This window comes from Camellia sinensis, unplaced genomic scaffold (assembly GCF_055761805.1).
Source record: "Camellia sinensis isolate YWXY unplaced genomic scaffold, ASM5576180v1 Unanchor6, whole genome shotgun sequence".
Taxonomy (NCBI): Eukaryota; Viridiplantae; Streptophyta; class Magnoliopsida; order Ericales; family Theaceae; genus Camellia; species Camellia sinensis.
In genome coordinates this window covers 10,806,443-10,950,621 of record NW_028129474.1, presented here as the reverse complement: position 1 = coordinate 10,950,621, position 144,179 = coordinate 10,806,443, and the positions used below count along the sequence as shown (strand labels likewise).

The window sequence follows — 144,179 nt, the reverse complement described above, 5'->3', positions numbered from 1 at the left end:
TCATTAGGAATAGACTTATACAATCATGGTAGGTAACGTTGCCAAATTGCATATGTACCGATTGGTTGTTTTAGTTGAGGGAGTGTTAGTCCCTATATAAGATTGTGATTGTTGGCATCGGGGAGTGGTGTATTGTGAGAAACTGGGGTTATATCTTGGGCAGTAGGATAATGGGTGCTTCCTAAGTTTTCGGACCATTTTATTATGGTCGAATGTGATAGGTTTGTACCTTAATACCGGTTAGGTTACGAGATGCTATCGGTAAGGTTGGTTGAGTGTATAACCCGTGGTTAGGGTGTGATCCGTGAGTAGAGTCACAGTGGTATGGTGTTTACGGGTGAGGTTTGGGATGATAGCGAGGAGGATTAGGATTCTTACTCTTCTGGAGAGTTAGAATGGTGAGTCTTTGAAAGCCTTGTCGGCAATATGCGATTGTGCCAGGGTTTAGTTCTAGCAGTGGTTCAGTGGTAGTGGTGGCTAACGGTTTGGCACGAAGGCTTAGTGTCTTAAGTGTGCTCTCGAGACGAGTGACAAGTAGAATGTGGAATCAAGAGTGGACCCTATAGGTCATTGAGGGATGGAGGTACTATGTTTGCTTGTGTTCGGCTTGAACGGTTACGTAGTAATGACGAGTGTCGCAGCGTGGTAAACCCTTATTAATTAAATGAGGAGGTGGCGAGTGAAATCTCTGAATGAGGGATTCAGTATGGATGCAAGATAACTTACATTAAGTGAGGAGGTTTTGCCTAGTGTGATAAGTGATAGTGCTTGGTTCGTATGTTGTTATTAGATGGTGTGTAGAAGGGGACCGATTTAGGGAAATCCCAGGAGAACGCCTTGGTAAGGCGATAGTATGGTAGCTGGTAAGATCGAGTGGTGTGATGTTTGGTTTAGCTGGGTCACCTTGGAGTAGGTGTCTGTCATCCAGTTTGGATAGCGAAAACACAAGTGATGTAGTAAAATTGTGTAAAGTGAGTGAGGCATTCCGCTAGAGCCGTTCCGACTTGTTCGGTCATTGTTTGTGTGGTGTAAGGCACGGGGGTGTGCAATGTTATCCTTTGTGTCGTTGCGTTGGAAATTTCAAATGTTTAGGGGTCCCTATCATGAAAGTTCTATTTTTGGGTATTGCGTCATCACCGTGAGTATGGCGAGTTTTATGGGATGGTTATGTGGTGATTCACCGGAGGGACATTGGGTACTCTTCATAAACTAAAACGATTTTGAATCGAAATATGAAATTGCGATCCTTATTTTCGAGAAAATAATTTGAGAAATCTCTAAGTTCGGCTGTGACCAGTTGTGAATGACGTGTTTTAGTGGTAGTGGTTTGAGTCGGGATACATTTTGGGAAAAATTGAGTGCTTTGAAACAAACGGGGTAAATAAAGTAATTTCTTTAACCTAGATGGAGTATCTTCTGAGAAGTTAGATTTAACCTAGCCTGAGTTGCTGGTTACATGTGGTGTGTCTTTGACAAGAACTCGAAATTTTGGGGTATTAACGTGCCATAATGTTATTCTGCACCCGTGCTTAGTCTTGCGTTCTTGTTTTTTGAAAGTTGACCGGAAGCCTTGTGTACGAGTGTTTTCGTGTTTCCTATGTTGGGGTATTAAGTATGAAATACTGGTTTGGGTATTGTCGCTAGTCGAGACGTGGTGGATGTCTCAGAACACTGTAGTGATTGGATGGGTCATACTGTTAGTATTGTTATCGAGTCTTGCGAAGCAGGACTTTTCCATTAATTAAGATGTTGTGGAAACATAACAGGATCGAGGAAACCACTTGCGAAAGTGAATTAGAGGTCCAAGAGAAGTATCCGGATCTATTTAGGGATATTTGAACAAATGTTGAATTTTTTGTTGTATTGATAAACTATAAGAACATTGAATATGTCTTAAGTTGTAAAACATTGTATATGTTTCGGTATATGGAAGTATTCTGGAATATGCCTTGCAAATGAAAGTTAATTTAGCATTGTATATGTTGGATGTACTAAAGCAATGCACATGTTTTTTTTAACACTAAATATATTATGAAATGGTAGAATATGGTATTGGAAATTGTTGGTTTTCAAAGAAATGCGTGTTGATAATGCATGTTGGGACATATGTCGTAATTTACCTCTTGAATAGAGATGGAATGACCGATAATGGGTCAGGATGTGGATTTTGAATTGTAATATTGTTGAGCACTGAGAAAACACACTTTTGAAACTTCTACCAAATTTCGGGGACGGAATTCTTTAAGGGGGGAAGGTTATAGCGATCTCGGTTTTCCCTCAATTGGTTATTGTAATCCGGACTTGGTTCCGTATATGTCAGTTGTTGTATTTGTTTCTTTCCGTCCTTCAATACTTTGTATTTGAGTTACAGGATGTTTTGGGCAGGATTGTTAGAGGTTGGGTGTGTTTGGGAGCAAATGGTTGCTGCCCAAAATTGTGGTCCTTCGCTCGAGCGAGCCTTTTGTCGCTCGAGCGAGCTCTGTGTTATAGATCCTTCGCTCGAGCCAGGGTTCCTTGGCTCGAGCGAGATTTGAGTTTTGTAGCTGGTGGCACGAGCGAGAAGCCCTTCGCTCGAGCTTACGTCTGCGTCTAGTTCTGAACCTGAACATTGCAATTCTTCGCTTGAGCGAGGGTTTTTTGTGTCTGGTCGCTCGAGTGAGCCTGTGTTATATCTGTAGACAGCAGCGGGATTACACTTCACTTTTTCATCTCTTCTTTTACTCAAACCCTAGATCCGACCTCTCTCTCTCTCTATACATCTTCTCTCTAGGGTTTCATATATTTTTAGTGTGTTTCTACCCTAAGTTCTTTGTAAGAAAGGTAGAGGATCGCGAGGGCTTTGTTTTAATCTAAACAATAGTGGATTTGGAGCACTTTGGTTTTTCCTCATCAACTCCTTTGGGCTTCTAATTTCAAGGTAGGGATATCCTACTCCTTCTTATGGGTTTTGACTTTAATATTTGTCATTTTGATTAGTTGGTGTTGTTGGGTAATTTTGGAGAAAGTTAGGGTTTGGTTTGTAATTTATAAAAGAGGAGTTTTGTGTTTAATAACTCCATGTGTAATTAAGGCATTGGAAATATGAGTTTGAGAGTTAAATTGGTGGAATTTGGTCTTAGGATCAATATTTGAGAAAAATGGAGAATGCCGTAATTTTTGTAATAAATTAATTTGTATAATTAATTTGGGAAAATGCGGAAATATGAAATTGAGTTGATATTCATGAAATTGGAAAATTATGAGATTGAAAGGTGTAGTTGGATAATTTAATCACTTACCTATAAAAATGTCGATATTTTATCTGTTGATAAATTTACTATCTGTTTAGAGACAACGGCTTTGGGCTATTGCTGGAGGATAGTCTAGATTGTTGTAGACATTGCATGTTGATTAGGGAAAACTGAAACTAGTCGAACGTGTTATGTCATTGAATATGACGGTTGGATTAATACAACAAATATGTGTATTGATTGATTATTGTATACGATGAAGTGCTGAAATACATTATATATGTATATTTATTAGGGAGGAGATAGGGGATGTACTCCAGTGTGTTGGAGGAGATAGGGGATGCACTCCACACACATATGTGTTCATATACTTTAACACATTATTTATGTATCTTTGTTTGGGAGGAGATAGGGGATGTACTCCATATGTGTTCAAATACTTTAACACATTATTTATGTATCTTTATTTGTGAGGAGATAGGGGATGTACTCCATATGTGTTCATATATTTTAACACATTGTTTGTGTATCTTGGTCTGGGAGGAGATGGGGAATGTACTCCATATGTGGTTATATGCTTAAATACATTGTGTATGTATCCCTGATTTGGGAATGATGAGAAATGGACTCCATAGATAACTAAGCTGGCTAGAATGTCTAGGGTGAAAGTCCCGAGACCTTATAAGTTGAAGTGCATGACTAGAATTGTTAATTGGAGTATTAATTACATGAGATGTAGTCTCATTTTGAATCATGGATAGCGGAAGTATTAATGAGTTGAGCCGTAGTCTCACATAAATTGTTTGGTTAGATAATGAAACATGATTAAGGAATTGAATTGGATAAATAAGGGAAGCGGATGGTGGCATGGATGTATTTGTTGTCGGGAGATGAGAAGGGTATGAATTGGTCTGCACGTGTTAGTCATTTGTTGAATGATAATGTTTTAGTTATTTCTCATATTGGGTTTAGTTTATCTTTATTGGGCTTTGGCTTACCCTTCTTGGGACACCATTTTTAGGTACAGGAGACGTGCCAAGTTCAAGATCTTTGCTTAGGAAGTTTTCGGAGTTGAACTGTAACGACCCGACCCTCATGTGTGCTTGTGATATATGTTAGTCGTTTATTCTGTGCTGTTAAATGCCTAAAATGAAACTGTACAAGAAAGTAGGTTCAAGTAACTATGTTGTAATGCCTTGCGAATGAATTGTATCTGTTAGGAAAGAAATGTATCTGTTACTACTAGAACGATAAAGTAGAAATTGAGGGCCTTAGCGGCTTAATAAGTCAAAATTGATCATATATTTGGAACCAGCATAATTTTTAGGTAATATTAAGCACTTCTGTGAAATGTCGATTTTCGGATGTGTAAACGATTGATTTTCGTCTCATTCTCTCTTTATAGAAATATATATGTGTGTTCTTGGTCATTTGACAAGCCAAGGAATTCCTAACTCTAAACTTAAGAATTGAAGGGGTAGAGAGAGAAGGTCCTCAGGAAGGTTGAGGTTTGGGCTTAAGGAAACGCCTCAAAAGGAAGTGCACCGACACAACACAGTGAGTAATAGTACTTCAATGTACCTCTACTCAGTATTTATTTTTATTGACGTTGTGACCCTTGTTGAAAGTTTTATCATATTATGTATTGACGTTATATCTTGACGTTACGAACTTCACTATCAAACTTGTGTTGGCATGAAATGATATATTTGCTATAAGTGATTCAATACGAAATTGTGGAAACATTGAAAAAGGTTGTGAAGTTGTACACATCTTATGTGAAAGCTTGTGACTAATGGAATGTACCAAGGCAATTGTGAACTCGCGAACCAATGTGGCTTAGAGCCATTTGTGAACCAATGTGGCTTAGAGCCATTTATGAATCAATGTGGCTTAGAGCCATTTGCGAATCAATGTGGCTTAGAGCCATTTGTGAGTCAATGTGGCTACAAGCCCTAATGTGAAACTACATGACCAAGGGTCATTTGTGAATTGTGAATCAATGTGGCCAAGGGCCATTTGTGAATGATGAAATTATGAGGCCAATGGCCGATGTGTGAAATATGAACTTATACTATTGTAAGCTTGTGAATCAAAAAGAACCAAAGGTCTATGTGATGAATTGTGAATTATGAACCCAAGGACTCTTTTCTGAATGTGTGAAGTTCTTAGGCCAGGGGCCACATTATGACAATTATAAACCGATTATGTTGTCCCAACAAGCCGTACAGAGACAGACTACTTACATGATTTCAGCATTAGATATGTTTACATGCATACCAGTACTATTGTTCACTGAGCTTGGCTCACCCTATATTATGCCTGTTTCTGTAGGTAATCAACCAGGAGGTCGATCTTAGCTCGGCGTCGTCACACTTTTGTCAGCCTAGGCACAGCCAAGCTTGGGGTCGGGACCCTACTTTTGTGGAGTTGTTAGACGATGGCTCACACTTTTGCTATTGGCTTAAGTTATTATGTACTTAATGATTTTGTTATATACCCCACCTCGGGGTTGGTTTTGTATATGCCTGTAAATAACTAACTCTTAAATGTATTTTGGCTTTTGATGTACTGGTCCTATGAAATGTTTATGATCCTGGCATGACTTAGTAGCTCAATGGATGTCATATTTTCTGGTTTATATCACTTACGTTTTACAGCTTCCGGTCAGGCCCCTCTATGCAACCAGGTTAAGTGTCCTTTTCTGCTTAGGTCATGCCCAAACTTTTAGGGGCAAGTCTAGGGCGTGACAGTGGTATCAGAGCACGAGTTGCTATCCCACACACAGATCCATTGAGCCTTAAGATGTCTAGAAAAGACTTAAGCATCATGTATGTCATCCTAAAAATGTATGAAAGATCGATGGCAGCGTAGAATGTACTCTGCTAACGCTAACAATTTGAACTCTGTTTGCCGGATATAATTGAATGTTATGTAGGTTATGGTGAGAACAAGGGTGGAAGATTCGGACGAGGCTACCTCGGCACGGTTGGACCGAATGGAAAGAATGATTATGGACATGGCGGAGACCCTAAGGCAACAACAGAAACAACCGCCACCACCACCAGTACCTCCACCTACAGTACAAGATGTTCATGTTGAGGACCGAACCATCACACTCACGAAGGAGTTTAAAAAGATGAAACCACCGTCATTTAAGGGGGGAATAGAACCTATGAAAGTTGAAGCATGGGTGCTGGGAATAGAGAAATTGTTCGAAGTATTTCCATGTACTGAAGCCTAGAAAGTGCAACTTGCCGCCTTTACTCTTGAAGATGAGGCGCGAAGATGGTGGATGCTTACAAGAACAGTGCATCGGGACTTAACATGGGGTAGATTTCTGGAGCTGTTCTATGATAAGTATTTTCCTCAAAGCATGCGAGATAAGAAGGTGACGGAATTTGAGACTCTTAGACAAGGAAATAAGACTGTTTCAGAATATGAGGCTCAATTTGCTGAATTAGCTCGGTTTGCACCTCATATGGTAGATACAGACTATAAGAAGGCACGAAAATTTGAAGGGGGATTGTGGGGTGCTATTTTGGACCGGGTCAATATGCTAAAATTACCCACATATGTTGAGGTGCTAGAAAGGGCTGTTATCGCAGAAGGAAACCTTGCGGCCCAGAATCGAATTTCCGAGTGGAAAGGGAAGAGACAAAACAACCAATGGTCAAAGAGATCCGTTACTCCACCCGCTAAGAAGCACAATTCAGGGAACTTCAGCACCACTACTACGACTCCAAATTCCACTCCGGTGTGTCCAGACTGTGGAAGGCGACATCGAGGAACTTGTCACTGGAAGACTGGAGCATGTTTTAAATGTGGAAAAACGGGACATTTGGTAAAGGATTGTCCACAATGGGCTCAACAAAAAGGCAATAGATCCGCTACAAGTTCCGCGGGGTCTACACTAACCCCCAATGCGAAGGCGGCTGCCAAACCGAGTAATAACAAAGACACTGCAAGACAAGGTAGGGTGTTCGCTTTGATTCCAGGTGATGTACAAAACACAGCAACAGTGGTGTCAAGTACATTTACTATTTGTGGTCAATCTGCGCATGTATTGTTTGATTCTGGCTCCACTCACTCTTTTGTGTCGAAACTCTTCGCTCCTAATTTAGATAAAATTGAAGAAAACTTATCTTACATGTTGTGTGTGTCCTCCCCCTTGGGAGAGTCTATGATTTGTGCTATTATATACCTAGCTTGTGAACTTCAACTTGGGGATATTCGGGTGTATGCTAATTTAGTGCCTCTCGATATGACTTATTTTGATGTTATTCTGGGGATGGATTGGCTAAGTGATTATGGTGCAACTATAAACTGTGTGACTAAGCAAATTAATTTCTATCCTCCGGGGCAATCAGAGTCTATGGTTCAAGGGCAGGAAGTGATTTCGCCACCCTATCTGATATCTGCCATGAAGGCTTGCAACTTAATACGAAAAGGCTGTCAGGGGTATCTATGTAGTGTTTTGGAAGGGCAAGGGATGAATGGAAATATTGATGTGATCCCAGTGGTCCGTGAATTTCCGAATGTTTTTCCTGAAGAATTGTCGGGCCAACTAATAGACCGAGAAATCGAGGTTATAATTGAAGTGGCGCCTGGAACCCAACCCATTTCGAAGACACCCTATAGGATGTCACCAGCTGAAATGAAAGAGTTAAATATTCAATTACAGGATCTGCTTAACAAGGGATTTATTCGCCCGAGTGTATCTCCTTGGGGTGTGCCAGTATTGTTTGTGAAAAAGAAGGACGGAACACTTCGGTTATGTATCGACTATAGGGAACTGAATAAGGTGACAATTAAAAATAAGTACCCCTTACCACGGATAGATGACCTATTTGATCAGTTACAAGGGGCACAAGTTTTCTCAAAAATTGATTTACGGTCTGGCTACCATCAATTGAAAGTTAAAGCCGATGATGTGGAGAAGACAGCTTTTCGAACCCGGTACGGCCATTATGAATTTTTGGTTATGCCCTTCGGAGTTACAAACGCACCAGTAGCATTTATGGATCTAATGAATCGCGTCTTTAAGCCCTATCTAGACGAATTTGTGGGGGTTTTTATTGATGACATTCTTATATACTAGAAGCTCATGAGGATCATCTTCGCCTAATTCTTCAAACACTCCGGGAGAAGAAACTGTATGCAAAGTTGAAGAAATGTGAATTCTGGCTACAAGAAGTGGCATTTTTGGGGCATGTGGTGACAAAGGAAGGAGTCTCTGTTGATCCACACAAAGTTGAAGCAATTGTGAATTGGCCAACTCCCACTAATGTAACTGAGATACGAAGTTTCATGGGGTTAGCTGGATATTACAGGAGGTTTGTTCACAATTTCTCCAAAATCGCTATTCCACTTACCCAACTGACACGAAAAGGAGTTGCATTTGAATGGTCAGAGGAACGGGAATCCGCTTTCCAAGAATTAAAAACAAGATTGACGACAGCACCAGTTCTGGCTTTGCCATCTGGTACCGAAGGATTCGTAATTTACAGTGATGCTTCACACAAGGGGCTTGGTTGTGTGCTGATGCAGAATGGAACGGTTATTGCCTATGCTTCTCGACAACTGAAACCCCACGAGAAGAATTATCCCACACACGATCTCGAATTAGCGGCAGTAGTTTTTGCTTTGAAAATATGGCGGCATTATCTTTATGGTACAACCTGCGAAGTCTACACTGATCATAAAAGCCTCAAGTATCTATTTACCCAAAAAGAGTTAAACATGTGACAACGGCGATGGCTTGAATTGATTAAGGATTATGACTTGCAGATCCAATATCATCCTGGTAAAGCTAACATGGTGGCAGATGCACTTAGTCAGAAGAATATGGGGGACTTGGCAAATCTGTTGGTAGAAAGAAAGGAGTTGAGGATCGAACTGGATAAAATGAATATGGACCTAGTGGTACGTGAACAAGAGGCCATACTAGCAGCAGTAAGAGCTCAACCCACCTTGCTGGAAGAGATTAAGTTACATCAACTGGAAGATGAGACTTTAGGGAAAATCTATGAAGAGTTAGGGGCAAAACCAAAATCAGGATTCAGTCACGTAGATTCGGTATTAAAGTTTCAAGGTCGAATATGTGTCCCCAATGTGTTGGAGCTTAAACGGAAATTGCTAGGAGAAGCACATGCCTCGAGATTATCAATACACCCGGGAAGTACTAAAATGTATCGAGACTTAAAACAAAATTTTTGGTGGCCAAATATGAAAAAGGAGATCGCGGAATTTGTTTCTAGGTGTCTACAATGTCAACAAGTCAAATCGGAACATCAAAGACCAGCAGGATTATTACAACCCCTTCCAATCCCGGAATGGAAATGGGAGCATTTGACCATGGATTTCGTTGTGGGGTTAAGGGTCATTGTGGACCGATTAACCAAGTCTGCTCACTTCTTGCCTGTGAAGACTCAATATAATGCGGATAAGCTGACAGTACTGTATATAAATGAAATAGTAAGGCTTCATGGTGTTCCAGTGTCAATTGTGTCAGATAGGGACCCCAAATTTGTTTCAAGATTTTGGCAAAGTTTACAGGAGGCTATGGGTACCGAACTTACGTTCAGCACCGCTTTTCACCCTCAAACTGATGGTCAATCCGAGAGAACCATACAAACTTTAGAAGATATGCTCCGATTGTGTGTATTGGATTTTCAAGGAAGTTGGGAAACCCATCTACCGTTGATAGAGTTCACCTACAATAACAGTTACCATTCGAGCATTGAGATGGCACCTTATGAAGCTCTATACGGAAGACCGTGTCGTTCCCCTGTATGTTGGGCTGAAGTTGGAGATAGGACATTGTTGGGTCCTGAAATTGTGCAATCAACAACTGAAAAGGTTAAGATTATCCGGGAGAGGTTGAAAACGGCACAAAGCAGGCAGAAGAGCTATGCAGATAACAGACGAAGGGATTTGGAATTTGAAGTGGGTAGTTATGTGTTCGTGAAAGTCACCCCGTTAAAGGGACATCCGAGATTTGGGAAAAAGGGTAAATTAACATCCCGATATGTTGGCCCTTTCCAAATTCTAGAAAGAGTGGGTTTGGTAGCTTATCGAGTGGCTCTTCCGCCGAGTATGAGTCAATTACATAATGTGTTCCATGTTTCTATGCTTCGAGGATACCTATCAGATCCATCTCATGTCATAGACTATCATCAACTTGTGCTAGATGATAAGTTAAGCTATGAAGAAAGACCACTTCGAATTTTGGAGCGACAAGTAAAGCAATTGCGCAATCGGGAAATTCCAATGGTAAAGGTAGAGTGGCAAGAACATTATGGCACTGAAGCTACTTGGGAAAAAGAAGAGGATATGCAGCAACAGTATCCATATCTGTTTCCGTTTTGAGGTAAAAGCAAGTTTGAGGGACCAAACTTTTTTTAAGGGGGGGAGAGTGTAACGACCCGACCCTCATGTGTGCTTGTGATATATGTTAGTCCTTTATTCTGTGCTGTTAAATGCCTAAAATGAAACTGTACAAGAAAATAGGTTCAAGTAACTATGTTGTAATGCCTTGCGAATGAATTGTATCTGTTAGGAAAGAAATGTATCTGTTACTACTAGAACGATAAAGTAGAAATTGAGGGCCTTAGCGGCTTAATAAGTCAAAATTGATCATATATTTGGAACCAGCATAATTTTTAGGTAATATTAAGCACTTCTGTGAAATGTCGATTTTTGGATGTGTAAACGATTGATTTTCGTCTCATTCTCTCTTTATAGAAATATATATGTGTGTTCTTGGTCATTTGACAAGCCAAGGAATTCCTAACTCTAAACTTAAGAATTGAAGGGGTAGAGAGAGAAGGTCCTCAGGAAGGTTGAGGTTTGGGCTTAAGGAAACGCCTCAAAAGGAAGTGCACCGACACAACACAGTGAGTAATAGTACTTCAATGTACCTCTACTCAGTATTTATTTTTATTGACGTTGTGACCCTTGTTGAAAGTTTTATCATATTATGTATTGACGTTATATCTTGACGTTACGAACTTCACTATCAAACTTGTGTTGGCATGAAATGATATATTTGCTATAAGTGATTCAATACGAAATTGTGGAAACATTGAAAAAGGTTGTGAAGTTGTACACATCTTATGCGAAAGCTTGTGACTAATGGAATGTACCAAGGCAATTGTGAACTCGCGAACCAATGTGGCTTAGAGCCATTTGTGAACCAATGTGGCTTAGAGCCATTTATGAATCAATGTGGCTTAGAGCCATTTGCGAATCAATGTGGCTTAGAGCCATTTGTGAGTCAATGTGGCTACAAGCCTTAATGTGAAACTACATGACCATGGGTCATTTGTGAATTGTGAATCAATGTGGCCAAGGGCCATTTGTGAATGATGAAATTATGAGGCCAAGGGCCGATGTGTGAAATATGAACTTATACTATTGTAAGCTTGTGAATCAAAAAGAACCAAAGGTCTATGTGATGAATTGTGAATTATGAACCCAAGGACTCTTTTCTGAATGTGTGAAGTTCTTAGGCCAGGGGCCACATTATGACAATTATAAACCGATTATGTTGTCCCAACAAGCCGTACAGAGACAGACTACTTACATGATTTCAGCATTAGATATGTTTACATGCATACCAGTACTATTGTTCACTGAGCTTGGCTCACCCTATATTATGTCTGTTTCTGTAGGTAATCAACCAGGAGGTCGATCTTAGCTCGGCGTCGTCACACTTTTGTCAGCCTAGGCACAGCCAAGCTTGGGGTCGGGACCCTACTTTTGTGGAGTTGTTAGACGATGGCTCACACTTTTGCTATTGGCTTAAGTTATTATGTACTTAATGATTTTGTTATATACCCCACCTCGGGGTTGGTTTTGTATATGCCTGTAAATAACTAACTCTTAAATGTATTTTGGCTTTTGATGTACTGGTCCTATGAAATGTTTATGATCCTGGCATGACTTAGTAGCTCAATGGATGTCATATTTTCTGGTTTATATCACTTACGTTTTACAGCTTCCGGTCAGGCCCCTCTATGCAACCAGGTTAAGTGTCCTTTTCTGCTTAGGTCATGCCCAAACTTTTAGGGGCAAGTCTAGGGCGTGACATGAACTACTTTGCTATTTGTTTTATTGATTACATGTAAATGCAAGCCGAGGGCTTTACTGGTGAAAGAGTTAAAACTCTTCTTATGTGTAACCAAGTAGCAACTTGGAAAGATGTAAGCCCGCAGGGCATTTTATTATTGTTGTAAACATTTGTTACTTATGTGAAATACTCTTTTGTAATATTAACTCTGATGTATGTATGGAAAAGTGACCTATCTTTCATTTATATAGAACTATTAGATGTTGGATTTATGTATTATTTTGAGGGCGTTTGTAACGCCCTCAAAAATAATACGTAAAACCCATCATTTTAGACATGCAATGATATAAGAAAATAACCATCTTTCCATTACTCAGAGTAGTTCTTACAGAAGTATTACATGTTAACAACAAAAGCAAATGCCCTACGGGCTTACAACTTTACAAGTTAACACTAGGTTACAAAAAAAAAAAAGAGTGCTAACTCAATACATATTAAGCCCTTGGCTTGAATTTACATGTAATACATCAAAAGAAAGCAAACAACAAAAGCAGTCTGTCTGCCTCTAGCCTCTCAAGCTATGTCTTTGGAGGTGGCATGCTACCTGTACCTGAAAATGATGTCTCATATAGGGTGAGCCACAGCCCAGTAGAAATATACTAAACTAACTATGAACAATGACAAAAATAACAGCATTCGATAGATGGCCCACACTGATATTCCCACTTATAACACATCACAATTTCATGACATTCAAGTCCATGTTACATTTCACTTCTCACTTCCTTTCAACTTTGAGTTTGAAAACAAGGCTCAGAACCTAGCCAAATAACTTAATTAAATTATAATCAATCTTTAAAACACTTTTGGAATTCATGGCGGATACACATTTCGATGCTGTATTAATGACACATAAACCACTTCTGTCCTTCACGAAGGATACACATTTTGGTGTTGTATCAATATAACATAGAAATACTTCTATACTTCACAATTGATAACGATATACATTTTAGTGTTATATCAAATCAATTCAAACACTTCCATAATCCACACTTGATACACATTGTAGTGCTGTATCAATGTCACACGAAATCCGGTTTAGAGGTCCATCCCCCATCTTCCAATAAACCATGGAGTACATCCCCCATCTCCTCCCACATAATACAATGTATAGAAACAATTATCATATACAAATTCAATCAATCAATACACATTTTAGTGCTGTATTGTACCAACCACCATATTCAATGGCCTACTCAATTGATTAGTTTTAGGTTGCCTAATCATCATGCATTGTCTACAACAATCAAGACTATCCTCCACCGATAGCCCAAAACAGTTATTTCTAAACAGAAAACAAATGCACCAAATGGATACAATATCAACATTTCAACTCGGTGAGTGATAAATGATCCAACTACATCCTTTAATCCCACACATTCCCAGTCTCAACGTTTTCGATTCAATTTCTCATTTCTCAAAATTAATTTCACAAATTAATTTATCCACAATTAGGGCTTTTTCCCATAATTACAACACCAACCCTAAGGTTCCATTTTCATCAATAATCCCGACATCAAGTCCATTTTCCAATGTATTACATACTTAAAGGTTTTAAACTTTGAAAACCCCTCTTTTGAAAATTACCCAATGACCCCAAACTTTCTCGAAATCACCCAACAACCCCAACATATCGAAATACCAAAACTCAAAGACAAAGCTCATAAGATGGAATAGGATATCCCTACCTCGAAGTTAGTGCTCAAACGGGGAAGTTGAAGAAAACCAAAATGCTCCAAATACCAAGATCCACAAATCAAAATGAAGCCCTCGACGATCAACACCCTTTTTACAAAGGCCGAAGGATAGGGGGACACTCTAACTAGATCAAACCCTAGAGAGAAGGGAGATCCTAGAGAGAGAATCTCTCAAAAAGTGTTTTTAGAAAGTAAGAGAGAGAGAGAGAGAGAATATAAAAAAGTGATTTTAAAACGCCCAGCTGTCAACTGATATAAGACATTCCCGCTCGAGCGGAGAATAGAACACTCGAGCGTTAAGAACAAAAACCTTGACACGCTCGAGCGCAAGGAGGCCCGCTCGAGCGCCAAGAAACGAAAGCAAAACACATCCGCTCGAGTGCGAAGAACTAGTCTACTCAAGCGTAGATTTTCACCTCTCAGAACTTTTTTTTTCAGAAAAGAACTACCCGCTCGAGCGCCAACAAGCCCGCTCGAGCGCTACCCGCTCGAGCACAGAAAACACACCTGCAGAAGTTTTGCAGGGACACGAAATGCTGGAAGGGTGTAAACCCCGCTCGAGCGCAAAATGACCCGCTCGAGCGGACCATTCAAAAACTACGCAACAACAATGGGAGCCAAAGCTCTACCAACCTGTAACCACCAAGCCCAACACATCCTAAAACTCAAACAAATGGATTTAAAGGACGACAACAAGATAGATACAACTACCAACTCCACAGAATCGAGTCCGGAATACAACTGAACAGTAAAGGGACAACCGGGATCGCTATAACCTCCCCCCCTTAAAGAATTTCGTCCCCGGAATTAAATATAAGTTTTCAAAAACAAGTTTTCCTCAATTCTCAACAATATTATAACACAACATTAAACAACCTGACCCATTACCGGTCAATCTCATTTCTTTTCAAGAGGCAAAACACATTATATATATCAACCTACATTATCAACATGCATTCCCTTGAAATTTACCAATTCCAACACATTTGCTACAATTCTACCACATTTGCAACATTAATGTCATGTTTACATTTCCACAATATACTTAACATACACGATGTTAAAACAAACTTCCATTTTAAGGCAAGTTCCACAACATTTCCATAAACCAAAACATCACTATGTTTTACAACTTAAGACACATACAATGCTCTTAAAGTTCAATATTATTACAAAATCTCAACACATAATTATACATTAACAAACAAGTCCGGATAATTCTCACGGACATCCGCCTCACATTCCCAAGTGGCTTCCTCCACTTTGTGATGTTTCCACAAAACTTTCACCAAGGGAATGGTCTTGCCTCGCAAGACTTGATCCCTCTTATCCAAGACCCGAACCGGCCTCTCCTCATATGAGGCATCCTCATCAACCTCTAAGTCGGTCCAATCCAACACATGCGATGGATCCGGCTCATACTTCCGAAGCATACTCACATGAAACACGTCATGAACTCCGGACAACTGCGGCGGCAAAGCCAAACGATAGGCAACCTCGCCAATCCTCTCAAGGATCTCAAAAGGGCCAATAAACCGAGGGGACAACTTCCCACTCTTCCCAAACCTCATCAATCCCTGCCTTGGTGATATATTTAGAAAGACATGATCACCCACCTCAAATACCAAAGGTCGCCTCCTACGGTCGGCATAAGATCTCTAGCGACTCTGGGCTGTAACCAGCCTCCTACAGATAAGCTCAACTTTCTCCGTCGTTTCCCTCACCAACTCCGGACCCAACAAAGGTGTATCACCCACATCAGCCCAACAAACTGGAGACCTACACGGTCGGCCATACAAGGCCTTAAACAGTGCCATACCAATACTCGATTGAAAGTTGTTGTTGTAGGCAAACTCCACCAAGGGCAAGTGCCTCTCCCACGTCCCACTAAAGTCAAGGACACAACCTCGAAGCATATCCTCAAGGATCTGAATAGTATGCTCGGACTGCCCATCAGTCTGAGGATGATAAGTCGTACTAAAGGTCAACTTAGTGCCCATGGCACTCTGCAAACTCTGCCACAACCTAGCAGTAAAATGAGGATCTCTATCTGAGAGGATCATCACTGGGACCCCGTGCAACCTCACTATGTCCCGAACATACAAGTCGGCAAGATGATCTACTGAATCTCTCACGCGCATAGGAATGAAGTACGCCGACTTAGTCAACTGATCTACAACCACCCAAATAGCATCACTACCCCGCTGAGTCATCAGGAGACCTACAACGAAGTCCATAGTGACATGCTCCCACTTCCACTCGGCAATAGGCAAGGGTTGTAACAAACCCGCTGGCCTCTGATGTTCGGCCTTCACTTGCTGACAAGTAAGGCACTTAGATATGAAAACTGCCACATCTCTCTTCACACCCCGCCACCAAAACTGGTGACCCAAATCCCGATATATCTTAGTGCCTCCTGGATGCACCGCAAGGCGTGAATGATGAAACTCTCGGAGTACCTCCTCTTGGCAAGACTCCGGCACAAACGAACAGTCCCGGTATCTCACACTCTGGTCGGGATACATCGTCAAACCTTTCTCAACCTTCCCACTGGAGATCTTCTCTCGGAGGGATTCTACCTCAAGGTCACCTCTCTGTGTCTCTAACACTCGAGTCACAAGTGTAGGCTGAGCAACAACAGAAAATAAGGCCGCATCCTCAACGGATTTGCCCAGAAGCAAATCAAACTCGCCAAGCGCACCTAACATCTCCCACTCCCGGATGGCTATACAAGCTACATCACTAATGGATTTCCTGCTAAGGGCATCGGCCACAACATTGGCCTTCCCCGGATGATAGTGCAACTCAAAGTCGTAATCCTCAATAAACTCCATCCACTTCCTCTGCCTTAAGTTCAAGTCTTTATGTGTAAACAGATATTTCAAACTCTTATGATCCGAGAACACCTCGAATCTCTCACCATAAAGGTAGTGCCTCCATATTTTCAAGGCAAAGATCACTACTGCTAGCTTTAGGTCATGTGCAGGGTAATTCTTCTCGTGTATTTTCAACTAACGTGAGCCATAGGCAACTACTTTCCCCTCTTGCATCAACACACAACCCAAACCCTCTCGTGAGGCATCACAATAAACTGCATAACCCAACCCTCTCTCCGGAATAATCAAGATCGGAGCGGTGGTCAATCTAACTTTCAACTCTTGGAACGACTTTTCACAAGTCTCACTCCATACAAATTTGACTCCCTTCTGAGTCAATCTAGTCAACGGCGAAGCTAACTTGGAGAAATCCTTCATAAACTGGCGGTAATACCCAACTAATCCCAGAAAACTGTGGATCTCAAAAACGCTCTTAGGCTGTGCCCAATCCTGCACTGCCTCAATCTTGGATGTATCAACAGACACCCCTTCCCCGGATACCACATGGCCTAAGAACTTGACTTCCCCTAGCCAGAACTCACATTTCCCAAACTTGGCATACAGCCTATGGGCTCTAAGCAATTCAAGCACCACTCTCAAGTGTTCCTCGTGCTCCTCCTCTGAAGGCGAATAAATCAGAATGTCGTCCATGAAAATGACTACAAAACGGTCTAAGAATTCCCGGAAGATCCGGTTCATCAAATCCATAAAGACTGCCGGTGCATTGGTGAGCCGAAACGGCATCACCAGAAACTCATAGTGGCCATACCGCGTACGGAATGTCGTCTTCGGAATATCCTCCTCCCTGACCCTCAACTGGTGGTAACCCGATCTCAAGTCTATCTTAGAGAAACAACGGGAACCCTTCAATTGGTCAAACAGATCATCTATACGGGGCACAGGGTACTTATTCTTGACCGTAGCCCAATTCAACTTCCGGTAGTCGATACACAGTTTCAAGGCATCATCTTTCTTTTTAGCAAAGAGGGCCGGTGCTCCCTATGGTGAAACACTTAGGCGAATAAAGCCCTTATCCAACAACTCTTGGAGCTGAACCTTCAACTCAACTAACTCGGCTGGGGCAAAACGATAAGGTGCCATAGAAATCAGTGCCGTGTCGGCACTAGATCAATAGAGAACTCAATCTCTCGATGAGGTGGCAAACTAACGAGGTCCTCGCGAAAGACGTCCGAGTACTCACAAACCACTCTCGGCAACACAGTTTGGGTCTCACCGCACTCACTACTCGCAAAGCTAGCAAGTAGACCACTAAGCTCACTCCACCCTCGCGGATCATACACCGGTGGCAAAACACTACCAACCCGGTCCCCCAAGAAATGGAAACACTCCTCGCTCAAGGTGCATACGGTGACCCTCTGGCGGTAGCAATTAATAACAGCCCGGTATGACGATAGCCAGTCCATACCCAAAATGACATCAAATCCCGACATGGGCATAATTACAAAAAGGAACGGAAGCCTACGATTGGCGACCTCTATGTCACAACCCCTACATCCTTGTTTCAAAATCAACTCACCCCCAATAGGTGACACTGCACAAATAGGAGATGCTAACTGTGCCAACTCCAATCCCAAAATAGATGCAAATGCAGCAAATACAAAAGAATGAGATGCACCTGTATCAATCAATACACTAGCAACAGAGTTGCAAAACAAGAAGGTACCTCTCACAACTGATGGAGCAAGTACAAGATCCTGCGCAGTAACAGCGTACACGCGCCCTGTAGGCTCCTGATCCAGCTGCTCACCCCTCGGAGCAAACGACTGCTGCACTGACTGGAACAACGAAGCTCCTGGATTGGCCCTCGAGGCCTGCACAGACTGAGCTGGCAGAAAACCCTGCGTCTACCTAGAACCAGACGCGCCCGAAGTGGCACTCAACTGTGGGCAAAACCTCTTCAGGTGCCCAGGCTGACCACACTGATAACAAGACAAGGGCTGCCCCTGCCCTGACTCTGGCTCTGCGGTCTAGCTGAAGATGAAACAGCTCTCTAACCTCCTCCCATCTGTGGGCAAACCGAAGCCTTGTGGCCCAGCTGACCACACTTGTAACAGGTGAAATCTCCCTGATTGCCTCTCCCCGAGCATGCACTCGGCACTGGAAAGGTCGGTCTAGCAACACCCCCCTGAGACTGCTGAGGGTTAGCACCCCTCTGTCTCCTGCCATCACCCTGACCATCCTGGCTCCTCTTGGAGCCTCTCTATCCCTCCTCTTCTTGCATCATGATCTCCATATGGGCTGCAGCATCAACCAAGCGCCCACAGTCTTGGATCATCGAACCTCCAACTCTCATCTTGAGGCCACGCCTCAACCTCTTCTCAAAATCGATACAGCGGCGTTCCTAGGACGCCACAAGTTCAGGTGCGAATCTGGACAAGCTGGTAAAAGCAGCCTCATACTCGGCTACTGAAGAACTCAACTGCAAAAGCTGACAGAACTGGTCTCTCAGCTTCTGCCTGACTGCTGGAGATAAATACTTCTCCTGAAAAGCCTCCACAAAAGCCTCCCACGTGCCAGCAATACGGCCCCTCATGTATTTCCACCACTGACCCGCACCCCCTTTTAGCTGGAAGGATGCCAAAGTCACTTTCAACGCTCCGTTCTCGATACCAAGCATCTCGAACGTCTTACTCATTTGCACTAACCACTCGTCAACCTTCAGTGGCTCCTTCGGATCCCCAATAAACTCGTCCGGGTTAGACCGAAAGAACTCCCTTTTCAAGAAGGAAGGCCTTGCCTCAACAACCTGGGCCTGCACTGGAGCCTGAACTGGATTCTCAGCTCTGAAAATACCCATAGACTCCCTCAAAGCATCGGCTATCCCTCGGGCTAAAGCGCCCATAGCCTCCTGACCTGCTGGCTCGGCCACATTGGCCTGGCCAACCCCCTCCTGTTGTGCCGGAACATCATCTGGTAAGGGCATCTCCTGCCTACCACGTCTGCCACGTCTACCACCTCTTCCATGTCCTGACATCCTAATAAAGATAACGAAGAGCGCTAACACATTCAGAAATGTGCTAAAACTAAACACTTGCGTCCTAATACATGGACAACTGTAATTCACTCCACGTAAGCACATAAACACATAAGCACTTACGAATTTTATTTCCGGATAATGATAGTCCCGAGGCGTTACTAGAGTTCCGGTTAGAAACAGAATTGATTAAGTGCTTTTCCAACAAGACTCACAGAAACCCAAGGATCCAATCAACATCCTAGAAACTAAATCCCATACCCAAGTAGTCACATAAACATGTTATCCAACAAATGCATAATGTCACACATAAGTCTCTAACAAGCGAGACAAACCCATTGTGATACTAATCACTTCCCACGTACCCAAAGTATTCGAACCCGATACGCTCTGATACCAAGTAGTAACGCCCTCAAAAATAATACGTAAAACCCTTCATTTTAGACATGCAATGATATAAGAAAATAACCATCTTTCCATTAATCAGAGTAGTTCTTACAAAAGTATTACATGTTAACAACAAAAGCAAATGCCCTACGGGCTTACAGCTTTCCAAGTTAACACTTGGTTACAAAAAAAAAAAAAAAAAAAAAAGAGTGCTAACTCAATACATATTAAGCCCTTGGCTTGAATTTACATGTAATACATCAAAAGAAAGCAAACAACAAAAGCAGTTTGTCTGCCTCTAGCCTCCCAAGCTATGTCCTTGGAGGTGGCATGCTACCTGTACCTGAAAATGATGTCCCATATAGGGTGAGCCACAACCCAGTAGAAATATACTAAACCAACTATGAACAATGACAAAAATAACAGCATTCGATAGATGGCCCACACTGATATTCCCACTTATAACACATCACAGTTTCGTGACATTCAAGTCCATGTTACATTTCACTTCTCACTTCCTTTCAACTTTGAGTTTGAAAACAAGGCTCAGAACCTAGTCAAATAACTTAATGAAATTTTGATCCATCTTTAAAACACTTTTGGAATTCATGGCGGATACACATTTTGATGCTGTATTAATAACATATAAACCACTTATGTCCTTCACGAAGGATACACATTTTGGTGCTGTATCAATATAACATAGAAATACTTCTATACTTCACAATTGATAACGATATACATTTTAGTGCTATATCAAATCAATTCAAACACTTCCATAATCCACACTTGATAAACATTGTAGTGTTGTATCAATGTCACACGAAATCTAGTTTAGAGGTCCATCCCCCATCTTCCAATAAACCGTGGAGTACATCCCCCATCTCCTCCCACACAATACAATGTATAGAAACAATTATCATATACAAATTCAATCAATCAATACACATTTTAGTGCTGTATTGTACCAACCACCATATTCAATTGCTTACTCAATTGATTAGTTTTAGTTTGCCTAATCATCATGCATTGTCTACAACAATCAAGACTATCCTTCACCGATAGCCCAAAACAGTTATTTCTAAATAGAAAATAAATGCACCAAATGGGTACAATATCAACATTTCAACTCGATGAGTGATAAATGATCCAACTACACCATTTAATCCCACACATTCCCAGTCTCAACGTTTTCAATTCAATTTCTCATTTCTCAAAATTAATTTCACAAATTAATTTATGCACAATTAGGGCTTTTTCCCATAATTACAACACCAACCCTAAGGTTCCATTTTCATCAATAATCTTGATATCAAGTCCATTTTCCAATGTATTACATACTTAAAGGTTTTAAACTTTGAAAACCCCTCTTTTGAAAATTACCCAATGACCCCAAACTTTCTCGAAATCACCCAACAACCCCCAACAGATCGAAATACCAAAATTCAAAGACAAAGCTCATAAGATGGAATAGGATATCCCTACCTCGAAGTTAGAGCTCAAACGGGAAAGTTGAAGAAAACCAAAATGCTCCAAATACCAAGATCCACGGATCAAAATGAAGCCCTCGACGATCAACACCTTTTTTACAAAGGCCGAAGGATAGGGGGACACTCTAACTAGATCAAACCCTAGAGAGAAGGGAGATCCTAGAGAGAGAAGCTCTCAAAAAGTGTTTTTAGAAAGTAAGAGAGAGAGAGAATGTAAAAAAGTGATTTTAAAATGCCCAGCTGCCAATTGATATACGACATTCCCGCTCGAGCGGAGAATAGAACGCTCGAGCGTTAAGAACAAAAACCTGGACACGCTCGAGCGCAACGAGGCCCGCTCGAGCGCCAAGAAACAAAAGCAAAACACATCCACTTGAGCGCGAAGAACCAGTCCGCTCGAGCGTAGATTTTCACCTCTCAGAACTTTTTTTCAGAAAAGAACTACCCGCTCAAGCGCTACCCACTCGAGCGCAAGAAACCCGCTCGAGTGTAGAAAACACACCTGTAGAAGTTTTACAGGGACACGAAATGCTAGAAGGGTGTAAACCCTGCTCGAGCGTAAAATGACCCACTCGAGCGGACCATTCAAAAAATGGGCAACAACAATGGGAGCCAAAGCTCTACCAACCTGTAGCCACCAAGCCCAACACATCCTAAAACTCAAACAAATGGATTTAAAGGACGACAACAAGATAGATACAACTACCAACTCAACGGAACCGAGTCCGAAATACAACTGAACAGTAAAGGGACAACCGGGATCGCTATAGCGTTACATGATCATGGATGGATCTTGAAAATGTGAAAATCTAAATATACTTTCGCACCCTATGGATCAAACCTTGGTGATGATTACAAAACAGAAAAATGATGATTTTTGCTATTTCAATCAATAACATTTTGTGGGGTTGTCAACTAACCAAAAAAAACTCTTTTTTTTTTTCTTTTGAATATTTTTTTTTTTAAAATTTGCGTCAAAGATTTTACATTTTTTGTGTATCTAGTGTAGAATGATCCAAAAACATCACCAACTTATTTTCACTTTTATTTTCAATGAATTGTTTTTCATTTTTTTATAACTTATTTGGTCCATATAGTCGTGTAGATTCAAAAACGTAAACTTTTTTCAAAAAACGTTCATCAAAAATGAACAAAAAAAAAAAAACCACAAGTTCACGGCCCAACCCGGATCTGTTCCCTAGTGGCTAGAGTCATCACACACAGTGGAATAATTTCCTTGGACTAAAATACCCAGATGGTCCCAAAAATCAATACACATCAGTATCGCAAAATGTGGTAGTTCACCATTATAAACATGAAACCAAAACAAATAGTATACAGTATGCTAAGTTCACACATGTTTCAGAAATAATTTGATTTCATTGATAATATAATAATTTTATCAAAACGGTTTAGTCCTGAAACAACAATTTAATTTTCCAACAGTTCAAGGTAGGGGAACATTTATAAAAATATGTAGCATGAAACTACTCATCTAAAAACGAAATAATATAATCCTCGATTAGAGTATGAAAGTCCAATTAGTGCCATGAACCAAGTATGAAGACTACACGTCACTACTAATTTAAAAATACTAAAGAGAATAATAAATTAAGTATCCCACACTAAAACGCACTAACACAGCTCAACCCCACTCACCGTTACTCTTAAATAATACCTAAGTTCATGTTCTTCAAGGTCTAAAATTACCCAAGACATGGGTTCAAATTGAAACTTAATTAAAAGTAACATTAAGATAAAAAGTGTTTTAAACAAACTTTCCAATCAATTCACTAACTTTGAAAATTACAAAACCCACTCCACGCTATTCGAAAAATTCCAAAACCCTTTAGATAACAACTAATATATCCTGAGTTCGAAACCTAATTGGTCTCACTTGATTTGCTTATCAAAATAATTATTTACAATTAATTATATCTAAACAGGTTGTTTTCTGCAGCACTTTAAACAAATTAATGGTTCTCTTAGTATACATGAGCAATCAATGCAAGGCAAAAAATGTAAGAAAATAGACTCATAACTAGTTCTAATGACACTAATTTGATAGTTTTTGGATTTATACCCAAAGAGAACGACACTTTCGAATTTACTGTTTTAAACCAGTTTTCTGGACAGATTTGAACGCATTAGTTTATATGGATTTTGACTTCCAAAAATTATGAAAAACTTTAGATATGAAATTCAATATGTAATTAATCTACTGTAAAAATTTCAGTTCAAAATTCATTCGTTTGATATGGTTTCTTGATTTTTAAAGTTTGTGATTCTGTGCAGAATTTTTGGACTAAGAATTATACCCATTCTTTATACATGAATTTTGCTCCTCAGATTTCCTAACCATATATATATATATATACAAAATACATAAACCTACAACCTCTCCATCAATGAACTAAATAATAATAGATAAAGGATAAAGAACAAAAACAATGAGAAGAAGAAAGATAGAGGCCTACCACACACCCAAAAGTTCTTCCTTGTTTGCAACCCTTTTTTTTCGTTTTCTTTTCTCTCAATCTCTCTCTCCACGTGGCGGTTGGTCCTTGTAGGTGGGGAAGACAAAAGACATTTTGGTGATGGAGGCGGACGATGGCGGCTACTACGGAAGAGAAAGAAACATAATCTCATTAGAAAAAGGATAGTGTAAAGTTTAAATATTGGTAGCAGTAGAATCGTAAATCTATCCCACATCGTTCATAATCTAATTAGAAAAAAGATAGTGTAAAGTTTAAATATTGGTAGTAGTATAAACTTATCCCACATCGTTTAAAAACAACGCATAATGTTTGAATATAAGGGGTGATTGAGACATCTAATAATTGCCGAGCTAAGTAGCGTTAGCTTATGACTCAAGTGAGGGCACCAAAGTGGTTGGATGATGGTAAAGTTGATAGATGGCTTCAACGCTTGAACTCAGGCTAGACCAGCGAACCTGTAGGTTCTAACTTGCTTGGTTGAACTCAGGCTAAACCGAGTAAACCACTAGGTTCTACCTAGCTTGGTTGAACTCAGGCTAGACCGAGTACACCTCTTGGTTCTACCTAGCTTAGTTAAACCCTGTAGGTTGTGGTCAGCTTAGTTGAACTAAGGCTAGACCAGTGAACCTGTGAGTTGTGGCGAGCCTAGTTCAACTCAGGCTAGACAGTGAACCTGTAGGTTCTCCGGCTATAGCATTAGTTTAAGTCATTGGACAACCACCACCTTTTTTTTTCTTTTTTTACGTGTAGTAGAAAATAAAAAGTTAATATTGTGATGACCATGGATGGACTTCTATTTTTCATGTATAAAATAAATAAATTTGTACTGTTATGATCATGGATGGATCTTGAAAATTTGAAAATCTAAATATGCTTTTGCACCCTGTGGATCAATCCTTGGTGATGATTACAAAACATAAAAATGATGATTTTTTCTATTTCAATCAATAACATTTGGTGGGTTTGGCAACTAACCAAAAAAACTCATTTTTTTTTTCTTTTGAATATTATATTTTTTAAATTTGCCTCAATGATTTTACATTTTTTTTTCTATCTAGTGTAGAATGATATAAAAACATCACCAACTTATTTTCACTTTTATTTTTAATGAATTGTTTTTCATTTTTTTTTATAACTTATTTGGTCCATGTAGTCGAGTAGATTCTAAAACGCAAAGTTTTTTGGAAAAAGTTCATCAAAAATGAATAAAAAAAAAAAACCCAATACGTATCGTAGTTCCACTAAGTTTTCTTTCCGAAAAATTAAAATTCGATATTATTTTGAAAAAATAATTAGAAATTTTTTTGAAAAATAATTTTAATTTTAATATCAAAAAAATTTAACGCTCTGATGGTGGCGGACAATGGTGGCTACTGCAGAAAAGAAGTAAACATAATCTCATTTGAAAAGAGATAGGGTAAAGTTTAAATATTGGTAGTAGTAGAATCGTAAATGTATCCCACATTGTTCATAATCTAATTAGAAAAGAGATAGTGTAATGTTTAAATATTGGTAGTAGTATAATCGTAAACTTATCCCACATTGTTTAAAATCAACGCATAATGTTTAAATATAAGATGTGATTGAGACATCTAATAATCGCCGAGCTAAGTAGCGTTGGCTTATGACTCAAGCGAGGGCACCAAAGTGGTTGGATAATGGTAAAGTTGAAAGATGGCTTCCGAACTTGAACTCAAGCTAGACCAGTGAACCTATAGGTTCTGGCTAGCTTTAGGTTACTGAGTTAAGTTATTGGACAACCACCTTCTTTTTTTTTTGACACGTAGAAAATAAAAAATAAATTTTGTGATGATCAAGGGTGGAATTTTTTTATATGTAAAATAAATAAATTAAAATTGTTATGATCAAGGATGGATCCATAAAATTTGAAAATCTGAATATATACTTTTGCATCTTGTGGATCAGTCCTTGGTGATGATTACACAACATAAAAATGATGGTTTTTTCTATTTCAATCAATAACATTTGGTGGGTTTGGCAACAAACAACACCCCCCCCCCCCCTTTTTGTTTTGAATATTATATTTTTAAAATTTGTGTCAAAGATTTTACATTTTTTGTATATCCAGTGTAGAATGATCTAAAAGCATGACCAACTTATTATCACTTTTTTTTTTAATGAATTGTTTTTCATTGTTTTTTATAACTTGTTTGGTCCACGTAGTCAAGTATATTCCAAAATGCAATTTTTTTCGAAAATTTTAGAAAAAAGTTCATAAAACTAAAAAAAAAAAAAAAAAACCAAATACTTACCCTAGTTCCACTAGGTTTTCTTTACGAAAAATTACAATTCAATAGTATTTTTAAAAAATAATAAGAAATCTATATTAAAAAAATAATTTTAATTTTAATGTTTACAAAATTTATCACTCTAGTCTGATTTTTTATCAAAAAAATAATTCAAAATAGACTCAAAGAACAATAAATATTTAAAAGTTTCGACAAGAGAGGGTTCGGTAATGGTGGGGGACGATGGTGGCTACTACGGAAAACAAGGAAAAATAATCTCATTAGAAAAGAGATAGCGTAAAGTTTAAAGATTGGTAGTAGTAGAATCGTAAATCCATCCCACATCGTTCATAATCTAATTAGAAAAGAGATAGTATAAAGTTGAAATATTGGTAGTAGTATAATCGTAAACTTATACCACATCGTTTAAAAACAATGCATAATGTTTATATATAAGATGTGATTGAGACATCTAATAATTACCTAGCTAAGTAGCGTTAGCTTATGACTCAAGCGAGGATACCAAAGTGGATGGATGATGATAAAGTTGAAAGATGGCTTTAACGCTTGAACTCAGGCTAGACTAGTGAACCTGCTCAGTTAAGATATTGGACAATCACTTTTTTGTCTTTTTTTTTTAAATGTAGAAAATAAAAAACTAATATTGGGATGATCACGGATGGACTTTTTTTTTAACTCACCCAAAGCTAAAACCTTAATTATTCTTGTTTGACTCTTTTTTTGGGTAAGTAATATTTACAGTCACCATTTTTGGGGCTTTATCTTGAGCTGAAGAATTCACGGGAATTGCCCCGTTACTATTGATGGAGAAAAACCAAAATTAGAAGGAAAAAAAAAAAGTTTTTTTTTTGTTTTTTTGTTTTTGCCTAATGCAATACATTGTGAACAAAACAATATATTATAAGGCAATGTGAGAACTGTCATACCGGCTATACTATTGACAAAACCTTTGCTCAATGCTATTAACAATACCTCTAGCAATCTTTGAGTGAACATCACAAACTTTATGCCTTTTGTGGTAACTCTTTGAGGAGCTTAAGTCCTTGTTGAACCCGTGAACTTGGCAAACATGTGGCATGACAAGTTTAGAACTTGTCCCTTTCAATAGTAATAAAAAAAACTTCCTAGGAGAACAAGGGGTGTAGAGATTGTGATTGATCAAGCGAGCTGGACACACACGACTTTACATCAGGGAATTTAGGAAACAATAAAAGATATGACAATTGGTGATTAGTTTGCAATACATGGCAACGAACTCTAAATAAATTTTGTTTTATTAATCTCGAAAAGAGATTAAGTTTAAAACGGATGTCCCGTAAACTATAGACTTCACGGTAGACTAGTAGAAATTTGCCACATCATACAAACTAGAAGAAGCATCCAAGATTTTTTCACCTACTATTATACACCCATCCTTATCTGATACCTCCTTACCCTACTCCTTCTCCCTAGTCACCAACACGGAATCCCAAAACAAACTAGGGAAAATCCAGAGATTGTTTGTTGTCTTCTTCCCTACCTGCTCTCTTACTCTCTCCCCTCTTCTACTCTGTTTTTTCCCCTCTCCTGCCATCACCCATCCACCCTAGGAAACCCGCGGGTTTAATGTGGTTGATTTCAATCCAGAAAGAGTTTTGTTTGGATTTATGCCCAACCCAGATATCTCATTTCTCGTTAATCAAAATTGACATAAACTTCTTAACAAAAATTCATCCTATATTTTCGTCAGATATGAAACTTGTCAACAATCAAGTTAAACAATTTGAATTCCAAAATGATTTGCTAAGATAAGAGCATTCTTTTAATTTTTCTACGTGGTTGGCTGGGACAGAGAAGGGAAGGGGAGCAAGGGGGTGGCAGTTGCTCCATGTAGGTAGGGAAGACAAGAGACGGTTCGGTGATAGTGACAGACAATGGGGGCTACTATGGAAGAGAAGGAAACATAATGCCACTAGAAAATAGATAGTGTAAAGTTTTAATATTGGTAGTATAGCGATCCCGGTTATCCCTTTACTATTCTGTTGTATTCTGGACTCGGTTCCGTGAAGTTGGTAGTGGTATCTATCTTGTTGTCGTCCTTTAATTCCACTTGATTGAGTTTTAGGATGTTTTGAATAGGGTTGTTACAGGTTGGTTAGGCCTTGGTTTCAATTCTTTGTTGTTCAGTTTTTAGGCGATCCGCTCGAGCGGGTCTTCTTGCGCTCGAGCAGAGATTGCATACCTCCAGTATTTCGTGTTCCTGCAAAACTTCTGCGGATGTGATTTCTACACTCGAGCGGGCTTCTTTACGCTCGAGCGGTGGCGCTCGAGCGGGTTTGTTGGCGCTCGAGCGGGTAGTACTTTCTGGGTATAACTTATGGGAAGGGGAAATCTATGCTCGAGCGGACTGGTTTTCGCCCTCGAGCAGGAGTGCTTTATTATTGTGTCTTGGCACTCGAGCGGGCCTTATTGCGCTCGAGCGTGTCCAGATTTTTGTTCTTGACGCTCGAGCGTTGTGTTTTCCGCTCGAGCGGGAATGTCGTATAACAGAGGGCAGCGGGGCATTTTTGAATCACTTTCTACACTTTCTCTCTCTCTCTCTTACTTTCTAAAAAGATATTTTGAGAGCCTCTCTCTCTAGAAACTGCCTTCTCTCTAGGGTTTGATCTAGTTAGAGTACTTTCCTTCCATTTGCCCTTTGTAAAAGTTGTGTTGATCGTCGAGGGCTTCGTTTTGATCCGTGAATCTTGGAGTTTGGAGCATTTTAGTTTTCTACATCTTCTCCTCTTGGGCTCCGAAATTGAGGTAGGGATTCCTACTCACTTTTATGGTCTTTAACATAGATTTTTGGTGATTTTGATTAAGTGTCGAAGTTGGGAAATTTTGAGACTTAGGGTTTCAAAATGTCAAAGAGGGTTTTATTATTTTGATTCTAAAATGAGTATTTTGAGTTTCAAAATAGCGGTATTGATGTTGATTGTTGATATATGGGCCATTGGGTCGATATTGGAAAATGGGGGAGAAAGCCCTAATTCGTTGTGTAAATTAATTGGTATAATTAATTTGGGAAAAATGTTGATATTTGGAATTGAGTTGGAAATAATGAAGTTGACTCATTATATGGTAGAATAGTGGAGTTGGATTTGTTAATTGCCCACTTTTGAAAACATTGATATTTTATCTATTGGAGCTTTTATTATCTGTTTAGAAGTAACTGCTTGGGCTACCGGTGGAGGGTAGTTTTGATTGTTATAGACAATGCATGATGACTAGGCAAACTAAAACTAATCAATTGGATATGTCATAGAGTATGACGGTTGATAGAATACATTAATGTTATGTATTGATTGATTGTGTATATGACCTTTGTGTATATATGCATTGTGTGTTTGGGAGGAGATAGGGGATGTACTCCACGGTTTAGGGGAAGATAGGGGATGGACCTCTAAATCGGATGTTGTGTGGGAGGAGATAGGGAATGGACTCCACTAATACAACTCATATGCTTGTCAGATAATGTGTTGATACAGCTCATATGCTTGTCATGGGAAGTGTTGATATAGCTAATATGCATATCTGTTGAAATATTGATATAGCTTGTATGCTTATCTGTTGAGATATTGATATGACATGTGTGTTTATCTATTGTAAAAATGGAAAACGTTTAATATGAGTCTTGGTCTCATATAAGTGGTTGGCCAGGTTCTGAGCCATTAATGGAAATTGTGAAATTGATAAGAAATGGAAATGGATTATGAATTGGTTTATGGAAATTGAACACTTATCAATTGCTAATGTCTTAGTCATTGTTCATACTGTGTTTAGCATATCTCTACTGGGCTGTGGCTCACCCTATATGGGAATATCATTTTCAGGTACAGGTAGCATGCCACCTCCAAGGACATAGCTTGGGAGGCTAGAGGCGGACACACTTTTGTTGTCTTATTTCTTTTGATGTATAACATGTAAATTCAAGCCAAGGGCTTAATGTGTAAATGAGTTAGTACTCTTTTATTGTAACCAAGTGTTAACTTGGAAAGCTGTAAGCCCTTAGGGCATTTGCTTTTGTCGTTAACATGTAATACTTTTTGTAATGGAATTCTGATGAATAGAAGAATGTGGAGTTTTTATATATCAATGCATGTCTATATTGATGGGTTTAATGTTATTATCTTGAGGGCGTTACAACTTGGTATCAGAGCGTACCGGGTTCGAATACTTTGGGTACGTGGGAAGTGATTAGGATCACAATGGGCTTGTCTCGCTTGATAGAGACTTAGATCTAGTGTCATATGCTATGTGCTTAATTGATAACATGCTTATGTGACTATGTGGGTATGGAATGTAGTTTCTAGGATGTTGAGTGGATCCTTGGGTTGCTGGGAGTGTTGTTGGAAAGGCACTTGATCAATACTGTTTCTAACCGGAACTCTAGTAACGCCTCGGGACTATCATTATCCGGAAATGAAATTCGTAAATGCTTATGTGTTTATGTGCTTACGTGGAGTGAATTATAGTTGTCCATGCATTAGGACGCGAGTGTTATAGCTTCGGCACATTTGTGAATGTGCTAATAGTCTTGGTTACCTTTATTAGGATGTCAGGATGAGGGCGTGGTAGGCGTGGCAGGCGTGGTAGGCAGGAGGTACCTGTACCGGATGATGTTCCATCAGTGTAGGAGGGAGTTGGTCAGGCCAATGTGGCTGAGCCAGCGGGTCAGCAGGCTATGGGCGCCTTGGCCCGAGAGATAGCGGGAGCTTTGGGTATTCTCAGAGCTGAGAATCAGGTTGCTGAGGCAGGGCCTTCTTTCCTGAAGAGGGAATTCTTCCGATCTAACCCGGACGAGTTTGTTGGGGATCCAAAAGAGCCACTTAAGGCTGACGAGTGGTTAGAACAAATGGAGAAGACGTTCGAGATGCTTGGCATCGAGGACGGGGCTTTGAAAGTGACCTTGGCATCCTTCCAGCTGAAGGGAGATGCATGTCAATGGTGGAAGTATGAGAAGGGCAGTGTTGGTGGTGCATGGGAGGCGTTTGTGAATGCTTTCCAGGAGAAGTTCTTGTCTTCAGCTGCTAGAGAGAAGCTGAGAGAGCAGTTTTGCCAGCTTAGGCAGCAGGGCTTGTCGGTGGCCGAGTTTGAGGCTACCTTTACCAGTCTGTCCAGGTTTGCACCTGAACTGGTGGCGTCCGAGGAACGCCGTTGCTTTGAGTTTGAGAGGAAGTTGAGGCGGGGCCTCAAGTTGAGGGTTGGTGGATCTTTCATCCGGGAGTATAGACGTTTGGTGGATGCGGCAGCTCATATGGAGCTCATGATGCTGGAGGAGGATGAGGGGCAGAGAGGCTCCAAGAGGAGCCAAGATGGTCAGGGTGATGGCAGGAGACAGAGGGGTTCCAACCCTCTGCAGTCTCTAGGTGGTGTGGCTAGATCGACCTTTCCAGTACCGAGTGCGGGCTCAGGGAGAGGTAGTCAGGGAGGCTTGACTTGTTTTGCGTGTGGCCAGTTGGGTCACAAGTCTTCAGTTTGCCCACAGAAAGGAGGGGGTCAGCGAGCTGCTTCTTCTTCAGCTAGACCTTAGGGCCAGAGTCAGGGCAGGGGCCAGCCTTTGTCTTGCTACCAGTGTGGTCAGCTTGGGCACCTGAAGAGGTATTGCCCACAGTTGAGTGCTACTTCGGGAGCGTCTGGTTCTAGGCAGACGCAGAGTTATCAGCCAGCTCAGTCTGTGCAGGCCTCGAGGGGCAATCCGAGAGCTTCTTCATCCCAGTCTGTGCAGCAGTCGTTTGCTCCTAGAGGTGAGCAGGTAGATCAGGGGCCTATAGGGCGCGTGTATGCTGTTACCGCGCAGGACGTCGTACCAGCTCCATCAATAGTGAGAGGTACTTTTCTGTTTTGCAACTCGGTTGCTAGTGTGTTGATTGACATGGGAGCATCTCATTCTTTTGTATCTGCTGCATTTGCATCTGTTTTGGAGTTGGAGTTGGCACAGTTAGCATCTCCTATTTGTGTAGTATCGCCTATTGGTGGTGAGTTGATCTTGAAACAGGGTGTTAGAGGTTGTGATATAGAGGTCGCCGACCATAGGCTTCCTTTTCCATTTGTGGTCATGCCGATGAAGGGCTTTGATGTTATTTTGGGTATGGACTGGCTATCGTCATACCGGGCTGTTATCGATTGCTACCGCCAGAGGGTCACGTTATGTACCTTGAGCGGGGAGTGGTTCCATTTCTTGGGAGACCGGGTTGGTAGTGTTTTGCCACCGGGGTATGATTCGCAAGGGCGGAGTGAGCTTAGTGGCCTACTTGCTAGCTTTTTGAGTGGTGAGTGTGATGAGACCCGTGTTGTGTTGCTGAGGGTGGTTTGTGAGTATTCGGATGTCTTTCCCGAGGACCTTGTTAGTTTGCCACCTCATCGAGAGATAGAGTTCTCTATTGATTTAGTGCCCGGCACAGCGCTGATTTCTATGGCACCTTATCGTTTTGCCCCAGCCGAGTTGAGTGAGTTGAAGGTTCAACTCCAGGAATTGCTAGATAAGGGTTTTGTTCGCCCTAGTGTTTCACCGTGGGGAGCACCGACCCTCTTTGCTAAGAACAAAGATGGTGCCTTGAGATTGTGTATAGACTACCGGAAGTTGAATCGGGCTACGGTCAAGAATAAGTACCCTATGCCCCGTATAGATGATCTGTTTGACCAGTTGAAGGGTTCCCGTTGTTTCTCTAAGATAGACTTGAGATCGGGTTACCACCAGTTGAGGGTCAGGGAGGAGGATATTCCTAAAACGGCATTCCATACGCGGTATGGTCCTTATGAGTTTCTAGTGATGCCATTTGGGCTTACCAATGCACCGGCAGTCTTTATGGATTTGATGAACCGGATCTTCCGGGAATTCTTGGATCGTTTTGTAATCGTTTTCGTGGACGACATCCTGATTTATTCACCTTCAGAAGAGGAGCACGAGGCACACTTGAGAGTGGTGCTTGAGTTACTTAGAGCCCATAGGCTGTATGCCAAGTTTGGGAAATGTGAGTTCTGGCTAGGAGAGGTGAAATTCTTAGGCCATGTGGTATCCAGGGAAGGGGTGTCTGTTGATACATCCAAGGTGGAGGCAATGCAAGATTGGGCACAGCCTAAGAGTGTGTTTGAGATCCGCAGTTTTCTGGGATTAGCTGGGTATTACCGTCGGTTTGTGAAAGATTTCTCCAGGCTAGCTTCGTCGTTGACTAGATTGACGCGGAAAGGGGTTAAGTTTGTGTCGAGTGAGACTTGCGAAAAGTCGTTTCAAGAGTTGAAGGTCAGATTGACCACCGCTCCGGTTTTGATTATTCTGGAGAGAGGGTTGGGTTATGCGGTTTATTGTGATGCCTCACGAGAGGGTTTGGGTTGTGTGTTAATGCAAGAGGGGAAAGTGGTAGCTTATGGCTCGCGTCAGTTGAAAATTCACGAGAAGAATTACCCTACTCACGACCTAGAGTTAGCAGCCGTGATCTTTGCCTTGAAAATTTGGAGGCACTACCTTTATGGTGAGAGGTTCGAGGTGTTCTCGGACCACAAGAGTTTGAAGTACCTGTTTACACAGAGGGACTTGAATTTGAGGCAAAGGAGATGGATGGAGTTCATGGAGGACTATGATTTTGAGTTGCACTATCACCCGGGAAAGGCCAATATTGTGGCCGATGCCCTTAGTACGAAATCCATTAGTGATGTAGTTTGTGTAGCCATCCGGGAATGGGAGATGTTGGGTACACTTGGTGATTTTGATTTGCATCTGGGCGAATCTGTTGAGGCTGCGGCCTTGTTTTCTGTTGTTGCGCAGCCTACACTTGTGACTAGAGTGTTAGAGGCACAGAGAGGTGACCTTGAGGTAGAATCCCTCCGAGAGAAGATCTCAAGTGGGAAGGTGGAGAAGGGTTTGACGGTGTATCCCGACCAGAGCGTGAGATACCGAGACCGTTTGTTTGTGACGGAGTCTTGCCGAGAGGAAGTACTCCGAGAGTTCCATCATTCGCGCCTTGCGGTGCATCTGGGAGGCACTAAGATATATCGTGATTTGGGTCGCCAGTTTTGGTGGCGAGGTATGAAGAGAGATGTGGCGGTTTTCGTATCGAAGTGCCTTACTTGCCAGCAAGTGAAGGCCGAGCATCAGAGGCCGGCGGGTTTGTTGCAACCCTTGCCTATTGCCGAGTGAAAGTGGGAGCATGTCACTATGGACTTCGTTGTAGGTCTTCCGAGGACTCAGCGGGGTAGTGATGCCATTTGGGTGGTTGTAGACCGGTTGACTAAGTCGGTGCACTTCATTCCTATGCGCGTGAGAGATTTAGTAGATCATCTTGCCGACTTGTATATTCGGGACATAGTGAGATTGCACGGGGTCCCAGTGACGATCGTCTTAGATAAAGATCCTCGTTTTAATGCTAGGTTGTGGCAGAGTTTGCAGAGTGCCTTGGGCACTAAGTTGACCTTTAGTACGGCTTATCATCCTCAGACTGACGGGCAGTCCGAGCGTACTATTCAGATCCTTGAGGATATGCTTCGGGGTTGTGTCCTTGACTTTAGTGGGACGTGGAAGAGGCACTTGCCATTGGTGGAGTTTGCCTACAACAACAGTTTTCTGTCTAGCATCGGTATGGCACCGTTTGAGGCCTTGTATGGCCGACCGTGTAGGTCTCCAGTTTGTTGGGCCGACGTGGGTGATGCACCTGTGTTGGGTCTGGAGTTGGTTAGGGAGACGACGGAGAAAGTTGAGCTTATTCGTAGGAGGCTTGTTACAGCCCAGAGTCGCCAAAAGAGTTATGCCGACCGTAGGAGGAGGCCTTTGGCGTTTGAGGTAAGTGATCATGTTTTCTTGAAAATATCACCTAGGCGAGGTTTGATGAGGTTTGGGAAGAGTGGGAAGTTATCCCCTCGGTTTATTGGTCCTTTTGAGATCCTTGAGAGGATTGGCGAGGTTGCCTATCGTTTAGCCTTGCTGCCGCAGTTGTCCGGAGTGCATGACGTGTTTTATGTGAGTATGCTTTGGAAGTATGAGCCGGATCCATCGCATGTGTTAGATTGGACCGACTTAGAGGTAGATGAGGATGCCTCGTATGAGGAGAGACCGGTTTAGGTCTTGGATAGGCGGGATCAAGTCCTGCGTGGCAAGACCATTCCTTTGGTGAAGGTTTTGTGGAAACATCACGGAGTGGAGGAAGCCACTTGGGAACGTGAGTTGGAGGTCCGCGAGAAATACCCGAACTTGTTTATTGATGAGTAATCTGATATTTAGGTTATGTAATGTTGTTGGACTTAAGAGCTTTATATATGTCTTAAGTTATAAAACATTGGTAATGTTTTGGTTTAATGAAAGTATGTTGTAGAACTTACCTTGATATGGAAGTTGATTATGATATTGCATATGTTGACTATATTGTCGGATTGGAGTTGTATCATGTATATTGATTATGATATGAACTGTGAACCATGTATGTTGGAAATGGTTGGAAATGGAAGAAAATTGCATGTTGATAATGCACTTGTAATATATGTTGTGAAATGCCTCTTGAAAAGAGATGGAGCTGACCGGTAATGGGTTGGGTTGTTTAATATTATGTTGTAATATTATTGAGAATGGAGAAAACCTGTTTTTTGAAAAACTTGTGTTTAATTTCGGGGACGAAATTCTTTAAGGGGGGGAGGTTATAGCGATCCCGGTTATCCCTTTACTGTTCTGTTGTATTCCGGACTCGGTTCCGTGAAGTTGGTAGTGGTATCTATCTTGTTGTCGTCCTTTAATTCCACTAGATTGAGTTTTAGGATGTTTTGAACAGGGTTGTTACAGGTTGGTTAGGCCTTGGTTTCAATTCCTTGTTGTTCAGTTTTTAGGCGATCCGCTTGAGCGGTCTTCTTGCGCTCGAGCGGGGATTGCATACCTCCAGTATTTCGTGTTCCTGCAAAACTTCTGCAGATGTGATTTCTACGCTCGAGCGGGCTTCTTTACGCTCGAGCGGTGGCGCTCGAGCGGGTTTGTTGGCACTCGAGCGGGTAGTACTTTCTGGGTATAACTTCTGGGAAGGGGAAATCTACGCTCGAGCGGACTGGTTTTCGCGCTTGAGCGGGAGTGCTTTATTATTGTGTCTTGGCGCTCGAGCGGGCCTTATTGCGCTCGAGCGTGTCCAGATTTTTCTTCTTGACGCTCGAGCGTTGTGTTTTCCGCTCGAGCAGGAATGTCGTATAACAGAGGGCAGCGGGGCATTTTTGAATCACTTTCTACACTTTCTCTCTCTCTCTCTCTTACTTTCTAAAGAGATATTTTGAGAGCCTCTCTCTCTAGAAACTCCCTTCTCTCTAGGGTTTGATCTAGTTAGAGTACTTTCCTTCCATTTGCCCTTTGTAAAAGTTGTGTTGATCGTCGAGGGCTTCGTTTTGATCCGTGAATCTTGGAGTTTGGAGCATTTTAGTTTTCTACATCTTCTCCTCATGGGCTCCGAAATTGAGGTAGGGATTCCTACTCACTTTTATGGTCTTTAATATAGATTTTTGGTGATTTTGATTAAGTGTCGAAGTTGGGAGATTTTGGGACTTAGGGTTTCAAAATGTCAAAGAGGGTTTTATTATTTTGATTCTAAAATGAGTATTTTGAGTTTCAAAATAGCGGTATTGATGTTGATTGTTGATATATGGGCCATTGGGTCGATATTGGAAAATGAGGGGAAAGCCCTAATTCGTTGTGTAAATTAATTGGTATAATTAATTTGGGAAAAATGTTGATATTTGGAATTGAGTTGGAAATAATGAAGTTGACTCATTATATAGAAGAATAGTGGAGTTGGATTTGTTAATCGCCCACTTTTGAAAACATTGATATTTTAACTGTTGGAGCTTTTATTATCTGTTTAGAAGTAACTGCTTGGGCTACCGGTGGAGGATAGTTTTGATTGTTGTAGACAATGCATGATGATTAGGCAAACTAAAACTAATCAATTGGATATGTCATAGAGTATGACGGTTGATAGAATACATTAATGTTATGTATTGATTGATTGTGTATATGACCTTTGTGTATATATGCATTGTGTGTGTGGGAGGAGATAGGGGATGTACTCCACGGTTTAGGGGAAGATAGGGGATGGACCTCTAAACCGGATGTTGTGTGGGAGGAGATAGGGAATGGACTCCACTGATACAGCTCATATGCTTGTCAGATAATATGTTGATACAGCTCATATGCTTGTCATTGGAAATGTTGATACAGTTCATATGCTTGTCATGGGAAGTGTTGATATAGCTAATATGCATATCTGTTGAAATGTTGATATAGCTTGTATGCTTATCTGTTGAGATATTGATATAACCTGTGTGTTTATCTATTGTAAAAATGGAAAATGTTTAATATGAGTCTTGGTCTTATATAAGTGGTTGGCCAGGTTCTGAGCCATTAATGGAAATTGTGAAATTGATAAGAAATGGAAATGGATTATGAATTGGTTTATGGAAATTGAACACTTATCAATTGCTAATGTCTTGGTCATTGCTCATACTGTGTTTAGCATATCTCTACTGGGCTGTGGCTCACCCTATATGGGAATATCATTTTCAAGTACAGGTAGCATGCCACCTCCAAGGACATAGCTTGGGAGGCTAGAGGCGGACACACTTTTGTTGTCTTATTTCTTTTGATGTATTACATGTAAATTCAAGCCAAGGGCTTAATGTGTAAATGAGTTAGTACTCTTTTATTGTAACCAAGTGTTAACTTGGAAAGCTGTAAGCCCTTAGGGCATTTGCTTTTGTCGTTAACATGTAATACTTTTTGTAATGGAATTCTGATGAATAGAAGAATGTGGAGTTTTTATATATCAATGCATGTCTATATTGATGGGTTTAATGTTATTATCTTGAGGGCGTTATAGGTAGTAGTAGAATCGTAAATTCATCCCACATCGTTCATAATCTAATTAGAAAAGAGATAGTGTAAAGTTTAAATATTGTTAATAGCATAATCGTAAACTTATCCCACATCGTTTAAAAACAACGCATAATGTTTGAATATAAGGGGTGATTGAGGCATCTAATAATTGCCGAGCTAAGTAGCGTTAGCTTATGACTAAAGCGAGGGCACCAAAGTGGTTGTGTAACGCCCTCAAAAATAAACCCATCATAACATACATTCACGATAAATAGAAGAGATTTCATATTACAATCATCAGAGTGTTCTTACAAAAGGTATTACATGTTGACAACAAAAGTAAATGCCCAATAGGCTTACAACTTTCCAAGTCAACACTTGGTTACAAAAAGAGAGTACTAACTCTACACAAAATAAGCCCTTGGCTTGATATACATGTAACACAACAAAACAACAAAAAGGAGTCTGATAGCCCCAAGCCTCCCAAGCTACGTCCTTGGAGGTGGCATAACACCTGTACCTGAAAATGATGTCCCATATAGGGTAAGCCAATGCCCAGTAGAGATATGCTAAACATAATATGAGCAATAACTAAAACATTAGCACTTGATAAATGTTTAACTCATATAGACCAACATACAGTACAATCCAGTTCCATAATCCTTCACTTAACAAAACTTAACTTATAAACACGACTCAGAACCTGGCCAAACAACTTAAGCGAGACTACATCTCAAGCCAACAATACTTCAAACTGCCATTTCACAGAAATTGCGTCCGCGAGATTCGGCACCCATGTGTAATTATTTTCTCATGGCCATTTTACGAAAAATTCATCCGCGGGACTCGGCACCCATGTATAGATGTTTTCGGATTGCCATTTTAAGGAAATTGCATCCGCGGGATTCGGTACCCATGTGTAATTATTTTCGAATGGCCATTTTACGGAAATTTCATCCGCGGGATTCGGCACCCATGTATTCAAATACACAACTTGATTAGTTTTAATTCACCTAATCATCATGCAGTGTCTACAACAATCAAGACTATCCTTCACCAATAGCCCAGAGCAGTTATTTCTAAACAGATAATAAATGCCTCGACAGATATATAATTGACATTTTCAAAAGTGAGCGATTTATAAATCCAACTCCACCATTCTATCTCATAATGAGCAAATTTTATTATCCCCAACTCAATTTCATAACAAATGTCATTAATTACACTAATGACCCAAATATGGCATTTTTCCCTTTAAGCTCAATATTGACCCAAAGGTCCAAATATTATCAACAACACCAATATTCTCATTTTTAGGCTCAAATACACATGTATAGGCTCAAAATAAAAAACCCCTCTTTTATACATTTTGAAACCCTAACCCCCAAAATCACCCAACTCAACATTATATCAAAAAAGCCAATAGTTTATGTCAAAAGCCATAGGAATGAGTAGTTATCCCTACTTCGAGATGAAGAGCTCAAATGGAGGAGATGACCGAAATCCAAAGTGCTCCAAATCCAAGATTTTTCATATTAAAAGGAAGCCCTCAACACCCTCTATCTTTCTTACAAAGAGCCTAGGTTAGAAACTCCCTAGAAGTAGATCAATCCCTAGAGAGAAGTTGTTTAGAGAGAGAGAGCTCAGATCTAGGGTTTTTGAAAAAGAAAGAGATGAAAAAGTGAAGTGTAATCCCGCTGCTGTCTACTGATATACGTATGACCGGCTCGAGCGGAGAATAGGACGCTCGAGCGTCAGACACAAAAACTGGACCCGCTCGAGCGTAAAGATTCCCCCTTGAGCGCCAAGACACAACTGCAAAACACACCCGCTCAAGCGCAAAGGGAAAGCCGCTCGAGTGTAGATTTCCCCCTTCCAGAACTTTTACAGACAATGAACTACCCGCTCGAGCGCCAAGACACCCGCTCAAGCGCTACCCGCTTGAGCGTAAGGAAATCCACTCGAGCGTGAAAAACACACCTACAGAAGCTTTACGGAGGCACGAAATGCTGAGAGTGTGTAATCCCCGCTCGAGCGCAAGAATGCCCGCTCGAGCGGACAACCAAAAAATCAAACTCCGCTCGAGCGCAAAGGGACCCGCTCGAGTGTACCACCAAAAATCTGGGCAACAAGGAATGGGACTAAAGCTCAACCAATCTGCTCGAAACACGCCCAATACATCCTAAAACTCAAGCACACGGAATTAAAGGATAACACAAGATATACAACCATCAACTCCATGGAACCTAAGTCCGGAATACAACAATCAAACAAAGAGAAACCGGGATCGCTTTAACCCCCCTTTTTGAATATAATATTTTTTAAATTTGTGTAAAAGATTTTACATTTTTTGTGTATCTAGTGTAGAATGATCTAAAAACATCACCAACTTATTATCATTTTGTTTTAATGAATTGTTTTTCATTGTTTACTGTAACTTGTTTGGTCCATGTAGTCTAGTATATTCCAAAACGCAAAGTTTTTCAAAAATTTTAGAAAAAAATTCATTAAAAATGAACCAAAAAAAAAACCCAAATACTCACCCTAGGTCCACTATGTTTTCTCTATGAAAAATTACAATTCAATAGTATTTTTAAAAAATAATAAGAAATTTATATTAAAAAATAATTTTAATTTTAATGTGTACAAAATTTACAACTCTGATCTGATTTTGTTTCCAAAAAATAATTCAAAATAGACTCAAAGAACAATAAATATTTAAAAGCTTCGACAAGAGAGGGTTCGGAAATGGTGGAGGACGATGGTGGCTACCACAGAAAAGAAGGAAACATAATCTCATTAGAAAAGAGATAGCGTAAAGTTTAAATATTGGTAGTAGTAGAATCGTAAATCCATCCCACATCGTTCATAATCTAATTAGAAAAGAGATAATATAAAGTTGAAATATTGGTAGTAGTATAATCGTGAACTTATCCCACATCGTTTAAAAACAACGCATATTGTTTACATATAAGATGTGATTGAGACATCAAATAATTGCTGAGCTAAGTAGCGTTAGCTTATGACTCAAGCGAGGGCACCAAAGTGGTTAGATGATGGTAAAGTTGATAGATGGCTTCAACGCTTGAACTCAGGTTGTGGCCAGCATAATTGAACTCAGGCTAGACTAGTGAACTTGTAGGTTCCCTGGCTATAGCTTTAGTTTAAGTCATTGGACAACCACCTTTTTTTTTTTTTTTTTTTTTACGTGTAGTAGAAAATAAAAAATTAATATTGTGATGATCAAGGATGGACTTTTATTTTTCATGTATAAAATAAATAAATTAGTATTGTTATGATCATCGATGGATCTTGAAAATTTGAAAATCTAAATATACTTTCGCACCCTATGGATCAGTCCTTGGTGATGATTACAAAACATAAAAATGATGATTTTTTCTATTTCAATCAATAACATTTGTTCGGGTTGGCAACTAACAAAAAAACTCATTTTTTTTTTCTTTCGAATATTATATTTTTTAAATTTGCGTCAAAGATTTTATACCTTTTGTGTATCTAGTGTAGAATATTCAAAAAACATCACCAACTTATTTTCACTTTGATTTTTAATGAATTGTTTTTCATTTTTTTTATAACTTATTTGGTCCATATAGTTGCGTAGATTCTAAAACGCAAAGTTTTTTCAAAAAAAGTTCATCAAAAATAAAAATAAAAATAAAAATAAAAAACCCACAAATACTTACCGGAGTTTCACTAAATTTTCTTTACAAAAAATTACATTTCAATAGTATTTTCAAAAAATAATTGCAAACGTTTTTATAAAATAATATTAATTTTCATATTTAGAAAATTTAACACTCTGATTAGATTTTTTTTTTTCAAAAAAATAAATCAAATATATTCAAAGCACAATAAATATTTAAAAGCTTTGACAAGAGTGGGTTCGGTAATGGTGGCAGACGATGGCGGCTACTATGGAAAAGAAGGAAACATAATCTCATTAGAAAAGAGATAGGGTAAAGTTTAAATATTGGTAGTAATAGAATCATAAATCCATACCACATTGTTCATAATCTAATTAGAAAAAAGATAGTGTAAAGTTTAAATGTTGGTAGTAGTATAATCATAAACTTATCCCACATCGTTTAAAAGCAACGTATAATATTTAAATATAAGATGTGATTATAATATCTAATAATCGCTGAGCTAAGTAGCCTTAGCTAATCACTCAAGTGACGGCACCAAAGTGGTTGGATAATGGTAAAGTTGAAAGATGGCTTGAAAACTTGAACTCAGGCTAAACTAGTGAACCTGTAGGTTGTGGCTACCTTTAGGTTGTTGAGTTAAGTCATTGAACAACCGCTTCTTTTTCTTTTGTTTTGTTTTTTACATATAGAAAATAAAAAATTAACATTGTGATGATCAAGGATGTAATTTTTTTTCATATATAAAATAAATAAATTAAAATTGTTATGATCAAGGATGGATCTTGAAAATTTGAAAATCAAAATATATACTTTTGCACCTTGTGGATCAGTCCTTGGTGATGATTACACAACCTAAAAATGATGGTTTTTTCTATAAAAAAGAACAACATTTGGTGGGTATGGCAACTATATAACCCCTCCCCCCTTTTTTGAGTATTATATTTTTTAAATTGGTGTCAAAGATTTTATATTTTTTGTGTATCTAGTGTAGAATGATCTAAAAACATCACCAACTTATTATCACTTTTTTTTTTAATGAATTGTTTTTTATAACTTGATTGGTCCACGTAGTCTAGTATATTCCAAAACGTAAAATTTTTCAAAAAGTTTAGAAAAAAATTCATTAAAAATGAACCCCAAAAAAACCCCAAAAACTCACCCCAGTTCCACTATGTTTTCTTTACGAAAAATTACAATTCAATAGTATTTTTAAAAAATAATAAGAAATTTATATTAAAAAAATAATTTTAATTTTAATGTTTACAAAATTTACCACTCTGATCTGATTTTTTTTCAAAAAAATAATTCAAAATAGACTTAAAGAACAATACATATTTAAAAGCTTCGACAAGAGAGGGTTCGGTAATGGTGGAGGACGATGGTGGCTACCACGGAAAAGAAGAAAACATAATCTCATTAGAAAAGAGATAGCATAAAATTTAAATATTGGTAGTAGTAGTATCGTAAATCCATCTCACATCGTTCATAATCTAATTAGAAAAATGATAGTACAAAGTTGAAATATTGGTAGTAGTATAATCGAGAACTTATCCCAGATCGGTTAAAAACAACGCATAATGTTTACATACAAGATGTGATTGAGACATCTAATAATTTCTCAGCTAAGTAGCGTTAGCTTATGACTCAAGCGAGGGCAACAAAGTGGTTGGATGATGGTAAAGTTGATAGACGGCTTCAATGCTTGAACTCAAGTTGTGGCCAGCATAGTTGAACTCAGGCTAGACTAATGAACCTGTAGGTTGCCTGGCTATAGCTTTAGTTTAAGTCATTGGACAGCTACCTTTTTTTTTTAACGTGTAGTACACAATTAAAATTAATATTGTGATGATCAAGGATGGACTTTTATTTTTCATGTATAAAATAAATAAATTAGTATTGTTATGATCATGGATGGATCTTGAAAATTTGGAAGTCTAAATATAGTTTCGCACCCTATGGATTAGTCATTGGTGATCATTACAAAACATAAAAATGATGATTTTTTCTATTTCAATCAATAACATTTGGTGGGGTTGGCAACTAACCAAAAAAACTTTTTTTTTTCTTGTGAATGTTATATTTTTTAAATTTGCGTCAAAGACTTTACATTTTTTGTGTATCTAGTGTAGAATGATCTAAAAACATCACCAACTTATTTTCACTTTTATTTTTAATGAATTGTTTTTCATTTTTTTTTTATAACTTATTTGTTCCATATAGTTGCGTAGATTCTAAAATGCAAAGTTTTTTGAAAAAAAAGTTAATCAAAAATGAACAAAAAAAAAAAAAAAACCACAAATACTTGCCACAGTTATACTAAGTTTTCTTTACGAAAAATTACATTTCAATAGTATTTTCAAAAAATAATTAAAAATTTATTTAAAAAATAATTTTAATTTTAATATTTAGAAAATTTAACACTATAGCGACCCCGGTCTTTTCCCATTTGATTATTGTATCCGGACTTAGGTTCCGTAGATTCTGTCATTGTATAATTGTTGTTGTCGTTCTTTATTTTCTCATTTGGAGTTATAGGATGTGTTGGGCAAGTTTGTTTCAGGTTGGTTGGGTTCGGAAACCAAGTGTCGGTGTCCAATTTTTGGGTTGGTCGCTCGAGCGAGTACTTGGTCGCTCGAGCGAGGGTTGTATTTTGTGTTTGGTGGCTCGAGCCAGATTTTCTTAGCTCGAGCGAGCGATTGCGTCTAGTATAGACCTATAGCATTGCATTCTTGGCTCGAGCGAGCTTTTCTCCGCTTGAGCGAGGATTTCTTGTGTCTGGTCGCTCGAGCGACCAAGTCTTCGCTCGAGCGAGCTTGACCAGTTTAATTAGACAGCAGCAGGTTTTTAATCAGTTTTTCATCCTCTTTTTAGATTCCAAACCCTAAGGTCCGACTTCTCTCTCACCCTGCTCACATTCTCTCTTAGATTTGATCCACTTAGGGTGTGTTTCTACCCTAGATCCTTCATTAAAAAGAGTGTGTGAGTCGAGGGCTTCCATTTAATCTGAACATTTGGTGATTTGGAGCACATTGGAATTTGGGTATTCATCTCTGTCTTCTCCATTCGGGTTATTTTCTTCGAGGTAGGGATTTCCTACTCCATTTTATAAGTTTTGTTCTAAGTTTTGGTATATTGATATGTTGGGGTTACTTTGATAATTTTGGGAAAAACCCTAGTTGTATTAATTAATTATTTTGTATAATTAATTTAAGGGAATTGGGGAATTTGGTTAAATTCATGAAATTGGGGAATTTATTGATTAAATGGTGTAGTTGGATAATTTAAATCACTCGCCTATTGAATTGTTGATATATTTATTTCCAAGTCTAGAAATAACCGTTTTGGGCTATCTGTGGAGGATAGTCGTGATTGTTGTAGACACTGCATGTGGATTAGGGATAACTTAAACTAATCATTGATTAAGTCATCAATTTTGACTGTTGAATTAATACAGACATTATGTGTATTGATTGTGTGTTGTATATGTTATGTGTTTACATACGTTGTTTTGTGTGGGAGGAGATAGGGGATGTACTCCACGATTTAGGGGAAGATAGGGGATGGACCTCTAAACCGGATTTTGTTTGGGAGGAGATAGGGGATGGACTCCATTAGCATCACTTTTATGTGTGCTTATTTATATTGAAGTGTTTTTATTGATACAGCACTAAAATGTGTATCAAACTGGAAGTATGAAATGTTTTGATTTGAGCCTGAGTCTCATTTGTTTGTTGACATTGGAAGAATGTGAATATGATATATATATAGTTCACTGTTGTAAGTTTGGCCAGGTTCTGAGCCATATTGATAATGTCAGAAAGTAAAACGTGTCTTAGACATTAGTGTCATGAGACTGTATAATGATGTAATTGATTATCTTGGTTAACCATCTATTGAATGCTATAGCTTTATTCAATGCTTATGTTTGGTTTAGTATTTTTCTACTGGGCTGTGGCTCACCCTTTATGGGAACATCATTTTCAGGTTCAGGTGATGAGCTACCTCCAAGGACTTAGCTTGGAAGGATTTGACTTTTGGATTTGAAGAAGACTATCTTTAGTTATTTGTTTTTATTTGATAAACATTCAAGCCTAGGGCTTTATTTGTATTTGAGTTAGAACTCATATTTTTGTGTCCAAGTGTTGGCTTGGAAAGATGTCAACCTATAGGGCATTTAATTTGATGTTACATGTAATGTTTTCATATAGTAGTACTCTGATGAATGAGATAATGAATTGCTTTCTTTTAATATTGCATGTTAATGATATATATATTATAGGTTTATTTTGAGGGCGTTACAACTTGGTATCAGAGCATACCGGGTTTGAATACTTTGGGTACGTGGGAAGTGATTAGTATCACAATGGGTTCATCTCGTTTGATATAGACTTAGTGTAGTGTTATATGCTTATGTGATAACATGTTTATGTGATGATGTGGGTATGGAATGTAGTTTCTAGGATGTTGATTGGACCCTTGAGTTTCTAGTAGTCTTGTTGGAAAGGCACTTGATCACTGCTGCTTCCAACCGGAACTATAGTAACGCATTGGGACTATCATTATCCGGGAATGAAATTCGTAGGTGCTTATGTGATTATATGCTTACGTGGATTGAATTATTGTTGTCCAATGCATTAGGACGTGAGTGTTTAGCTTCAGTACATTTATTAATGTGCTAATGTCTTTGTTTCCTTTATTAGGATGTCAGGACGAGGACGAGGACGCGGTAGGCGTGGTAGGCCGGGTAGGCAGGAGGTGCCTGTGCCAAAGGAGATTCCGGCAGTTCATGAGGGAATTGGCCAGGCCAATGTGGCCGAGCCAGTAGGCCAGCAGGCTATGGGCGCTCTAGCCCGAGAGATAGCAGGGGCATTCAGGGAGTCAGTAGGCATTCTCAGAGTTGAGAATCAAGCTCGGGATGTTGTTGCAGATGCAGGACCTTCCTTTCTAAAGAGGGAGTTCTTCCGGTCTAATTCGGATGAATTTGTGGGTGATCCTAAAGAGCCGCTTAAGGCAGATGAATGGCTCGAACAGACAACGAAGACGTTTGAGATGCTTGGCATCGAAGACGAGGGGTTGAAAGTGACCTTGGCATCTTTCCAGTTGAAGAGGGATGCGGGTCAGTGGTGGAAGTTCACTAAGGGTCGTATAAGAGGTACATGGGAGGCTTTTGTAAATGCTTTCCAGGAGAAGTTCTTATCTCCAGCAGTTAGGGAGAAGCTGAGAGACCAGTTCTGCCAGCTTAAGCAGTCGAGTTCTTCAGTGGCCGAGTTTGAGGCTGCATTTACTAACTTGTCCAGGTTTGCACCTGAGTTGGTGGCGTCTGAGGAACGCCGTTGTATCGAGTTTGAGAAGAAGTTGAGGCGTGGCCTCAAGCTGAGAGTTGGGGGAACTATGATTCGGGATTATGGGCGTATGGTTGATGCTGCAGCCCACATGGAAATCATGATGCAGGAGGAGAAGGAAGGACAGAAGGGCTCCAAGAGGAGTCAGGATGGTCAGAGTGATGGTAGGAGACAGAAGGGTTTTAATCCTCAGCAGTCTCAGGGTAGCTTTTCTAGATCGACTTTTCCTGTGCCGAGTGCTAGTTCGGGGAAAGGCAGTCAGGGAGACATTACCTGTTTCAAGTGTGGCCAGCTGGGTCACAAGTCTCCAGTTTGTCCTCAGAAGGGAGGAGTGCAGAGAGCAGCATCATCTTCGGCTCGATCTCAGAGCCAGAGTCAGGGTAGAGGCCAGCCACTCTCGTGTTATCAGTGTGGTCAGCCAGGGCATATGAAGAGGTATTGCCCGCAGTTGGGTGGCACACCTGGTGCATCTGGTTTGAGGTAGATTCAGGGTCAGCAGCCAGCTCAGTCGGGTCAGGCCTCGAGGGCCAATCAGGGGGCTTCATCGTCCCAGTCGGTGCAGCAATCTTATGCTCCTAAGGGTGAGCAGGTTGATCAGAGGTCGTCTGGGCGCGTGTACGCTGTTACCGAGCAGGATCTTGTGCCGGCACCATCAATTGTGAGAGGTACCTTTTTGTTTTGCAACTCGGTTGCTAGTGTTTTGATTGATACGGGTGCATCTCATTCCTTTGTGTCTGCTGCATTTGCATCTATTTTGGAGTTGGAGTTAGCACAGTTAGCATCTCCTATTTGTGTAGTGTCACCTCTTGGGGGTGAATTGATCTTGAAACAAGGTGTTAGGGGTTGTGATATAGAGGTTGATGATCATAAAATCCCATTTTCCTTTGTAGTTATGCCTATGAGGGGCTTCGATGTTATTTTGGGTATGGACTGGTTATCGTCATACCGGGCAGTTATTGATTGCTACCGCCAGAGGGTCACTTGTTGTACCGTGAGCGGAGAGTATTTTCATTTTCTGGGGGACCGGGTTGGTAGTCTGTTGCCACCGGGATATGTTCCGCGAGGACGGAGTGAGCTTAGTGGTCTACTTGCTAACCTTTCGATTAGTGAGGATGATGAGACTCAGATTGTGTTGCCAAGGGTGGTTTGTGAGTACTCGGACGTCTTTCCCGAGGATCTTGTTGGTTTGCCACCGCATCGGGAGATTGAATTCTCTATTGACCTAGTGCCCGGCACGGCGCCGATTTCTATGGCACCTTATCGTTTTGCCCCAGCCGAGTTAGTTGAGTTGATGATTCAACTCCAGGAGTTGCTAGATAAGGGCTTTATACGTCCTAGTGTTTCGCTATGGGGAGCATCGGCCCTATTTGTTAAAAAGAAAGGTGGTGCTTTGAGACTTTGTATAGATTACCGGAAATTGAATCGGGCTACGGTTAAGAATAAGTACCCTATGCCTCGTATAGATGATCTGTTTGATCAGTTGAAGGGTTCCCATTGTTTCTCGAAGATAGATTTGAGATCGGGTTATCATCAGTTAAGAGTCAGGGAGGAGGATATTCCAAAGACGGCATTCCGTACGCGGTATGGCCACTATGAGTTTTTGGTGATGCCATTTGGGCTCACCAATGCACCGGCAGTTTTTATGGATTTGATGAACCGGATATTCCGAGAATTTTTAGATCGTTTTGTAGTCGTCTTCGTGGACGACATCCTTATCTATTCACCTTCTGAGGAGAAGCACAAGGAACACTTGAGAGTGGTGCTTGAGTTACTTAGAGCCCATAAGCTTTATGCTAAGTTTGGGAAGTGTGAGTTCTGGCTAGAAGAGGTCAAGTTCTTAGGCCATGTAGTTTCTGGGGAAGGAGTGTCTGTTGATACATCCAAGATTGAGGCAGTGCAAGATTGGGCACAGCCTAATAGTGTGTTTGAGATCCGCAGTTTTCTGGGGTTAGCTGGGTATTATCGCCGGTTTGTAAAGGATTTCTCCAAGTTAGCTTCACCTTTGACTAGATTGACTCGGAAGGGAGTCAAATTTGTATGGAGTGAGACTTGTGAAAAGTCGTTCCAGGAGTTGAAAGTTAGACTGACCACCGCTCCAGTCTTGATTATTCCAGAGAGAGGGTTGGGTTATGCAGTCTATTGTGACGCCTCACGAGAGGGTCTGGGTTGTGTGTTGATGCAGGAGGGGAAAGTGATTGCCTATGGCTCACGTCAGTTGAAAACTCATGAGCAGAATTACCCTACGCATGATTTAGAGTTAGCAGCTGTGATATTTGCCTTGAAGATTTGGAGGCATTATCTTTATGGTGAGAGGTTTGAGGTATTCTCGGATCATAAGAGTCTGAAATATCTGTTTACACAGAAAGACTTGAACTTGAGGCAGAGGAGGTGGATGGAGTTCATAGAGGAATATGACTTTGAGTTGCATTATCATCCGGGAAAGGCCAATGTAGTGGCCGATGCCCTTAGCAGGAAACCTGTTGGTGACATAGCTAGTATAGCCATCCGAGAATGGGAGATGTTGGGTGCACTTGGGGAGTTTGATTTACTTCTGGACGAATCCGTTGAGGCTGCGACCTTGTTTTCTGTTGTTACACAGCCTACACTTGTGACTCGAGTGTTAGAGGCTCAGAGGGGTGACTTTGAGGTAGAATCTCTCCGTGAGAAGATTTCCGGTGGGAAGGTTGAGAAGGGTTTGACGGTGTATTCCAACCTGAGTGTGAGATACCGAGATCGTTTGTTTGTGCCGGAGTCTTGCCGAGAGGAGGTACTCCGAGAGTTTCATCATTCACGCCTTGCGGTGCATCCGGGAGGCACTAAGATTTATCGAGATTTGGGTCGCCAGTTCTGGTGGCGGGGTATGAAGAGAGATGTGGCAGCTTTCGTATCTAAGTGCCTTACTTGTCAGCAAGTGAAGGCCGAACATCTGAGGCCAGCGGGTTTGTTGCAACCCTTGCCTATTGCCGAGTGGAAGTGGGAACACGTTACTATGGACTTCGTTGTGGGTCTTCCGAGGACTCAGCGGGGTAGTGATGCTATTTGGGTAGTTGTAGACCGGTTGGCTAAGTCGGCGCACTTTATTCCTATGCGTGTTAGAGATTCAGTCGATCATCTGGCCGATTTATATATTCGGGACATAGTGAGGTTACACGGGGTTCTAGTGACGATCGTCTCAGATAGAGATCCTCGTTTTACTGCCAGGTTATGGCAGAGTTTGCAAAGTGCCTTAGGCACTAAGTTGACCTTTAGCACGGCTTATCATCCTCAGACTGACGGGCAGTCCGAGCGTACGATTCAGATCCTTGAGGATATGCTTCGGGGTTGTGTTCTAGACTTTAGTGGGTCGTGGGAGAGGCACTTGCCGTTGGTGGAGTTTGCCTACAACAACAGTTTCCAGTCTAGTATCGGTATGGCACCATTTGAGGCCTTGTATGGCCGACCGTGTAGATCTCCTGTTTGTTGGGCCGAGGTGGGTGATGCACCTCTGTTGGGTCCGGAGTTGGTGAGGGAAACGACGGAGAAAGTTGAGCTTATCCGTAAGAAGCTTGTTACAGCACAGAGTCGTCAGAAATCTTATGCCGACCGTAGGAGGAGACCTTTGGTGTTTGACATGGGTGATCATGTCTTTCTGAAGATATCACCTAGACGGGGATTAATGAGGTTTGGGAAGAGCGGGAAGTTGTCCCCTCGGTTCATTGGTCCGTTTGAGATCCTTGAGAGGATTGGCGAGGCTGCTTATCGTTTAGCTTTGCCGCCGCAGCTGTCCGGAGTACATGACGTGTTTCATGTGAGTATGCTTCGGAAGTATGAGCCGGATCCATCACATGTGTTGGATTGGACCGATTTAGTGGTTGATGAGGATGTCTCGTATGAGGAGAGACCGGTTCGGGTCTTGGATAGGCGGGACCAAGTTTTGTGAGGCAAAACCATCCCTTTGGTGAAAGTTTTGTGGAAACATCACGGAGTAGAGGAAGCCAATTGGGAACGTGAGTTGGAAGTCCGCGAAAAATACCCGGACATGTTTATCGATTTGTAATCTTGTATTTAGATTTTGTAATATTGTTGAACTTAAGAGCTTTACATATGTCTTAAGTTGTAAAACATTGAGTTTGTATTGGTAAATGGGTGTATCTTGAAACTTGCTTCATTATAGAAGTTTAGTGTAACATTGCATCTGTTGCTTACATTGTTGAATGTGTTGTATATATCATGCGATTGAATATGATATGGGAATTGTTAACATTGAAAGGAATAATGCATAATAATGATGCAGGTTGAAATATATGTTGTTTTATATATATTGTGAGATACCCCTTGATAAAGAGATGAAGTGACCAGTATTGGGTCAAGATGTTTATTGTTGTTATATAATATCTTTGGGAATTGAGAAAAACTTGTTTTTGTTTACAAACTTATGCTTAATTTCGGGGACGAAATTCTTTTAAGGGGGGGAGGTTATAGCGACCCCGGTCTTTTCCCATTTGATTATTGTATCCGGACTTAGGTTCCGTAGATTCTGTCATTGTATAATTGTTGTTGTCGTTCTTTATTTTCTCATTTGGAGTTATAGGATGTATTGGGAAGGTTTGTTTCAGGTTGGTTGGGTTCGGAAACCAAGTGTTGCTGTCCAGTTTTTGGGTTGGTCGCTCGAGCGAGTACTTGGTTGCTCGAGCGAGGGTTGTATTTTGTGTTTGGTGGCTCGAGCCAGATTTTCTTAGCTCGAGCGAGCGATTGCGTCTAGTATAGACCTATAGCATTGCATTCTTGGCTCGAGCGAGCTTTTCTTCGCTTGAGCGAGGATTTCTTGTGTCTGGTCGCTCGAGCGACCAAGTCTTCGCTCGAGCGAGCTTGACCAGTTTAATTAGACAGCAGCAGGTTTTTAATCAGTTTTTCATCCTCTTTTTAGATTCCAAACCCTAAGGTCCGACTTCTCTCTCACCCTGCTCACATTCTCTCTTAGATTTGATCCACTTAGGGTGTGTTTCTACCCTAGATCCTTCATTAAAAAGAGTGTGTGAGTCGAGGGCTTCCATTTAATCTGAACATTTGGTGATTTGGAGCACATTGGAATTTGGGTATTCATCTCTGTCTTCTCCATTCGGGTTATTTTCTTCGAGGTAGGGATTTCCTACTCCATTTTATAAGTTTTGTTCTAAGTTTTGGTATATTGATATGTTGGGGTTACTTTGATAATTTTGGGAAAAACCCTAGTTGTATTAATTAATTATTTTGTATAATTAATTTAAGGGAATTGGGGAATTTGGTTAAATTCATGAAATTGGGGAATTTATTGATTAAATGGTGTAGTTGGATAATTTAAATCACTCGCCTATTGAATTGTTGATATATTTATTTCCAAGTCTAGGAATAACCGTTTTGGGCTATCTGTGGAGGATAGTCGTGATTGTTCTAGACACTGCATGTGGATTAGGGATAACTTAAACTAATCATTGATTAAGTCATCAATTTTGACTGTTGAATTAATACATACATTATGTGTATTGATTGTGTGTTGTATATGTTATGTGTTTACATACATTGTTTTGTGTGGGAGGAGATAGGGGATGTACTCCACGGTTTAGGGGAAGATAGGGGATGGACCTCTAAACCGGATTTTGTTTGGGAGGAGATAGGGGATGAACTCCATTAGCATTACTTTTATGTGTGCTTATTTATATTGAAGTGTTTTTATTGATACAGCACTAAAATGTGTATCAAACTGGAAGTATGAAGTGTTTTGATTTGAGCCTGAGTCTCATTTGTTTGTTGACATTGGAAGAATGTGAATATGATATATATATATAGTTCACTGTTGTAAGTTTGGCCAGGTTCTGAGCCATATTGATAATGTCGGAAAGTAAAACGTGTCTTAGACATTAGTGTCATGAGACTATATAATGATGTAATTGATTATCTTGGTTAACCATCTATTGAATGCTATAGCTTTATTCAATGCTTATGTTTGGTTTAGTATTTTTCTACTGGGCTGTGGCTCACCCTTTATGGGAACATCATTTTCAGGTTCAGGTGATAAGCTACCTCCAAGGACTTAGCTTGGAAGGATTTGGCTTTTGGATTTGAAGAAGACTATCTTTAGTTATTTGTTTTTATTTGATAAACATTCAAGCCTAGGGCTTTATTTGTATTTGAGTTAGAACTCATATTTTTGTGTCCAAGTGTTGGCTTGGAAAGATGTAAGCCTATAGGGCATTTAATTTGATGTTACATGTAATGTTTTCATATAGTAGTACTCTGATGAATGAGATAATGAATTGCTTTCTTTTAATATTTCATGTCAATGATATATATATATTATAGGTTTATTTTGAGGGCGTTACAAACACTCTGATCAGATTTTTTCTTTCAAAAAAAATAAATCAAAATATATTCAAAGCACAATAAATATTTAAAAGCTTTGACAAGAGAGGGTTCGGTAATGGTGGCGGATGATGGCGGCTACTACGGAAAAGAAGGAAACATAATCTAATTAGAAAAAAGATAGTGTAAAGTTTAAATATTGGTAGTAGTATAATCAAAAACTTATCCCACATCCTTTAAAAGCAACACATAATGTTTAAATATAAGATGTGATTGAGAGAACAAATAATCGCTGAGCTAAGTAGCCTTAGCTAATCACACAACTGAGGGCACCAAAGTGGTTGGATAATGGTAAAGTTGAAAGATGGCTTCAAAACTTGAACTTAGGCTAGACCGGTGAACCTGTAGGTTGTGGCTACCTTTAGGTTGTTGAGTTAAGGCATTGGACAACCACTTCTTTTTTCTTTTTTCTTTTTTTAACATATAGAAAATAAAAAATTAACATTGTGATGATCAAGGATGGAATTTTTTTTCATATATAAAATAAATAAGTTAAAATTGTTATGATCAAGGATGGATCCTGAAAAATTGAAAATCTAAATATATACTTTTGCATCTTGTGGATCAGTCCTTGGTGATGATTACACAACATAAAAATGATGGTTTTTTGTATTTCAATCAACGACATTTGGTGGGTTTGGCAACTATATAACCCCCCCCCCCTTTGAATATAATATTTTTAAAATTTGTGTCAAAGATTTTACATTTTTTGTGTATCTAGTGTAGAATGATGTAAAAACATCACCAACTTATTATCACTTTTTTTTAATGAATTATTTTTCATTGTTTTTTATAACGTGTCTGGTCCACGTAGTCTAGTATATTCCAAAACGCAAAGTTTTTCAAAAATTTTAGAAAAAAATTCATTAAAAATGAACAAAAAAAAAACCCAAATACTCACCCTGTAACGCCCTAAAAAAAAAAAACATATATAAACCAATCATTCATGACATCCATAGACATAGGAGAAATAAACACATATTCATTTATTAAAGTATTCATTACCAAAAGTATTAATGTAATAACCCTCACACTATCCTAACCATGCTCATATGCATTCATATGATTCTGTCTTGTTAAGCTTGCATTTCAAGTCATGTCCTTATTCGCATAAGTGTTTCAGCATGCTTTGTACCTTACTCGGTGTGGGTTTAGCCGAGGTGACACAGAGCCTACGTTAGTTTTGAACCTCTTACATCCAAGACCATTTTGGAATTTACTTTGGTTGACTCCACCTTCGCTCTGACATGTTGGCCGAGATGTCACTATCTAGGTCGAGGTGTTCATCGCTGAGGTCGAGATGTGTATTATCTAGGCCGAGATGTTACCCCTGAACCCAAGTAACCTTACTCCTGGATTGGTACGACCTAGACTGAGGTGTGGCACATCTAGGCCAAGGTGTGGCACAGCTAGGCCAAGTGTTGTCCTTTCTAGCCGATGTCCTTGTCCCTTGATTGCCGTAATCTTGTTGTTAGCCGATGTCGTTACTTGCCGGAGTGTTCTTGCCGTCTAGCTTGTTGAGTACACTTTGTCATAGTCTTGTCTTTTCACTCAGTCACCTTTTTGAGTAGAACCAACCAGCCGCTGCCACGTGCCCCTGCAGAGGGTTAAGTCAGCCGGCAGAGCTAGAAACATGTCATTTTTGTATCACATTCTTGTCTTTTAGAGAGAGAGAGAGAGACTCTAGGAAGAGGAAGGAGTTCTTGAGGGAGGAAGTAGACTACCAAGTTTGATCTTTGGAGTTTGAACCGTTAGATTCGTGTATCAAGGTTAGATTCTTGATTCACTCTTGTTGTTCTTATTGATCATCTAGCTGCATTGCACGATCGAACCTGCACTGCACGTCATGCATTGATTTAAAGTTGGTTTTAGAAAGAGAAAATAGTGTTCATGTGTTCTTGAAGAAAAAGTCTTGTTTGATCCGAAAGTTTGCATTAAGATTCATGTTTTTGTGTTTGTTCACACAAGATCCTTGAATATGGGTACCCAGGTCCATGTTTTTGAATTCACAGCATGAAATCTCAGATTTTGTAATAACAAATTATGATCTTTGCATTCATCTTCCTCATGTTCATGTTCTTCATGTTCGTCATGTTCTTCAAGAGAGGGAAACCCAGATTTTCCCAACTTCATTTCCTTGAATGTGGCCATCCAGGCCACACCTCGGCAAGGAGGTGTGGAACCTTGGCTGGACCTGGTAATTGCCCAGCATGTTTTCCCGAGATAAGAAATTGTGTTTTGTTTTGATTTGACTTAGCTTTCGAAGAATGCCAAGGTCATTTGCATGCATGTGAAACTTGTTTGAAAGTGCATTCAACTGACCTTGCCATGTGTTTGTAGGACTTGGACTTGCTTTGACCCCGACGTTTGAAGAACTAAGTGAGTGGTATTTTTAATAAAGCTATGTTATAATGCTTTGATAAAAGTCTTGTTTTGCTTTGTTTTGAAAAGTATTTGTAAGCATGAATGGTTATTCCTAGTTGGAAAATATGTACTATCTTGTTTTTGATGACATTCTTGGAAAGTCCGTACGTGCTAGGGGACTATAAGTATTTGTAGCACAACCTTTGAAAGTCCTTACGCGCTGGAGGACTCTAAGCATATGCAACATAATCTTGGAAGTCCTTACGTGCTGGAGGACTCTAAGCATTTGCAGCACAAAGTTTGGAAGTCCGTACGTGCTAGGGGACTCTAAGCATTGGTAGCACAAGTCCTTAGTGCCAGGGGACTATAATGCAACTGCACCATTGAATTGAGATATCTCCTTTGTTTTGCCTTGTCTTGCCTTGTTTGCCACTGACGGTTTACTGCGTGGTTTGTTTTCCAAGATGTCATCACTTGTATTATAATAATGCTAATAAGCATCCTTTGAAACTTGACAGATCTGCTAGATGGACTTGGTTCATCCTTTGACCTGCACTAATTATGTTATGTATCGTTTGATAAAGATCTTGAATACCAGTCATGCAAACCCCTTTATTATTTATACCATTCTCTGAGTATCCAAGCTCACCATCTCTATATATATATGTAGGTGATGAGCAAGAAGGCGGTGACGCCTAGGTGTGATTCGCGAGCTTATTTTGGGTTTTGTTTCTGTCGGCTTAACTTGCATTCATGTCGGCAGTCTTGAAAATTATGCTTCTCGGCTTGTGATACTTGTAATTTGCACATGTCGGCTTGAGAAGCCTTTTGATCAAGATATAATATGTAATTTTGTACTTCGTTTTAATTGTATTCAAGTTGTAATGTTATGTAAAGTTGTACGCCATTCCATTTGACTTATGCACAGCTCTTATGGACCACTCGTATTGTAAATTATTGCTTCCGTACTTGTTAGCCCCATATGTAATACTCTGATTGTGTGTGAATTCTGAAAGTTGGCCTTCGGTACTCTCGGATTACTGGCCATCATGGCACCATTCTACTTGGGGCGGAATGGTGTCGTGACAGATTTGTATTAGAGCACAAGTTTCTTATAGTACGTTATTCACACACTTGAGTCCCAAAGAGCATAGGATTTCCCTTAGAAAAATGTTAGGATCGCATCATATTGCTTGCTATTTGACAAGGTGTGCATCATCTCGGCAAGACCATTTGTTATTTGCATACATGATTCTTGGTCCAATTGTTTTAAGGTTGCATTTTGCATAATCATAGCATCATGAGGAGAGGTAGGCCACCAGTTGGCCGAGATCAACCTGAGGATAGACTGGACAGACTAGAATGACCGGTTGAAGGTTTAGCCCGTGAGTTGAGGCAAATGAGGCAACAGAATGCTAGTGCTACATCTACCCAGGCCGAACAGACGGATGACCGACATGCAGCTCCACATCCTCCAGTGCACCAAGTGCCTCCACAGCCAGCCTTGTATGGGGAAGGGACGATGACTTTGATTAAAGAGTTCAATAAGATGAACCCACTGAGATTGTCAGGGGGCATAGAGCCGATGAAGGCCGAGGCGTGGGTTTTGGAAATGGTGAAGCTGTTCGAGATCTTTCCCAGCACCGACACTCAGAAGGTGACGCTGGCAACATTCACATTAGATGACGATGCTCGAAGGTGGTGGATGATGATTCGGGAGGCTAATCCTAGTTTAACATGGGCCAGATTTTTGGAACTGTTTTACAACAAGCATTTTCCCTTTAGCATTCGAGATCGCAAGACCACAGAGTTCCAGGCTCTGACACAAGGCAACAGGATAGTGGCAGAGTACGACCGTGCTTTCACCGAATTAGCGAGATACGCGCCTCATATGGTCAGTGATGAATATAGGAAAGCCAGGAAGTTTGAAAGTGGACTGCGTGGACCGATATAGGATCGAGTCAACATGCTCAATATGCCGACTTACACCGAGGTGTTAGACAAGGCCATTCTGGCGGAAGCTAACTTAAACCGATATCAAAATTCAGGAGAGAGTCACAAAAAGAGACAGAACTATGAAAGTCGTCGAATGCCGTTTAATGCCAAGAAGAAGGCGCACGTGGGCAGTTCCAGCAACTCAAATCGGGATGGTAATACTAAGCCAGTGTGTGCGAGTTGTGGAAAGTCGCATCTCGGGGTTTGTCGCTGGGCGACAGGAGCCTGCTTCGAATGTGGTGAGATAGGCCACCGCGTGAAAGACTGTCCGAGGGCAAGGGCTGATGATGGTAAGAAAAATGGGAGCACCTCGGGCTCTGCACACGGAAGCAACGTCGGAAGGACACAGATGAGACAGGGTAGAGTTTTTGCTTTAGTGCCAGGAGACACCCAGAATGCTGAAATGGTAGTGTCAGGTACACTCTCAATTTGCTCTCAAGTTGCATACATCTTGATTGATTCGGGCTCTACACATTCATTTGTATCTGTTAAATTTGCCGAGAAGTTGAACAGATCGTTAGAACCCCTTGATTATGTGCTATCTGTATCTACTCCATCAGGAGGAACTATAATTGTTGCATCCATATATAGGGCGTGTGTTGTGGTGATCGAGGATGTAGAATTATTAGTTGATTTGATGCCATTAAGCACGACTCACTTCGATGTCATATTGGGAATGGATTGGTTAGTAGCGAATCATGCATCCATTAATTGTGTTACTAAGAGCGTCACATTGAAGACCCCAAACCAAGCCGAGGTCTTTTTCCAGGGTAAGGGAGTAGTACCCCCACCTTACTTAATCTCATCCATGAAGGCCTATAAGTTGATCCAAAAAGGGTGTCAGAGTTATTTGTGCAGTATACTAAGTGATTCGAATGGAGGTGTTAAGTTAGCCGACATACCAGTTGTTAAGGAATACCCCGACGTCTTTCCAAATGAGTTGCCTGGCCACTTAGTCGATAGAGAAATAGAGTTTACTGTGGACCTCATGTCGGGAACGCAACCTATCTCCAAAACACCCTATAGGATGGCCCCAGCTGAACTTAGAGAACTGAAACTGCAATTACAAGAATTGTTGGATAAGGGATTCATTAGGCTGAGCACTTCACCATGGGGAGCACCCATTCTGTTTGTTAAGAAAAAGGATGGTACACTTCACCTTTGCATTGATTACAGAGAACTTAATAAGGTAACCATTAAGAACAAGTACCCGTTGCCTAGGATTGATGATTTTCTCGATCAACTACAAGGAGCACGAGTCTTTTCCAAGATTGACCTTAGGTCAGGCTACCATCAGCTAAAAGTTAAAGCCGAGGACATTGAGAAGACTGCCTTTCGGACAAGGTATGGCCATTATGAATTTTTGGTAATGCCTTTCGGAGTGACCAATGCTCCTGCAACATTCATTATAGCGATCCCGGTTTTCCCTGTTGTTGTTTAACTATAATCCGGACTTGGTTCCGTAGATTTATTGTTGTCCTATTCTCATTGCAGGCCTTTACTCTTTGTATTTGAGCCTTGGGTTGTGTTGGGCAGGTTTGAAACAGGTTGGTTGAACTTAGAAACCTAGAGTTAATGCCCAGAATTTGGCCTTCACGCTCGAGCGGGGATTTTGACGCTCGAGCGGACCCTTCGTTGTTGCTTCTCCGCTCGAGCTGGCGTTTTGACGCTCGAGCGTGGATTCCCATCTCCCAGTATCTTCCTCTGCAGGTCTTCGTGCGCTCGAGCGGGAGTTTTGACGCTCGAGCGTAAACCTTTGATTTTTGTTCGTCCGCTCGAGCGGGAAGTTTGATGCTCGAGCGGGGACCTAGTCTGCAAAACTTCTGGAAGTGTGCAATCTACGCCCGAGCGGCTCTTTCCGCCCTACGGGCTTACAACTTTCCCAGTCAACACTTGGTTTCAACAAAAGAGTGTTCTAACTCTTAACATATTAACTCCCTGGCTTGAATTACAAAAATAAGCCTTCAGCTTCTAAACCTCCCAAGCTACATCCTTTGAGATGCATGTCACCTGTACCTGAAAATGATGTCCCATATAGGGTGAGCCAAAGCCCAGTAGAGATACGCTAAACCAAACATGAGAAATAACTAAAACATTAGCATTCGATAAATGTTTAACTCATATTATTAACCAACGTGCACCTCTTCCATAAGCAATCCATATTCACAATCATATTTCAATCCTTTTCCGTTTCATCATCCAAATCAATTCATCGATACGATTCATTGTTTATCAGAACAGTTTCAAATGAGATTACAACTCATACTATCAACTCTCCAATCATGATCAATTTCAAATGAGACTACAACTCATATTATTAATTCTTCAATACTTCAATTCAAAATGAGACTACAACTCATATTATTAATACTTCAATACTTCAATTCATCTACGTTATGCAAATGTAATCAAGATTTCGGGACTTTTACCTTGGACACTCCGGCCAACTTAGTTATCAATGGAGTTCATCCCTTATCTCCTCCCAACAGGTTTGAGAGTACATCCCCTATCTCCTCCCAAACAAGATACATATGCAATGTATTTAAACACTTTATCATATACAATGATCATTTATTACACATATTCAACGTGCTCTTCCAACCGTCATATTCAAAGACATATTCCAGGTGATTAGTTTTAGTTTCCCTAATCAACATGCAGTGTCTACAACAATCAAGACTATCCTCCACCGATAGCCCAAAGAGTCTATCAAATAGAGAAATTATTTCATCTTCCCATTTGTGAGTGATTTATTAATCCAACTACACCATTCAACCACAGTTCCATCCAATTTAAAGATTTCCAAATCAATTTCATGTTCCCACAATCTATCAAATTAATCATACAGATTGATTATTTAAACTTAACTAGGGCATTTTCCCCTTTTTGTCAAATATTGCTCCCAAGGCCAAATTTCATCAATCATACACAATAACCTAATTTTAGGGACCACACATACACTTGGAACCCCAAAAATAGAAAAACTCCTCTTTTATAATTTCAATTTCAAACCCGAACTTCACCCAAAAACCCCAAATACCACCATTTATACAAGATGACCAACACTTAGGTCAAAACTCATAGAGGGGAGTAGAACATCCCTACCTCAAATTTCGGAGCTCAATGGAGAAGATGAACCAAGCAAGTGGTGAACTCCAAAGGTGGCAAAATCAACTTCTATTCGGATGGAAATGGAGGTCTTGAGAAGCTCCAACACTTTAATGAAGACACAAGGGTTGGGTCTCACTAAATCAAGATCAAAATGTAGAGAGAGAGAGAGCATTCTAGAGTGAGAAGCTCTCAACCTAGGGTTTTGGAATGCTTTAGAGAGAGAGAGGGCCGAAAAAGTGATTCAAAATGGCTTCTTCTCGGACTGAAATACACACAGTCCGCTCGAGCGTGGAATGCCCTGCTCGAGCGTCAGACACAGACTCCTGCTCGAGCATGAAAACGGGCACTCGAGCGTCGAAAGCACATTTCCAGTTTCTACAGACCTGCGAAAAAATACTGAAGGCTAAAGAATCCCACTCGAGCGTCAAAGTGGCCGCTCGAGCGGAGGAGCAAATGCAAAGGGCCCGCTCGAGCGGGGAGACCAAAATCTGGGCAGTTGTTATTTGTTTCTAAACACAACCAATCTGTTTCAAACCTGCCCAACACATCCCAAAACTCAAATACAAAGAATTAACGGACGGAAATGCGATACAGACAACAACAATAATCCACGGAACCGAGTCTAGAATACAATAAACAATGGAAGAAAAATTGGGATCGTTATGCACCCCAATTCCACTATGTTTTCTTTACGAAAAATTACAATTCAATAGTATTTTCAAAAAATAATAAGAAAATTATATTAAAAAAATGATTTTAATTTTAATGTTCACAAAATTTACCACTCTGATCTGATTTTTTTTTTCAAAAAAATAATTCAAAATCGACTCAAAGAACCATAAATATTTAAAAGCTTTGACAAGAGAGGGTTCAGTAATGGTGGAGGACGATGGTGGCTACCACGGAAAAGAAGGAAACATAATCTCATTAGAAAAGAGATACCGTAAAGTTTAAATATTGGTAGCAGTAGAATCGTAAATCCACCCCACATCGTTCATAATCTAATTAGAAAAGAGATAGTATAAAGTTGAAATATTGGTAGTAGTATAATCAAAAACTTATCCCACATCGTTTAAAAACAGCGCATAATGTTTACATATAAGATGTGATTGAGACATCTAATAATTGCTGGGCAAAGTAGCGTTAGCTTATGACTCAAGCGAGGGCATCAAAGTGGTTGGATGATGGTAAAGTTGATAGATGGCTTCAACGCTTGAACTCTGGTTGTGGCCAGCGTAGTTGAACTCAGGCTAGACTAGTGAACCTGTAGGTTCCCTGGCTATAGCTCTAGTTTCAGCCATTGGACAACCACCTTTTTCTATTTTTTTTTTATTTTTTTTATGTGTAGTAGCAAATAAAAAATTAATATTGTGACAATCAAGGATAGACTTTTATTTTTCATGTATAAAATAAATAAATTAGTATTGTTATGATCATGGATGTATCTTGAAAATTTGAAAATCTAAATATACTTTCGCACCCTGTGGATCAGTCCTTGGTGATGATTACAAAACATAAAAATGATGATTTTTTCTAATTCAATCAATAACATTTGGTGGGGTTGGCAACTAACCAAAAAAACTCATTTTTTTTTTCTTTTGAATATTATATTTTTTAAATTTGCATCAAAGATTTTATATTTTTTGTGTATCTAGTGTAGAATGATCTAAAATCATCGCCAACTTATTTTTACTTTTATTTTTAATGAATTGTTTTTTATTTTTTTGATAACTTATTTGTTCCATATAGTCGCATAGATTCTAAAACACAAAGTTTTTTCAAAAAAAAGTTCATCAAAAATGAACAAAAAAAAAAAAAAAAAGGCAAATACTTACCGCAGTTCCACTAAGTTTTCTTTACGAAAAATTACAATTCAATAGTATTTTCAAAAAATAATTACAAATTTATTTAAAAAATAATTTTAATTTTAATATTTAGAAAATTTAACACACCGATTAGATTTTTTTTTTTCAAAAAAATAAATCAAAATATATTCAAAGCACAATAAATAGTTAAAAGCTTTGACAAGAGCGGGCTCGGTAAGGGTGGCGGACGATGGCGGCTACTACAGAAAAGAAAGAAACATAATCTCATTAGAAAAGAGATATGGTAAAGTTTAAATATTGGTTGTAGTAGAATCATAAACCTATACCACATTGTTCATAATCTAATTAGAAAAAAAGATAGTGTAAAGTTTAAATATTGGTAGTAGTATAGTCATAAACTTATCCCACATCGTTTAAAAGCAACGCATAATGTTTAAAAATAAGATGTGATTGAGAGATCTAATAATCGCTGAGCTATGTAGTCGTAGCTAATCACTCAAGTGAGGGCACCAAAGTGGTTGGATAATGGTAAAGTTGAAAGATGGCTTTAAAGCTTGAGCTCCAACTAGACCAGTGAACTTGTAGGTTCTGGCTACCTTTAGGTTGTTGAGTTAATTCATTGGACAACCACTTCTTCTTTTTTTATTTTTTTTTATTTTTTTTTATTTTTTTTTTACATATAGAAAATAAAAAATTAACATTGTGATGATCAAGGTTGGAATTTCTTTTCATATATAAAATAAATAAATTAAAATTGTTATGATCAAGGATGGATCATGAAAAATTTGAAAATCTAAATATATATTTTTGCATCTTGTGGATCAGTCCTTGGTTGATGATTACACAACATAAAAAAGATGGTTTTTTCTATTTCAATCAACAACATTTGATGGTTTGGCAACTATATAACCCCCCCCCCTTTTGAATATTATATTTTTTAAATTTGTGTCAAATATTTTACATTTTTTGTGTATCTAGTGTAGAATGATCTAAAAACATCACCAACTTATTATCACTTTTTTTTTAATGAATTGTTTTTCAATGTTTTTTATAACTTGTTTGGAACACGTAGTCTAGTATATTCCCAAACGCAAAGTTTTTCAAAAATTTTAGAAGAAAATTCATTAAAAATGAAACAAAAAAAAAAACCCAAATACTCACCCCAGTTCCACTACGTTTTCTTTACGAAAAATTAAAATTCAATAGTATTTTCAAAAAGTAATAAGAAATTTATATTAAAAAAATAATTTTAATTTTAATGTTTACAAAATTTACCACTCCGATCTATTTTTTTTCAAAAAACTAATTCAAAATAGACTCAAAGAACAATAAATACTTAAAAGCTTCGACAAGAGAGGGTTCGGTAATGGTGGAGGACGATGGTGGCTACCACGGAAAAAAGGAAACATAATCTCAATAGAAAAGTGATAGCGTGAAGTTTAAATATTGGTAGTAGTAGATTTGTAAATCCATCCTACATCGTTCATAATCTAATTAGAAAAGAGATAGTATAAAGTTGAAATATTGGTAGTAGTATAATCTAAAACTTATCCCACATCGTTTAAAAACAACGCATAACGTTTACATATAAGATGTGATTGAGACATCTAATAATTGCCGAGCTAAGTAGTGTTAGCTTATGACTCAAGCGAGGGCACCAAAGTGGTTGGATGATGGTAAAGTTGATAGATGGCTTCGACGCATGAACTAAAACTTTGCATCAAAGATTTTATATTTTTTGTGTATTTAGTGTAGAATGATAAAAAAACATCACCAACCTATTTTCACTTTTATTTTTAATTAATTTTTTTCATTTTTTTTTATAACTTATTTGGTCCATATAGTCGTGTAGATTCTAAAATGAGAACTTTTTTTAAAAAAAGTTCTTCAAAAATGAAAAAAAAAAAAAAAACACAAGTTCACGGCCCAACCCGGATCTGTTCCCTAGTGACCAGACTCACCACACTCAGTGGAATAATTTCTCTGGACTAAAATACACAGATGGTCCCAATAATTAATACACATCAGTATCGCAAAACGTGGTAGTTCACCATTATAAACATGAGACCAAAACAAATAGTTTACAGTATGCCAAGTTCACACATGTTTCAGAAATAAGTTGATTCCATTGGTAATATAATAATTTTATCAAAACAGTTTAGTCCTGAAACAACAATTTAATTTTCCAACAGTTCAAGATAGGAGATATAGCGATCCCGGGTTTACCCTTGTTATACCGTGATCCGGACATGTGTCCGTGGATGTTGGTAGTTGTTTATTATCTTGTTTGCATCCTTTTTACTTCGTATTTGAGTTATAGGATGTGTTGGGCGGATTTGTTACAGGTTGGTTGAGTTTAGAAACCAAAACTAGTTGCCCAGATTTTTGGCCTGTACGCTCGAGCGGGGATTTTGGCGCTCGAGCGGAGATTACACCCTTTCAGTATTTTCCTGTGCAGCGTTGTACGCTCGAGCGTAGGGTTGGGAGCTCGAGCGGGGGTCTGGCTCTGCAAAAGTGCTGAGCGAGTGCATTCTGCGCTCGAGCGGGATGTTGGCCGCTCGAGCGGAAGTCTGTGAGTGGCCGCTCGAGCGGGGTGTTTTACGCTCGAGCGGAGACCTGGGTTAAAGTCCCGAAATTGTGACTTTTCAAATCACTTTTTCACTTTCTCTTCTCTCTCTTACTTTTCCTAAATCACCATTGTTGAGCCTCTCACTCTAGACTCTACCTTCTCTCTAGGTTTTGATCTAGTAGGAGTGATTTACTCACCTTTGGCCTTTACAAAAAGGTTGTTGATCGTCAAGGGCTTCATTTTAATCTGAAAATCTCGGGTTTTGGAGCACGTTGGGTTTTGTCTTCTTCTCCTTTGGGACTCCGAATTTGAGGTAGGGATAACCTACTCCTCTCTATGGGTTTTGTCTTTAAATTTTGGTATTTTGAGATGTTGGGCTTGGTTTGGTAATTTTGTGAAAGTTTGGGGCTTTTGTGCAATTATACAAAAGTTGGGGTTTCATTCATAATAAACCTAGATGCATGTTTGGCATGAAAAAAAATGGAATGATTGTTCAATCATTGATGAAAATGGGACCTAAGGGTTGAAATGGTAATTATGGAAAATGGCCTAATTACATTGTTTAATTAATTGGGATAATTAATTGGTGAGAAATGAGGAAATGAAATGTTGATTGAATATCCATTTGTGCATTTATTTTCTGTTTTAGAAATAACTGCTTTGGGCTATCGGTGGAGGATAGTCGAGATTGTTGTAGACAATGCATGATGATTAGGTAAACGGAAACTACTCAATGGAATGAGTCATGGAACTTGACGGTTGATAGAATACATTAATTGTATGTATTGTGTGATTGTATGTAGAACCAATGTGTTTATATACGTTATGTGTAGAGGAGGAGATAGGGGATGTACTCCGCGGTTTAGGGGAAGATAGGGGATGTACCTCTAAACCGGATAGGTATTGGGAGGAGATAGGGGATGAACTCCGTAGACAGAGCTCATATGCTTGTCTAGAGAAGTGAAGATAGAGCTCATATGCTTATCTTTGTGAAGTGTGGATATAGCTTATATGCTTATCTGTGGATATTGTGGTTATACATATCTGTTGTAGAGTGTGGATATAGCTTATATGCTTATCTGTGGATATTGTGGTTATACATATCTGTTGTAGAGTGTGGATACAGCTTATATGCTTATCTGTGGATATTGTGGTTATACATATCTGTTGTAGAGTGTGGATACAGCTTGTATGCTTATCTGTGGATATTGTTGATATACATATCTGAGAGAATGTGGATATAGCTTTTATGCTTATCTGAATGTGAGATATAGTTTTTATACATATCTGTGGAAATGATGATAGAGCTAGCATGCTTATCTGTTGAAAAAGGGAAAATGAAAAGTAATTGGGACTTGTAAGTCGTTGACATAAATATGTAATTTATGTGGTGGTATCAGTGTTGACCAACTATCAATTGCTAATGTTTTAGTCATTGTCCATGGTTGGTTTAGTGTATTTCTACTGGGCTGTGGCTCACCCTATATGGGAATATCATTTTCAGGTACAGGAAGCATGCCACCTCCAAGGACATAGCTGGGAGGCTAGTGGCGGGCATAGTTTTGTCGTTTTACTTTTGATGTATTACATGTAATTTCAAGCCAAGGGCTTAATGTGTAAACGAGTTAGAACTCTTTGTTGTAACCAAGTGTTAACTTGGAAAGCTGTAAGCCCGTAGGGCATTTTGTTATGAGGTTATCATGTAATACTTATGTCTTGGAATTCTAATGAATGAAAGGAATGCGGTTAGTTTAAATGTAAATGCATGTCTTATCTGATGGGTTTATTGTTATTATTTTGAGGGTGTTACAACTTGGTATCAGAGCGTACCGGGTTCGAATACTTTGGGTACGTGGGAAGTGATTAGGATCACAATGGGTTTGTCTCGCTTGATAGAGGCGTAGATGTAGTACCATATGCTATGTGTTTATTTGATAACATGCTTATGTGACTATGTGGGTATGGGATTTAATTTCTAGGATATTGATTGGATCCTTGAATTTCTGGGAGTCTTGTTGGAAAAGCACTTGATCAATGCTGTTTCTAACCGGAACTCTAGTAACGTCTCGGGACCATCATTATCCGGAAATGAAGTTCGTAAGTGCTTATGTGTTTATGTGCTTATGTGGAGTGAATTACAGTTGTCCATGCATTAGGACGTGAGTGTTTAGTTTCGGCACATTTATGAATGTGCTAACGTTCTGTGTTACCTTTATTAGGATGTCAGGACGAGGAAGAGGTGCTAGGCGTGGTAGACCTGCGAGGCAGGAAGTACCGTTACAGGGTGAGATTCCGGCAGTGCAGGAGGGAGTTGGGCAGGCCAATGTGGCCGAGCCAGTAGGTCAACAGGCTATGGGTGCCTTGGCCAGAGAGATAGCAGGAGCTTTGGGTATTCTTAGAGCTGGGAATCAGGCAGCTGAGACAGGGCCTTCCTTCTTGAAGAGGGAGTTCTTCCGGTGTAATCCGGACGAGTTTATCGGGGATCCTAAAGAGCCGCTTAAGGCGGATGAATGGCTCGAACAGACAACGAAGACGTTTGAGATGCTTGGCATCGAGGACGGAGCACTGAAAGTGACCTTGGCATCCTTCCAACTGAAGGGAGATGCGGGTCAATGGTGGAAGTACGAGAAAGCTCGTGTTGGTGGTACTTGGGAGGCGTTTGTGAATGCTTTTCAGGAGAGGTTTTTATCAGCAGCGCTCGAGCGGATCACCAAAAACCTGGGCAACAACACTTGAGACCAAAACTCAACCCACCTGTTAGAAACATGCCCAAAACAATTCTAAACTCCAATCCAAAGCATTAAAGGATGGAATTGAAATACAAACAACCACAACTATCAACAGAACCGAGTCTGGAATACAGTAAATAAGGAAGGAAAAACTGGGATCGCTATCTAGGCCTTCATGTTGATCCGGTCTAATTTTTGCTCCCAAACTTGTAATACTCTACTCTGACATATGAACAACACCAATTTTATCAAATCTGCAGGTAGATCATCTATAGGTGTGACTATGCTTGATTGTAAAAATATCAAATTTCAATTGTTCTATCAACAACTAAACAAACAAACAAAAGAAGGACATTTTATGTATTTTACTAATCTCTTGTTCCAAAAACAAGTTGTTACCTTTTCTTTTCCATTTTTTGATATATAAATTTCAAAGAGGGCAAACATTTCAATCCACAATCTCACTTATCTGGTTTGCCCAAAAACTTATATGGGACAACTTATTTGCAATAATTTGCATAGGTTTAAACAATTAGACCTATGTTTTTTCTTTTCTTTCCCTTCACTTTCCAAAATAAAATAAATAAATATTTATTTTTGCCCTTTTAATATGGATATGTACTGATCATAAGTTTATACATACCATGAGTCTTTGAAAACTTTAATATCATAACAAAGAAAATGCACTATATTTAGTATTTGTTATCATGCATTTATTAATTTGTTGGGAAGGATGGAGGACTAGAGGTCAGACTCCCGAAACTCGATTCATGAATATCTTAAATTATATGTATCAAATTAATCCAACAAATAATTAAGTGAGTCATTGGTGTTACTTTTCTTGATCACATTATTGTATCTATCCTTGAATTCAAAATCTAAACACAGAAATATAGTAAAAAGAACCACCTGCCAATAACTCTATGTTTTTTTTTTTTTTTTTTTTGTTGGCTGGAGGGCTAGCAAGCCATTTTGCAGAGAACCCCAAAATCTCCACAAGCCAGTAGTAGAAGAAGTGAAAATAGACAAACATAGATTCATTTCAGAAATTGAGAGAGAGAAGTAGGGACATTGAGATACAAAGCAAAAGGGAACAAACATGTAAGGGCAGACTGAAGCACCGATCTCGCATGGCAGCAGCAAACGGCACAAACCCTACGATCAAGAGTGAAATCGTGAGGGAGAGAGAACTAGAAATTCTGAGATAAGGATGTGCAAGAGTAAAATCGTGGAGATTGATTTGGGGAGATTTGATGAGGGAAAAAAAAGAGGGAATTTTAAGAGGGAAATGTCCACCACCGATCAGCAGATCACCCCAAATAAATAAATAAAATAAAATAAAATAAAATATTCAAAACAATTTTTAGATTTGTTTTTTTAAAAAAAATTAAAAATAATTTCAGAGCAATAAAAATCAAAATTATATTTTTAAAATTTTAAAAAGTATTTATGACCTAAAAGATTAAAAAAAAATTTCAAAAAAAAATTTAGATTTGTTTTTTTTTTGAAAAAATTAAAAATAATTTGAAAGCAAAAAAAAAAATCAAAATTATATTTTAAAAATTTTAGAAAGTATTTATGACCTAAAAGATAAAAATATACAAAAATAATAAGTTTTTTTTTTTCACCCAATTTTTTTTTTTTTTTTAGTTTTTTAGGAAAAAAAATTTTTGAAACTAGTTTCTGAAAATAAAAACAAACATATTGAAATTGATAATCTAACCATATTCTTTGAAAAAGTTTAAATTATCTCAAATTAGTCATCTCAACTTAAGAGTGTGTTTGGGCTCAATGGGTTCATTTTGTGATCTAATTCAACGATCATTTTAATTTTACAATTCAGTAACTAAAATATTTAAAACTCTTTGAAAAATTATAATAAAAGAAACAAATCACTAAATCACACCATTCCACTAGCAAAACTTTTACCGACGAATAGTGTCATCGTCGCTAAATGGTTCACTCTTTGCCCACGACAACTTGTCGTCGCCAAAAGTAAGCACACTAATAGCAACGCTCATTGTGTTGCTAAAACATAAGCCTCGTAGGTAAAAGTTTTGAAATTTTGGCGCCAACCAAAAAATTTGGCGCTAAAATAATGTTATGCCTTTTTAGCGACGGCAACAAATTGCGTTGTTAAAGGTATACTTTTACCAACAAATTGCGTCGTTAAAGTATCCCACACTAAAGCGTACTAACACAGCTAAAACCCACGGACCGTTACTCTTAAATAGTACCTAAGTTCATGTTCTTCAAGGTCTAAAATTACCGAAGACATGGCTTCAAATTGAAACTTAATTAAAATTAACTTTAAGATAAAATAGAGTTTTAAACAAACTTTCCCAATCTATTCGCTAATTTTGAAAATTACAAAACGCACTCCACACTATTTGAAATATTCCAAAACCCTCCAGATAACAACTAATATATCCTAAGTTTGAAATCCAATTGGTCTCACTTGATTTGCTTATCAAAATAATTATTTACAATTAATTATATCTAAACATGTTGTTTTCTATAGTACTTTAAAAAAATTAATGGTTCTCTTAGTATACACGAACAATCAATGGAAGGCCAAAAATGTAAGAAACTAGACTCGTAACTGGTTCTAATGACACTAATTTGATAATTTTTGGATTTATACCCAAAGGGAACGACACTCCCGAATTTACTATTTTAAACTAGTTTTCTGGACAGATTTGAAAGCATCAGTTTATATGGATTTTGACTCCCAAAAATTATGAAGAACTTCCGATATGCAATTCAATATGTAATTAATCTATTGTAAAAATTTCAGTTCAAAATTCAATTGTTTGATATGGTTTTTTGATTTTTAAAGTTTGTGATTCTGTGTAGAATTTTTGGACTAAGAATTATACCCATTCTTTATACATAAATTTAACTCCTCAGATTTCTTAACCGTACATATATATACAAAATATATAAACCTACAACCTCTCCATCAATGAACGAAATAATAATAGAGTAAGGATAAAAAAACAAAAACAAAAAGAGGAAGAAAGATAGAGACCTACCACACACCCAAAAGTTCTTCCTTGTTTGCAACCCATTTTTTTTTCTTTTTCTTTTCTCTCAACCTCTCTCTCCCCATGGTGGTTGGTCCTTGTAGGTGGGGTTGACAAAAGGTAGTTCGGTGATGGTGGCGGACGATGATGGCTACTACGGAAGAGAAAGAAACATAATCTCATTAGAAAAAAGATAGTGTAAAGTTTAAATATTGGTAGTAGTAGAATCGTAAATCTATCCCAGATCGTTCATAATCTAATTAGAAAAAAGATAGTGTAAAGTTTAAATATATGTAGTAGTGTAATCGAAAACTTATCCCACATCGTTTAAAAACAACGCATAATGTTTGAATATAAGGGGTGATTGAGACATCTAATAATTGCCGAGCTAAGTAGTGTTAGCTTATGACTCAAGTGAGGGCACGAAAGTGGTTGGATGATGGTAAAGTTGATAGATGGCTTCAACGCTTGAACTCAGGCTAGACCAGCGAACCTGTAGGTTCAAGCTAGCTTGGTTGAACTCAGGCTAAACCGAGTAAACCACTAGGTTCTAGCTAGCTTGGTTGAACTCAGGCTAAGCCGAGTAAACCTCTAGGTTCTACCTAGCTTAGGTAAACCCTGTAGGTTGTGTTCAGCTTAGTTAAACTCAGGCTAGACCAGTGAACCTGTGAGTTGTGGCGAGCTTAGTTGAACTCAGGCTAGACAATGTACCTGTAGGTTCTCTGGCTATAGCTTTAGTTTAAGTCATTGGACAACCACCACTTTTTTTTCTTTTTCTTTTTTGACGTGTAGTAGAAAATAAAAACTTAATATTGTGATGATCATGGATAGACTTTTATTTTTCATGTATAAAATAAATAAATTTGTACTGTTATGATCATGGATGGATCTTGAAAATTTGAAAATCTAAATATACTTTCGCACCCTGTGGATCAGTCCTTGGTGATGATTACAAAACATAAAGATGATGATTTTTTCTATTTCAATCAATAACATTTGGTGAGTTTGGCAACTAACCAAAAAATCATTTTTTTTTTCTTTTGAATATTATATTTTTTAAATTTGCCTCAAAGAAATTACATTTTTTTGTCTATCTAGTGTAGAATGATCTAAAAACATCAACTTATTTTCACTTTTATTCTTAATGAATTGTTTTTCATTTTTTTTATGACTTATTTGGTCCATGTAGTCGAGTAGATTCTAAAACGCAAAGTTTCTTGGAAAAAGTTCATCAAAAATGAACACAAAAAAAAAAAAGCCAAATACATACTGCAGTTCCACTAAGTTTTCTTTCCGAAAAATTAAAATTCAATATTAATTTCGAAAAATAAGTAGAGTATTATCTGAAAAATAATTTTAATTTTAATATTTAAAAAATTTAACACTTTGATGGTGGCAGACAATGGTGGCTACTGTGGAAAAGAAGGAAACATAATCTCATTAGAAAAGAGATAGGGTAAAGTTTAAATATTGGTAGTAGTATAATTGTAAATCAAGCTGTTGGCTACATATTTTGTATAAGCCAATTACAATTCAACGCGTGGCAAAATAAGAGCAATACGGGAAGACTATTTAAGTTTTCGATCGTGATCGTACACGTGACAGTTAGTATTGGTTCTTACAAGATCTGCGTAGCACTGGATCAGCAAAGAGATGCAAAGTGATGTGGCTTCAACGGTTACTCACATTCAAATTCAAAATCAGGAGGGAAGCCTAGCTGCAAGTGATGGCACAGTGGAGCTAACTATAAGGCAACATGATCAGCGATCATGGAGGAACGATTCGACGGTTAGAAGCGCAGTTCGACGATCATCCTTGAGAAGTATAAATAGCATAGAAGGCCCCACAAAACCCCCCAAACTCAGATTCAAAAAACCAATTTTATTCTGCTTTATTTTCTTTCCAGTTTTACATTTCCTGTTCTTTACATTTCTGTACTTTAAAATTCCTGCACTGCACTTCGTTCATAAGAGTAGTTTCAAGTAGATTGTTGTGGTAAACCTCTATGAGGCTGAATTGGAACATTGTAAGTTTTTCATTTTAATGAAATGCTTCAATTGTTCTTCATTTGATTGTTGTTTGCTTAATTCTCTTAAATCAAGCCACCAGTAAAAGTCCTCTTCATTGAGGCTGAAAGAACTAAAACACAATCATCTGATAATTGGTTGGCAATTAAGTTTCTGTAAGGACTGATTGATCCTTGTTGGCACGCTCATAATTACAATAATAACCTTCGAAAGCCAAAAAGCCAACATATATTTTTGGCATGCCCGGTGGGACTAATTGAAATGGCTAGACGTAGGAGACAAGGAGAAAATGAACGCTTGGAAGAAGGCGTGGAAGGGGAGGTAAAAATACCTAATCCAAAGGATAATGTGATAACACATCCTATGGAAACACCCATTTTATTAGAACCTATGGTCGAACAGAGCATCACTTTGGAACAAGTACCACATGCTCCTAATATTGGATGAGGCCAAGGAATTGGACCATCCACTGTTCCATCTACTCAGCCAATGAATCCATGGGGTGGCCTAGTAGATGTCATGGGACAACAGTTAATGAACACAATGGAAAGATGGGCAACATCCTTTTTTGATCGAATGAAAACCTATTAACCAACAAACATAAGACACATGGAGGAAATTTCAAATGTCCCTCAACAAAGATTGGCTAGAGATAAATAGCCTATGCAAATTAATGGACATTCTAATGGTCAAACTAGTAATCAGAACTATGAAAGACCATCACCTCAGTCTTGGTATGAACCTATTTCGAGGCCTATAGGAGGTCAAAATGCCTCAGTAGTTGGACGTCACCGTTTGAACACTCGGTGATCATCCATGTTTGTGTTCGTTTGGAGTTCCCGGAGGTCTCGGCTACGCGCCTTGTCTCAAAATCTCCGAACTCGACCGTTTAGTGTCTGGTTTTGCACCAAACACTTGTGTTTTGCCTTTGAGAGGCAGGGTAGGGCTTGTAGACCATCCCCACCCACCACCGGCAGTGGCTAGAGGCCACCGGCTGGTTTTGCCTGCCACCGGCAATGTATATTTGTTGCCGATCAGCACTTTTTAGTGCCGGCCGGCACTCTTTTTGGCCAAGATGGCATTTTTGGCCGGCCGACTACTGTGCATCTGCCTTTGCAGATATTTTAAGGCAGCTGTCTTGCTTTTGGCTCCCCTCCATACACGTGTATGGAGGGATCTCTCTCTTGGAAGCTTGTCTTGTAAGCTTTACAAGACAAAAAGCTTCTATATAGAGAGAGGCTTGTCTCTTGGCTTGAGAGGTTAGAGACATTTAAGATATTTTGAGAGCTTAGACAGCCATTGTTAGGGTTTGAGTTCTAGGGTTAGGGTTAGATACACATTCTATCTCTCTTTCCCTCTCTTTTGTGCTCTTGTGTGTGTTTTAGTCCATACTATTGCACACAAGCACCTAGTGTTCCACCTTCCTCTTGGAACTGAGGTTCTAAGGGACTGATTTTGAGGTTTTGGTGTTGGATTCAAGCTAAGGAAGACCATTGGAGCATCATTGTTGAAGAAGGCTTCAAGGGTAAGAATCTCACCCCTTTTTACCCCATTTTTGCATTGTATTTCTACCTATCTTAAATTCATTTTTGAGCTTAGTGTATAATACAAAAAAGTTCTGTTTTTAGACCCTCTTGGTTTTTTGTTAAGTGTGCTTTGTGGTTTGGGTAAGTTTGAATACCCTTAGGCCTTGAAAGGCCTCATTTTGTGCCCTTTTGTGTGAACTCCGGGATTTTGGTGTTGGGGTCTCTTCACCACTGAAATCTTGAGGGATTTCAGTGGTGAAGGTGATGCCTTGAAGTCCCAAGAAGGAGAGGGCCACCCCCTCTCCTTGTCCTTGAAAAGGGCATGTTTTGGCCTCTTGAGAGAGCATTATGTTTGAGGGTGTATTGACCATGACTTGGCTGCTTTTTATGCTTAATATGTCATGTTATGCCTCTGTTTTTACTTGGTTTTGGTACCCCATGCATGCTTAGCATAGTTGCCATGTAATGCCTTGTTATGCCTCAACATGCCTTAGGTTGTGTGCCTTTGTTTCTAGCATGTTTTAGGCTTACATTGGTGAAGATTTTATGCTTATCTTGACATGTTTTAGGTCTGTCCATAAGTGTTTGGGTTGATTTTGGCATGCTTGGTATATCTCCTTTGTATTTGGGCTTGTTGGCCTTGAGCATATGAATGTATAGCATGACATCTTTGCATTGATTTGGTGATTTGGGATCATCCACCATGTCATTTCAGTCCTATTTGCATGCCTATATGTTTACCTTGGATGCATCTTTAATGCCTCATAAGCTTGTGTAGCAATGCTCCATGTTTTGGTGTTTATGCATGCTTTTGTTTTTGAGTCATTTGGATGCCATCTAAGTGGTCCTTAGGCCTTGTATTAATGTCCCAAAACTCTGTTTTTGGTCAATAAGTTCATGCCATGTTTGGTTTTGCTAAGTGTAGTTCAATACTCTATTGGTTTGCTTTGAGCATTTGGGCCATTTGTTGCATGCTTGGCTTGATTTATTGCCTGGTTCGGCACCATGTTTTAGCATGATTTCAATGCTTATGTTGCATGCTAATTAGTCCATGATTCCCCCTTTCAAATGTGTTTGAGGTTTGTTCAATTTGTGCCTAAGTGTTGGCCTTTCAACATATGTATGTGTGCATGTGTATTTGGTCTCTCTTTGTGGTACTTTGGCCCTTGTTTTAGGCCTTATTGGGGCTGCCTAAACCATGCCTAAGCCCACCATTTCATTGGCTGGCATTGCCTCATGTTTGATTGCATGCTTGCATAAGTGTATCGCCATGCCATGTTGCATCCTTAGCTTGCATGCTTAGGTTGCATTGCATCTTGCATGCATGCCTTGTTCCTTGACTTAGTGATAGGAATTGGGCCTTGTTTGATTTGATTTGGTTTGCATGCATTTGAAATCAAAGTTGCATACTTGGTTCCTTGGGCCATCATGCATGGAAATGCGTGATTGGTGGTCTGAGAATTGAGGCACATGCCCCTTTGAGTCATTATCATGATAAGGGACATGGTTGGTGCATATATGCCTTGAATTGTGCTGCCATGCTTTGCCTTGCCCTCTGTTGCTGTCATTTGCAAATTCTGCAGGAACACTCTGCCGACCGGCAGTGTAAGGTGCCGACCGGCAACAATTCCTCTGCCGACAACTTCATTTTGTGCCGATGGCCACACACCATTGCCGGTGGTAATTCCACTCAGCCAGTGGCACTCCCTAGTGTCCAGGGATGCAGTCCTGAGGTTTTGACAGCAGCCAGAGGAGTGAAGGAAGGAAAACAGAGGCAGCCTATGCATGGCGGCGCGTTTCCCGAGGCGATTTTCCTATTTTTCTTAGTTTTAGTTATTTTGCTTAGCTGATTAGGCAATTTGTAATTATTAATTAGCTTGCGTAGTTAATTAATTTGTAATATTTATTTGGTCCCTCCGAGTGAGGGCAAATCTGTAATAAGTGTGCGTGGGTGGTGTGTATGTCTTCCAATCCCCATTTCTTTCTTCCCTTTTATTTACCTGCTTATGATGGTAGATTAGGGCACGTTTAATTTAGCATACCTTATGCTATGCCTGCGTGCATCCATGCATTTGTACGGCATGCATTAGGCTCGGTACATCACGCTAACTACATTTGTACTTCAATTCAAGAAAATTGAATATGTGATAGTTGATCGCATTTCATATGCCATGCTTAGATTAGCCGAGCCTATCTAATTGCATCCTGTATGTGTTGCATTAGGCAATTTAATATGAATTAGGACACGCATGTTTTGCTAACTAGTTTACTGTTTTGGCACGGAGTACGTTGTAAGTATTTATGCTTTAGCATCTCACATGTGTGTGAATGTTAACATGACAGTATGCTTGCCATGCGGCTAAATGCTTATGTGTTAAACTGTTTGAATGCCTGTGGGTGAAGGCTGGATTGTTTGAGTTGGAAAAACTCATTGAAATCCGTGTTTTAGCCTACTTGCGAGTAGCAAATTTCAAAGCATTTTCAAAACAAACGGATATGCAATGTTTCTTTCCAAATTAGGCAATCTAGTCTATATTTGTTTGCTGCGCGCATAGCATAGTAATTCTAGGCTAATAAATGGAATAAGAACACATAACGTTTTCAAAATCGGATATCATGGTTAGTAGAGGCCGGTCTTCGGACCGGGCGAAAGGGGGTGCTCATAGCTGACCTTCCCTGATCGTACCCAAGCTCCCGAGCCGAGACAACTCCGGTGATGACGGACATGTGGCCTTCGGCACCGAGTCAGGGTTTCCTAAATTTCCCCATTTTAAAAATATTTAGGTGGCGACTCTGTATCTGGCAAAGCAGTCCATGTTTGGCACTACTTTTTCAAAAATCTATTTCTCAAAACGATTTGCCAGATTTGGACTCTTTGGTTCAGATTAAGAACCGCAACAACAAAAATCGCGAGTCCGAACTGTAGCAGCGAAGGTCCCCCCACGGGCTTGCTACAGTTTCTGGCGACTCTGCTGGGGACTTTTAGAGAGCTTGACTCAAACTCGTGATATCCTGTTTTGATTTCACTTATGTGTTTCTTTGCATTGCATGTGCATTGGTGCGCCTAGGAACACAGTGTTTGCCGTCTGCCATTCCTGAACGGTTTGCCGGAGGCTTGTCTTGTCAAGGCATGACCATAAGGCTGACCGGCTATGGGCTCTGACAGTATGGGAACACAAACCCTGGTTTTACCAGGGCACCCTCTTTGACCATTCGACCTAGTACATGTTCGGATCCATAGTGACCATTCCAAGAATAGGACAGGTTGCTTACCCGATGTTAGGTTGTTTGAAAACTGCTGTGGGCGTAGTGAAACCCTAGCTCCTGACGAAATAGGACAGGGAAACCCTACCCCAACATAGGGGTGTTTTGGCTCTCACTTACTTGCTATGTGCTTTTAGAGTGTATCTCTACAGGAACGCATATACCAGTTTGCGAGTTTGAGTATCGGGCCCGAGGGCACCAGAATCAGTATTGTTGAGGACCAGTTATCAAGAATCAGTTATCCGCGGGTATCAGATTCAGTATTTTGGGAACAGAAATCTGGGGAACAGTAATCAGTAGTAGAGTACAGTCGTTTGGCTACGCCCGTGTTTGATCAGTTTGGACTGAAATGCTGCCTGTTTTTTCCTTTCAAGGCTCAGAGAGTCAGAGAATTGATACAGAATAGCCAGTGTTTCCCCTTGCTGAGGCAGGATTTATGACGGCACAAAATTCAGAAGAAATTATGGTTATGACGGCTGCATTGGAGCAGGGGACCGCTCCGCAGAGTGAGGCCAGCATCAATATGTCACACCCACCCAGGTCGCCCGTTGTGCACCCGGTCTGGGCTCCCTAGTTATACCAGGCTCGTGAGCCCACCACCTTTGAATTGATGGGAATGATAGGTGACCTCCAGAGGTCTGTGGCCGATCTGGCCTATGAAATGTCGGCTTCACCGCCAGCGGCGCCGTATGCCGAGAATTTCGTACCACAGGAGCCCCCGCTACTGGGGCGGATTGTGATAGAGCTCAGCCAGCCAGAGGTGGCTTCCAGCTACAGCCGCGACATGCCAGCACCGACCCAGACCCTTGATCAGGCTGAGGCCAGAGGAAAAGACAAGGCAAAGGTAGATGCCGATCCTATTGAACAACTGCTGTGGGCAGTCAAGGCTCTGAAAGCCAGAGGGATGAACAAGCAACAAACATCTGCGATCGTGATCAAAGCTATGGATGATGCTTTCCCCGCTCCGATCAAAGGCAATTCAAGCCAGGTAGAAAATCGGGATGGGCCCCGTCATGCCCAGACAATTCCTGTCGTTCCCAATCCTGCACCGGGAAAGGGTCAAAAAGCCAAGGCAGTGCCAGCCGACCCTTTCGCTAGCGCCTCTGGCAAGAATCCTCAAACTTCAAAGTACCTGCCTCGAGGGCGCAGGGTCTTTCACGACCTCTACATGCCTTTGTCTAGGGCATTGCTAATATTGGCGAAGAATGGGCATCTTAAACCTTTGGAGCCTCGGCCACTCCCGAAGAATCTCCCCACCACGCATGATGCTACCTTGTACTGCGCGTACCACCAACAGTCCGGTCACAGTACCGATGGATGTTCCCGTCTTCGTCATGAAGTGCAGGATTTGATCGATAACAAGGTTATCCTCCCACCCACCTCACCCAAGTCCGTTACCACCCAGTTGTTGGATTTCGAGGGCTCAGATACTGCGAGTATGTAAAGTGAACCGCCTGCAGGCGACATTTGGTGTATTTTGGATGTAGCGTCCGGCACGCATTTTTGAGCATCGGTGAAACCGAGTTTTGTAAATCCTGGCTTGGATATCGAGTCAGTCTTTTGTTTTGAGTCTGTCTCTTTGTCTTGAGTCAGTCTTTTGCTTAAGGGTCTGTCTTGTTGTATCGAGTCAGTCCCCTTTGTATATAATACTAGGTGATTCTGGGGTTGTTGTCCCGAACGCCGTTTTGTTATTATCTGTTTTTGTTTTGAGTCTGTTTCTGCCGAGGGGCCAGTTGCATCAACAAATCCGAATGAAACAGCTGTTGCTATCTCAACTTCATGCTTGCTTTCAGCATAAGGGCCAGAGAATTTGATTGGGTTGACAGTACATCTCGCCTGCTCTCCTGCATGCCAAACTCATTGCATTAACCTAAGTTTTTCAAAAAACAAACCTTTTGAACACTGCGGCGATGAAAACGAAGAGGAAAGAATTCCTCGGGTTTTGCAAAATTTTGATCATTTTGAGAGAAAGAGAGGCGTGCTAAGCCTTTTAATGAGTGAAACCATGCTTGTCGGCATAAGTACTGAAAAGGATCCTGGCCTGATCCAGATTGGTTCCACACTATCTTCGGCGCGAGCGATTTGTCGCTTTCTTAAAAACTTTCAAAAACAAATGTTTTGCGCGGCCCTGTGAAGACTTGTGTGGAATCCCTCTTAAGGTCGCGCAGCCTAGGATCGCTCTCAGCCTCAAGATTCAGCCCATTTGTTTTCCGACTTTGAACCGGTTCAGAACGTTCAGAAAGTTCAACGGACAAACGCCATGAAAGGCCCGTGTGGCCAGTTTTGAAGTAGCCTTCGATCAAGAAGCATCAAAGCCGAATCAGAAGGAGTAGATCTCGCCGGAAGAAGCTCGTGGAGTAACCAGGATGGATTCTCCTATAAATCATTGCAACAGCCGTTCTCCTAGACACGGAGGGGCTTCCAGTTCATGAACCATTTGGCATGGACTTGCTACACTTTTACCCTTTTGAGAGCCTCGCTGGGCCGAAAACCCGGAAGGGCGACCCAAGCAAAAGTTAGAGCAAGAGAAAAATACAGAAAAGCAAAAAATAAAAAAAAAAGAAAAGAAAAGAAAAAGACAAAAAATACAAAAAGAAAAGAAAAGAAAAAATAAAAAAAAGAAGAGAAAAAAAGAAATGCACAAAAGAAAATGAAAAGAAGCTCGCAAGGTCGAAAACCCGCATCGGGCACCTTGGCAAAAGTGAGAGCCTAAAAAGTGAAGGTTAAAATACCCGAGTGTACCTTAACCGGAACTACGTGAGGCTTGATTCCCATGTTTGGGATACGTAGGCAACTTCATCATGAAGTCTAGCCCCCAACGCTTTCATAGCGTCTCAGTCCATGCAATGGTTTCGACTTCATCCCAAAGTCTAGTCGCCAACGCCTCCAAAGGCGATTGTGTCCATATATTTGTTGTGACCGTCTTCGTCATCGCTGTGTCCAAGAGCTCGATCACCGCCAATGAAGACTGTCTGCGGATTGTTGCGGCACCACCCAAACAAGGGGCAACTTTCCGTTGCCACGAGCCGCCGTGAGCCGCCATTCAAACTAGGGGCAACTTTCCGTTGCCTCCCACCCCCCTTCAAACTAGGGGCAATTTTCTATTGCCTCCGATCCGAGGTTGCGCATCTCGAAGAGTAAGTTCCATGCTCGTCGAGCATCAGCTGTTTGAAAAATAGTTTTTGAAAATTTTTACTGAGGTTGACTATTTTCTCGAAAACTATTTCATTTTCCAAAACTGGACCATTGTCTTGGACCCAAAAAGGAAAATTTTCAGTGCTTGCAGCCTGACTCGCATACTTTTCAAATCAAAAATTGAACAAGTACGTTAATCCGACTCTCATTTTGATCAAAATTGTTTTAGTAGAAAGCAAAAACAAAAAATGGTTAAAATGATGGACTAGGGGCACAGTTGAGCCAGGCGTTCTGTCTTTCTCCCGTCATCGACGTACTTGCCAGAAGAGCGCTCTACCCGTCAGAAGAAATGGCCGTGAGCTAACGGTGTTGAGCATGAACCCACACCGTTCTATTTATCCATTAATCACCCCGGGGGGGGATGAAAAATGAGAGAATGAAGAATAGAGAGGTGCAAGTTGAGAGAAAAGTGAGGAAAAGGGTTTTGAGAAAAAAATCGAGCTCGAGAGCCGAGTGATGTGAGAATTACAAATTGGAAAGGGTGGGAAACAATACGCAGAGAAACTAGCTCCTCATGATCTGAGGTCCCCCGTCGCTGTTAATGCGTTTGTGTGTCGTGTCGTTTATTATGTTTGCCTCAACCTTTGTTTCAGGGCTCTTCCGAGCGCGTCTCGTTGTGTTTAGGTCGTGTACCCTTTTGTTCGAGTCCTCCCGCTACGTTCAGTTGTAGGCTCGATATCCCGGTTTGAAAAACCCTCATTCGATTACAAAAATCGTTTATGCTCAGAATGTTGTGTCATTCTCTATATTCGATTGTGTTTCAACCCTAGCCGGTTTCACCCTTGAAGGCCGTCTTGTCAGATTGGGCTGTTTTGTTTGAAGTTTGCCGTGTGCAGAATGAAACGAATGCTGTGTTACGGGCTGTATACAGATCAATCCCCCAACAGAGTAAGGGCTATGTGTCCAGAACCAGGCGGTGGGTTGCTCGGGTTATTTTGTGGTTGGCTGTTTAGTTATCTGATTATTACAGTGCGAGTGTTCAATTTTCAGACAACCAATCAATTTCATTTATATTGAGGTGTAACATGATGAGATGCGATGCAATGCATGAGATGTGTAAATGTAAACACTTTTTCAGATAAAAAGTTCGTTTCATTTCATTATCTTTTCAAATGTACAAGTTTTGGAAACAAAAATCTGCCTGCGGCAGTACAAGGTAATCTAACTACCAACAAAAGGAAAAGTACAAAGAAGAAAAGATAGCAAAAATCTGCATCCATGTCGAGCACTCCGGGGGGCCATCAGTCTATCCTGGTCCTCTTCCTGGACGAGGGTCCAGGAGCGCCATCAGCATCGTCGTCAGAGCCCGAGCTAGAACCGCCTCCGGTCTCCTCCTCCGATGACTCGGACTCCGCCTCTGACTCCTCGTCATCATCATCATCCGGGACTGGAGCTTGCGAGCTGCTCCCGACATGAGCGCGCCCTGCCTTGGAGCGGGGAAATACTCGGCCCTCCTCATCTCTCCCCCGGGCCGGGACGGAAGGTCCAGCTGAAGCACCTCCTGCCATGGGAATCTGGAAAGGAGGCTGAAAAAGTACATAAAAGGGAAATGCATCAGTATACTGTAGACAGTTTATCAGTGCAGAATGCAATGCAGAGTATAGTGTATGAATGCCGTGAGCAGTCTATCAGTGCAGAATGCAGTATATGAGTACAGTATATGAATGCTGTGAGCAATTTAACAGTGCAGAATGCAGTATATGAGTACGGTGTGTGAATGTCGCGAGCAGTTTATCAATGTAGAGCATAGTGCAGAATGCAGTGTATGCAGTGTATCAAATACCGTGAAATCAGTGGATCAGGTGTCATGCCGTGCATCAGACTATGTGAATCAGTGTATGAATGGTTTGAGGCCAGTGTCAGAAGAACATACCGGTATGCTGTAGAGGGCCAGGAGATCAAATGTCCGCTAGAGCATCCCCATCATCGAGGCATTCATCGCCAACGACTGACGGGTGTACTCAGAAGAAGCCTGCAAAGGTATTAGATGCATCAATATTCTGTGGAATATCAAATAGACTGAAAATAAAATGGTTGTACAGAAGTGCAGTAATACATACCGGAGGTAAATCGGGGACGCCGATGAGCTCGTGACCAGCCGGTGGAGGGGCGAAGGGGATCTGATAAGTCGACCCGCCCTGCCCCTGGAAAGTCAGTACAGCGGGCAGGGCAGGCCAGCCAGCTCCCCGTCCTCCCTGCACTCCGCCCCTACCACGGACTCAGGCCCTCCTCGCAGCCCCTACTCCAACCCCCGCTCCGGCCCCAGCCGCCGATGCCACAGGCCTGGCACCCTCTGCTCGACGGCCGCTCAGAGGTCGCATCAGGTACGTCCGCACGTACTCCTGATAGTCTCCGGTGCCTCTGAAGCCGGCCTCCTCCCAGCCAATGGTGTAGTCATCCATCTGCTCGCTGGTAAGGCTCTCGGTCTCCCTCATATCCGCAGGAGGGTGAACCGGGACTATCTGCTCAGGTAACCCCAGGGTCTGGCGTAGGAAACGCTCCCTCAGGTACCAAGCCCGACAGACCGGGCCCTCAAGCAAGATCCGGAAACGCGAGGTCTCCCCCGCACCAGCGAACCGATCCCGCATCGCCGCCGGCAAGGGAGCCCACGGCCGCCATGTGATCTGAAAGTGACAGACAGTTTGTTATCTACTGTTACTGAAATATACAGTGGAACATACCTCGGCAGGGGTAATGGTATTGAAGTATCGGCGGAAGAAGCCGAATGTCTCCCGTGGTCGCCGGGTGCATCTCCCGTCGAAGCGACTCGAAAACAGGACGGCCAGAGGAGTCTCCGCAACTGGCACAAGAGCGAGCCTAGGAAAGTAGGCGTAAACCCACAGCTGCAAGGTAAATACCAGTGCATTTATCAGAAAAAAAGCAGAATATATAGAATAAAGCAGAAATGGCAGAGCCGTGTGTTGTGCAGTGTATCGTGTGCAGTGTACAGTGTGAGCAGTGTACAGTCAGTGTGAAGCAGAATGTATGTGTGTGCCGTGTGTACAGTATACAGCAAGTATAAAGCAGACTGCAGTGTGTGCAGTGTACAGAGTACAGAAAACATCGGGCAGAAATGAAAAGCGGAAAAGAAATGTACCTCCCAAGCCCGCCAATAGCCTCCGAGTAGCTGGCCGCTGCCGTGGGAAGCCGAGCTCATGTATCCATAAAGGGTGGCCAGAGCAGCGGTACCCCAATCATAGTGCAGGACGTCCCGGACGTCCACCAGTGCGCTGAGAAGACAGAGAGGCACGGTGTTCGCCCGGTCGGCGAAGATGTTCGTCCCGAACAGGAACATGAGGAAGCCGCGAGCATACCTCTCCACGTCCTCCTGGGTCATCTGCGCCTCCTCCTCCAACACAGGCTGCACCCTAAACTGGACCTCGAACCAAGAGTATTGGACGAAGCCCGGACGAGCAAGAGGTGGGGCCTCCCCCAGTAGATGGACCTGAGCGGCGGTCCACTCATCCATGTCGATGTCAAAAGGGATCGGATCCCCCCTACCCCGATGCCAGTGAGCATCGAGAAGTCGTAAAGGGTCATCGTCATGTCCCCTGCAGTGGAAAAGTGAAACGAATCGGTGGTGTCCCACCATCTCTCCGCCAGAGCGGCAAGGAGAGGTCTGCATGTGGAGAGCCTGGAAAGTCCTCGGCAGAAGGCGCCGAAACCCGCTCGATCCACGATGCGTCGGACTGCGTCAAGGAGCTCATTGTACCACTCCCGAGCGCCAGTATTCCCATACCCGCGAATGGTATGGGAACCCTCTTGTAAATAGAAAATAACAATTGCAAGACAACATTCAAAATGTAGTTTTGAAAAAGCAGATGTAGCACACGTGTGCAAGTTTGTCAGATTCAGACAAATACCGGGTGCCGGTGTGTTTACAGTGAACTACAACGTGTGATGTGTCAGCGTGTTTGGGTGTTTCAAAACAGATATAGCATTGTGTGCAAATTTAACAGATTCAGACGAATACTGGGTGCCAGTGTGTATGCAGTGAAATACAGTAAGTGCAGTGTGTTTGAGTGATTCAGGGCTAGTGCAGTGTGTGTGCATGTGCCAGTCTCAAACAGATATCAGTTGTATGTATGTTTACAGTCAACTACAGTCTACGGTATATCAGATTCAAGCAGTTAAAGAGTACAACTACCTATGACAGTTTTGTATCCTACATTGCGGGAAGTAAAGCAGAAGAAAGAGAATTACCTCAGAAGTGCCGAATGAAAGGTGGGAGGTAGGCTCACGCAGTAGTAGCTCAGGTGCCACGTGCCTCTCGAAGCTCCGGAACTGACGCAGGCCGTCGGGGGGGCAGAACATGGATCGTCGGTCGGTAGGTCGCCGGGTCGAACGGGCGCTCGCTCAGTGGTAGGAGCTCGACCCCGGGATCCATCTCGTGGTCCGGGGGAGTCCCGCCACGTGGAATATCATCCGCCATATCAAAAATGATGAGAAAATGGCCGGAGGAAGGAAAACCGGGCCGGAATACGAAGAGTCAACCGAAAAGTCAACCCCTGAGAGGGTCGGAAATGGCCGGAAAGGCCGAAATGTGAAAAGGCACGGAAATGAAGAGGAAAACAAGGGGAACAAACCCCGAAAAGGCGAGAACGCCAAACGAGGCACCGAAACAAAAATGTGATCGGTTGAAAATGTTCGAAACGCGAAGAAAATCGCGAATCCGACGACGAAACGGGCGTAGAACGCGAAGAAACGGAGAAATGAGGAGAGGGAAACACTCTAGAGAGAGAGTGTGAAGGATTTCGGCGGAAGAGGAATGAGAAAATAGGGTTTTGAAACCCTATTTTAAAACACCCAAAGTGAAAAGTCGAATCTGCCCCGACTCAGCAACTGTTTGCCGGTCGGCAATGTTTTGTGCCGGCCGGCACTTTTTTGTGCCGATGGAGTTATTTTTCAGCCGGTGGATAGCCGGTGGCCTCCCCTCCCGGCCGGTGATGTTCCCACAGCCTTGTTTAGGCCATATGAGGAGTTTTTGGTCTTCATAGCTCAAGAAAGTGCAAGAAAGTGTACCTCCGATGGTCAACCGGCCTCCGTTCTGACTTCGGACTGCATCTGCCGTGCGTAGCACTCCAACCCATGCAAGGTGTATCCTTTTCGTATCCTTTTGACTTTTACAAGGTCCAAAAGTTGCCCCATGCATATCGCATATCCATCGCACTGTTTTGTGCATTTCAAACCGGCACATTGTTTTGTGCATGTCAAACTATCGCACTGTTTTGTGCATTTCAAATCATCGCACTGTTTTGTGCATTTCAAACCGGCGCATTGTTTTGTGCATGTCAAACTATCGCACTGTTTTGTGCATTTCAAATCATCGCACTGTTTTGTGCACCTTACTTGCATTTTACATACATCCTATCGCGCTATCTTGCGCACCTCGCTTGTACTTATTAGTACATTGCATTGTTTTGAACACAAACCGGCTTCGCGTAGCGTATAAGTCCAATTGTCAAAATCTTCTTTCATATCATTTTTGCATCTTATGAGGCATGCGTGGCTCATTTGTATCGTCTTACATTCCGTATAGCATGCGCGTCGCACTTGCATCATGTGCATCTTAAAAAACAAAAAAAAAAAACAATCATAGTGCATTGTCATGCATTTGCATTGTAGTTTGCATGCATTCATTGCATCGCCTTCCGCCTATGGCTTGCGCCTTTCCAGGTTGAGCTTGGTCTGGTATGTGCCCTTACTTTTCATGTTAAAACACAGTTCTGCATGTGTATCGCGCCGATTCCACGCTGATATGTTGGTTGAGGGTTGCGGCACCTTTTCTGTGTTACACATGGCTCGTATGTGTACATGCCTTTCCTAGGCAAAATTTGGTTTGGCTTGCGTGCCATATCCGTTGTATCCATATCCATTTCATTGCATATTTGTAGATATTGCATTGTAGCCTGCATGCATTCATTGCATCGCCTTCCGCCTATGGCTTGCGCCTTTCCAGGTTGAGCTTGGTTCGGTATGTGCCCTTACTTTTCATGTTAAGACACAGTTCTGCATGTGTATCGCGCCGATTCCACGCTGACATGTTGGTTGAGGGTTGCGGCACCTTTTCTGTGTTACACATGGCCTGTATGCGTACATACCTTTCCTAGGCAAGATTTGGTTTGGCCTGCGTGCCATATCCATTGCCATCTTCCTAGCGTATCTATATATATTACATTGTAGTGTAATTTTTGCATCCGGCATTAGGATCATAGTCCTTTCTCCAGCGGGTCGTTTCCCCACTTATGTCAATTCCACCCAATACTTGTTCTTGCGTCTGTCTACAATGCTCATAGTTCAGTTGACCGTTCTATGGTAGACAGACCTGTTATCTCCATCAATCTATTTCACATAGGTATGGTTTCGAACCGCTCGTGATTGGATCATGATTCAATTGCTTTGCATGTAGCTTGCATTGTTTCAATTACATTGCATCTTCATTTGCATTGTTTATACATTGTTTTGTATATATTGCATATCGTTTTGCATCCGTTTTGTATCCATTTTGCATTGTCATGCATGTTGCTAACAATATTGTACCTGTTAAGTTTGTTTTCTTTGCAGGCACGACATTGTATGTACGGTTCATTTGAGGCTGGTGCAACCAGACGAACCGCACAGGTATTGTATCCTCCGAGTGAGAAGTATTGAGAATTGCTTAATTCTCTTACATCCTTCCTACATTGTAGTGTATTTTGGTGTATGCTAGCTTAAAATTGTCGCATGTATGCTTCATTACAGCTTTCTTTGCATGATCATAAGTTATGCTCGGCTTCGTGCATTGTCTTGCATTTTGCCCCTGCCTTTGGGCGCATATCTTGATTGTCTTGCATGTTTGTCTAAGTCTTCGGCCTTGTCAAAAAGGGGTCGTCTCTGGGCTTTGACATTCACTCCCGTCATTGTTATGACTTTCGAGTTCAGTCAAAGAGGGGCAACTGTAGACACCCCATTTTTGACCGTCCTCAAGACTTGGACGTCACCGTTTGAACACTCGGTGATCATCCATGTTTGTGTTCGTTTGGAGTTCCCGGAGGTCTCGGCTACGCGCCTTGTCTCAGAATCTCCGAACTCGACCGTTTAGTGTCTGGTTTTGCACCAAACACTTGTGTTTTGCCTTTGAGAGGCAGGGTAGGGCTTGTAGACCATCCCCACCCACCACCGGCAGTGGCTAGAGGCCACCGGCTGGTTTTTGCTGCCACCGGCAATGTATATTTGTTGCCGGTCAGCACTTTTTAGTGCCGGCCGGCACTCTTTTTGGCCAAGATGGCATTTTTGGCCGGCCAACTCCTGTGCATCTGCTTTTGCAGATATTTTAAGACAGCTGTCTTGCTTTTGGCTCCCCTCCATAAACGTGTATGGAGGGATCTCTCTCTTGGAAGCTTGTCTCTTGGCTTGAGAGGTTAGAGACATTTAAGATATTTTGAGAGCTTAGACAGCCATTGTTAGGGTTTGAGTTCTAGGGTTAGGGTTAGATACACATTCTATCTCTCTTTCCCTCTCTTTTGTGCTCTTGTGTGTGTTTTAGTCCATACTATTGCACACAAGCACCTAGTGTTCCACCTTCCTCTTGGAACTGAGGTTCTAAGGGACTGATTTTGAGGTTTTGGTGTTGGATTCAAGCTAAGGAAGACCATTGGAGCATCATTGTTGAAGAAGGCTTCAAGGGTAAGAATCTCACCCCTTTTTACCCCATTTTTGCATTGTATTTCTACCTATCTTAAATTCATTTTTGAGCTTAGTGTATAATACAAAAAAGTTCTGTTTTTAGACCCTCTTGGTTTTTTGTTAAGTGTGCTTTGTGGTTTGGGTAAGTTTGAATACCCTTAGGCCTTGAAAGGCCTCATTTTGTGCCCTTTTGTGTGAACTCCGGGATTTTGGTGTTGGGGTCTCTTCACCACTGAAATCTTGAGGGATTTCAGTGGTGAAGGTGATGCCTTGAAGTCCCAAGAAGGAGAGGGCCACCCCCTCTCCTTGTCCTTGAAAAGGGCATGTTTTGGCCTCTTGAGAGAGCATTATGTTTGAGGGTGTATTGACCATGACTTGGCTGCTTTTTATGCTTAATATGTCATGTTATGCCTCTGTTTTTACTTGGTTTTGGTACCCCATGCATGCTTAGCATAGTTGCCATGTAATGCCTTGTTATGCCTCAACATGCCTTAGGTTGTGTGCCTTTGTTTCTAGCATGTTTTAGGCTTACATTGGTGAAGATTTTATGCTTATCTTGACATGTTTTAGGTCTGTCCATAAGTGTTTGGGTTGATTTTGGCATGCTTGGTATATCTCCTTTGTATTTGGGCTTGTTGGCCTTAAGCATATGAATGTATAGCATGACATCTTTGCATTGATTTGGTGATTTGGGATCATCCACCATGTCATTTCAGTCCTATTTGCATGCCTATATGTTTACCTTGGATGCATCTTTAATGCCTCATAAGCTTGTGTAGCAATGCTCCATGTTTTGGTGTTTATGCATGCTTTTGTTTTTGAGTCATTTGGATGCCATCTAAGTGGTCCTTAGGCCTTGTATTAATGTCCCAAAACTCTGTTTTTGGTCAATAAGTTCATGCCATGTTTGGTTTTGCTAAGTGTAGTTCAATACTCTATTGGTTTGCTTTGAGCATTTGGGCCATTTGTTGCATGCTTGGCTTGATTTATTGCTTGGTTCAGCACTATGTTTTAGCATGATTTCAATGCTTATGTTGCATGCTAATTAGTCCTTGATTCCCCTTTTCAAATGTGTTTGAGGTTTGTTCAATTTGTGCCTAAGTGTTGGCCTTTCAACATATGTATGTGTGCATGTGTATTTGGTCTCTCTTTGTGGTACTTTGGCCCTTGTTTTAGGCCTTATTGGGGCTGCCTAAACCATGCCTAAGCCCACCATTTCATTGGCTAGCATTGCCTCATGTTTGCTTGCATGCTTGCATAAGTGTATCGCCATGCCATGTTGCATCCTTAGCTTGCATGCTTAGGTTGCATTGCATCTTGCATGCATGCCTTGTTCCTTGACTTAGTGATAGGAATTGGGCCTTGTTTGATTTGATTTGGTTTGCATGCATTTGAAATCAAAGTTGCATACTTGGTTCCTTGGGCCATCATGCATGGAAATGCGTGATTGGTGGTCCGAGAATCGAGGCACATGCCCCTTTGAGTCATTATCATGATAAGGGACATGGTTGGTGCATATATGCCTTGAATTGTGCTGCCATGCTTTGCCTTGCCCTCTGTTGCTGTCATTTGCAGATTCTGCAGGAACACTCTGCCGACCGGCAGTGTAAGGTGCCGACCGGCAACAATTCCTCTGCCGACAGCTTCATTTTGTGCCGATGGCCACACACCACTGCCGGTGGTAATTCCACTCAGCCGGTGGCACTCCCCAGTGTCTAGGGATGCAGTCTTGAGGTTTTGACAGCCTCCAGAGGAGTGAAGGAAGGAAAACAGAGGCAGCCTATGCATGGCGGCGCGTTTCCTGAGGCGATTTTCCTGTTTTTCTTAGTTTTAGTTATTTTGCTTAGCTGATTAGGCAATTTGTAATTATTAATTAGCTTGCGTAGTTAATTAATTTGTAATATTTATTTGGTCCCTCCGAGTGAGGGCAAATCTGTAATAAGTGTGCGTGGGTGGTGTGTATGTCTTCCAATCCCCATTTCTTTCTTCCCTTTTATTTACCTGCTTATGATGGTAGATTAGGGCACGTTTAGTTTAGCATACCTTATGCTATGCATGCGTGCATCCATGCATTTGTACTGCATGCATTAGGCTCGGTACATCACGCTAACTGCATTTGTACTTCAATTCAAGAAAATTGAATATGTGATAGTTGATCGCATTTCATATGCCATGCTTAGATTAGCCGAGCCTATCTAATTGCATCCTATATGTGTTGCATTAGGCAATTTAATATGAATTAGGACACGCATGTTTTGCTAACTAGTTTACTGTTTTGGCACGGAGTACGATGTAAGTATTTATGCTTTAGCATCTCGCATGTGTGTGAATGTTAACATGACAGTATGCTTGCCATGCGGCTAAATGCTTATGTGTTAAACTGTTTGAATGCCTGTGGGTGAAGGCTGGATTGTTTGAGTTGGAAAAACTCATTGAAATCCGTGTTTTAGCCTACTTGCGAGTAGCAAATTTCAAAGCATTTTCAAAACAAACGGATATGCAATGTTTCTTTCCAAATTAGGCAATCTAGTCTATATTTGTTTGCTGCGCGCATAACATAGTAATTCTAGGCTAATAAATGGAATAAGAACACATAACATTTTCAAAATCGGATATCATGGTTAGTAGAGGCCGGTCTTCAGACCGGGCGAAAGGGGGTGCTCATAGCTGACCTTCCCCGATCGTACCCAAGCTGCCGAGCCGAGACAACTCCGGTGACGACGGACATGTGGCCTTCGGCATCGAGTCAGGGTTTCCTAAATTTCCCCATTTTAAAAATATTTAGGTTGCGACTCTGTATCTGGCAAAGCAGTCCATGTTTGGCACTACTTTTTCAAAAATCTGTTTCTCAAAACGATTTGCCAGATTTGGACTCTTTGGTTCAGATTAAGAACCGCGACAACAAAAATCGCGAGTCCGAACTATAGCAGCGAAGGTCCCCCCGCGGGCTTGCTACAAAGACATATTATAGAGATCCTAATTATGAGATTGATGCAGCAGAAATTGTGGGGAAGGAACTTATGATCTGTGAGGCATTAATTCATAAGGACACAACAATTGACTAGTAGTTTAAAAAGAAAGACCTTCATAGGAAATACTCTTTCGATTTAACAAAGGCAGATGACATTTTCGATCATTTGTTTGTGGCGAACTTCCTTAAGTTACCAAAAGGAGTCAAAATTCCATCTCCAGATGAGCTTAAAGGAAAAGTGTATTGTAAATGGCATAATTCTTGGTCTCACTCGACTAAAAACTATATTATTTTTCGAGACAGGATCGAAGAACAAATTCAGAAAGGAAGTTTAAAATTCCCAACTAAAGCAGAAAAGGCCATGGGGATTGACAGTAATCCATTCCCAGAAGTTGGAGAAAGCGCAGCTAATGTTGTTGTACCAGACTTCCAGAATTTATCTTTGAAGGAATTGGAGGAGGTCAATGTGAAAATGCATGTTTCCAGCCAGACTACTGTCAAGAAAGACACTACGAGTTCACCAGTTGTTAGACAAAGCTCTGCAAGTCAGAAAGAAGACTCTGATGAGGCAGCACTGGATGATGATTCTTTAGAGGCAGCAGTTATCCAAAGAATGTGTCCCAGGTGTAGGTTGAGCTAGAAGTGGCTCAAAGGGCTTCCAATTGATGGGAAGCAATATTACAGGGATATGCAGAGATGTCCTAAACCAACCAGTGCTCATAACAAAAGGCCACATCCAACTGGTCCTAAGCAGCAATCAATCATGGCTGGATCAGTAGCTACTAAAATGCAATCCAAGGGTAAGAGGTCTTTACATGAGTCCAGACCTCCCAACTATTACAGAATGGAAGGCAATTGTCCTGAAAGAAGGACTGAAGTAGGTTCAAGTTATGGGAGCAAAGCCAAAAATTGGCCCCCTAGACCAGCCTCACAGAAGATGGAAAGTGGCCACCTTCATGGAAGGCCTAAATTAGGCCCAAAACAAGGAGTCAAGGCTAAGCAATGGCATTCATAGACAGCTTCAAAACTGGCTTCGAAGGAAGAAAGAGACAGCTCAACGACTGAGTTGGTGGATTCATGGGTACCTGGAGTTCCATATTGGTTTGTCATGAAAAATAAACCTAGGGGGATACCTGCCCAAAGAAATGCTATTAGAAATCAGGTTAGGATGGTTAAACCTCCCTTGGTGGCCCCAAATAATTGGGTGTTGCTAAAGCATCCAAAAACAAAGGAACCAAACATGGTCCCAGTGATTTCTAGATCACAAAGGTGGAAGATCCAGCGTAGGTACACTCAGTACCAGAAAGGCCTAAAAAAAAGTGGAGAAAGCTCTTCATTGGTGCAGACAGAAGGAAAGAAAAATCCAAAGTCAGACCATAATCCAAAATCAACACTACAAGACAAAAATGAGTTGCAGCAAGGAACAGTTGGCCAAAGTTCACTCTGAACTAAAAGCCAAAGAGAGGTCTAGTTTGGCAGGATTGGAGAAGGCTTTGATGGAGAGTGATAGCGAGACAGAGGGAGAAGTTGGCCTAGGCCAAAAGAAAGAAATGGCTGATGAAGAAATGTTTGAAGCCTTCATGGCTGAACAGACATTTTTGGCTGAAAAGCCAGCAGAAGCAGACCATTCGAAGGAGTTTGCTAGTAATGAAGTGCCAGAATGCAGCATGGAAGATGCTTCTGAAGTAGTTGAACAAGGTGGCCAAGAGGAGAAACAGGTACAACTAGCCATCCAATTTGGCTCGTTTCCTCCAGTATCAGTGAATATGGTACATATACTACCACATGAATTCCAAGCTGGAGATGAGAACCAAGAGGGTCAAGAAATTGATCCAATTCCAGTCTCCAGTGAAGACTCACAAGTGAGTATGGTGCAAGATGAATCCGAAATTGCTACCCCAATGGACACTGCATAGGAGAGTGAAGAAAAGGTGAGTATTAACCTCTCATATCCTTTTGAATATCCCACGACATCTATGACACAGCATGTCAAGCCTTTGTATATCAAGGCATTCTTCAATGGGACACAATTGAACTGAGTCTTGGTGGATAATGGGGCAGTAGTGAACCTGCTTCCAAAATCTTCCTTGAAGAAACTAGGAAAAAGGAACCCCAGGTTAATCCCAACCAGCACAACCATTGTTGGCTTTGCTGGAGACAAACAGATGGCTCCGGGAATTTTGCCAATCAACCTGAGTATGGGAACCAGGGACTGCATGACTACATTCTTCGTTATCGACAGCAATTCTAAGTACAATGCTTTACTTGGTAGAGACTGGATTCACACTAACAAGTGTGTGCCTTCTTCTCTGCATCAGAAGATAATGATGGCCTTGGGCAATGGAGAGACAGAGGAAATCGATGCAGATCCTCAACCTTTCATAGCTTGTGCAGACTTCGCAAAGGCCAAATTGTATATTAAAGGAGTGACACCACTCAGTATACTAAGAAAACCTGATGGATCAATCGAAGTGACGGCTGACGAGGAATTGGCGCACCTGAGGCACTTAGTCCAGGAGAGTGCTGATGAAGAGTTTGTCGTTAAGGATGACAATGATGCCTGGTTGTAGGCAAAGAAATGAAGCCCAAGAAGCCAAGTCTTTGGCTCTAATTAGGTTCTCAGTATTGGATGTAAAATCAATAGTCCAGAAAGTGCAAGAGCAAGAGAAAGAAGCCATGATGATTGGTTGTAAGGAGGAATGGCAACAGGTCAGATTTTTGGCCTTAGATAAATACTGTGCTTTGGACATTGAAAAAAAAGTCCAGGAGATACAGGAAGAAGAAGTCTTGTGGACAGACTTTGTCTATAAGGAGGAGCGTAAAGATGTTGAATCAAAGGAGTTGGGAGCAGAACAAAGCAAGGAGATTGCTTCAAAGCTAGAAGGAATCAAAGAAGGAGCTTCAGTAAGTTCTCAGATACAAGACCCCTTGGAAGAAGTAAATTTAGGAGAAGGTTCTATACAACAGCCCACCTATATAAGTGCTTGGTTGAATGCTCTTGGCAGGGACCAATTGTTAGTTGTTCTGGAGAAATATAAAGATTGTTTTGCATGGTCTTATAATGAACTACCAGGATTGGATAGGTCATTAGTAGAACATAGGCTCCCTATGAGGCCTAATTTCATACCATACAAGCAAAAACCAAGAAGAATGAGTCCAGAAGTGATTCAAAAAGTTAATGAAGAAATTCTTAGACTACTCAAGGCAGGCTTTATTAGGGCAGCCAGGTATGTTGAATGGCTATCCAATATTGTGCCTGTAGTTAAGAAGAATGATAAAATGAGGGTATGCATCGATTTCAGGAACTTAAATCTAGCAACTCCAAAAGATGAGTATCCTATACCCATAGTAGATTTGTTGGTAGACAGTTCAGCAGGGCATCATATTTTATCAATGATGGATAGGCATTTTGGTTATAACCAAATCTGCATTGCAGATAAGGATGTCCACAAGACAGCATTCAGATGTCCTGGGAATATTGGCACCTTCGAATGGGTTAAAATGCCATTTGGCCTGAAGAATGCTAGGGCTACATATCAGAGGGCTATGAACACTATCTTTCATGACCTCATTGGAGGATATTTAGAGTGTTATATTGATGACATTGTAGTGAAATCCCTATCCATGGAGGAACATTTGTTTCACTTAGAAGTAGCTTTTGAAAGAATGAGAAAGTTTAAGTTGAAACTCAATCCTCTTAAGTGTGCTTTTGGCGTATCATCTAGAAACTTCTTAGGCTATGTAGTACACAAGAAAGGAATACAGATTGACCAGAATAAAGCCAAAACCATCATTGAAGCCAGACCTCCATCAAGTAAGAAAGAATTACAAAACTTCCTGGGACAGGTTAATTTTCTTAGAAGATTCATTTGTAATACTGCAGGGAAAACTAAAGTATTTTCTTCCTTGTTAAGGCTAAAAGATGAAGAGGAATTTGTGTGGGCAGCAGAGCATCAAATTGCTTTCAAAGGAATCAAAGCCTACTTGGCCAACCCTCCGGTGCTGATGCCACCAAAGGGTGATAAGCCCTTGAAGTTGTACATAGCTACAGCAGAGGATTCATTGGGAGTTTTCTTAGCCCAAGACAATGAAAATGGCAAGGAGCAAGCTGTTTATTACCTTAGTAGGTTTCTAAATTCTTGTGAATGTAAATACTCAGCTGTAGAAAAGTTGTGCCTTGCATTGTATTTAGCTGCAATGAAATTAAGATACTATCTTTTGCCTACAACTGTCTTGGTAATTACAACCATGGATTTGGTTAAATATATGTTATCTAGACCCATGTTGAGGGGAAGAATTGGCAAATGGATACTAGCCTTATCAGAATTTCATCTAGAATATGTCCCTCAAAAAGCAGTAAAATGACAAGTTTTAGCTAATTTATTGGCAAACCATCCATGTCAAACAGAAAGCCAAGAGATAATAGAACTTGGTATGGCTAGTGTTAAACCATGGCAAATGTGGTTCGATGGGTCAAAAGCCAATGGTTTAACTGGAATTGCTGTAGTAATTAAGTCACCACAAAGAGCAGAAACCACGCATGGTTTCATAGTGGATGAAATTGCTTGTTCCAATAATCAAGCTGAATATGAGGCCTTAATAATGGGACTAGAAATACTTATTGGATTCCAAGCTCATGCAGTTGACATATTTGGAGATTCTCAGTTTGTAGTTAACCAAGTGAAGGGGATTTTCAAATGTCAAAGTATAAGCATGTTGCCATACTATGTTGTTGCATTACATCTGCTTTCTCAATTTTAGATAGCAAATGTAACTCATGTCCCAAGGTTCTTGAATAAAAAAGCTAATGATGTGGCTCAGAAAGCTTCGAATTTCAAGAGAAGGGATAATACTCAAAGGGACATAAGCCAAATAACATATCAGAAATTAATACCACCCTTAAATAAAAGGAATGTGGTCCTGGAAGTCAATCATAATGACTTACAAGAACAAGATTGGAGGCATCCAATAATGCAGTATCTGCCTGGCCCATCTTTGAAAGCCATCAAAAAAATTAAATTGCAGTCTATGCAATACATGATGTATGGTAATGCTCTCTACAAAAGAGGGGGAGATGGTTTATAGTTAGAATGTTTAGGCCCAAAAGAAGCATTGACAGCTATGGCTGAGGTTCATGAAGGCATCTGTGGTGCTTATCAGCCTGGTGTGAAGATGAGATAGTTACTTCGAAGGCATTCCTACTATTGGCCAACTATCCTTAAAGACTGCATAGCATATGCAAGAGGTTGCCAGGCATGCCAAAAGCATGGCACAATAAGGCATGTGCCCATCACTGACCTGCAAGCAGTTGTGAAGCCTTGGCCATTTAGAGGATGGGCCATGGATATGATGGGGAAGTACACCACCCTCTTCGAAGCATCATTGTTTCATTTTGGTGGCCACTGATTACTTCATTAGGTAGGTCAAAGCTAAGCCATACAAGGCTGTAGACCAGACTGAGGTCATTGGATTCATTAAGGATTTAATCCATAGATTTGGTATCCCATAAACTATAACTGTTGATAATGGGACTGTATTTGATGGGAAAATGGTAAAGTCTTCTGCCGCAGAATTTGGAATTAGCCTTGTTAATTCCACCCCGTATTATGGACAAGCCAATGGTCAAGCTGAATCATCTAATAAGTCTTTGAAAAAAGGAATACAGAAAGTTGTGGAAGACAATCCTAGGGATTGGCATAACTTATTGTTGGATGTATTGTGGGCTTATAGAACTTCTCCAAGGTCAAGCACAAGAGTCACTCCTTATGCCTTAGTATATGGGCATGATGCAGTGTTACCTGTGGAAATTAATGTTAAGTCCTTGAGGGTAAGATGCCAAGACCAGTTAGATCTTGAGCAATACCATCAGAGTATGTGCTTGGAGTTAGAAAGTATAGATGAAGCTAGAATTCTGGCATTAAGTAACATTTTTTTCCAAAAGAAAAAAGCAGCCAAAAACTATAATAAGAAAGTCAAACACATTGGCATGGAAGACAATACTCCCAATAGAGATTAAAAGCCATAAGTTTGGTAAATGGTCACCTAACTGGGAAGGACCATATCAAGTTCATAGAGTCCTGCCTTTTGGAGCATACCATTTGAGAAATTTGAATGGATATGTACATCCCAAAAAGATTAATGGCAGATATTTGAAGCCTTATTATCCAACCGTGTGGGAGACATAAGGAATAGAATAAGTTCTAAATAAAAGAACATGAGAACACTTCAATGATAAATAAGAATTTATTTCATAAAGAGTCAAATACATGTAGCCACAAATTGGCCCAAAAGTCAGTACAATGTTTTATTTGTTCTTTTAAAATAGATGCTCTATTCTGAAGTGATGGGAACAACTGGCTGGCAGTGGTTGTAGACACCCCATTTTTGACCGACCTTAAGACTCAGACGTCACCGATTGAGCGCTTGGTGATGTTGCATAATGTGCTCGTTCAGAAGTTTCAGAGTCACGGTCGCGAGCCCTGCCTCCGGACTTCCGAACCCTCTTTTGTGCCTTGCCTCGGTTTGCGAACCAGACTCGATTTTCTCTGTTTCTTTTCCTGAGGGGAGGGAGAGGTCCCGTAGACCATGTCTCAGTGGCCGTGGGCTACATTTTCTGGCCGTAGGCCATTTTGCCCATTTCGGAGCCCGGTTCCCGGTTTTCGGGGCCGTCAGGCCGTGTGCCTCGGTTCGGGACCGCTTAACCATCTCCATTTGCTCTAATTTTTGGCATACATCTTATTTTCTCCCTTGTGAGGGACATTGGGGTCTGAGAAACCCACTTCGTGGCCGAACGCCACTTTCGGTGCTTAACAGCCCATTTTCGGGACCCCAAACTGCGTGTTTTGGCCCCCGAGCATTCGTTTTGCATCGGTTTTCGTTCATTTTTGGCAGGTACCTCTGTTTTATCACCAGGAAGGTCACTGGAGGGTGGAGGCTAGCAATTACCTTAGCAACTAGTTATATTCCATTTTCGCCCCCCAGCGACCGTTTTTCTCACTTCCGAGCCAATGTTGAACACCCTTGGGCCATTTTCTTGAACTTTTAACTACATATTTGTGATGTACACACATGGGACGACCCTAAAAGTTGGTGGCCGGCCACTAATGTTTCTTGACCCTTTTGAACCCCTCTTAAAAATGGCCTATTCTCTCTCCTGTTTTGCAGTTTCCAATTTTGAACCATAGGGTTGTGTTGAGGGCACCTGGGAGGACACCTTTTTGTGGTGGCCGGCCAGAAAATCAACTTGACCTTTTTGACCCCTAGCCGGCCGGCTAGGGGGGGTGGCCGGCCGGCCACCTGCAACTCCAAAAGCTGGCCGGTCATGATCCTCACAAAGTGCACTTTACAGCTGTATAGCTGTTTCCCCTAGAAAATATCTCAATCCGGGGGACAGCTGTTGGGGGAGAACTTGGTCTTTTTTCCCCCACTCTTTCCCTTCCTTTTCTCCCTTTCCTTGGTCCATATAACCAGCTGCCAAGATTAGTTTTAGGGGTTAGAAAAAATTTCCTTCAACTCTTGCATCCAAATCTCCCTCTATCTCTCTCATTTTCTCAAAACATCCAAGTCCTACACCTCATTTCTTCATCACCACCGAGCACCACAACCACCACTCCATTTCCAGAAACTTGGGAAGCTTTCCAGCAGCTAAGAGGCACCACTTCTCAAGCCAAGAAGCAACAAAAGACTTGTCTTCAAGGGTGAGTAGCATTTCCTCCTTTTTGGTCCATTTCTTGCACCATTTATAAGCCATACATGCTTGCTGTTTTGAGCTCCAGCCCTAACTTAAAGTGGCCTTCTTTTGATCTCTTTTTCACTTTTTATCAAGGGCTTAACACTGTTTGAGCCCCCCATATTGCACTTGCTTCAATATCCTTCTTAAATACCGTTATCTTGCGTAGTATTTTTAGCTTGTGTGTGATCTGTTTTGGAGCATGATGTAAACTGTAAATAGGCTTATTTTGAGCCCCTATTCAACATTGAAGAAGGGATCATCACTGTTTGGGACCTCCATCTGCCACTTCATGTTATATCCCTCTTTGGTCCCCATTTTTGCATGCCTTGGCAGCCCCTTGTGCTTCCGTTTTTGGTCATTTTACAGAACAAAAAATAGTCTTATTTTGGCCCATTCTTCATGTTTCATTAAGGTATTTTCATGGTTTGAGGTATATTTTATACACTTCATGTTATATCTCTCTTTTGGATCCCATTTTTGCATGCTTTGGCAGACCATTGTGCTTCGGTTTTTGGTCATTTTACAGCACTGAAAATAGTCTCATTTTGGTCCATTATTCATGTTTCATTAAGGGCCTTTCGTGATTTGGGACCTCCATATGCCACTTCATGTTATATCCCTCTTTGGTCCCCTTTTCTTGCATGTTTTGGCAGCCTATTGTACTTCTGTTTTTGGCCATTTTACAGAACTGAAAATAGTCTTATTTTGACCCCCTTGTCATGTTTCATTAAGGGTCTTTGGCTGTTTGTTGAATATTTTGTATACCTCATGTTATAACCACTTTTGAGCCTTATTTTGCATTGCATTTCTAGCATGTTTGTATACTGATTTTGGGGCTGCCATAAACTGTAAATGTGCATATTTTTGGTCCCTCTTCAGTGTTGTAAAAGGGAATTTTTCAGTTTGGGTTTTGCAACTACCACTGGTTTCATTGCCCTCTCTTGGCTCCTATTTTTGCATGCCATTGTTGCCCTATCTTTGCTTGCTGTTTGGCCATGATTTGTACTGGTAAAATGCTAATTTTGGGGCTGGCTTGCTACTGTCTATTCATTGCATGTCCATATTGTGCATATTTGGTATAGCTATAGGCCATTTCGGGTGCCAAAATTTATGTTTCGGGACTATTCCATGCATCGGGTGCACTTTCGCCTCATTTCGGGGCTGTTTTCCCCCATATTTCAGTGCTGAAATTCCATTAGCATGTTTGCGTATCATTTTCCATGCTATTGCATTGCATATGCCATTGCCTCGATTTGCGTGCCCGTGTGCACGCGTTTCGAGGCACTTCATTTTCATCCATCGGCCTCTTATACGAGCGTGGCTGAGGCTCTCTCATGTTAGTGTAAGCCCATATCATATTTCCATGTCATTTGCATTGCGTATGTCATTTTCTTGGTTTGCATGCCTGTGTGCACGCATTTCGAGGCATCTCTTTTTTACAGCATAGTGCATACTAGGTTGTATCTTAGATCGCATTCTGTCATTTTCTTGGTTTGCATGCCCGTGTGCACGCATTTTGAGACATCTCATTTTCATAGCATTGCGCATACTAGGCTGTATCTTAGTTGCATTCATGCACATCATGCATATTGCATCGTGTTCGGGATAGAAGTTAGCTCGGGCACGGGAAACGAGGTGCGTTTCGTACTTCGAGTGACGGAACGCGTCTCAATTCCCAGTCACCGACACTCCGGATTACCCATGATGGAGTTAGGTTTTTGTTGTGTTTACACGTGCATTCATTCTCTATTAAGTTGCACATTTCGACTTCTCTGCCATCATGCATCGATATGTGTGATTGGTGGCACGAGGATCGAGGCATGCATATATCTGTGAAAATACATTGCCATGCCCCTTTCCTGCTCTCTGTTGCAGCAAAATGAAGAATCAGCAACTTTTTGGAGTTTGGCGCGCATTTCAAGAAAAGGTGTAAACAGAGGCTAATTGGGGCATCCCAATGGATTTCCGCGCAAGGCAGCCCAAACATACATCATTCATCAGAAGCAAGGCAGTCCCTGGCTTGCACGCCAGTTTTACAGCTTTCTTAGTTAATTTGATTAATTAATTAGGAATTTGTATATTATTTGGACTGTAATATTCTTTTATTCGGGACTGTACTATTTATTCGGACACTCTGTGCGAGGGCATAATTGTAATAAGTGTGCGTGAGTGTGATGTATGTCTTCCAACCCCACGTCTTTCTTCCCTTTTATTTACCTGCTTATGATGGTTAGATTAAGGCATATTTCAATTAGCATACAGTATGACAGCATGTTTGCATCATTCATCTGTTTTGCATGCACCGGGCTCGGCGCATCACACTAATTGCATTCGTATTTCAATTTCCAAGTTGAATACATGTTAGCTGTAGCATTCCATATGCCATGTTTAGAATAGCCGAGCCTGCTATAGTTGCATCTTGCATGTGTTACATTAGGCATTTCTGTATACTTAGGATTCATACATAATTTCTAACAAGTTTTTATTTTGGCTTGGAGTACTCGGTGAGTTTTATGCTTTAGCACCCTTGCATGCGTGTGAGTAAATGCCATGATAGCATGCTTACCATGAGGCTAAATGCTTATGTGATATAATTGCCTGAATGCCTGTGGGTGAAGGTTGGGTTATTTAAATTGGAATAATTCATCAAATGTTTGTTTTAAGCCCACTAGATAGTGGCAAAACCATCTTTTCTAAGCCCACCCGAGGGTGGCAAAATCTGCATTTTAAGCCTACTTGCGAGTAGCAAACCATCTTTCAAAAACAAACATGAAATGTTTTGTTCCAATTTAGGCGACTCAGTCTATACTTGTATGCTGTGTGCATCACATAGTAACCTAGGCTAATAACCGGAATAAGAACATACAATGTTTTCAAAAATAGGTATCATGGTTAGTAGAGGCCAGTCTTTGACCGGGCGAGCGGGGGTGCTCACGAAGTGACCTTCCCCAATCGTACCCAAGTTCCCGAGCCGAGGCAACTTTGGTGATGACGGACACGTGGCCTTTGGCACCGAGTCAGGGTTTCCTAAATTTCCCCAAAAATAAAATATTTAGGTGGCGACTCTATATCTGGCAAAGCAGTCCATGTTTGGCACTTCCTTCAAAAATCAATTTTCTCAAAACGATTTGCCGGATTTGGACTCTTTGGTTCAGACTTAGAACCGTGACAATTTGAGAGTCCTGAGCTGTAGTGACCCCAAATGAACAGAACGGGAGCTCGTTCCTCCCGGGGCGTTCGGGGACGTCTACAGTTTCTGGCGACTCCGCTGGGGATTTAGAGAACTTGACTCGAACTCTTGATATCTGTTTTTGACTACAATTGTGTGTTTCTTTGCATTGCATTTGCATTGGTGCGCCTAGGACACCGTGTTTGCCATCTGCTATTCCTGAACGGTTTGCCGGAGGCTTGTCTTGTCAAGGCATGACCATAAGGCTGACCGGTTGTGGGCTCTGCCAGTATGGGAACACAAACCCCGGTTTTACCGGGGCACCCTCTTTGACCATTCGACCTAGTGCATATTCGGATCCATAGTGACCATTCCAAACTAGGACAGGTTGCTTACCCGTTTATAGGTTGTTTGAAACTGCTGCGTGCGTAGTGAAACCCTAGCTCATGACAAAATAGGACAGGGAAACCCTACCCCAACATAGGGGTGTTTTGGCTCTCACTTATCTGTTATGTGCTTTAGAGTGCGTCTCTACAGGAATGCATGTATCAGTATATGAGTTTGGGCATCAGGCCTGCGGGCATCAGTTCAGTATTGTCGGTATCAGGCCTGCGGGCATCAGTTCAGTATATGAGTTTGGGCATCAGGCCTGCGGGCATCAGTTCAGTATTATGGGTATCAGGCCTGCGGGCATCAGCCAGTATTTGAGAATTAGTTATCTGCGGGTATCAGATTCTGTTTTAGGGGACAGTGATACAGGGATAATAATCAGTGTTTGAGGACAGTGTGTATTCAGCTTATTGACTGTGTGTTGTTATGCCCGGTTGTGTGTCATGCATTTATTTTAAGCTGTTATGCTGTCCGTTTATCTGTTTATTTATTTCCTTATTGCTTTATTTATCTTTTGTCTAGGGGCAGTTCTAGCACAATTGCTTCAAACCCAGCAGATACCCCCCAAGCACTTTGGACACGAGGTTGCCGACTCAATCGATCTGAGGATCTAATTGACGGACAGCCAGTGTTCCATTCTCTACCCCCTGTTATCAGAAGAAGGCAGGGAAAGCACAGTGTATCTCAACAGAGATCACCAGAACAGTGGCTTCCCCCACTAGTGGACAGTCGGATTGAGATCCCCATCGTTGCTACAGAGCTAAATCTGCCAGTAGTTCAGATAGATCAAAACAGTATGGCGGCACCAACAGGAGTTGAGGAGATGATGCGCCAAATGCAAGAAACCATGCGGGCCATGCAGCAGGATGCCGTTCGCCGAGATGAACTTGCTAAGCAACAGACCGAGATTATGACCCAGCAGGCTGAGCTGATTACCAGACTGCAACAACAGAATACAGCGTCTGCTTCACATCAAGTCCCTCCTCCACTAGGGGCTCCATTACCTGAGCAGACACCTGCTGTTCAGAACGCTCCTCCAAACACCCAGAATACCGTGCCGACTATCCAGAACCTGCAAGAGGACACGAACCTCCCAACGGGGCCAGCTCCGCCCCCGCTTCCACCACAACTGTCCAAGGCCCATACACCCAATCACCCGGACTCTCCCTTTGAGTTTGAGACTGACCACACAGCTCTGAAATTGAGCAAGTTGGAGAAGCTCTTCAAGAAATCGCAAGGGGTAAAGGCTATCCCGGATATCGAAGATGGATATACCGACGTGGCCGTGACATTGCCCGATAGGTTCAAAATGCCTCAAATTCACCGCTTTGACGGGTGCGGGGACCCCATGGTCCATCTCCGGCTGTTCTCAGACATCTTGCGGCCAATGGGCCTAACGCGACCACAAAAGCTTTCATTACCCTGTCGGGTGTGGCTGCCCACTGGTATGCAAAGTTAGAGGATGAAGTGAAGAAGAATTGGGATGAAATGGCTGAGGCCTTTGTCGTGCAATATTCGTACAACACTCAGATCGAGATTACAACTCGTGATCTCGAAACGACAAGGCAAGAGCCCAAGGAAACTTTCTCGGACTTTGTAATCCGATAGAGGGCAAAGGCGTCAATGATGACTTTGAGGCCCACGGATAAGGACCAAATCCGGATGATTGTGCGCAATCTCCACCCAAAGTTGATGCAGAGAATGATTGTAATCCCCTTTCCTACTTTCTCAGATTTACACGAAATGGGGGTGCAAATCGAAGATGCAATGAAACAAGGTCTGTTTGACCATGATAGGGAGCAACCGAGGAGGACTTTCAACCGTAACAACAATGCGGGCCCGAGTGGCGCTGCAAATACAAGAGCCTCGGAAGTCAGTATGGTTACCACCATTCCCCCTCCCCTTCCAAGGCCCATGGCGGCCACACCTTTCTCCGGCGCGTCCGGAAGCAACACACAAACCAGCAGATTCCAACCTCGAGGCCAAAGAACCTTCACACCCTTATACATGCCCCTGACCAAAGCTCTAGGGGTATTGATCAGAAAAAAGCATTTGAAACCTCTGGAGCCAAAGCCACTACCGAATCCACTCCCTCCCTCTCATGACCCGTCAAAATACTGCGCATATCACCAACAACAAGGTCACGACACCGACCAGTGTTACAGATTGCGTCATGAGATCCAGGATCTTATTGACAAACAGGTGATTGCGCCTCCCAACAAACCCAATGTCACAACCAACCCTCTCCCACCACATAACCAAGCTCCCCCTCCCAGCAGAATCAATTTTATCCAAACTGGGGTCGCATCTTACGATCCTAGTATCTATATCACCCCATCCTACCTACCCAAGCCGGAGGTGTTCCTCCCCAATTGCACTGACTTCTTGTGCATGGTGGACATCTCCAAAACCCAACCAGAGCCGATGGTGGTGACCGTTGAAGATGGGGCAGGGCAGATTTCGGGAGAGAATGAGATTGTTGAATCTGGGGCTGAATAGAGTTTTGCTGGGAGAGCCTATAATCCGAGCGAGTATATCCTATCAACAAGCCAAATTGGGTTGGACATAGAATTGCCAGAGATGGGAGAACTGTGTGTAATCCAGGGAGATGGATTCAGGCAAGGGGCAGATGATCTGACAGCTATAGAGGAGGACTTCGCCAACCTGCAATTTTTCGATGACCAGGAATCGGGGGATGCATCAATCAACTGGTTCGACTATGAGGAATCGGCGGAGGCCACTGGATGGCTCGAGGATCAACCAGATGTAGTGGGGGAACCCCAACCAGAACAGAGCCCGGCAGGGGCAGGAGATCAGCTGTGGCCGGAAGGGTCGGAAGTCAAGTTATATCGCCGGAGAGCGCCGGTGCTAAGAATTCCGCTCGAGACTTGGGCATTATGGATACAGGAATTGTTGAACAACCAACTGTACTGACGCAGCTGGAACAAGGAAAGTTTGAGGATGCCGAGAGAATTAGGAAAGCTAAGGGCCCTGAGGGGACTGAGAGTGCTGTGTGCATGAAGGTAGAGAATGCTGCGAGCATGTGGATGGAGAGCACTGTGAGTGCGAGTGGACCGGAGCCAGACAGGTGTCTGTTGGCTGCCAGAGGAATGTGGTGGGAAGACGACGACTTATGTCTTGCCCACACCGACGAAGACTGGGGAAGTGGCCAACCGGATGATACTTGGTATCTTGATGAGGTGGATCACATGACGAGAAGTGGCGGTATTTCAAGCCCCCACACCTAGACCAACCCGAGGCATCCGGGAAAGACAAAGAAGCCGAAAGGCAAAAGGAGAAATAGATTGAGGAGGAAGCTGTGCTGAGACAGCTAAAGAAGATACAAGCTGACATCTCCATCTGGGGACTGCTTATGGCTTCGCGGGTACACAGACAAGCTGTTTTAACTGCTATGGACAAATCCAAACTCTCCATCGATACTACACCAGAGCAGCTGGTTGGGCTGGTCTTCCCGGGAGGAGGTTCCCCGGCATTGACCTTTTCAGACAAGGAATTACCGCCTGAGGGCATAAATCATAACAAACCCCTCTACATTTCTGTGGAATGTAGAGACAAGTGGATACCGGTGGTACTTGTTGATACCGGGTCCGCTATTAATGTCTGCCCGACCAGAACAGCATATGCAATCGGGTTGAAACCCGCGGACTTTGTGCCAACTACGCAGGTAATCAGAGCCTACGACAACACTAGCAGAGAAGTGATGGGGACTGTCAAGATCCAGACTCAGGTTCGTCCAGGACAACACAATATCGAATTCCATGTCTTGGACGTTCCCGCAACCTTTAACTTACTTTTGGGGCGACCGTGGTTGCACCGGGTCAAGGCAGTCTCTTCCACTCTACATCAGATGCTGAAGTACCCTCACGGGAAGGGGGTAGCAATTGTTTTTGGGAATTAATCAATCCATCCGCCGCCGGAAGTGTCCACGCCTGTTTTGGAAATCGAGCACGGCACTGAGGATGTGTTCTTATCCGGGTTCACTTTGGCTGAGGCTTGAGTGGTACAAAATATCATGGTTGTGAATGAGGGGATGTACGTCAGTGCTCAATCCGTCTACCTCATGAACAAGCTACAACACATCCCCGGAATGGGATTGGGAAGGAGCGGCCGGAAGGGCGTCTCAGCGTTGGCCGAAGTGCCACACAACCCTCACACCTTTGGACTGGGTTATCTGCCCACCAAAGAGGACTGTGTGAGGAAAGGAAAGGAAATGGCCGGAAGAGCCAGAGCTAAGCAGGCTGGGAAGCCATTTGAGTTAATGCATAGGCCCATCTGGGGTACCCTAAACGGACGCTTCGTCCGGGAGGGGGAAGACTTTCCATTCTGCGGCTTCCCAGAACCATGGCTGAACGCGGAGAGGAAGCGCGTGCCTGGTTTCGAAATCTTCTTCGACTTACAATTACCTGGGAATGACGTTGCCGAAGCGCAGACAGACCCACCAACTGAGGTTGAGCAGTGTAAAGCAGTGGATGCTGAAAGCACCGAACTTGAAATGGGGGTAGCACTGGCGTGCCTACTTTCAGATCCTTCGATCGACCAAGAGTGCTTGGGGGATAACTCCTCGGTTTCCATGATTGGGGATGAAATGGCTGCGGGCCTTCCAGCGACTATCTTGGATGCATCTATCGCACCCTCCCTCACTTGGCAATACGAAGAGGGATTCTTGTCCAGCAGTACCGGGTCAGGTAGTGAGCCGGAATCTGATTCCACCGAGTCCTGTGAGTCGGAATCAGGTTCCAGCTCGACTGAGTCTGAGTTCGGTATTCCTGGGGGTGATAACCCGGATGCCACAATCCTGAATCAAACGGCTTGGAAGTGTTTAATGAGAATGATGTGGATGTGGTTTCTGAGTATTTTTCTGTGCCTTTGATTTATTGCTTAAATCAGGATTTTCAAAATTTTGATGAAAACGACGAGGGAGAAATTCCTCCGGTTTTGCAACGGTTAATTGATCAAGAGCAGGAAAGATTTGTTAAACCCTTAATGGATGAAATCACTACTGTGAATGTTGGTACTGAGAAGGACCCGCGGCTGGTCCAGATCGGGTCCACGTTGTCTTCGGAGAAACGCGAGCGCTTAGTCGCTTTATTAAAAGATTTCAAAGATGTTTTCGCGTGGTCCTACGAAGACATGCCTGGAATCGATCCTGAGATTGTACAGCACCGGATCCCTCTTGATCCCGAGGCCCAACCTGTCAAACAGAAGCTCAGAAGGATCCGCCTTGATTGGGCCATTAAGATCAAAGAAGAGGTCACCAAGCTGATCGACGCAGGCTTCCTGCAGGTATCCGAATATCCGACTTGGTTGGCCAACATTGTTCTGGTGCCGAAGAAGGATGGCAGAATTCGGGTCTGTGTAGACTTCAGAGATTCGAACAGGGCCAGTCCGAAGGACGATTTTCCCTTGCCGCACATTGATGAATTGGTGGATTTCACGGCAGGACACGCCTTGCTTTCGTTTATGGATGGCTTCTCAGGCTATAATCAGATAGTAATGGCACCCGAAGACCGGGAGAAGACTGCATTCACTACCCCGTGGGGTACATATTGTTATAGAGTGATGCCATTTGGGTTGAAGAACGCCAGAGCTACTTATTAACGGGCCGCGACCACCATATTGCACGACATGATCCACAAAGAGGTTGAGGTGTACGTGGACGACATGATTGTCAAGTCCAAGGAAAGAGAGGGCCACTACACCGCCTTGCAAAAGTTTTTTCAAAGGATCAGAGAATTTCGGTTGCGGCTAAATCCTCAGAAATGCACTTTTGGTGTCACAGCGGGGAAAATGCTGAGGTTTCTGATTACACAGAGGGGCATCGAGGTCGACCCTTCAAAGATCAAGGCCATCTTAGAAATGCCACCACCAAGGACTGAAAAGGAGGTGCGAGGCTTTCTGGGTAAAGTGCAATTCATAAGACGGTTTATCTCAAAATTATCCTTGACTTGTGAACCACTTTTTGGTCTCCTGAAGAAAGGAAAGAAGTTCCAATGGGACGGCCGATGCCAAGCAGCTTTCGAACAGATCAAAGAATATTTGCAGAACCCACCCGTGTTGTCACCACCAGAACCGGGGAGACCTTTGATATTGTACCTTTCAGTAACTAAGACTACCATGGGCTGCATGCTCGCACAGGAGTCAGAAGACAAAGTGGAAAGGGCCATCTACTATCTGAGCAAAAAGATGCTGAATTACGAGACCCGCTATACACCGCTGGAGAATGCTTGTTTGGCCTTGGTATGGGCTACCAGGAAGCTGCGGCACTACCTGTTAGCTCACTCTGTAATGTTGGTTTCACGTTTGGATCCCATCAAATATCTTTTCGAGAAACCAGCACTTACGGGTAGGCTAGCTCGTTGGCTGCTGTTGCTCTTTGAATTTGATTTCAAGTATGTAACGCGAAAGTCAGTAAAAGGAAGAGCAGTAGCAGAGTTCCTTGCCGACCACCCGGTTGAGGGGGATGTAGCGGTTGAGTACCTATTTCCAGATGAAGCCATTTTGCACATCGACGACGAATATTGGACGATGTACTTTGACGGAGCATCAACTCAGTACGGATATGGGATAGGGGTGTTGCTGATAGCACCCGACAATTCCCGTATTCCTTTAGCCTTCAAACTCCGATTCAAAGTCTCGAACAATGAAGCAAAATATGAGGCATGCATTGCCGGCCTAGAAGCGGCCTTGGAACTAGGGGCAAGACGTTTGGACGTTATCGGGGATTCGAACCTTGTTGTTTCTCAAGCAAATGGAGACTGGAAAGTCAAGGAAGAAAAGATGATGATGTACCACCAGACCTTGGACTTGTTAATTCCTCGGTTTGAAAAGCTAAACTTTGCTCATCTTCCAAGAGAGAACAACAGGTTCGCAGATTCTCTAGCAACTCTATCTTCTATGATAGACATCCCATTTGGAATCCGGATGCGTCCAGTCGTCATTGATCAAAAATTTGCACCAGCCTACGAGTCGATAGCCGCCATAGATGAGGTTCAGGGCGAAAACCCCTGGTATTATGATATCTGGAATTTCTTGGAAAAGGAAGTATACCCGCCAGGGGTAAATGCCAAGGATAAAAGGGCAATAAGAAGAATGGTTGTTCAGTTCATCATCTGTGGAGGTAAGCTGTATAAGAGAGGCCATCTTGGAATGCACAAGCTGTGTGTAGAAGCTGAAGAATCGAAGCGCCTGATGGAGGCCATCCATGGAGGGGAGTGCGGTGCACACATGAATGGAGTAATGCTGGCCAGAAAGATCCTCAGACAGGGCTACTACTGGTCAACCATGTAGGAGGATTGTATCGGCTTTGTTCGGCGATGCCACAAATGCCAGATCCATGCAAACCGCATGAACATCCCGCCGTCGAAGCTGTACAACATGACTTCGCCATGGCCATTTTCAGTCTGGGGAATCGATGTGATCGGGGCTGTTACTCCGAAGGGGTCAAATGGGCATGAGTTCATCCTGGTTGCGATAGATTATTTCACAAAGTGGGTCGAGGCCCAATCCTATGCGGTGTTGAAGCCGTCATACGTCACAAAATTTATCAGGAACAACATCATCTGTCGCTATGGGGTCCCAAACGAGATAATTTCAGATAATGGTTCCCACTTCAAGAAGGAAGTGATAGACTTGTTGGAAAAATACAACGTGGCTTTCCATAAGTCATCTACATACCGGCCGCAAACCAACGGAGCGGTCGAGGCCGCCAACAAGAATATCAAACATATACTGCAGAAGATGGTGGAAACCTACCGGGATTGGCCAGACAAGCTGCCATTTGCTCTGTGGGGCTACAGGACTTCAATCAGAACTTCTACTGGAGCGACTCCGTATTCATTAGTCTATGGGATGGAGGCCGTTCTACCTATCGAGATTGAGGTTCCGTCGTTACGAGTATTGGCTGAGTGCCAAATAGCCGAAGCAGATTGGCAGCAGAGTAGATTTGAGGAACTCATGCTTTTTGATGAAAGAAGACTGAAAGCACTGTATCACATTCAAGGCTATCAACGCAGAATTGCCCGGGCTTTCAACAAGAAAGTTAAGTCCAGGAATCTAAAGGAAGGAGATCTGGTGCTCAAGGACAACCGAGCTCCCATCCACGACCCAAGGGGAAAGTTCAGACCTAATTGGACTGGTCCCTATATCATCAAAGCTATCTGGTCAGGTGGAGCTGTGGTTCTGATGGATCTAGATGGCTTGGAGTTCTCACAACCGATCAATATGGACAAGTTGAAGAAATATTATCCTTGAGAGGCTCGCTAGGCCGAAAACCCGAAAGGGCGACCTAGGCAAAAGTTAGAGCACGAAAAATTGGAAAATATAAAAACTGAGCTCGCAAGGTTGAAAACCCGCAAAGGGCGACCTTGGCAAAAGTTAGAGCGTAAAAGGAGAGTGAAAATACCCGAGCGAACCTAAGCCTGAACTACGTAAGGCTTGATTCCCATCTTTGGGATACGTAGGCAACTTCACCTTGAAGTTCAGCCATAAACTCTTCCCCGATCAACTCTGTCCATTTTGATCATCTCGGTCATCTTTATCCATCTGCATTTATCGCGATCTCCGGTACAGTGCTATTCAGACTAGGGGCAACTTTCCGTTGCCACGACGGTGCAGCATGGTTCAGACTAGGGGCAACTTTACTGTTGCCATGCAGTGCCGCGGAACTTTTCAAACTAGGGGCAACTTTCCAGTTGCAGGGATCTGGGGTTGTGCATCTCGGTGACAGATCTTCGGCGTGTCCAGTTCTGATCCACATCGAAAATAGTTTTGAAAAGTTTTAATAAAAGTTGACTTTGTTCAAATTGATCTTTTTACGACTAAGACCATTTTTGGACCAAAGCGGAAAATTTTCAGTACCACAACATTCAATTTCATTGATTTCAAAACAGAGTTCTCCTGCTCTTGCATACAATCAAGGTTGCTTTTTTATTACATTCATAAAGAAAACTTGAAAATACTAATAAAGCAATAAATTTGGGGCATAGTCGAGTCAAGTATCTCTGCGCCCCCTCCCAGAGCTGGTCGAAGCATCTGATGCCAAGCTAGGCCCAACCTGTGCCTCCTCGTTGAGCCAATCCAAGCACTCGTCAGACAAAGTGCAACTGAAAGTGGGAGCAGGAGCCAGGAGGTCTCTAGTCCTCCATGCTGTGGCATATCGCGCAAGTTGTGCGCCTTGGACCGGGAAAGCAGCCGGGTACTCAATCCCCTCTGGTGGGCAAATCTGATCATGACCGAACTGGCGCAGGAACCGGAAGGGGAAGTAAAATACACAGTGGGTGAGACCAACCAACTGGATCCCAATCAGCCGGGACATGCTATAGCTCATTGCCGGGAGATTGAGCCAAGAACAACACCAAGCAATACGATCTGCGGACAAGTCGCACATCCAGTCAAACCACCACCCTTCGTCAAGGGCATCGACTAGGCGCTGTCGAAAGAAATAGCCTCGAGCTGAATAGGCCGGGCAAGAGTCCACAACCTGCAACTTGTCCATTAACCATACCTAGGGGAGGGATGGAAAATGAGAGAACAAAGAACAGAGAGATGTACGATGAGAGAAAAGTAAGACAAGGGTTTTGTGAGAAAAACCGAGCCTGAGGGTCGAGTGATGTGAGCAAATATATATGTAAGGTTGGGTGGGAAACATTACCTGCAGTAGCAGTGGACTCCCAGCAAACCTAGTCGTCTCCTGGCGATAGACAGAATCCAAGCCCATCAGCGTCTCAGCCAAGGTCATGGCGATACAGCTCTTTCCTTCTCTCAAGCCTTGGGCAACTTCAATCAGACGGATGCTAGCTCCGCCGAAGCCTGAGGAAAGCAGAAAGTGAGACAGCAAGCACAAGCAGAGGGCGTGTTGCCGGAAACCTTGCCAATAATGGTTGCTGTGGTCGCCGGCATCAGAAAAGCGATGGATCAAGCCAAGGACATCTAGTTCCCCGCTACAGACCAGAGATCGAGCGTCATGCGCGGTGAGTCCACACATCCGTCCTAAAGCCTGGGCATGGCCAAAGCAGAGCTGGGGCAAGATCTCTTCAGAGCATTCAGATTCCATCAAAATCTGAAAGTCTTCAAAAGTTGGACATACCTCTTGACCACCGAAGCTAAAGACGTGCGTCACCGGGTTCCAAAACCTTGCCACGGCATGGAGAAAAGGGAGATGTAGCCGAGTACGGCTCAGCGTGAATAGTGCATTCAAGCCGAAACCCCAGAAGTTCAGTTTTTCCGAGCCGTCTAGAGAAGAGATCCAAGATGTGAGATTTTCTGTAAGAAACACCTCCATTTCTTGTGCAAAGTAGTGATGAAATGAATGTTCCCGAAGTCGAGGCTTTTATAGAGGGAAAAACACTATTCAGGAGGACACGTGTCAAAAATTGGGTGGCTGCAGGGGTAAGTGGCCGGCCGGCCACCTTTTCTGGCTGGCCGGCCATTCTCTTTTTCAAAACTAGCCAGCCATTCTCTCCCTCTCAATAAAACTGGCGGGCCGGCTCCCTAAGGTGCCCAGCCATGCTCCAGTGTATCTCCTTGGCCCTGTTTTACCCTTCGTGGGAAAGTTTCAAGCATTTCCATGCAACGGGAGAGTCAAAGGCCTTCATTTCCCTCTGTTTCGGATGCGTTCCGGTGCCCAGATCGTCCGAAGTACACTTTGTTGTTGTTGAGTTTTGTTTATCGAGTTGTTGTTTTGATTATCGAGTTGTTGTTTTGCTTATCGAGTTGTTTTTCGAGCGGACGTGTTTCGTGTTTTCGAGTCATTGCTCTCTGTTTAAGTCTTGTTTATTTACGTTGTCAACACTGTTGTATTTTGCTTATTGAGTTGTAAACTTCCTAAGGTTCTGTTATATCTTAGAAAGTTAAGTTGCTGCGTCGGTTCACTACCTGACTGGACAAAATGCACAATACACGCTTCCATTCAATCTCATTTTGGTACAAAATGATGCGATACGATGCCAAAAGTTTAAAATATAAACACCTTTTCAAAAGCTGTTTCATTCCATCATGTTTTACAACAAACAAAGGTACAAGTTTTACAAAAAATAAAACTGCCTAACAATGTGCAAAGTGCTACAAACTACTAGCAAAAAAGGAAAATAAAGCAGGAAACAGCAGCATCAATGCCCTCGGGAGCGGGAATGAGAGGCACTCCTCATCCTCTTCTACGGGACAACCTCTGCACCATCATCATCATCATCCGAGTCGGAGCTGTCGTCCTCAGGATCCCCCTCAGCCTCGCCTCCGCTCCCGGAACCAAGACCGGAGCCCCCCTCCTCAGCAGATGTCTCTGACTGACGGTCGGTAACCTCCTCCTCCTCCTCCTCATCAGGCTTCGCCTCTACAACAGGTGCCCTGTGTCTACGAGAGGACCCTCCTCGAGCTCCTCGGGAAGGCCTGGATGGCCCAGCTCCGTGAGAAGGCCTGGATGGCCCAGCTCCATGAGAAGGCCTGGATGGCCCAGCTCTGTGAAAGGACCCAGATGGCCCAGCTCCCCAAGGAGGTCCGGGTGGCCCGGCCCGCGGCGGAGCATATACAGGAGGCATCTGAAAATGAAAAGTTCAATACATCAGTTCAAATATGAAAATCAGATACGAGTACAGTATGTGAGTGGGGTATGTGTCGGATGTGCTCTACACGAATAGCCTATCAATGCATAAGAATGTTCAAAACCAGCGTGTCATCAGAAGTGTGATAAATACAAGAAAGATGAGCGGTACCTGCACACCCATGACGGATAGGTGTGTCTCTCTCCGAAGGACCATGCCCTCAAGTGCGGCCATTACCCCGAGCATCTCGTCCACATACTCAACCGGAGGCTGCAGATACAAATGCAAAACTATCAGTAAAGGAATGAATGTCCAAGTATCCGACTGATAAATCAAAGCTGTAAAGCATACCGGTGGTGAATCAGGATCCCTGACATATCTATGGTCAGGAAGTGGAGGCTCTAGCGGAATCGGGTAAGGAGTCCCAAAACGCCATCCCGTCAACTTGGACGGCATATCTGGCCACCTAGGATGAGCAAGAGTCGGAGGAATCGGGGGAATCGGTCTACCCCCACCTCTAGATGTACCAGCCCTGCTGGTGGAAGGGGCGTCTGCAGCCCGAGCCCGGGCCTGGCTCGAAGATGACGTACCAGCAGACCTCGTCATCGGGGTGCGAACTCCTGTCAATGGAGGCATCAAATATGTATGACGGTAGGTGGCGTAATCCCCCTCCTCGAGATGTAACAAGGCATCACTACCCAACATAGCACCGACTACCTCCTGGTGAGAGAGCCTATCAGCAGTCCGCATACTGACTGGAGGTGCTGCAGGAGGGTCCTGAGAATTGTACCCCCATACCTGACGCAGAAAGCGTTCCCCCAGGAACCATGCTCTGCCAACCGGTCCTTCGAGCAGGACCCTGTACTGGGAGGTGCCCGTTCCTCCGGCATACTGAAATCGGAGACCATCGCCCAAGGGTGCCCAAGGCTGCCATGTAATCTGCGGATAACAAATGCATAAATCAATCAGAAATTGGGAATATGTGGAGCAAATCAAAGATGAAAATGGAAAGAACTGAGGGTTCTAAAGTACCTCCGATGGGCGCACAGTATCAAAATACTGCCGCAGATAAATGAGAGTCTCCCGGGGTCTCGGCCGGTGTGGGCCCTCGAATACCAGTGAATACGGGGTCGTGAGAAGCCCTGTCACCTCCAACTCTGGGGCTAATACCGGGAAGTATACATAAACCCATAACTGAGAAAAGCAGTGCAGAACGTAACTATAAAATGCTGAAGGCAAAATACAGACTGTAAAGTGCGCTGTGTGTGCAATGTACAAGTAATGAGAAGCAAAAATATAAATCAAGAGGACAGAAAGTACCTCCCAGGCTCTCCAATAGCCGCCAAGTAAGTCTCCCTGCCCGCGGGAGGTCGCGCTCATGTAGCAGTAAAGGGTAGCCAGGCCGGCACCACCCCAGTCGTATCGACTGACCTGTGATAGGTCAACCAGAGCACTCAACAGATATAGCCCAACCGTGTTCCCTCTATCGGCGAACAGAGTAGTCCCGAAGAGGAACATCAGGAAACCAAGGGCATACTGCTCTGTCTCCTCAGGAGTCTCGGGCTCCATCTCCGCCCGCCGGAAGTGAGAAGAGAACCAAGTATATCGAACTCTCCCAGAAGCTCGGTCGACAGGCGGGCAGGCCCCCAGCAGATATATCCAAGCGGCTTCCCACTCGCCCATGTCCTCGTCATAAGGAATGGACCAACCTCCTATGTCCAGGCCGGTCAATACCGCAAAATCCAGAGGGGTCATAGTCATGTCCCCAGTGGCAGAGAAATGAAAGGAGTTGGTGGTGTCCCACCATCTCTCCACCAGAGCGGCCATCAGTGTCCTCCTGGCAGGACAACGTGATAACCCAATGCAGAAGGCTCCGAACCCTGCCAAATCTACTAAGTCCCGGACAGCCTCTGGTAGCTCAACATACCAGTCCCTCGCAGCGGTGGAGCCATATCCCCGTACACCGCGAGAATCGACCAGCATTCAGAATGAATACCTGTGTCAGTATGAAATGAATGGGCTGTGTGCCAATGAAATGAATGGGCTGTGTGCCAATGAAATGAATGAACTGCGTGTTCGACTTCTAAAAACTGTGGGCTGCGTGTTCACTATCAATCTGGGCTGCGTGTTCAGGAAATTAAAGTTTGGGCAGCGTGTTCAACTTTCAATTAGTGTGGGCTGCGTGTTCACCTATCAATCTGGGCTGCGTGTTCAGGAAATTAAAGTTTGGGCTGCGAGTTCAACTTTCAATTAGTGTGGGCTGCGTGTTCACTATCAATCTAGGCTGCGTGTTCAGGAAATTAAAGTTTGGGCTGCAAGTTCAAGTTTCAATTAGTGTGGGCTACGTGTTCACTATCAATCTGGGTTGCATGTTCAGGAAATTAAAGTTTAGGCTGCGTGTTCAACTATTCAATCAAACTGTGGGCTGCGTGTTCGCTATCAACCTGGGCTGCGTGTTCAGGAAATTAAAGTTTGGGCTGCGTGTTCACTATCAATCTGGGCTGCGTGTTCAGGAAATTAAAGTTTGGGCTGCGTGTTCAACTATTCAATCAAACTGTGGGCTGCGTGTTCACCTATCAATCTGGGCTGCGTGTTCAGGAAATTAAAGTTTGGGCTGCGAGTTCAACTTTCAATTAGTGTGGGCTGCGTGTTCACTATCAATCTGGGCTGCGTGTTCAGGAAATTAAAGTTTGGGCTGCGAGTTCAACTTTCAATTAGTGTGGGCTGCGTGTTCACTATCAATCTGGGCTGCGTGTTCAGGAAATTAAAGTTTGGGCTGCGTGTTCAACTATTCAATCAAACTGTGGGCTGCGTATTCACTATCAACCTGGGCTGTGTGTTCAGGAAATTAAAGTTTGGGCTGCGTGTTCACTATCAATCTGGGTTGCGTGTTCAGGAAATTAAAGTCTGGGCTGCATGTTCAAACTTTCAAACTGTGGGCTGCGTGTTCACTGTCAATCTGGGCTGCGTGTTCAGGAAATTAAAGTTTGGGCTGCGTGTTCAACTTTCAATCAAACTGTGGGCTGCGTGTTCACTGTCAATCTGGGCTGCGTGTTTAGAAAATTAAAGTTTGGGCTGCGTGTTCAACTTTCAATCAGTGTGGGCTGCGTGTTCACTATCAATTTGGGCTGCGTGTTCAGGAAATTAAAGTTTGGGCTGTGTGTTCTACTCTAAGTCAGTGTGTGCTGTGTGTTCACCATTCAATTCGGGCTGTGTGTTCGACAAATCAGTGTTTGAGCCGTGTGTTCACTTCTTAACTAATATGTGTCGTGCGTTCGCAATCAATTAATGAGCCGAGTGTTCAGAAATTCAAGTGCTTAAGCTACATGTTCAGGATGCAAACAGAAGTACTATGTCATAGGCTAAACTGTGTGTTCAAACATGGCAAAAGGCACGAAATGTACGAAAAATGCAGAAAATGAAGTAAATACCTCTCGAGCCTCATGGGAGAGGTGATGCTCTGGCTCCCGCAAAAGTAGATCCCCAGGTGCTCGCTCATCAAAATCAGTGAAATGACGAAAAACGGCACGGGGAAGGACATGTGCTGGCGGAGCGTACCTCCCGGGAATAAAGGGTCGAACCCTCGGGGGCAAGGACATGGCATCAAAATCATCTCCGGCACCCGGAAAACCTCCACCGTGTGGGAAATTGCCTGCCATTTTGAAAAATCTGCAAAAGCAGCAAAAATAAGCAAAAATGAGCCAAAATTGGAAAAAGTCAACAAAAGTCAACTCTCGGGAAATGAAAAAGTCAACAAAAGTCAACTCCCGAGAAAATCTTCCAAATATTGAGACAAACTCACCTCAAGTGGCAAAAATGAGAAAAGAAGCCCCGAAACCAAAATTCAATCGCTCCAAAGTGCTTGAAACTGAATGTTTTCGCGAAAACAACTTGCGCGGGACGTTGGAAAACGCGTATGGAGCTCAGATCTGGAGGAGAGAATGGTGTAGGAAGCAAGAGAAGAAGATCTCGTGGCTGTATTTATAGGCTCAAAGTGTTTGGGTGAGAGAGCATGAAGAAAAGGAGGTGAAAGGACCAAATTGCCCTCGGATTTGGGCAGACGGCCGGCCGGCCACCTTTTCTAGCTGGCCGGCCATTCTCTTTTTGGGAAACTAGCCGGCCACCTCCTACCCTCCATAAAACTGGCCGGCCATGTCCCCCACAGGCTCACCTAGCTCTCTGCAAATTTTGAGGAGGATTGGAGTTCCCGGGACCTGAAAAAAGTTCAAAGAAAGTGCACTTTCTGTTGCGAAATTGCTCCGCCGGAACTTCAGCTTCAAGTTCTGACATGTGTCTCATCATCATTCATCGAAATCAAAGTGTATCCTTTTTGAATATGGTGTAGCCTTTCCAGGAAGTGGATCGGAGGCCGTGATCGAGTCACCTTCGCCGAAACACGCATTTCCTTGCTCGTCATTTCGTAACAAACAGGCACCTCGGTTTATGCTCGTTTTGCACTATCATGCATGTAACTTGCATTCTCACGAGCATACTTGCATTGTTATGCACATTTCTTGATATTGCCATACCTCTGTGCTTGAGCATGCGTTGTCACATACGTTCCTTTCTCGCATCGCGATACATTCACTCACCGACACTGCGTGTGTCAAGCTTTCGGAATCACATTGAATATATGTTGGTAGCATATTGTACTTGTTGAATTTCTCTCTTTTGCAGGCACGATATTGTATGTACGGTTCATTTGAGGCTGGTGTGACCAGACGAATCGCTCAGGTATCGTATCTTCTCCGTGTGAGACGCGACGAGGATTGAATAATTCTCCGCATTCTTAACTGCATGAAATGTAGTTGTTGCTTTGCATTCTTGCTTAAAACTGTTGCATCTATTTGCGAATACTTGCTTCGTTACAGCTTACTGCATTTACACGATCATTGAGTTACTTCCGGCTCTGTACATATCACTTTGCATTTTGCCCCCTTTGCCTGCGGGCATGCCTGCGGGCACATCTCTGTTTATCTTGTACGATTGTCTAAGTCTTTGGCCTTGTCAAAAATGGGTCGTCTCTGGGCTTTGACATTCACTCCCGTCACTTGTGACTTCCGAGTTCTGTTAAAGAGGGGCAACTGTAGACACCCCATTTTTGACTGACCTTAAGACTCAGACGTCACCGATTGAGCGCTTGGTGATGTTGCATAATGTGCTCGTTCAGAAGTTTCAGAGTCACGGCCGCGAGCCCTGCCTCCGGACTTCCGAACCCTCTTTTGTGCCTTGCCTCGGTTTGCGAACCAGACTTGGTTTTCTCTGTTTCTTTTCCTGAGGGGAGGGAGAGGTCCCGTAGACCATCTCTCAGTGGCCATGGGCTACATTTTGTGGCCATAGGCCATTTTGCCCATTTCGGAGCCCGGTTCCCGGTTTTCGGGGCCGTCAAGCCGTGTGCCTCGGTTCGGGACCGCTTAACCATCTCCATTTGCTCTAATTTTTGGCATACATCTTATTTTCTCCCTTTTGAGGGACACTGGGGTCTGAGAAACCCACTTCGTGGCCGAACGCCACTTTCGGTGCTTAACAGCCCATTTTCGGGACCCCAAACTGCGTGTTTTGGCCCCCGAGCATTCGTTTTGCATCGGTTTTCGTTCATTTTTGGCAGGTACCTCTGTTTTATCACCCGGAAGGTCATTGGAGGGTGGGAGGCCAGTAATTACCTTAGCAACCAGTTATATTCCATTTTCACCCCCCAACGCCCGTTTTTCTCACTTCCGAGCCAATGTTGAACACCCTTGGGCCATTTTCTTGAACTTTTAACTACATATTTGTGATGTACACACATGGGAGGACCCTAAAAGTTGGTGGCCGGCCACTAATGTTTCTTGACCCTTTTGAACCCCTCTTAAAAATGGCCTATTCTCTCTCCTGTTTTGCAGTTTCCAATTTTGAACCATAGGGTTGTGTTGAGGGCACCTGGGAGGACACCTTTTTGTGGTGGCCGGCCAGAAAATCAACTTGACCTTTTTGACCCCTAGCCGGCCAGCTAGCGGGGGTGGCCGGCCGGCCACCTGCAACTCCAAAAGCTGGCCGGTCATGATCCTCACAAAGTGCACTTTACAGCTGTATAGTTGTTTCCCCCAGAAAATATCTCAATTCGGGGGACAGCTGTTGGGGGAGAACTTGGTCTTTTTTCCCCCACTCTTTCCCTCCCTTTTCTCCCTTTCCTTGGTCCATATAACCAGCTGCCAAGATTAGTTTTAGGGGTTAGAAAAAATTTCCTTCAACTCTTGCATCCAAATCTCCCTCTATCTCTCTCATTTTCTCAAAACATCCAAGTCCTACACCTCATTTCTTCATAACCACCAAGCACCACCACTCCATTTCCAGCAACTTGGGAAGCTTTCCAGCAGCTAAGAGGCACCACTTCTCAAGCCAAGAAGCAACAAAAGACTTGTCTTCAAGGGTGAGTAGCATTTCCCCCTTTTTGGTCCATTTCTTGCACCATTTATAAGCCATACATGCTTGCTGTTTTGAGCTCCGGCCCTAACTGAAAGTGGCCTTCTTTTGAGCTCTTTTTCACTTTTTCTTAAGGGCTCAACACTGTTTGAGCCCCCATATTGCACTTGCTTCAATATCCTTCTTAAATACCGTTATCTTGCGTAGTATTTTTAGCTTGTGTGTGATCTGTTTTGGAGCATGATGTAAACTGTAAATAGGCTTATTTTGAGCCCCTCTTCAACATTGAAGAAGGGCTCATCACTGTTTGGGACCTCCATCTACCACTTCATGTTATATCCCTCTTTGGTCCCCATTTTTGTATGCCTTGGCAGCCCCTTGTGCTTCCGTTTTTGGTCATTTTACAGAACTAAAAATAGTCTTATTTTGGCCCATTCTTCATGTTTCATTAAGGGTTTTTCATGGTTTGAGGTATATTTTATACACTTCATGTTATATCTCTCTTTTGGACCCCATTTTTGCATGCTTTGGCAGCCCATTGTGCTTCGGTTTTTGGTCATTTTACAGCACTGAAAATAGTCTCATTTTGGCCCATTATTCATGTTTCATTAAGGGCCTTTCATGATTTGGGACCTCCATATGCCACTTCATGTTATATCCCTCTTTGGTCCCCTTTTCTTGCATGTTTTGGCAGCCTATTGTACTTCTATTTTTGGCCATTTTACAGAACGGAAAATAGTCTTATTTTGACCCCCTTGTCATATTTCATTAAGGGTCTTTGGCTGTTTGTTGAATATTTTGTATACCTCATGTTATAACCACTTTTGAGCCTCATTTTGCATTGCATTTCTAGCATGTTTGTATACTGATTTTGGGGCTTCCATAAACTGTAAATGTGCATATTTTTGGTCCCTCTTCAGTGTTGTAGAAGGGCATTTTTCAGTTTGGATTTTGCATATACCACTTGTTTCATTGCCCTCTCTTGGCCCCTATTTTTGCATGCCATTGTTGCCCTATCTTTGGTTGCTGTTTGGCCATGATTTGTACTGGTAAAATGCTAATTTTGGGGCTGCCTTTCTACTGTATATTCATTGCATGTCCATATTGTGCATATTTGGTATAGCTATAGGCCATTTCGGGTGCCAAAATTTATGTTTCGGGACTATTCCATGCATCGGGTGCACTTTCGCCTCATTTCGGGGCTGTTTTCCCCCATATTTCAGTGCTGAAATTCCATTAGCATGTTTGCGTATCATTTTCCATGCTATTGCATTGCATATGCCATTGCCTCGATTTGCGTACCCGTGTGCACGCGTTTCGAGGCACTTCATTTTCATCCATCGGCCTCTTATACGAGCGTGGCTGAGGCTCTCTCATGTTAGTGTAAGCCCATATCATATTTCCATGTCATTTGCATTGCGTATGTCATTTTCTTGATTTGCGTGCCCGTGTGCACGCATTTCGAGGCATCTCTTTTTTACAGCATAGTGCATACTAGGTTGTATCTTAGATCGCATTCTGTCATTTTCTCGGTTTGTGTGCCCGTGTGCACGCATTTCGAGACATCTCATTTTCATAGCATTGCGCATACTAGGCTGTATCTTAGTTGCATTCATGCACATCATGGATATTGCATCGTGTTCGGGATAGAAGTTAGCCCGGGCACAGGAAACGAGGTGCGTTTCGTACTCCGAGTGACGGAACGCGTCTCAATTCCCAATCACCGACACTCCGGATTACCCATGATGGAGTTAGGTTTTTGTTGTGTTTGCACGTGCATTCATTCTATATTAAGTTGCACATTTTGACTTCTCTGCCATCATGCATCGATATGCGTGATTGGTGGCACGAGAATCGAGGCATGCATATATCTGTGAAAATACATTGCCATGCCCCTTTCCTGCTCTCTGTTGCAGCAAAATGAAGAATCAACAACTTTTTGGAGTTTGGCGCGCATTTCAAGAAAAGGTGTAAACAGAGGCTAATTGGGGCATCCCAATGGATTTCCGCGCAAGGCAGCCCAAACATACATCATTCATCAGAAGCAAGGCAGTCCCTGGCTTGCACGCCAGTTTTACAGCTTTCTTAGTTAATTTGATTAATTAATTAGGAATTTGTATATTATTTGGACTGTATTATTTGGACTGTAATATTCTTTTATTCGAGACTGTACTATTTATTCGGACCCTCTGTGCGAGGGCATAATTGTAATAAGTGTGCGTGAGTGTGATGTATGTCTTCCAACCCCACGTCTTTCTTCCCTTTTATCTACCTGCTTATGATGGTTAGATTAAGGCATATTTCAATTAGCATACAGTATGACAACATGTTTGCATCATTCATCTGTTTTGCATGCACCGGGCTCGGCGCATCATACTAACTGCATTCGTATTTCAATTTCCAAGTTGAATACATGTTAGCTGTAGCATTCCATATGCCATGTTTAGAATAGCCGAGCCTGCTATAGTTGCATCTTGCATGTGTTACATTAGGCATTTCTGTATACTTAGGATTCATACATAATTTCTAACGAGTTTTTATTTTGGCTTGGAGTACTCGGTGAGTTTTATGCTTTAGCACCCTTGCATGCGTGTGAGTGAATGCCATGATAGCATGCTTACCATGAGGCTAAATGCTTATGTGATATAATTGCCTGAATGCCTGTGGGTGAAGGTTGGGTTATTTAAATTGGAATAATTCATCAAATGTTTGTTTTAAGCCCACTAGATAGTGGCAAAGCCATCTTTTCTAAGCCCACCCGAGGGTGGCAAAATCTGCATTTTAAGCCTACTTGCGAGTAGCAAACCATTTTTCAAAAACAAACATGAAATGTTTTGTTCCAATTTAGGCAACTCAGTCTATACTTGTATGCTGTGTGCATCACATAGTAACCTAGGCTAATAACCGGAATAAGAACATACAATGTTTTCAAAAATAGGTAGCATGGTTAGTAGAGGCCGGTCTTTGACCGGGCGAGCGGGGGTGCTCACGAAGTGACCTTCCCCAATCGTACCCAAGTTCCCGAGCCGAGGCAACTTTGGTGATGACGGACACGTGGCCTTTGGCACCGAGTCAGGGTTTCCTAAATTTCTCCAAAAATAAAATATTTAGGTGGCGACTCTGTATCTGGCAAAGCAGTCCATGTTTGACACTTCTTTCAAAAATCAGTTTTCTCAAAATGATTTGCCGGATTTGGACTGTTTGGTTCAGACTTAGAATCGTGACAATTTGAGAGTCTTGAGCTGTAGTGACCCCAAATGAACAGAACGGGAGCTCGTTCCTCCCGGGGCGTTCGGGGACGTCTACAGTAGTCATCTCTTGCTTTCGATCAGCCAGCTCTTGATTGGTAATCTGCAGCTTGATGGCAGTTCGATCCAAAGCCTGGTTGACTGCTGATAATTCTTCTTCAAGTTGAGCCTTCTTTTCCAATAGTTGAGCTTGAAATTGGAAGATAGAGGAATGTTGTTAGTTCAAATCTGACACCTCAGTATGTTCTTTGGAAACAAAGCTCCGATCTCTCACTAATTTCTCCTCTGCAACCTTGGCACCATGGCAAATGTTGATGTAAAAATCGATGGTGGTAGCCGCCTGAGACAAATGACCTGAGACAGTCATGCCGGATTGCTCAACAATCTTGCAATACTGGAGGAAGCCATTTCTTATTATAGGCCTTTGTAAGGCTTCGAAAGGAATCCTCGAAAAGGATGTCAGCAACTCCAGACAGCTGCCCAAGTTTATCGGAGGCAAGGAAGTCTTAATACTAGTGGAAGAACTCTCAAAAATTTCTAGCAGAGAATTAGCCAGAACTAATGGCTCAGTCTCATTTTTAGCCATTGGAGAGGTGAAAGGTATGTCGGAGAGACTAGCTAGTCTAGCTTCGAAGATGTCCACCTCATCCGTGGACATGGAAGGTGAAAAAAGAGCTCTGGTAGAAGGAAGGAAGGACTGCATAGGAATAGGAGAAGAATGTGGAGTATCCTTAGCAGTCTCTATAGTTTTTGCTACCAGTTTGTCAAGAGAAGAAGGACTGGAGCTAGGCAAAGGTAATGGATGATGGATTGGAGAGCTTCCAGTACCCTCAATATGAGAGTCAGCTACCATCAAAGATGAAGTATCAGCTGGAATTTCCTTAGGAAGAGGAGGAGAAACAGTGCTCGAGGAAGAATAAAATTGAGTAAAATCATAAGACAAATAAGGGAGGAATGGAATTAAGCCCAAGGGAAAAGGAGCATGAATACTTGGCCGCAAGGAGGGTATGGAGAATATAGTCCTAGAAAGTGAGAGTATTATCTGAATAGACTTCACATTTTGCGATTGATCAACTTCGACCGAAACTGAGGGAGTCCTTATTTGGAGAATAAGCTCAGTAGTGGTTGCTGCAAAAGAAGAAATACAAAGTAATGTCAAGTCTTAATGCCAAGAATTTGACAAGAGAATAAAAGAATAGAGGCATGAAAGAAGTTACTTGTTTTACAAGTGATAGCAATGATGAGAGAGTTATGAAGGGAATAGTGCTCAGCAATGTGTTGCCTTCTCGTAGTTTCCCTTTGGATTGCATCAGCAGCAGCAGCTTCATCTCTTAATAGTTGCTGCTGCTGCCTCTTCTCAGCTCTTTGAAAAACAATTATTTCTCTAGAATGTTCCTCCTCTACTGCTTTGGCAGCCGCCTCATGAGTGGGGTCTTCGACCAAATCAGAAGGAGAGACAGTCATCTTCTTTCTCTTTCTTCTCGGTAATGGTATTTCCTACTCTTTCTCAATCTCTCTCTCTTTAATCTAGGATTCAGACTCTTCAAGAGTGAGTTCCTTTTCTACTGCTGTCTCATGAGTAGGGTCTTCGACCAAATCAGAATGAGAGACAGTCATCTTTTTTTCTCTTTGTTCTCTATAATGGTATTTCCTGCTCTTTTTCAATCTCTCTCTCTTCAGTCTGAGATTCAGATTCTTAAAGAGTGAGTATTAGCTTCCTTTCCTTTTTCTATTATTGTTTGTCTTTGAGAGTAGCTAGAGTTTCAGCTCTCTTAGGAGATTCTTCTTGTGGAGACCCTGCACCAAGAGGTATGAATGTAAAGGAAACAAACAAAAGAGTCTAAAAGAAAAGAAACCTGAAAATACTTACCCTTTTTCGAAGCAGCTCTGGTAACTCTAGCAGGAGGGGGTGAGGCTGCAGGAACAATTTTGGTAGCTGTGGAAAAAGAGGGAATGTTCTAGAATGTTGCTGGTTTAGCCTTAGAAGGCACTCCTAACCCTATCAGTAAATCATGAGGGTGTATTGCTAGGAGCACTTCCGTATTGGCTGTCCACCAGTTTTGAAATCTTTTCAAAGCCAAGCTAGAGGGAAGGAAGGGGACAAATTTGAACTCACTCAATTCTTTCAACAGTTTAAACGTTGCCTCTTCTAGTTTTGATTTGGCTACTCTCAGGTCTCTAGCTGTAAGATGGACATTCGAAAGGCTGCAAAATGGCATGGGAATCCCTTGAGTAAACCCAAATTGCCTAGCAAACTGGGAAGGGTAGTATACCTCAGATATACACTTATAAGCTCGAGGGTTTAAAGTATCAATGAACAGCTCCCTCGGTAACAAAATAGAAGCCCACATATCTTTGTGTGGTGGGGTGCAACACTCTTTATCAGCCAAGAATGTTTGCAGCCAAGCAGGTCCTTTGTTGGCATCAAAGGGGCAGAAGAAGGTGGCAGATGGAGAAATAGGAAGTTGATGAAAAAAGGTGAGATAATAGGCAAAGGAAGCAGGATAAAGAACAATTCTAGCATATTTCTCCCCATAAGTGATAGGATCTTGAACAAGGAATTTTAAGCATTTGGGATGCAAATCAGTAAAGTAAGCAAAAAGCCAGAGTTGGAGCACCCAAAGGGGACCTCCTTGGTTGATATCTAGAGGTTTCTCACAAAATTGGGAGCAGGCTCTATAAACATGGCCTAAGAGATAAGGGGCCAAGTCTATTTCGTTTCTTTAAAACAAGGGCCTTCGCAAGTGGGGCGAACTCAGGCATAATCCGCTGAGATGATGTACAAAAGAGAAATTTACACAACCAGTATAAAATAAAGGAAAAGAGTTCTCTATCTCTCACGGGGCCTTCCCTTTTATTTTCAGCCTTTACAAAATCACTGTAGGAGGAGTTTAAGGGTGGAAGGGAAAACTTAACAGAAAGGTCCGGGTAGCTGGGTGTAAAAGGCGTACCAAGGGGTGAAAGCCCTAAGAGATGGCAGATATCAAGAACGGTGGGGGCCATCATGCCACACCGAAACTGAAAAAAATTAAAGGCCATGTTCCAAAAGCAAAGAGCAGCAGGAATCAAAAAAGGGTCTTCAGGAATGATAAACCTAGAAAGACAAAGGGCGTCGAGAATACAGAGCTCTTGCAGGTCACCTTCTCTTGCAGGCACAACTCTGTCATACCATTCCTCCCACTTAGCTCTCAATGTCGGCCAGCAACGGTGAGGTCGGCTCATTCTCCGATTTCCCCAGTTAAGCCCCCTTTCATAGAGAAGAAAGTGGTCCTCCAAGCGATGGTATAAAGCTGGAAGTTGAGCGGGAGCTTCTCGAAAGATGGGACCTAGGACATATTCTTGTTTATCGAACTGACGAGGAACAAAGAGGCGTCCGTTTGTAGCACTTTACCCATCAGCTGTAAGTTTGGCGATCTCTTCCTCAATACATCTCTTCAAAGCCATTGTTGGGCTTATACGATCGCCAGTTGGTACTTTTAGAGAAGAAGAATCCATTGGTGACAAGCAGCAAGGAAGAGAGGGTTAATAGAGGGGAAGGGTTTGTGTGTTGAGCAAACGAGTGATTTCAGAGCACGAAAAAAAAGGGTTCTAAAACCCTTTGTGTCTGGAAAATATATTGTGTAATTCGTAAAGAAGTACTAAAAGTACAGATACAAAGAGTTTCCTTCAATATTGATACTTTTGGAGGGAAAAACACATCCCACATGTTGATGTCAGCTTCGAAATAAAATATTTGTATTCGAAACTAGATTTTGGTGCCAAAGTCAAATAACAACGGCTTCGAAACTGAGAAGCCAGCTTCGAAGCACATTCCACACCTAAGGATGTAAGAATGCTCAAGTATTTGTTTACTTCAAATTGATTAAAGACCTATTTTAGGTTTCTTAATGAGAGTAGTATCCTTCGAAGCAAAACTTGAGATCTTTTAAGGATGGGAATTGTTGTTTGAAATGTCAAAACCAATAGTTGGTTTAATAATATACAGAAAAGATTGCTTTTTCGGACTCAAACAGTGCAGCCTTCGAAAGGGGTTTTCATGTTTTTGAAAGTATGGACTATTGTTCGAAGCAAAAATGGTCAATTTAAAACTGATTGATCATACTAACCATGACCATATATTGGATATGATTAAAACAAGTTTTAAGGGGAAAGGTTGTTAAATTCGAAGCACTGATTCTAAATGGAAACCTGCAAAAGGTGTCGGCTGTATTCCATGAATTGGAAAAATTCATGTTAGTTTTTCAGTGTTTCATTTGAGATGATTAAATCCAGATTCGAAGGATGAGATTGCGGAGTTCGAAGCCCTAAGTTTTCTTATAAAGACAAATAGAGATAAAGTCAAACCATGCCAAACAGAGAGAAAAGTCTTAGCTATATTGAAACAAAAGTAATTACATCAAAAGGCCCTCCTTGGGTACAAATTCGAGTTCATAAGGAATAGAATAAATAACAAGATCATGAAACTTAGTCCAGCTATGGTCAATAAATTTATGTTCCTTTTTTATTCTATCCTCTATTTTCTCTAGGCTTGGCTGCTGAAGTTGATGTGCTCTTACTTGATAAAACAGTTCTTCAGCCTTTATTTCGAACGCTGTTTCTTTTAACCCTTGTTCCAACTCATCCATAACCAAGTCATCCCAGTACGCAGAGTCTTTATTCTTGAAATCATCGTATTCTTCGATGAGGTTCTCGGCTTTGTACTGGGTATGAATTCAAAGGGATGAAAGTTGGTTCAAAGATTGGGTGGTGGCCACAAAAGTCCGGTGCCAATGGAGAAGCAACGGGAGTTGGTCCAGAAACATTTGGACTTTTGCTTGGGCGATGGGGTTGAGGACGTGGCCCCGAGTCATAATATCACAAGCCCATCGAAGGTTCTTGAGAGGGATATCGTCTTCAAGAACATTGAAAGGCAAGTGAGAAAAGGCCGCAAGCAGAAGTTGGGCTTGCTTTCGTTAAGCTGGAGTAGGAGAAGGTGGGGGCTTATAAGGAGGGAAAACCTTGTCCGCAGAGAGGGTAAGCCTCCGTCTCTCTGTCCAGCAGGGATTTTGCAGAGAAGGAGGTATAGAGGCTTCCATTTTAAAAGAAGGAGGAAACTGAGGGGCATTAACACAATCAAGCCAGTCAGAAGAGCAAAGCCTCGCTTTCTGGGTTAAGAATGATGGGTTATACCCTTGTGCCTCTTCTGGGCGTCGGGTAGCTTGTACTGTCTTTGTAGGCATGGAGGATGTGTACCATGCTACAAGCAGATTGTCCTCTAAACTACGTCAGCGGTCGATGTGCACATAAAGACAAACCACCTAACTTCGAGCATCAGAAGGGAATTCTAGAGGATCAGTGAACTTGACAAAGTGATGATTAACTCACTCCCTTAACTCATATGTCTCAGGTTCCAACCAGCTTCTCCAACTAGAAGCCCCAGAGAAAGAAGAAGCCACAGCCTCATCCCATGCAGAAGATTGTGGATTAGAAGAAGAACTTCCCATGTCCATATTTGCAAATTTCTGAATCAAAGAATTGTGGACAGTGTGTTCGTAGTCCAAGGGTTGATAATTTGTAAAAGCTTCCATGACTTGAATATAGAAAGGTGGGTAAAGGTGGCTAATCAATGCATGAAGAGTCTTTCGAGGACGAATGGTATTATCAAACAAGTCCTCATATGCTTGATCGAGATAAGAAAAGGTTTGTTTATCCATTGAATTGGACTTTTCGAATACTGAGATAGTGAGCTTGTTTAAGGGATCAAAGAGGAGTTAATGCAAAGGTTCATCAATGAATGACGGTTGTGTTTCTAAAAGTGCAAAGCCCATGCACGTTCTAAAATGTGGATAAAAGACCTTGATCCACTAATATCACCAAGTACTGGGTATATTAGTGCGGGGCGTAATGTTGGCTACATATTTTGTGTAAGCCAATTATAATTCAACGCGTGGCAAAATAAGGGCAATACGGGAAGACTATTTAAGTTTTCGATCGTGATCATACACGTGGTAGTTAGTATTGGTTCTTACAAGATCTGCGTAGCATTGGATCAGCAAAGAGATGCAAATTGATGTGGCTTCAACGATTACTCACATTCAAATTCAAAATCAGGAGGGAAGCCTAACTGCAAGTGATGGTATAGTGGAGCTAACTATAAGGCAACATGATCAGCGATCATGGTGGAACGATTCGACGGTTAGAAGTGCAGTTCAATGGTCATCCTTGAGAAGTATAAATAGTGGATAAGGCCCCAGAAAAGCCCCCCAGACTCAGATCTAAAAAACCAGTTTTATTCTACTTTATTTCCTTTCCAGTTTTACATTTCCTGTTCTTTACATTTCTATACTTTAAAATTCCTGCACTGCACTTCGTTCATAGGAGTAGTTTCAAGTAGATTGTTGCTGTAAACCTCTACGAGGCTGAATTGGATCATTGTAAGTTTTTCATTTTAATGAAATGCTTCAATTGTTCTTCATTTGATTGTTGTTTGCTTAATTCTCTTAAATCAAGCCACTAGTAAAAGTCCTCTCCATTGAGGCTAAAAGAACTAAAACACAATCGTCTGATAATTGGTTGGCAATTAAGTTTCCGTAAGGACTGATTGATCCTTGCTGGCACGCTCACAATTACAATAATAACCTTCAAAAGCCAAAAAGCCAACATAATCCCACATTGTTCATAATCTAATTAGAAAAGAGAGAGTCTAATGTTCAAATATTAGTAGTAGTATAATCGTAATTTAAAAGCAACGCATAATGTTTAAATATAAGATGTGATTGAGACATCTAATAATCGTCGAGCTAAGCAGCGTTGGCTTATGACTCAAGCGAGGGCACCAAAGTGGTTGGATAATGGTAAAGTTGAAAGATGGCTTCAGAACTTGAACTCAGGCTAGACCAGTGAACCTATAGGTTCTAGCTAGCTTTAGGTTACTGAGTTAAGTCATTGGACAACTACCTTCTTTTTTTTACAAGTAGAAAATAAAAAATTAATTTTGTGATGATCAAGGGTGGAATTTTTTTTATATGTAAAATAAATGAATTAAAATTGTTATGATCAATGATGGATCCAGAAAATTTGAAAATCTAAATATATACTTTTGCATCTTGTGGATCAGTCCTTGGTGATGATTACATAACATAAAAATGATGATTTTTTCTATTTCAATCCATAACATTTGGTGGGTTTGGCAACTAACAACCCCCCCTCCCTTTTGTTTTGAATATTATATTTTTTAAATTTGTGTCAAAGATTTTACATTTTTTCTGTATCTAGTGTAGAATGATCTGAAAGCATCACCAACTTATTATCACTTTTTTTTAATGAATTGTTTTTCATTTTTTTTATAACTTGTTTGGTCCACGTAGTCAAGTATTTTCCAAAATGCAAAGTTTTTCAAAAATTTTAGAAAAAAGTTCATAAAACTTAAAAAAAAAAAAAAACCCAAATACTTACCCCAGTTCCACTATGTTTTCTTTACGAAAAATTACAATTCAATAGTATTTTCAAAAAATAATAAGAAATCTATATTAAAAAAATAATTTTAACTTTCATGTTAACAAAATTTACCACTCTGGTCTGATTTTTTTTCAAAAAAATAATTCAAAATAGACTCAAAGAACAATAAATATTTAAAAGCTTCAACAAGAGAGGGTTCGGTAATGGTGGAGGACGATGGTGGCTACTATGGAAAACAAGGAAACATAATCTCATTAGAAAAGAGGCAGCGTAAAGTTTAAAGATTCGTAGTAGTAGAATCGTAAATCCATCCCACATCGTTCATAATCTAATTAGAAAAGAGATAGTATAAAGTTGAAATATTGGTAATAGTATAATCGTAAACTTATAGCACATCGTTTAAAAACATTGCATAATGTTTATATACAAGATGTGATTGAGACATCTAATAATTGCCGAGCTAAGTAGCGTTAGCTTATGACTCAAGGAAGGATACCAAAGTGGTTGGATGATGGTAAAGTTGAAAGATGGCTTTAACGCTTGAACTCAAGCTAGACTAGTGAACCTGCTCAATTAAGATATTGGACAACCACTTTTTTGTCTTTTTTTTTTAAATGTAGAAAATAAAAAATTAATATTGGGATGATCAAGGATGGACTTTTTTTTTTAACTCACCCAAAGCTAAAACCTTAATTATTCTTGCTTGACTCTTTTTTTGGGTAAGTAATATTTACAGTCACCATTTTTGGGGCTTTATCTTGAGCTGAAGAATACACGGGAATTGCCCCGTTACTATTGATGGAGAAAAACAAAAATTAGAAGGAAACTTTTTTTTTTCCCCTAATGCAATACATTGTGAACAAAACAATATATTATAAGGCAATGTGAGAACTGTCATACCTTCTATACTGTTGACAAAACCTTTGCTCAAAGCTATTAACAATAACTCTAGCAGTCTTTGAGTGAACATCACAAACTTTATGCCTTTTGTGGTAACTCTTTGAGGAGCTTAAGTCCTTGTTACACCTGTGAACTTGGCAAACATGTGGCATGACAAGTTCAGAACTTGTCCCTTTCAATAGTAATAAAAAAAACTTCTTAGGAGAACAAGTGGTGTAGAGCTTGTGATTGATCGAGCGAGTGGGACACACCCGACTTACATCAGGGAATTTAGGAAACAATAAAAGATATGACAATTGGTGATTAGTTTGGAATACGTGGCAACGAACTCTAAATAAATTTTGTTTTATTAATCTCGAAAAGAGATTAAGCTTAAAACAGATGTCCCATAAACTATAGACTTCACGGTAGGCTAGTAGAAGTTTGCCACATCATAAAAACTAGAAGAAGCATCCAAGATTTTTTCACCTACTATTATACACCCATCCTTATCTAATGCTTCCTTACCCTACTCCTTCACCCTAGTCACCAACACAGAATCCCAAAACAAACTAAAAAAAATCCAGAGATTGTTTGTTGTCTTCTTCCCTACCTCCTCTCTTACTCTCTCTCATCTCCTACTCTGTTTTTTCCCCCCTCCTGCCATCACCCATCCACCCAAGGAAAACCCACGGGTTTAATGTGGTTGATTTCAATCAAGAAAGAGTTTTGTTTGGATTTATGCCCAACCTAGATATCTCATTTCCCGTTAATCAAAATTGACATAAACTTCTCAAAAATAAAATCCATCCTCTATTTTCGTCAGATTTGAAACTTGTTAGCAATCAAGTTAAAAAATTTGAATTCCAAAATGATTTGCTAAGATGAGAGCATTTTTTTTAATTTTTCTATGTGGTTGGCTGGGACAAAGAAGGGAAGGGGAGCAAGGGGGTGGCAGTTGGTCCTTGTAGGTGGGGAAGACAAGAGACAGTTCGGTGATGGTGACGGACGGTGGTGGCTACTATGGAAGAGAAGGAAACATAATGCCCTTAGAAAAGAGATAGTGTAAAGTTTTAATATTGGTAGTAGGAGAATCGTAAATTCATCCCACATCGTTCATAATCTAATTACAAAAGTGATAGTGTAATATTTAAATTTTGTTAATAGTACAATCATAAACTTATCCCACATCGTTTAAAAACAACGCATAATGTTTGAATATAAGGGGTGATTGAGACATCTAATAATTGCCGAGCTAAGTAGTGTTAGCTTATGACTCAAGCGAGGGCACCAAAGTGGTTGGATGATGGTAAAGTTGATAGATAGCTTCAACGCTTGAACTCAGGCTAGACAAGAATAGTTGAACTCAGGCTAGATTAGTGAACCTGTACATTCCCCGGCTATAGCTTTAGTTTAAGTCATTAGACAACCACTCTGAAAAATCTAGAAATCTGCTAGATGTTGATTTGTGATTATGTATCAATTTTAAGCAGTAAACAACAATCTCAATCAAACAATCAAGACAAATCGATACAACAATTTTACATGGAAAAACCACAATTGGACACCTCCAATTGTGATAAAAAAACCATGGGCAAACGCCACAAAACAATCCACTAAAAAGACATAAAGGAATTACACAGGTATACTCTTAATTACGTAGCGAATCCACGCCCGAATTGAACCAACCCCTATGTGCCTCTTCCAACCCCATCTTCACCTCGAAATTGTCTTGACGATGAGCCACTCCAGAATCCACCAAAGCTACAGGCTCGAATTCTTCAAAATCCACCGAAGAACAACTCTCTCTTTTGTGTAGAACAAACAAATAATCCTTTAATGTATACTCTTTAAACCATGAGTTGAATACTTAACCAAAACATCAAAGAAAACTAGCAAAATATCCCCAGATATAAACCCTAGAACCCAATAAGAAGATTTGGAGAAGTAATCCTAGATTTGGACTGAAACACACATTTATAGAAAACTGTCCCGCGATCTCCGTTCGAGTGTCGGATTGGCCGCTTGAGCGGACCTACGCTCAAGCACGGAACGGTGGGGTCGAGGGGCAGCACCCCCGAAGCAAAATGCAAAAATGCATTCCAAGTTGACTGTCCGCTCGAACGGACATTCCCCGCTCGAGCAGAGAACCCTTGGTTCCAGAAGTTTATTCACCTGCAAAAATACTGGATGTTGTTTTTTCCCGCTCGAGCGGAACTTTCTGCGCTCGAGCGTAGGTCCGCTCAAGCGGCCAATCCGACGCTCGAGCGGAGATCGCGGGACAGTTTTCTATAAATACGTGTTTCAGTCTAAATCTAGGATTACTTCTCCAGATCTTCTTCTAGGGTTCTAGGGTTTATATCTGGGGATATTTTGCTAGTTTTCTTTGATGTTTTGGTTGAGTATTCAACTCATGGTTTAAAGAGTATACATCAAAGGATTATTTGTTTGTTCTACACAAAAGAGAGAGTTGTTCTTCGGTGGATTCTGAAGAACTCGAGACTAAAGCTTTGGTGGATTCTGGAGTGGCTCATCGTCAAGACAATTCCGAGGTGAAGATGGGGTTGGAAGAGGCACATAGGGGTTGGTTCAATTCGGGCGTGGATTCGCTACGTAATTGAGAGTATACCTGTGCAATTCCTTTATATCTTTTTAGTAGATTGTTTTGTGGCTTTTGCCCGTGGTTTTTTTTATCACAATTCGAGGTATCCAATTGTGTTTTTTCCACGTAAAATCGTTGTGTCAATTTGTCTTGATTTTTTTATTGGGATTGTTGTTTACTGCTTAAAATTGATACATAATCACAAATCAACATCTAGCGGATTTCTAGATTTTTCACACTTCTTTTTTTTTTTTAATGTGCAATAGAAAATAAAAAATTAATACTGTGATGATCAAGGATGGAGCTTGTATGCTTATCTGTGGATATTGTTGATATACATATCTGTTGAGAATGTGGATATAGCTTTTATGCTTATCTGAATGTGAGATATAGTTTTTATACATATCTGTGGAAATGATGATAGAGCTAGCATGCTTATCTGTTGAAAAAGGGAAAATGAAAAGTAATTGGGACTTGCAAGTCGTTGACATAAATATGTAATTTATGTGATTGTATCAGTGTTGACCAACTATCAATTGCTAATGTTTTAGTCATTGTCCATGGTTGGTTTAGTGTATTTCTACTGGGCTGTGGCTCACCCTATATGGGAATATCATTTTCAGGTACAGGAAGCATGCCACCTCCAAGGACATAGCTTGGAAGGCTAGAGACGGACATAGTGTAGTTGTTTTACTTTTGATGTATTACATGTAACTTCAAGCCAAGGGCTTAATGTGTAAACGAGTTAGTACTCTTTTGTTGAAACCAAGTGTTAACTTGGAAAGCTATAAGCCCGTAGGGCATTTTGTTTTGATGTTAACATGTAATACTTATGTAATGAAACTCAATGAAATAAAGGAATGTGGTTAGTTTATATGTAAATGCTTGTCTTATCTGATGGGTTTAATGTTATTTTTTTGAGGGCGTTACACGTAAAGTTTAAATATTGGTAGTAGTAGAATAGTAAATCCATCCCACATCGTTCATAATCTAATTAGAAAAGAGATAGTACAAAGTTGAAATATTGGTAGTAGTATAATTGAGAACTTATCCCACATCGTTTAAAAACAACGCATAATGTTTCCATATAAGATGTGATTGAGACATCTAATAATTTCTGAGCTAAGTAGCGTTAGCTTATGACTCAAGCGAAGGCAACAAAGTGATTGGATGATGGTAAAGTTGATAGATGGCTTCAACGCTTGAACTCAGGTTGTGGCCAACATAGTTGAACTTAGGCTAGACTAGTGAACCTGTAGGTTACTCGACTATAGTTTTAGTTTAACTCATAGGACAACCACCTTTTTTTTTTTTTACGTGCAATAGAAAATAAAAAATTAATATTGTGATGATCAAGGATGGACTTTTATTTTTCATGTATAAAATAAATAAATTAGTATTGTTATGATCATGGATGGATCTTGAAAATTTGAAAATCTAAATATACTTTCGCACCCTGTGGATCAGTCCTTGGTGATGATTACAAAACATAAAAATGAGGATTTTTTTATTTCAATCAATAACATTTGGTGGGGTTGGAAACTAACAAAAAAAACTCATTTTTTTTTCTTTTGTATATTATATTTTTTAAATTTGCGTCAAAGATTTTACACTTTTTGTGTGTCTAGTGTAGAATGATCTAAAAATATCACCAGCTTATTTTCACTTTTTATTTTTAATGAATTGTTTTTCACTTTTTTTTTATACCTTATTTGTTCCATATAGTCGCGTAGATTCTAAAACGCAAAGTTTTTTCAAAAAAAAATTATCAAGAATGAACAAAAAAAAAAAAAAAAAAAAAAAACACACACACAAATACTTACCATAGTTCCACTAAGTTTTCTTTACGAAAAATTACAATTCAATAGTATTTTCAAAAAATAATTGCAAATTTATTGATAAAATAATATTAATTTTCATATTTAAAAAATTTAACACTGTGATCATATTTTTTTGCAAAAAAATAAATCAAAATATATTCAAAGTACAATAAATATTTAAAAGCTTTGACAAGAGAGGGTTCGGTAATGGTGGCGGACGATGGCGGCTACTATGGAAAAGAAGGAAACATAATCTCATTAGAAAAGAGATAGGGTAAAGTTTAAATATTGGTAGTAGTAGAATCATAAATCCATACCACATTGTTCATAATCTAATTAGAAAAAAGATAGTGTAAAGTTTAAATATTGGTAGTAGTATAATCATAAACTTATCCCACATCGTTTAAAAGCAACGCATAATGTTTAAATATAAGATGTGATTGAGAGATCTAATAATCGCTGAGCTAAGTAGCCTTAGCTAATCACTCAAGTGAGGGCATCAAAGTGGTTGGATCATGGTAAAGTTGAAAGATGGCTTCAAAACTTGAACTCAGGCTAGACCAGTGAACCTGTAGGTTGTGGCTACCTTTGCGTTGTTGAGTTAAGGCATTGGACAGCCACTTCTTCTTCTTATTTTTTTTTTACATATAGAAAATAAAAAATTAACATTGTGATGATCAAGGATGGAATTTCTTTTCATATATAAAATAAATAAATTAAAATTGTTATGATCAAGGATGGATCCAGAAAATTTGAAAATCTAAATATATACTTTTGGATCTTGTGGATCAGTCCTTGGTGATGATTACACAACATAAAAATGATGGTTTTTTGTATTTCAGTCAACGGCATTTGGTGGGTTTGGCAACTATATAACCCCCCCCCCTTTTGAATATAATATTTTTTAAATTTGTGTCAAAGATTTAACATTTTTTGTGTATCAAGTGTAGAATGATCTAAAAACATCACCAACTTATTATCACTTTTTTTGTTTTAATGAATTGTTTTTCATTGTTTTTTATAACTTGTTTGGTCCACGCAGTCTAGTATATTCCAAAACGCAAAGTTTTTCAAAAATTTTAGAAAAAAGTTCATTAAAAATGAACCAAAAAAAAAACCCAAAAACTCACCCTAGTTCCACGATGTTTTCTTTACGAAAAATTACAATTCAATAGTATTTTCAAAAAATAATAAGAAATTTATATTAAAAAAAATAATTTTAATTTTAATGTTTACAAAATTTACCACTCTGATCTGATTTTTTTTTTCAAAAAAATATTTTAAAATAGACTCAAAGAACCATAAATATTTAAAAGCTTTGACAAGAGAGGATCCGGTAATGGTGGAGGATGATGGTGGCTACTACGGAAAAGAAGGAAACATAATCTCATTAGAAAAGTGATAGCGTGAAGTTTAAATATTAGTAGTAGTAGAATCGTAAATCCATCCCATATCGTTCATAATCTAATTAGAAAAGAGATAGCATAAAGTTGAAATATTGGTAGTAGTATAATCGAAAACTTATCCCACATCATTTAAAAACAACGCATAATGTTTACATGTAAGATGTGATTGAGACATCTAATATTTGCCGACCTAAGTAGGTTAGCTTATGACTCAAGCGAGGGCACCAAAGTGGTTGGATGATGGTAAAGTTGATAGATGGCTTGAACGCTTGAACTAAAACTTTGCGTCAAAGATTTTACATTTTTTGTATATCTAGTGTAGAATGATTTAAAAACATCACCAACTTATTTTCATTTTTATTTTTAATGAATTGTTTTTCATTTTTTTATGACTTATTTGATCCATATAGTCGCGTAAATTCTAAAACGCAAACTTTTTTCAATAAAAGTTCATCAAAAATGAACAAAAAATTTAACGCCCTCAAAAAAAAAAAAAACATAAAACCCAACATTTATTGACATGCACAGACATAAGAGAATAAAACATATTTCTATTTATCAGAGTATTCATTACAAAAGTATTACATGTTGACAACAAAAGTAAATGCCCTACGGGCTTACAACTTTCCAAGCCAACACTTGGTTACAAAAGAAGAGAGTACTAACTCAAATACACATTAAGCCCATGGCTTGAATTTACATGTAATACCAAAAGAGAAAAACAAAAAGAACTATCAGTCCCAAGCCTCCCAAGCTTCGTCTTTGGAGGTGGCATATCACCTACACCTGAAAATGATATCCCATATAGGGTGAGCCACAACCCAGTAGGGATATACTAAACCAAATATAAGCAATGACTAAAATAATAGCATTTGATAGATGGTTAACACTTATAAACCAATTATATCACAATACAGTTCCATGACAATTATGTCCATGTTACATTTCCTTTTCCTTTACTTATCAAGTCTTCAATTCATAACATGGCTCAAAACCTAGCCAGCAGTTTAATGAGACTACGACTCATTTTAAAGCACTTCCTTTTTACATGAGATAGCAACTCAAATCAAAACACTTCCATATTTCACAATAGATACACATATTTGCTGTATCAATGACATATTAAAACACTTCCACACTTCATAATAGATACACATATTTGCTGTATCAATGGAGTCCATCCCCTATCTCCTCCCAAACCGTGGAGTACATCCCCTATCTCCTCCCACACAATACACATATTCCAAGTATATAAACAATTATCATATACAAGAATAATTCAATACACATATTTGATGTATTATTCCAACCGTCATATTCAACGACATATTCAATGTGATTAATTTCAGTTTTCCCTAATCAACATACAGTGTCTACAACAATCAAGACTATCCTCCACCGATAGCCCAAAGCAGTTATTTCTAAACAGGAAATAAATGCATTAGACAAATATAATATCAACATCTACGTAGGTGAGTGATAAATTAATCCAACTACACCATTCAATCCCATAGCTTCCCGATTTCACAATTTCCAATTCAATTTCATATTCCCCCAAATTAATTATACCATTTAATTTATCACATAACTAGGGCATTTTTCCCTAATCCACAATATCAACACTAAAGTTCATTTTCGTCAATAACACAACAATAATTCCATTTCTCAATGTCTTACCTACATATGGGTTTTATTAGTTGAAACCCCCTCTTTTATAAATTACGCAACAACCCTAACTTTTCCCAAAATTTCCCAACATCACCAACTAATCAAAAAGGCCGAAATTTAAGACAAAACTCATAAGATGGAGTAGGGTATCCCTACCTCAAAATGAAGAGACTAAAGGAGAAGATGGTGAAAATCCAATGTGCTCCAAATTCACAAATTTTCCGATTAAAACATAGCCCAAACAACCCTCTATATTTCTTACAAAGAACTTAGGGTAGAAACACACTAAAAATAGATGAAACCCTAGAGAGAAGGTGTATATATATATATAGAGAGAGAACGGATCTAGGGTTTTGAAAGCAAAAGAGGATAAAAAGTGAAGTGTTTCATCACTGCTGTCTATTGATATAACACAGACTCGCTCGAGCGAAGGATTGGTCGCTCGAGCGACCAGACACAAGGAACCCTCGCTCGAGCATAGAAAGTCTCGCTTGAGCCAACAATCCGAAGCTTCAGGTCTGCAACTCAGAAGCACGCTCGAGCGAAGAGTAGCTCGCTTGAGCTAAGAACTCCAAAACATAGTCCTCGCTCGCTCAAGAGAAGGAAAGCTCGCTCGAGCCAAGGATTGCAACTCTCAGGTCCAGAACCGGACGCAGACGCAAGCTCGAGCGAAGGACTTCTCGCTCGAGCCACCAGACACAAAACCCAACTCTCGCTTGAGCGAAGGAACCCTGGCTCAAGCGAAGGATCTAAAACACAGAGCTCGCTCGAGCGACAAAAGGCTCGCTCGAGCGAAGGACCAAAATTTTAGGCAGCAACCATTTGTTCCCAAACACAACCAACTTGTAACAATCCTGCCCAAAACATCCTATAACTCAAATACAAAGTATTGAAGGACGGAAACAAGATATAAACCACAACCGACATCCACGGAACCAAGTCCGGATACAACAACCAAAGGAGGGAGAGCCGGGATCGCTATAAAAAAAAAGTTTAGAGTATGCTAAGTTCACACATGTTTCTGAAATAATTTGATACCATTGATAATATAATAATTTTATCAAAACAGTTTAGTCCTGAAACAACAATTTAATTTTCCAACAGTTCAAGGTAGGGGAACATTTATAAACATTTGTAGCATGAAACTACTCACCTGAAAATGAATAATATAATCCTCGAATAGAGTATGAAAGTCCAACTAGTGCCTTGAACCAAGTATGAAGACTACACGTCACTACTAATTTAAAAATAGTAAAGAGAATAGTAAATTAAGTATCCCACACTAAAGCGTACTAACACAGCTCAACCCCACTCACCGTTACTCTTAAATAATACCTAAGTTCATGTTCTTCAAGGTTTAAAATTACCCAAGACATGGGTTCAAATCGAAAATTAATTAAAAGTAACTTTAAGATAAAATAGAGTTTTAAACAGACTTTCCCAATCAATTTGCTAACTTTGAAAATTACAAAACCCACTCCACGCTATTCGAAAATTTCCAAAACCCTCCAGATAACAACTAATATATCATAAGTTTCAAACCCAATTGGTCTCACTTGATTTGCTTATCAAAATAATCATTTACAATTAATTATATCTAAATAGTTTGTTTTCTGCAGCAGTTTAAAAAAATTAATGGTTCTCTTAGTATACACGAGCAATAAACACAAGGCAAAAAATTTAAGAAACTTGAATCGTAACCGGTTCTAATGACACTAATTTGATAATTTTTGGATTTATACCCAAAGAGAACGACACTCCCAAAATAATCATTTACAATTAATTACTGTTTTAAACTAGTTTTAAAAAATTCATCAAAAATGAACCAAAAAAAAAAAACCACAAATAATTACCTCAGTTCCACTAAGTTTTCTTTACGAAAAAATACAATTCAATAGAATTTTCAAAAAATAATTACAAATTTATTTAAAAAATAATTTTAATTTTAATATTTAGAAAATTTAACACTCTAATCAGATTTTTTTTTTCAAAAAAATAAATCAAAATATATTCAAAGCATAATAAATATTTAAAAGCTTTGACAAGAGAGGGTTCGGTAATGGTGGCGGACGATGACGGCTACTACGGAAAAGAAGGAAACATAATCTTATTAGAAAATAGATAGAGTAAAGTTTAAATATTGGTAGTAGTAGAATCATAAATCCATACCCCATTGTTCATAATCTAATTAGAAAAAAGATAGTGTAAAGTTTAAATTTTGGTAGTTGTATAATCATAAACTTGTCCCACGTCGTTTAAAAGCAACGCATAATGTTTAAATATAAGATGTGATTGAGAGATCTAATAATCGCTGAGCTATGTAGCCTTAGCTAATCACTCAAGTGACGGCACCAAAGTGGTTGGATAATGGTAAAGTTGAAAGATGGCTTCAAAACTTGAACTCAGGCTAGACCAGTGAACCTGTAGGTTCTTGCTACCTTTAGGTTGTTGAGTTAAATCATTGGAGAACCACTTCTTTTTTCTTTTCTTTCTTTTTTTTTTCTTTTACATATGGAAAATAAAAAATTAACATTGTGATGATCAAGGATGGAATTTTTTTTCATATATAAAATAAATTAATTAAAATTGTTATGATCAAGGATGGATCCTGAAAATTTGAAAATCTAAATATGTACTTTTGCATCTTGTGGATCAGTCCTTGCTGATGACTACACAACATAAAAATAATGGTTTTTTGTATTTCAATCAACGACATTTGGTGGGTTTGGCAACTATATAGCCCCCTCCCCCCCTTTTGAATATTATATTTTTTAAATTTGTGTCAAAGATTTTATATTTTTTGTGTATCTAGTGTAGAATGATCTAAAAACATCACTATAGCAACTGAGTCTTTCCTTCTCTCTTTTCCTCTTTTCTCCTCATTTTCTCCTCCTTTTCTCCTCCTTTTCTCTCCCTCGTTGCTCAGTTCTTCTTTTACTTTTGTTGGGTTTGGAATATCCGAAAATAGCCCTCTAAGTAAAATTGTTACTTTTATTTTGCTCGGTATTGAATTCAACTGGTTCCAGAGAGTGTAGAGTCAAGTCTAGAGTGCCCAGGGAACGAACCAGCAACTTTTCTGGACTGGTTGCCTTGCCGCACATGCGGGGGCCTAGGGCAGCACGTGCGGGAGTGGGGCCACACGTGCGGGAGGGAGAGGCCGTACGTGCGGATTTTAGAGGGAGCTGGGGGCTGCACACTGCTTTAATTATAGCGATCCCGATTTTCCCTCCATTGTTTATTGTATTCCAAACTTCGGTTCTGTCATGGTTGTTGTTGTCTTTATCTTGTTTCCGTCCTTTAAATTCTTTGTATTTGAGTCTTGGGATGTGTTGGGCAGGTTTGAAACAGGTTGGATGTGATTTGAAATAAATAGTTGCTACCCAGATTTTGGTTTCTTCACTCGAGCAAGGCTTTTCTCGCTCAAGCAAGCTTTAGGATTTAGTTCCTTCGCTCGAGCGAGCTTTGAGTGGTGTGTTTCCTGGCTGGAGCGAGCACTCTTGCGCTCGAGTGTGTGTCTGCGTCTCTTTTTAACCTGAAGATTGTGTTTCTTCGCTCGAGCGAGCGAGGACTATGTTTCGAGTTTCTTCGCTCGAGCGAGCACTCTTGCGCTCGAGCATGCTTCTGGGTTGCGGACCTGAAGCTTCTCATTGTTCGCTTAAGCAACGCTTCTTGCGCTCTAGCGAGGTTCTGTTGTGTCTGGTCGCTCGAGCGGCCACTCCTTCACTCAAGCGAGCCTCGAGTATATCAGTTCGTTGCAGTGTGTTTTTACATACTTTTTCACT

The 144,179-nt window shown here is 41.2% G+C and overlaps 1 protein-coding gene across 1 annotated transcript; it reads left to right on the top strand.

The window, feature by feature from the left end:
• Positions 1–6,606: 6,606 nt before the first annotated feature.
• On the top strand, positions 6,607–10,601 carry LOC145818248 (uncharacterized). The gene is made up of 4 exons (XM_082912890.1): positions 6,607–7,960; positions 8,332–8,789; positions 9,021–9,308; positions 9,789–10,601. Exons 1-4 carry the CDS (start codon positions 6,607–6,609, stop codon positions 10,599–10,601), a joined length of 2,913 nt encoding a protein of 970 aa, XP_082769016.1.
• The last annotated feature ends 133,578 nt before the right edge of the window (positions 10,602–144,179 follow it).

Coding starts and splice junctions, on each gene's coding strand:
- LOC145818248 (XM_082912890.1), top strand. CDS start 6,607: ATGCGAGATAAGAAGGTGACGGAATTTGAGACTCTTAGACAAGGAAAT. Junction 8,790..9,020: donor TGCTGATGCAGAATGGAACG/GTTATTGCCTAT, acceptor TATGACTTGCAG/ATCCAATATCATCCTGGTAA. Junction 9,309..9,788: donor GATTCAGTCACGTAGATTCG/GTATTAAAGTTT, acceptor CAAAGTTTACAG/GAGGCTATGGGTACCGAACT.